Consider the following 113057-nt stretch of genomic DNA (forward strand, 5'->3'; position numbering starts at 1 on the left):
ACTGTTCAGTACTGTTCATATTCATTACATTTAAAAAGCAGACATAAAGGTAACTTAAAAGTTACTTTCCCTAGTAACTAATTACTTTTGATATACAGTAACTGGTGGGGTAAATCAATTACTTTTAAAAGAAGTGACTAGTAACTGTTACTAATTACTAATTTTCAGTAACTTGCCAAACACTGCTTAATCCACACATTTGTCAGTTGTGTCTAAACAGACAGAAACACACAAGCACATACTCTCTTGTGTGTGTGTGTGGGGAGGCGTGTTAGACTGTGGTAAGAGTTGAAGATGAGTCAAAAAAGGATTAAATTATCATGTGCACGATTCAGAAAGCGCAGCAAAGTAGGGGAGGAGAAGAAAGAACAATATAGAGGTAGAATCACCCCAATTCATCATTAATGTTTATTTTTGTCGACATGACATGATATGCTGTCAGTACAGCTGAGTTCAGACTTTTTTATATTTTTATTATATATTTTTATTATTTTTTATAGCTTACAATTTTGTCTGCCTGTGTGTGCATCTGTATACAGTCCAAAAGTTCTTGGGGATGCATGACAATTTGCGTGTGTATGTTGGGGGGGGGCGCCATTCTGAAACCCCGCCTAGGGCGCCAACATTGCCAGGGCCGGCCCTGGCCCTGGGACAAGTACCTCAAAGTAAAAATGTGGACTATGGCCAAAATGGCCACTAAATGCAAAATAGCAGGCTTCCTGTTGTGTTTTTCCAATTGCACCTCCAGACTTTTTTGTTTGTCAGGGCCTCACCTGTCAGTGCCTGTCAGTGCTCGGGCCCTAACTACTACTTCTACTAATATCTGCTAAATTATAATCCCACTTGAAGAAGAGTCCTCAGTGGAGTCCACACCTCCAGCCAGGGCCCAACTGTCCCCCATATGAAACCACATTTAATTTCATAGATCCAGATTTTTCATTTTGATCTGCACCAAATTGTGCACACTCATAAATATAAAGTCCCTTAAACATCACAATCCATGAATTATTCTCTGAGAAATCAACAAAAAAACACCTTATCTCCCAATCCCTGGATTCACCTCCTGATACAAGTTTCATAGTAATCCGTCCAGTAGTTGTTTTATAATCTTGTTTACGAACACAGACACACAATAACTTCAATTAGTGACACACAAACCTTTTCATTTAAATCAAAGTTATCAATTGTGTTAATATAACTTAATATAACTTTAATTTCCGTGTAACTGACTACAGTATTTTTTAAGTTGTTGAACAATTTTCCTATTTCTATAGTCTCAACATTGACATTTGACTGAGTGGACGTAGCCACATTTCCAAGCTCTGATCATTCAGAGACCCTAAAGAGCCTGACCTGGTATTGTATGTGGTATCAGACAAATACAGTAATGTGGTTACAGGTGCTGCAAGAGTATCAGTGATCCCAGCTTGAGCATTAGTTCACGTGCAAGGTGAAGACACGACTCCTTGTCTTCACAGAGGGTGGAGCAGCCTACACCCCTGTGTAGTCAAACCAGTACAGGGAGAAACCATCCACTCTGGTACAACCTGTTTAGTTGACATTAGTCAGACGGTTTATAACCAGCCAGGGTGTTCTTCTATGTTTAAAACAATGCTGGGGACACCTTGTCGCTCCACAGGTTTAACCCCCTCATGTATCAGTGTATGTATTAAATAGATTATTTATTAACTGTTAAACTCCAGATACAAAGAGCATAAAAGTGAGAGTCTGACCCCTGCTGCTCGAAAAAAACATCATCCTTCCATGCAGGGTGAAAGGGGCATGCTGCTGTTTTGAAAGAGGAGACACATTTATACAAATTATTGTGTTTATTTTGCTTTGTATATTGATCTGTCTTTTTTTCCTTTCAGTTGAAACAACATGATTTGAAATGTCAGTGACAATGGCTATACTGTGGCACAAGACAAAGGATAACCAAATATAAAATATAGGACAATGAAGATACATATCCTCGTAAACATCAGCAAGAAAAATAAGAATGAAAATGAAATTTTTTTTACGGAAACATGGTACAGAGTAGAAAAGATACAAAACATACATGCCAGAAGGGAAGTGGACACAAGGCTTCATTTTAAATCTCCATTTTCTATCATCTGAAAGCAACAAAAAAAATCCTCGGCAAGCAAAAGCTAACTCTAGGATTCATCTTCAGAGGACAAACAATTCATGAATTCACCAGTCAATAAGCCAAACTATAATGTAGAATCTATATCCTAGGAAGATAGGATCAGACTGGGAGGTTGATGGCATTGGTAACTGGTTGTTTCAGGTACCGCAGTAAAGGAAAGTGCTGATCAGTTTCCAATTAAGGTTTCACATGTTAACTCTTTGCTGCATTATCACAATGTTACGGGTTATGTCAGTGAACGGAAGTTTGTGGTTTGAGGAAAAAAACAACCTGTAATGTGTCACAGAGTTCAGGATGGGTTACCGAGCAAATATTAAAAACTCAGGTAAACACTGAATCAGAGAATATCTGTACCTGCCTGTCACCTCCTGTGTTAACAGCATGTCAAGTAACATCAGCACAGAGAGAGATGCTCTATATGGAGTTAAATTAGTGCCATAATGTAAGTCTAATGTCTTTTGTTGGAATTACAAATGGAAACAAGTTGAACAACAGTCATTGAAGACTTGTTTTACAGCAAACAGATTTATAATAATAATTTGTATGGTTCTATGTACAGATTCACATTTTGTATCTCTACAGTACAAAACTGGTGTTTAGAGAGAGATGATACCACAACACAGATCCAGTGTCTGTAGAAGAATCCCAGTGTAATTATTTGTCTACGCTTTCCAAATACTGATAGAAAAACGACCCCTGTGTGTGTTTGTATCTGCAAAGTAAAAATAAAGATACACAAACTAACATTTTCAAATCTACTGTAGAGGGGGGGACATTTGGGAAACCACCCCAGGCCCCATGGGTAAATGCGATGCAGAACTGGATGGTTAATATCTGCTATTTTGATAAGAGTTGTGTACTTTTGTAGTAACAGAAAAATGTAAATGTATGGATAATGCAAAAACAACCACCCTATTGCAATCAGTTAGAGTGCATACACCCACTGAGGTCAAATAATCCAAAATATGTCAGATTTTCCACATCACTATCTGGGCATTATTTCCTGAGTTACTGGTGAATATCTAGAAAATCCCACAATGTTGAGGGCAGTAATACAAAAATCTGGATCTGCCCCTTTAACTAGATTCACGTCAAAATTGAATGGATTTCTTCCCAACCCATGTCCCATCCCTCTCTACCAACGGTGGGTGCAAATCAGTTCAATGCTTTTTTCATCGTCATTCTGACACTTACATTTTAAAAACATTACCACCTTGGCGGAGGTAAGAATACAAAAGAACGTAATGAATTCCTGCATATAATCAATGTATGTTTACCAGGACATCTGATAAAGATCTATAATTATAAAAGTTACATTTTCTATAAATGTTGTGCTGGCATTGTGTGAGGATTAATTACTTTCTTCTGCATTTTATTTTCCAAAGATCAACTTTAAATTCGACATGAATAGAAATGTACAAATGGGAATTTAGTTTAATTCCAAATTTAGAATATTCAATTACTTTACTATAGTTCCTTTATATTTGACATCCAAGAAAACAGTTAGATCATTCCAGCACCAATTTGACCCCATACAGTTCTCTCTGATCCTAGACATAGATATCAAACTCCTGCAGATCAATGAGGATGAACGCGTCCTACAGTTGTGATATGGTGATGTCCACATTTACGAAATGTCCTGAGCCGAGAGACAAGACCCTGCCACACTGTCCACGCACATAAAGGCAATATAATGAACATGTTAAGCAATTTCTGAGTTAAAAAAAATAATAGCATCTTTCCATTCCCATGTTCTGAATTATAAGTCTACTTCTGAAGCTCTAAGTATACATTCTTTGAACCATGCATCTCCACTAAGCAGCCATGCCATGTATGTCTGATGCAGGGGGGTGGGGGGGATGGGGGCAGGCCATTCAGAAATAAATGACTGAGGTCCATTTTTGAGGTCTAAAGTGCATCATGTGCCATTCGTTTCTCACTTAGTCATTCACTGGGGGCCTCCAGTGGCAGCAGAGGCTTGTCTCTCAGGTCCGCCATCAGTAAACACCTCACGACTTGTTTGCGGACTGATGGATGGGTGGATGAAAACAACACAAAGATGGATACGTGACTGAAGGGAGGGATGGACTCGGTGTGCAACATTGAATCTACTCCTCCAATCGTCTGTACTCATGAAGAGGCACTCTGAGGGTCATGGCTGTCTTTGGAAGTGCCTCTGTGAGTTTACTGCCGGCCAGTGAATATCTGGAGCTTCACTGTGTGGCGTCTGAAGACAGCGGGCTGAATCCGAATGCAAATATTATCCCCCTGTATCATTCTCCCCTCCTGCTCCCTGAGCTTTTCGGTCAAAGACAAAGTTCTGAATGTGTCTTTATAAGCCTTCTTTCTTCAAGCTAATGTCCCTTGATGTCAGTCACTGGTGAATTCAGGTGGCTCCACTGCGTGTCATGGTGCAGAATCAACAATCTCTATCAGAAACCCCAGAGAGAAAAGTAGTCATGTGAAATGGTACCTTGATTGGTTCTTTTGAAAACCACTGCTAAAAATTGATGCCAATTTTGTTACCTTTTGTGGTAAAGTTACTTCAACTGCTCCTTAAAGCAAAAATACACAAAACCCATTTCTGTGATTAATTAGCACCCGTTGTGACTATACGCCTGTTTGTGTGTGTGTGATTGTGAGTCAACGCATTGCCCAGCATCCCACAGGACTTATTGCTACGACGAATCGAAACTTCCAAAACCTGTGTGTGTAGCAAGCAGAACAACACGGGGCTCCACCTCTACACCAAGGCAACCTTTAAAAACACACTACATCTAATATCTTCATCCTGTCTAGACAGTGTAAAAACATAACTCCTCCTCCACATCTTCAGATCATGTGTAGGGTACAAAAAGATTTAACAGTACATCTGCAATCATATTGCAATAAATACATTTAAAAAGAAATAGAGAAAACGACAATTAAAGGTTACATATTTCGAGCATATAAAAGGAATTCATTATCCTTGAGAACAAAAACTTTACTCACATTCTGAGTGTGTTCCTGCACTACTGACTGAGTGAAAGTGTAATAAAGGACCAGCATGTCATCACTGGCATCATGCAGTGTAGTTTATCAAACATCAGAATACACTTCCTCACACTGCATCATGTCACACAAACACACACACACACACAGAGCTGCGGCTGTGTTTTCCTCTAATTCATCTGTGCTCCATGTGCTCTCATACTGTGTGTTTCAATCTCAACCGCTACCAATACTGCTGTCTGTGGATTCTTATCTAGATAATGCCCTCCAGTGGCAAGAGGAAGCAGACGTCCGGACCAGTGGTGCCACTTGTGTGTGTGTGTTTGTGTGTGTGCGTGCGCTTGTGTGTATATACTTTTATTTTGTATCCCAGAGGATGTTTCAAGTCCTCAAAAATAATACAAACACCAGTCAGCCGCTTTAGACTCTGGTTTGTGCTGATTTTAAATTTAGACCATAATCCATCAGGAAGCAGAGGTCACAAAAGTTACACAAAGTTACTCCATAGTAACTCCATGGTAAATTCACGGTTACATCATGGTTGCTCAGTGGTGGCAACGTGTTCGCAACGCACCAGACTTGGATATCTGGTTAGGTTGTGTGTGTGTGTGTAAAAGCACAATACTGGTCACTGACAATTTGTTTCCCCAAAGATTCCCACACATTTTTTGGCGGGCACTGCGTCCTCTTCATCTTTTATGGTTTTTAAGAAGGACTAGCAGAGGATAACAAAGTCAACTATCAGTGACGTGTGTAACGGCGGAAAATAAAAATGAAAAGAGGGATGGATAGGAGAGGACACATTTGGGAAGAAATTAAAAGTTCAGAGTTGCCTCCTCTTTCTCCCATTAGTCTATTTCCTCTTCAATACAGAGATGCTGTTGAAGAAGCACACACGCACTCACAAACACACACACAAACACAAACACACACATACATCATTGGAGGGCTGGAGAGGATGTGTATGTGTGTTTCACACTTCCCACAGTGTATATGCAACAGATGAGGGAGGGTAAAACTGGGTGTCACAGTGGTGTGCAGTCATTTTTGGCCAACTGGCAATATGGCAGTGTAATGTCAGGTGTGAGTGTGTGTGTGTGTGTGTGTGTGTGTGTGTGTGTGTGTGTGTGTGTGTGTGTGTGTGTCTGTGTGTGTGTGTGTGTGTGTGTGTGTGTGTTTGCGTGTGTGCGTGTGTGTGGGTGTCTGTGTGTGTGTGGGGGGGGGTTATAAGGGAGAGACAGCGTGTATTTTTCACAAGTGTCACCCAGGCTATGACAACCTCCACCGTTCCCTCCCTCTCTTCTTCCTCTCTCGGTCTGTCTCTTTTTGGTGTATGAACTCTCTCCATTCTTTCTCCCAGTCTAGACGAAGGCCTCGGGCTTGCTGCCATTGTTAATCTTGACGTAGATCTTGGGATCCTCCTCGCATTCGTCTCTGAGGCGCTGGAGGTGACGGCTGTGGCACAACAGGTAGAGGGGCAGGCAGAAGCCCAGCAGACTCAGCACCAATAGGCCCACGTTCACCTGAAAACGACATAAGGGTCAGACCAAGATCCTGATATGAGCCTCTGGCTGAAACTCTCTTATATCTTCCACTGCACTCTCTCTGTTGGAAGAGAGACAGAGAGAGTGTTTGTAAAATCTTACCCATAGAGGGTCTCCTTCCAGGGGTCCCACCATGGCCATGAAGAGAGGCTGCTGGAGCAGGGCGAACAGAGCGCTGATCAGAGACTGCATACCTGTCAGGCTGCCAAACTGAGAGGATGGGTACCTGCAGGGGACAAACAACATAGATGGAAAATTCAAAGAGGACTCATGACTAAACTGAGCTCGACATGTACATACTATGAATATCAACTCTTTGTGTGAACTACACTTCAATTTTAACTAAAGTCAATCAAATTAATTTTACTGTCAAAAGTATGTGGACATGAGGGACCACTTAGGGTTTGGATCTCTTTCTATATTAAGACAATTAAAATAAGGCTATTTAACTAAACAGTGGTCATAACTAACAATTATGGGATAATGCTGAATGCTAAAGGCTACTCTACTGTATCATTAATAGAAAGAGTCAGAAACTCAGTCAACTAACTCAGTGATGTTATCAAATACAGTATTAGACCAGCAAGCCAATGCTCGATCCTAAAAGTAGAACTTGTGCAATGAAACTTTGTTGTGTATTGAATTGAAAAACGGTGCATTATCCAGTTGTAGGAGGAAGCACATGTTTCTTCTTTCAAACATTTAGATTTAAGGTGACAAACTTGTGCTTTTAACTTAGTGTCAAAAGGCTCTTTCATTCACTCTGACATAATCTGACATTGAAAGTTAAATTAAGATAAATTGTCAAGACTCAAATTCTTTCAAATTTGATGAGTCAGGCTGTTACTGCATATTAATGAATGTAGTTTTAAATGAGATAATCACATTATGGTGTAATGTTCAGTTGTACACATACTTTTGTCCATGTTGTCTATCTCGTAAAGTGTCTTTCAATTGTTACATTAGCAATGTGTGTTTTTAGACCTACACAGCAGCGTAGAGGCCTCCGACTGCTGAGTGGATGAAGCCTCTGACGATCGTGTGCAGGACGAACGACAGAATCTGAGGAGAAGAAAGAAAACAGACACACCTTCCATTAAGAACCAGCTCAGCTGTCCTCACTGGGACATGGCTTGCATCTTTGATAAATGAGATTCAGGAACAATAAATAACATGCTATGGCTCCTTCTGTCCAGTAGGTGTCACTGAAGCACCAAGAAATATCTGCAGCTGCATTGCCATGTGAACATCTCCTGTTTGAACATCATGTACATCTCTACTGTCTTTTTAGTGCTAACCTCTCTGTGAGGAGACACATGCTGACCCAATCATTTTAAAAAGAAACATTCTCCACCGGTGTGTCTCTGTGTGTGTTTGTGTACCTGAAGGGGCAGGTTGGGGACAATGCAGGTGAATCCAAAGCAAACCAGGAGCAGGTTGGTGAAAATGAAGGCTCTGGTGGCGTTGACAATCTTCTGTATATATTTGTCAGGGCGGCGGGGCTCACCAGGCTCCCTGATGGAACAGGAGAGAATAAAATAGAGTCAGACGTTTTTTCAGCTGTTGCTTTTTCTTCTTTTTCTAAATGTGAGTGTTTCTATATATACCCTCACCTCTTGGCTAACTTGTCACTGTCGTCCTCACAGTCTTTGAGTTTCCAGTCCATGACGTAGCCAATCACAGGAGAGGTGATCAGACACAAAAGCTGGAGCACACCGAAGATGGACGTGTAAACACTCACTGAGAGACAGACAAAAGTAAAGAGGAGGGGGGCGTTATTATCATGTTTTTATGTTATATATATATACAAATGTGTATTTAGGTTTTGCACATGAAATGAATGGCATGAAGAGTTTAGAGGGAAATGCACAAGCACAGACAGGAAAATAGTTTAGTGTGGGGTTAGATCTTTGTCTCTTACCCACTTGCATCTTCTCCACTGCAGCAGCGAGAAGCCAGCATGACAGGAAAAAGAGAAAGAGCGGAGAGGAAAGGTACAAGAAAGATGGAGCTGGAGTTAACAATGAGCACTTTTAGAGAGTTCACTGAGCATAGAGCAGCAGAGAGAGGATTTTTAGCAGAGAGACAAGACACAAACAGTCTGGATAAGAGTTAAACAGTAGGGTAAATGTCTGTGGTCAGACGTTAGAGAGCAGGAGGAACCATTGCCAGAAGCCACCTGTGTTTGAATGACAGTTTGAAACCACTTCAACACACACCTTTGCTCAGGTCCCCCTCGGTCAGGGAATCCAAGATGGTGTTCATGGCGCCCATGTAGAAGATGAGGCGTAGCTGGGTCACGCACATGGTGATGAGGCTCAGCATGAAGATTGGACTGAAGATACTTTTCATGAAAGTCTGAGCTGCAGAGGAGGAGAGAGAGAGGAGGTCATTGGCGTCAGGGCTCCACCAAACCGGTTTATACCGCACAGAGACCAATCAGTAATATCCACAGTAATTTAAATGATGTTGATGAGAGATAATTATATTTCCTGCACAGAGCTTTTCTCAACTGCTTCTATAAGATACAGTGCTTTTTCGTTTAAAAGTAACAACATATCCCAGAGTTCACAATCACTGGAAAAATGTACAGAGCCTTTCATGAGTTAGCATTGCGCAATCGAGAAGGAGGTAAATATTTAGTTTTTCCATCCTGTGTATGAAGACATAAGGGATGTTCTTATTAGTGAAATGAAATCCATTTGTGTTGATGACGTTTGGTTGGATGATTCTTAAGACTTGTTATAGCAGATTCTTTTTCCAAAGCTTGGGAAAGAAGGCAAGACTGAGCTGTTTAACTCATTAATGGAGCTATGCAACTTTACTTTTGGTGTCCTGTAAACCCATCAGGGTTGAACACTTTTGTGCGCATGACACGGAAAATAAAAGAAAAAAAGAAAAAGTATGAATATCTCCTCAAAGGTCTTTACATTGGGACAAAAAAAAGAAATGTTTCTGCAGTGTGCAGGTGACGCAGCAGCAGAGCATTTTCCTGCACAATATACAGAAGCACATGTTTCTGATCCTGCAGGACATCTTCTATCACATCTCCCTTTCTAAACTCTCTTCATACATTGGAAAGCTACACTGATGTTCTTCCTCCCCAGAGTGCTGTTAGGGAAGAGGGGAAGAGATTGTCATCTAAATATTCCCAGTTGCACTCAGGTGCCACGGTAACACGTCTTAGCCCACATGAGAAGCTGTGTGGCCTGGGGGGGGGGGGGGGGGTTCTGGGAAAAGTTGATCATTAATCAAAGTTGTGAATATAAATGGAAAAAGGACACAACTGCCCATCTGGCCAAGGACTGGAGAAACCAATTAATGGCGGGTGCACAGACGGAGCAGATTACCTCCGAGGGTTTATTACCCAGAACAACAGGTATCCATGTGAAGCTTAATGAAGGGAGTCGTTCTGCAAAAGGTCAGGCTTGTGAGGCAATAGTGGGACTTTTTTTATAAGCACTTGAACCCACTCATTACTTCATTTATATAACAACCAGAGCCTATTGTGAGAAAGTAAAGAAATGAAAAGAGTTTCAGTGAGTTTGCAACCATGATGCGGCTCTGTGACACTGCTCTGTAGATGCTAACCTGCTCAGAACGCTCTGCAGCAGGTATTATATTTACATTGACCATGATCTTAGTTTAGCAAAAACTAAGCAATTACAACTCATCCTGAGGTGGGAATTAAGATTCCTTTTAACTGGGGTCCTATAATATGAATGCATTGATCAAGGCAATAGAAGCCATACAACATAGAAGCCATGACACCATACACGAATATCCGAAAAACCATGAAAGAAGAGGTTTGGAAATTAAAGAAAAACAAATATTCAACATCTATTCTGTTTTGACATAAAAATCAAAACGATCGAGTGGAATAAAGTTCCTCGCTGACTGCCTTCATACTGACTTGAGATGTAGTTTACAAACCAAACTAGTACACTGTCGTACACTGTGGTTACACTGTCGTGATTTATATTTGCTCGTGGTGATAAAAATGAAGTATCAATGAAATATTCACAGACGCAATTGAAGCAGGTTTGTGTGTGAGGATGTAATATGGGCCTCTGTAAAGCTCCTGACAGACGGAACATGTCCAGCTGTTATGAAACCAACCATGAGGGTCCTGACCCACTCACACACACACACACACACACACACACACACACACACACACACACACACACACACACACACACACACACACACACACACACACAGACAGACACACACACACACACACACACACACACACACACTGGCTTGACACTTCAACCTACAACAATGCTCCTCGAGAGCTCCCTGCCAGGATTCCACACAGCAGCCTAGCAGCTTTTCTAAGAACAGGGTCCAAACTGATTCCACGGTCTGTTTGGTACCAAAGAGAGCAAGAACAGGGCAACCACAAAACTTCCTGCCCCTCGACCGGTGAGCATCCTTGTCCTCAGTGTGACAACCACCAGAGGTAAAGGGGCAATTCAGTGACATTATGGAGTGTCAGGGGAGCTTGTGCTAGCAGTCGAGGTCCGGCCTGGAAGTATGTTTCTAATCTCTTGTGGGATGGACTGTTGTCTGGAAAGCTGTTGTCTGTCACAGAGTCAGAATACAGAGCAGATCTCCCATTCACTGAGTAAAGCAGTCTTTTGAGAGGCTGGGATGAATATTCATAAGTTTAGAAAAGAGGCCACAACCAATACTAGCACTGCCTAAAGACTAAATAATTGAACACAAAGACATATCTGTGTTTTTGAAAAGCTCTGTGTGGCTATTTGGATTTTTACACAGACAACAGTGGCATTATGGGAGCTTAAAGTAAGAGCTTGTGTTTTAGACTTACTCTCCAGCTCGGACTTGCACTTCACCTCCAGGTCCACGGTGGATAGACACAGCTTGTTGCCTTCCTGCGTGGCCAGGTCTTTGGGCTGGTGGTGCTGCTGCTTCATGGAGTTGCCGACACTGAGGCGGCGACCCACGGTGGTTACCTGCCGATAAAACTGCTTCCCGGTGATCTTGTGGTCGAAGCCCAGCCAGCTGAACTTGATCTTCACCCTGAGGAGACGGCAGCATGAGACAACAAGGTGACAGATGACAGTCAGCAGTGGAGACAACAAATTAATTGTTGTGTATGAAAACAGGAACAGGGAACACATGAGGGAAGGATAAGAAAACGTCAGCAGACAGAGAGGGGGGACAAGAAAAGAGAGGGGAAAAGAAAGATCCAGGTGAACAAGAGCAAAGCTCTTTGATCTTCTGGATTTATGGTCTTTCCTGTCTTTGGCCTCTGATGCATTACTGTAGGATTTACTGTGCAGGAGTGTGTGAGGATATGAGTCTGTGCGATCTTGCATGTGTGTGTGCTCGTACAGTGATCTCTGTGGAGAATAAAGGCTGACTGGGCTCAGTCAGAATCCATTTACAGCAAGTATAACCTGAGCTTAGCTAACAGCAAGCAAGGAACACTTAACAATACTTGATAGAGGCTACACAAATTTGTATTCTGTATTTTAACTTACGTGTAATCCATGTCCTCTGGGCCAGGGAAGGGCTCCAGAGGCCAGTTGATGAAGCAGTTGAGGAAGACGAGGCAGGCACAGCCGGCCCAAACCACTAGGATGGAGACGAAGGTGGCACCCAGATCATAGATCACCTACAGGCAGGCACCCACAAACATAATGAAGTAGTTAAACTTCTAGAGTTCAGGTAAGAGCATCATCTTTGCTCCTCCTCCTTGTGACGGCTGAGGACCGATGACTGAAATTTTTTTCGGTAGATGGAAAATCAGGTTATGTTAAAATGACCTCACCTTAATACCAGGGAAGGTGACAGCGGAGGAGGCGTAGGATCCGATCATCAGGGCGATGAAGGTCGACCTCAGGTCTCCAAACATGCTGGGGAGCTACGGAAACAGAAGAAAGTGGAAAACAAATTAACAGACCTAAACGTAATACACAGTGAACACATAAACACACAATGTCCAAAAAAAAACAACAGCCTACAGTCATGACCTGCTTCTGACACCCGAAGTGTGAAAAGATTTTATCTCAGCTGAGGACGCTGAGATAAAATCAGTTTTCCACTTTATAATACAACTAAGTGACGCACACACTGGAAGGCGCTTTTGAAGACCAAAAATGTGTAAAGGCCACTGCATTGTGTATAGATAGCAACTTCTACTGACACAAAACCAAACCATACAGCTTTCAAGAGAAGACAGGTAGTGTTCATCCTTTTGCAAAGTCAAAGGTGACATCGTTTACAATAGTGTTGCATTTCACAATCTCCCTTCTATTTTCTTTAGTCCACAAAATCTAACAAAGACAAACACCTAGTGCTCAACATTATATGCTATAGGCTCGTCACCACAAAGTGCAACCAGTGCTGCCTGCAGCAAGGTGCTTCTCGCACTGTTGTTTTTGTTCTGAGCTTTAATGTGGTGCAGAGACAGAACAGTCAGAGAGTCGTCTTGCACAATGACGCTCAACCCTTGACTGGAAACCAGAGTACACAATGTTCTTGACAAGGCTACTCCAAAGAGTAAACAGCTCTCCTCAGGCATGAAGTCAAAACAAAGTGTCAAAACTAACTTTCAAAAAAGAGCCTGAAAGAAACATGGCTTAAAGACTTATAATGATGTTTGTCGTCTGGACAGTATGGTTCTAAGAGAGAGGTGAAGAAATCAAATCAACAATGAGTGAAGTGATTCCCTGGAGACGGAATGGGGGAAGGGAGTGACAAATTAGGGTGGAACATTGTTATGGGTCATAAGCTGCAAAACTCCTTGAAGAATTCCCTCCAGTCCCCCTCTCATCGTCCTCATCTGTCTGTCAGCCCGTCCATACAGCCACTGGGCTCACCACAGGGGAGCAGCTTGTTAGTTAGATGGCTGAACCCTCTCACCCAACACACAGGCATCACTCCCCGGATTAATTGGACCAAAGGTGAGCTACCAAAATCGCTATGGGCAATCCAAAATAACAAGCCCCCCCTTAATTCAATAACTCTTGTTTCTCAGGAGCGGCAGTGGAGAGGAGAGGAGAGCAGCTCAGTCTGCCCAGCTCAGCAGACCTGATGTGGTTATGACAAATCGAGGCCAACTCACTATATCTCTGCAGAGTCAACAGGTTCAGATCCTCTACTGTTGCTCTCTCACTTCCTTTTCCTTCAGGCTGTGATGAGTGTGCATTTTTTTCATGTCCAGTCTAAGCTCTGTGAATAGCATACATTTTTAAAAAGACCTGAGCTTTGGGGTTCTAAGGGACTGTATGGAACTTGTTATGAGGGGGAGAGTGGATCAGAAAAGGTGTTTCTCTCTGGCTAATCTAGTGAAGCTATTTTTGTGGGAACAGGAGACTCACGCAGCAGAACCAGAAATATTGGCCAAGAGGTATATAGTACAAAATGCAGCCAAAAATACAAAAAGGTAGTGTATATGTCAAATAGTAAACAGATAAGAAGAATAACAACAGTTTAGCCCATATCGATACGTTTTCCGAATAAAACAATTTCTCCAGAGTAACGCACAAACGTAGTACTGTAAAGACCCAATCAGCAAGAGGTTGTGAGTGTCTATGTCATAGTTTCCAAATGTCTCGGTTTCTACCTGTCCAGACTATTATACAACCCAAGATTTTAAACTAAAACAAGGCCCACAGCGTTTCCAAACGTCTTTGATTTAGCTGCTCTAAAATTACAGAGTACTGTGGACACTAGACATATCCGTAGCAGAGTTGATGTGTTTCAAACAAAAACTTTTATGTATGGCTGTATCCTAAGTGTTTTTCAAAGAGGAGGGTTTAAAGGAAATGTAATTTACCATATTAACCAAGTTCTTTCGTACAGTTCCACAGAAATTTGTTCATATAAACCAATTCCAGTTATTCAGTGCCAATCAATAGGAAAGAGGCCTCTATAGTGACCATTCATCATTCATCATTCACCTCCGTCTCAACCACTGATAAACCCTGTCTTGTTTATTAGAGCAATGGGTTCATCAGGAAGAAGCCACAGTGCACAGGTGAGCAGCAGAAAACAACAAAATCATGTGAGTGAACAGTGCATTGCGAGAACCGAAAAACCACAAACCATCTGTAAGATTAAAAAAAAACCACATGTCTAGTCCTTGTCCTTGTGATGATACTGAGCTCCTTGTGATGATACTGAGCTAAGCATTGTTGTGTTGGAGCCGTTGCATCACAACGTAAGTTTTTCTGAGTTTTCAGGCCTGAGTCACAGACATGCTGAGACAACCATTTCCCCCAAAACATGTCACAAACCAGTCTGGTCGGTTCATCGTGAAAGAAGAAGTTGGGATTAATGAGTTAGGAGTCGTCAGGATAAAGTGTGAGGGATCTAGTTGATGGGAGGAGCAGCTGTCGGGCTTGATGAGTGACAAATAACAGTGTTTCAGTTGCTGGAGTCAATAACACATCAGTCAGGCAGACAGGTATGAGTGTGTGACTGTTAAACACCGGAGGGCAAAGAATCTGCTGTGGTTTCACGTGCAAACAGAACAAGCAACTGGCTGCACATATACTGTTCACAGCCACAAGACATGAATAATTGTACTGCCATGAAATATGTCATGAACATATATTTGTCATACAGGTACTCTTTTAAAGAACGCTGTAAACGAAAACATGTGATCTCCTGAGCAAAATTAATAAATTACATCCTGTTTCTGCCTGCTGCACCCCCCCTCACCTGAAGATTTCTGTGTTGTTGTGAAAGCATCTGTGTTGTCCTCCAAATGTTGACCAGATTTGGGGCTGATTTTGTAACCACAAAATCCATGTATTGCCTTTGTTTCTCAGACGCTGGAGTGTGGCATGTGATCAGAGGCATTTAAAATGTTTATTCTGTAAATTTCCCCTCCTATAACATTTGCTTAATCGCATTAACCATTCCTATCAACCTGCACACCTCTCAATACCAATTACATCACAAATATCAGAATCACTGTTCAAGTGAATGGTGAAGGAAAAGACAGAGAGGAGTCCTGTGAGTAGACACCTCTTCAGGACTATGACGCCCACCATTGACTCTGTTATTGCTTCTATTCCTCAATAGCTGCTTTGTTAGCTCTGGGTCGCGGTGTATCCATGCACCGAGCAGCAAGGTACACACACACAGATGGGCTCGGTGTTTGGACAGCCACTGAAGGGCTATTTTTTGCTTCAGAGCAGTCACCTGGAGATAAGAGATCAGGGTTCGGTGGCGGGGGCTCAGTTTGCAGACGGTGCATGTGCATAGGGGTGGGTGGGCGTTTGGGGGGGGGGGCGGGGGGGGGGCAGGCATTTGTTGCAATAACAAAAAAAACTATTATAAGGTCTCCTGGGACACAAAGGTATTTAAAATAAAGGGCTTTGTTTGAAGAGTATCCAGGTGACTCAATATCTATAAGTGCACAGACTGTGACCCACTTCTTTATAATTATCATAGTTGCTTGGTGATGATATTTCAGCACGGTGTCATGCAGGCTCTGACTTGTTTTTAACCTTATCTCTTCATAAGGGACCTGTCATGAATCTAATAAAAAGTTAATGCTCAACAGGTTTAGTCTGGAACAATTCAAACACCCTAAATTTTGGTTTCTCTAATCAAATCCCTCTTATCTCCAACCACCTCTGCTTCTTGCTGTACAGATTCCCCTGTAACTGCAAACATTTTCGCTCCGCCGCCCTTTTCACATCGTATATAAGACACTTGAGGTTAAGATTCTGCTTAAGAGTGTTGAAATGACAAAGGAAAAGGTTGAGTTGGAGGTGACAAAGAGGCGCAGGGTGTGAGAAAACATGCTGAGCCTAAAGTCAGACGGGTGGGGTGGGGGGGGGGGGTTTGAGACAAAAAAAAAGAAGAAACAGGACCGAGGCATCTGAGAGGAAAGAACAGAGGAATGAAAGAAGGAAGAGCATTTGCTGCAGCAAGTGGAAACTTCAGCTGCCTGCTGCTGGACCACTGAGAACCAGCTCTGACCGGTCCTGTCCTGACGCACGGGATAGGACTCCCATCCATCAGAGCACATAGACGAGGCAGTAAGATTAGCAAACACCAGCTGACTAAAACTGCATACCTCCATCGACCTGACCTCATGTTTTGCTCCCTCTTATTAGAAGTCTTATTCTTTTTTTTATGACTGAGCTTCATATATTTTGGTCTGAAACCAGTGAACATTAGTGTTTCCACCATGAATAAGCGCTGAGACGTCTATGAAACAGTGTTTCGATTCGATCCGTGCAGCAGCAACACGGAACAGCCTGCCGCCAGATTCACAACAGCACACAAAGTCTCATCCACATGAGCCTGATATCAGTAACGGCTGCTGTGTCTCAGCCGCTCCGATCTCATATTACAGAGCGACTCCTGACCTTTGACATTCATTCAACCCTTCTTTCCTCATTCTCCTCCCTTTGGTCCCTTCATTTCATGTGATCACATGCAGTAAACAGAGCCTGTACTGTCCCTTCTCCATCTCACCCTGCCATCTCCTCCATTGTAAAAATAGCCCTCAGCCTGATCTCAGAATGAAGTGCTGTGTTTGCACTTCATACATTTTAAATTTCACAAGAAATCACTCCTAGTTTTTTTCCTTTAGCATGAAAGTTAGATGCCCATTCATTGAGAAGAAAATGTCCAGAGAATTTAGATTCCTCAACTTAAACCTGAATCGATGGCCAGATTGTTTACAGTTTCAAGCAGGGAATCTTTTAGATGATCAGCCAATCAGCTAAAAGGTGCATAACAATTATATAAGACCAACTGCTGGAAAAGTGAAAGAGTAATAGTAATAGAGGATAAAACACACAGGGCTTCGGACTGAAAGTAGATTTGGTCAGTTAGCAGACTCAGTCGAGGAAACCAAACCCAGGAAGCAGAGGGGGCTGCAGCACGTGCAGCTAGCAGGGTGAAGAACAAGAGGAGGAGCTTCATGTGTGCCTGTGGGTGTGGATATATGTGCTGCATATGTATGGATATATATGAAGAGGGGGGACTGTCATACTGTCCCCTTGTGTAACATGAAGCTGTTCATAATTCAGAAGGGGAGGAATGAAGACCACCTCCCCCTCCTCAACCTCACTCCCTGTTTTCACATCGCTGGAACAGTGAGTGCTGAGTGTGCACCCACAGGAGAGAACGAGGAAGTGAAGCAGAGGAAGATAAAGAGAAGATGTTTTACAAAAGATAGAGGGGGTCGAATCCGATTTATGCTCGTCAGTGAACACAAGGACAGAAACACAGGACTCTCTGGTTCTAGTCTCATGCACACAGTTGGGTGGGACACATTGACCTGAGGAGTTTCACGGTGCCTGAGATGCCGTGTCAGAGCTTTCCCTCCCGCTCAGGAAAAAGGTTACGGATTACTTAAAATACTTGTTTTCCTCAGTGACAACCCCTGACCCAGAGTCTCAGGAAAGGTTAGAGAAGAGGAAAAGCTCCAACATGCCAGACACACAACAGAACTTAGCTCTATCACACACTCACACACTGACACACACACATACACACACTCTGATGCAGCGGCATAAATGAAACATTTGTTGAGGCCTGCAGGGAGCTCGGCTTACTGAGTGTTTTCAGGTGCTCCACAGCTAAAACAACACACAGTGGAACACACAGACACACGCTGACATACAGTTAGACACACGCTCCTGCGTGTGTGCACATGCCGCATTACATAGGTTAGGCAGTTGGGTGCAGGTCCAGCCTTGCTGAGCCAGAGCAACTGACACTTGAGCAGACCAAAACAACAAGGCTGAGACTAAAGACTGGGAAACCGGTTAGGGCGGTGGGGTAGTCAGACAGGGTCCCAGTTGGCAGCCTAAAAAGGAAACTGGGTGGGGTGGACGCACACACACACACACACACTGAGTTCCCCTGTCGCTACTTCCTGTTTGTGTCTTCAGTGACAGCCTGTCTCTGCTCTCACTGCGTTTTAAGATAAAATAACAGACTGCTGAGGCGCACACAACACTTGTGAAAAAGGTTGACTATTCACTGACAAAGCAACACAAACATTGTCCACTTCATCTTTGATGTCATGGATGCTACAGTTCTTTTGGGGCAGAATCTGTAGCATCAAACACTTGATTGTGCTGTTAAAGAACAATTACACTTCTGCAGACTTGCATTGTCAATAACACAAACATGTCCACACAAATGTCTTTTTGTAGATTAAATCTCTCTCTCTCTCTCTCTCTCTCTCTCTCTCTCTCTCTCTCTCTCTCTCTCTCTCTCTCTCTCTCTCTCTCTCTCTCTCTCTCTCTCTCTCTCTCTCTCTCTCTCTCTCACGTGTACTCTATTGTGATGCAGCACTTTCTCCGACTGATGAGATCATCCTGTCCACGGGCTCTCTCCATCCCTCAATCCTCTCCTCCTCCCTTTCTCCCTGTCGTCTCATCTGCCTAGCCATCTTTCCCCTTTAAATTTCCTCCTCCATCCATCTTTCCTTTATATCCTCCCTCTCCCTCCCTTCCATGTGCCCTGCTTTTTCCTGATGTCCCCTCATATTACATATCCGCTCGGCTTGATACAATATTGAAAAACACAGATACAGTCTTATTTGTCTCCTGTTCATGGAGATATTTTGGTATTCATTTCTTTTCTGACCCTTCATTAGTTGGTCACACCAGAAAGCGGCTTTTTTTAATTCAAACTCATGTCCTAACAAAATAGGTCTCTATAAATCTTGCCAAATGGCTACTGTTGAAAATGTGTCCCTAGATAACACAGGAACATTTACATGTAGAAATGTTTTTCTCAATATAAGTAAATATATTAATTAAAATAAACCAGAAAAAGGCTAGGTAACTTAATCTCTATATATATTTTTTTATTCTATTATATCTATCTCGTCTTATCTCATACTCGGTCTATGGGGATAGTTCCCAAGTTACTGTAGCTAATTTGAAACAAGATATCAACTATTAACAGGGACGACTTTTCAATCTAGGTCACTTGTGGACACTTTTTGAAAGTATCTGACATCTATTTCTGTCTAGCATGTTCCGTCTTATTTGAAGTGAAACATTTTGGCAACATTTTTGCTGATCATCTATACGTTTTCTTACTCACCGTCAGAGAAGTGAAGGTCATGCACATGCCTCCAAACCCGTTCAGCGCCAAAGCAAAGAAGATCAGTATGGACAGATCTGCAGAATCAAGAGTGGATTAGTGACACGGTCAGATGGTTTCTGTTGGATATGAGTGCACAATTGCACTGCATGCGCCTCTGTTTATGTGTCGTGTGATTAATGCTCACTTGCAAAAGCCCATGGCTGAGAGCAATGTGTGAGGAATCTTAGCTCCTGAGTGGACATGATGATGCCATTTAATTCACGTGTGAGCCATGACATGAGTAAAGATACGTACTGTTTGGATCACTGGATCCGTAGGCGATGAGGAGGCAGGAAAAGGCAAAGCAGGCACTGAGAACACACAGAAGAATAAGAGGAATGCGATGAACAAACCAAACAGACCACGACTGCCTGATACATATTGAGACAGTTTTCTTATCCAGCCTCACCTGCCCAGAAGTCTCAGTTTCCGTGGTCCATATTTGTCCATGACGATGCCCATGGGCAGAGTGATGGCTGACAGCAGGAAGGAACCCACAGTGAAGGCCAGGTTCAGCATCTCATCCTGGTCCTTGCAGATGGACCAGCCTTTCATTTCCAGGTACTCTTCAGCCGGAGTGGATGTATTTGTGAAGTTTAGGCTGGATATGTTTCCTGGATAATCCAAATAAATGAGAGAGGGAAAGACATCAGAAACAAGATTGACCGGTATTTCCAGTCTGTGACCTTGTATATCCAGAGGTGTTATGTAGCCACAGTTGTTGAATGCCACAGACATTTGTACAGACAGTCAAGGTTCCCACAGGAGAATTTATGAATCCTAATGACAGATTCATGTCCAAATTGGGATTTGCTCCTGCTAATCTTGCAACATTCCCATCAGCATCAGTTGCATGTTAATTTTTGGTGCTAGTTTAAAAAATGTTGGACTGGTTAACACCTAGCAACATTTAACACAATTATTGTGCATATCATCACTGTAAAGCTGACGTTTGGCTCAAAGCACGGCAGTGGCTCACTACATCCTTACAGTGACTGTAGCATGGCTGCATTCACCACACAACGTATGATCTATATGAGAAATATGATGAATTGTTTTGATTAAACATACATCTATTACTAACACATTAAAATGCATTAGCAATGCTAATAATCCAATACCTTCACTGTGAGATTTTCTATTCTGTATAAGAACAGTTTTACATGTGATGCTCGACGTAACACTAATGTATATCTATTTTAATTGAATACACATAATTTGCCTGTAATTAAAGAATTCTAAATGGTTTCATCGTTAAACTTTTACAGTAATGATGATGATGATGAAACCACACCAAAGAAGAACCTGTTGACTCGTTCAGCCTGAGGGTCTAGGTTTACCCCTCCCTCTGTTGGAGCTGAGCGGCTGAGCGAAAGCCAGAAGACTTATTAAAGGTCAAGTCAACACACTGGAGGAGAAACAACACAATACAGAGTAAACAGCCTCCAGAAATAGTCACAAGTGAACCCCCCTCTCGGTACTGGGGAACTCTGAACCAGTTTCACCCAGTCTGCCTCCTGTTAAGTCACTGGTAAACACAGTCCACTGAGTTAATGTGGAGTCTATTTTTGTCTATCAGCTCCAGTGAACGGCTGCCTCTGGTACTAATAACAGACAGACAGACAGACAGAGAGAGAGCGGGAAAACAACTCCTTGCTCATCTTGACTTGTTTTGCGTTAAACTGCCAGGAAAATAGTAAAATGTAATAAATGTAGGCAGCTACATGTTTGATGTCTGGAGGAGGGAGGGAGCTATAAACTACTTAGTCATCATTGTTTTCAAGTTGTCAACAGCAGCTTAAGTTCCTACCGCATCTAATAAACACTGCTTTGCTTTTGTCCTTAAAGGGCTGTGTGATGTTGTTTATAGGGCCTCTACTGACCCAGCTTAAGGTAAAGGGGAGTAGGGGTGCGGAGCTCCTGGTTAAGGCTAAGGAGAGAATTTGGAGAGTCAACAGGGAGTTATTATGACATATATTAAATGCATCGTACTGCAGGCCGGTGACCTGTGAGGATGTAAATAGATGAAAGGTAACGTGGCCTGGGGAACATCAGATGACTGCAGTGTTTTAATACTTGGAGGGATGTGAGGACACTGGAGCAGCATAACATTAAAAACAGACTACTGAAGGACCAGTTGGATTTAACACCAGGATGCAGAGCTGTAATCACTGAGAGTCGCCTCCTCTATTGTGCTACAGTTGCAGATGAGAAATATCTTACCACAAGGTTGATTCAATATCTGTTTGGTTCTATTGAATCTTCTTGAGCAGTTTTGCTGGAGTTCAAATTTGTCATCCATGTTGACTGGATTCACATGTAACAAGTTCAAATAAATGGGTCATTGTGACCAGTAGGAGGAGTAGTAGAATATAAGTGTTGCGAAAAATGTTTGACTATCTTTTTACAGTTCATCCTGTGAGGATCATGAATGTGTTCAACAAATTCAGTGGGACTTAATCTAATGTTCCAGACATGTCATTCTCAACCATAAACGTAAACCTGCAGGTGACATTCTGCCTCTGGTGATGTCACTCGAGTAAACATCAGTTGGGTCAGATCACTACAAGTTTGAAAGAGAAAAGGAAAATCTGATGGCAGGAGAAACTCCACAGATGGTCCAGAGTCGCTCACTGGGACAACGCAGTTCTCACATACATTCCGCAGAATGATGGGCCTATCCAAATGTTTGAAAGCAGCTTATGAAACTTCCATACATATTATGGATGGAAGTTTTTACTGTGGCTAAAAAGTCAAAAATGAGGGCACAGATTTCAGATTTCAGATGCCCTTTGAGATCAGATCTTTGTGCCGAAAAGTGGATTGCGTGCTCGGCCTCCCTGGCTGGTATTTGAGGCGTATTGGAGCATTAAGTGCTGACTGTTGGACTAACAGAAGGTAGCAGCATCTGTCCCCCAGTGGCCTTGACTGCTGACTAATCAAATGGCTGCACCAAATTTGGGTCAACACGGGTAAGAGCCCTGAGCACACATACACACATGGGGGCAAACACACCCGAGGGTGTAAAGGCTGACTGAGTCTTCTTTGAAAAGTCCTCCGTGATGAATGTACACCTGCTATTTGTCTGAGGGTGTTTCGTGTAAACACTGTAAGGTCAAAGGCTTTCCTGTGTGTATGTTTCACCAAATTCCAGTTTTTTCAAGCTGCTCCCTTCTCTTGTCACCTATACAGCTGATATTAAGCAGACTCACCTCTTCCTTTCTGTCAATCAGTTCAATGTTCTTTTCTTGGTTTCAGAGTTGTCCCTTAGTTCGCCTGGAGATATCTAAACCACATAACTTCACATGCTATCAGTATCTAGAAATAATGACGTACAGAAGAGTCATCACCGAAGATCTTAGGGGAGTTATCCTATTGCATCCTACAATAAACAAACCTCATCAAGGTATGATCAGATAACATTTAGCTTGTGATTTGTGGCTTTTTACATAAAGAAACAGCCACTATTGTATAAAGAGGTCAACTCACGGTGAGAAGTTTGAACCAGTATCTTGAAACCTCCAGGCAACATAAAACACATGAGTGGATAAACAGAAGGAGGGTCCCATTGAGTGAGTGTGTCTTTTTCTCATCTTCTACACTGTGTTTTCTTCCATAGAATGCTGGACACGCTGTTCACACTGCTGAGCAGATACAAGTGACTGAGCTAACTGAGCCTGTAGCTTTCAAAGCCTCAGATAAAGCACCACAAAGAGATGTGAGAGCAGTAAATGAGCGAGATGAGGAAATGTATATGTTTCTTTCTTTCTTTTTCCTGAGTGAGACAAACACACACACACACACTGTGACACTTCAAATCACCACAAGCTAACTGTGGGAGAGCGTCACTAACATAGAAATGTTATATGTGCAAATCAAAAATGCAGATATTTCAAACGTTGTATGTACTGGAGTCATAATAATCCATATTATGAGTCTAAAAAACCAACTCTCTCCCCCCTCCTATGCGCCTATATGGCCGTTCTGTGGAAACAGGAAAATGGCTGTTATCTGGCTGTAAATCTTGGGACGTGCCACTGCAGCAGTGGGTCGTGCCACTTGGTGGAATTCCTCGCCACACTGTAGGACGGTGTTTTGTTTCCTCAGCCAAACACTGCACAGACTTTGCAATGTGCTGAAGTGTGGTAGTCTGGCCAGCTCAGTCCCCTGATTGCCTTCTCAGTACTCATCACTATTTCCGTAAGTTAACAAGTTCTTTTCATTTACAGATGGATATTAACTTAAAGAAAGTAACTTTATTAAGCGCGAGAAATCGTAAATGCATCATGGTTTTTCTGTGTATAAAATAATGTTTGGTAAGAGGCTCCCTTGGAGAATCCACACACTTTGAGAATCAATGATAAAGGAGCATCTCTTGACGGTTGTAAATGGATTTGTATTTATATAGCGCTTTTCTAGTCTGATGATGACCACTCAAAGCTGTTTACAGTACAGTTTCACATTCACCCATTCACACACACATTCATACAGTGTATCTTCTTGCAGCACTATGGGGGGCTATTGAGGGTTCAGCATCTTGCCCAAGGACACTTCGGCATGCAGGTGGTTCAGACTGGGGATTGAACCGCCGACCTTCAGGTTGGAGGACGACCACTCTACCCCTCAGCCACAGCCGCCCTCAAGAGATGTGGTTGAACAACACATCTCTAACATTTTATGTCATCTTTACCCACTTTCTTTATTGTTATCGACTACCATTCTAGATGAATCATTTACTATATTTGTCGAGCTGTTAACTTGCATGTAGAGGCAACAAAGCCTCAATAAAGGGGAACAAAGAACTCACTAACCTTCATACATGACCAGCATGCATTGTGCCGTACCTGCATTGTGTGTCACATTGTTCCCTTGTTAAAACTCACAGAGCATTCAAACGATGCATGTTACAGGGTATATAGACAACGTAATCTGGACCAAATAATCTCTAATAAGAGGAACTTTCAAATGCCTTTCTGACAGCTTCCCTTTTTAATGCTAAATTCTGTCCCTCAACACTCACATTACAGTGGGTTTTCTTACCTGCATCTACAGGGAGGACATTTCTTAACAGCCGCCAATAGCTTCTAAAGCTAGAATTATGAAAAATATGAACTGATCTCTTCTCAGAATAAAATTAGACACGCCTCACATTTCTACCGACTTCTGCACAATGTAAACTTGACTGCACAATGTTAACTTGACTAGACTGTGACAGTGTTTTTTTTCTATTTCTAGAAGACGGAGGTGTCAACTTGGAGAGACAAGATTTGAGAGCTTTTGGTGATAAACACAGGAACTGGTGCTGTAAATAAAAGCACATGTTATGTCTTGCAACATTTCATGTCCTGTCCCGTTGCTTGCTCTAGCAGGTGCCACCCCTCACCTGAACGCTCCGGACATTTTCCTGTTGTCATTGTCCTGCTGCATTCTTCACATGTTAAAGTTTGATGAATGTCTGGACTCAATTGTCTGGACATTTTCCAGAATTCATGTCTGCAGACATCTCTGTATTCTCTAAAGAGATACCTGAACCTAATCCAATACGATCCACAGGCTGCCTTCAGAGAATCAACAGTGCATCCTAGTTTGTGGTCTTGCCTCCTGATAGACCACAAATGAGAAAATAATCACTGAGACAGTCTTCCTACAGCCCTACAGTCATGTTTTGCGCTCTGGAAACATAGTCACAATGGCGGCGCTGTCCTCAGACAATGTCATGTGATAGATCTAATGAATCTGTGAGAGCGATCAAACCACTAGCAAATGCACAAATTAACCCTGCAGGGCTTTGATTGCAGCTCCTCTGAGACCGACTGAGGGAAAACACAGACAGAGACGATGAGAGGATCAAAGAGACGGAAAAGCAGTCTTCACTGTGGAGAATGGATGAATGGTCTCATTCACCCATCCTTCTGCTCCTGGCAATGAAGACGACCCAAACACCCACTGGTGATGATGAAGTGGGCTTTTACTATGTTGTTGTTGTTGTTTTTTACAGGATTTGCTACCACATTACTCTCTGGAAGAAGCAAAAGTCCTCATCTGGCTTTTGCCCAAACTGAAGCGATATTCTGACAGAAAACCACACAAACTGATAATGAGCTGGTGAAAGCACCAGCTCTATGCATCACCTTTGATCACAGAGAGTCAAGGACAACAACATTAAAATGAACGTCCTCTTCACTTGTTGTGCAGCAGCACTTCACAGCTGCTTTTCAATCTTGCTTCCAGTCCGCCTGCCGCTGGCTTATTGACTAGTTTTCCTTAAAGAACTCCCCATTGTTGGATCAATGTCAATCCAGTGTGTCAGCTCATACACAAGCAGCTGATTCTTTCAAAGGTCACAGAGGAAATAACACCAAAGCGAGGTTAATAAGAGCTGCAGAATATGCAGGAAGGTTATAAAGTGAAACCTGAGCATAGTTTTTTTGGAGAAACACTTGTTTGTGTGTCTATCAATCTCCTTAATCTCACCACACCCACTCACCCACAGTGTAATAATCCTGAGTGTCCAGGGCGTCGACAAGCACTATCGGCCAATTAGCCTCCGATACAGCAACTCTGATCACATGCTAACAGGCCTGATTGCTCCTGAGATGAGCTACATGCAGCCTCTTTGCATGACAAACATCCTCATGTTAGTAGCAACGGTACTAAAGGGAGTGGTGTTCATGTGGCATGCTACAGCGACACTACTGTTTTGGTTTGGAGATGCTGTTTTCAAACTAAATCTTTCTTCACAAATGTGTTTTGGGTCAGTCTCCGTTTTAATCCGTGTGCATTATATAACACGCCTGAAAACATTTATCATGTGATGCCCTTGTCAAGTACACTGGGCAAGCATGTGCTGGTGTAGACAGGAAGGTATGAATGTGCTGCTGGACACAGAATGCTTGAATAATATCTTGTCTCCTGTAAACAATTGTATCTTTGTAAATTAATTAACTGCATAACAGCTGCTAACAAAGAAAACAGAGTCAGCAACGGTTGTAATTGATTCTCCATGTTGTGTTCTGCAAAGGCTATATTGTCTGAATTCTAGTTTCCAAACTTCTCTGTTTCTGTTGTTAACGCAGCCCCAGATGTTTCAAACTGAAATGGGGCAGGTAGCGTTTCCAAACTTCTCAGAGTTAGCGGCTCTAAACCTCTCGCGCAGTTTGGACATTTTCAAATGAATCGTGTGGATGCAGCTTTAGAGTGAGAGTTTCAGTCCCTACCAACCAGTTTAATGAACTAGAATATATGATATTTATCTCTACTTAATCACATGAAGTGACCTGTCTGAAAGCAAATGTTATTACATGAAATAAGTATGAAATCATTTTCTTAAAAGATTTGAAACCGATTTCAAACTTCAAATCCTGTTTGTGTTGGGAACTACTATTGTAGATGTTGAAAATAAAAAGACTTAATAAAGGTTTTGTTTCTCCGGAGGAAGTCTGACAAACTGCCCCCAGTGATGTCACGCGAGTGAACAGCACTTGGGTCAGACCCACTACAAGTGGAAATCAGAAAAGGAAAATCTGATGAAAGAAGAGGTTTTACCAGAATCAAATAAATATATTGAAATATAAGTATTCCCCTCCACAGCTTGAGTTACATCATCCCGAAACCTAATTTGTCAGATGTGATATTCCGTGTGAAGCTGACTCACCTTGTTCTTTACACAAGTACGAGTAGAAGCCCTCAGATTTGAGCATGATGAGCAGGGATCCCCAACCGAGGAGCACGGCAGAGAAGAGCAGGTTCTCTATGACCGCTGTCACCGCCATCCACCAGCGGCGGGAGAAAGCTGTGGCCAGAGTGGGAGCCATCTCAGCTGAGTCGGAGGCAGCAGTGCACTGGCCTTAATAGAGGTGAAGGAGTCTGCTGGAGCAGCTGGGACAAGAGGAACAGAAACAAGGTTTTGATCAGATATAACAGTAGTGCTCATGTTTTCATACTTCTGCATTTTGTTAGGTACAAACATTAGAATGTATCCATTTAACCAGTTAGTGCTCTGCACCACATACACTTCTTTGTTCAGCCTGATGCTGAGGGTCTACTCTACAGACTCAAACAGAAAACAGCTGAGGCTTTTGAGGCGCAAAACCCCACATAACTATTAAACAACCCCGCCCACTGACGCGTCCGATTGGTTTGAGGGTTTCACAGAACGCCCCCCATTGGCTGTTGGTGACATACCCCATGCAGCTGCTACACGTGAGGTTGATGTTGCATTTATGTCCTCTGCGCGCGCGCGCATGTGTGTGTGTGTGTGTGTATGTGTTTGTTTTGGGATGGTAAGGGTGGGGCGGGGCATGTGTATGATAGAGCCAAATTCCACAATTGAATTAAAACACTAATTTCAACGTCAACAAAAAACTCATAAATGAATGCCAATGCAACTCCCATGACTCTGCTGAGGACGACACTGCTTCTATAGTATCCGACTAACTGCAGGATTTCCCCTCTGATATTATGAAAAGATCAAAGATAAACATTTCAAGCGAGTGTGTAAATCCATTTCGGTTTTAAAAATTATTACTCAAATGTTTTTTATAGTTGACAGAAAAGCACCACTGCACGCGAAGGCAGCACGAGCTCCAGCCGGTTCGAACCAGTGCGGCGCGAGGTTGAGTTGGGAGCGCTCGCGCTGTAGCCTCTCTGCTCATATACACAGTGTGTGTGGTGTTTGTTGTTGTTTATTATGTGTGTGTTACTTAACATGGAGGCTGCAGCAGTTATTACACACGAACTCATGGGATGGAGTTAAACATATATAAATACACAACAATTAGGAAAGAACTGTTGTGTAAATCAGATTGATTGATAAACAGTATTATGTAATGTGAAGGATTTGTGAATAATAAAAACATATTCACACAATTTATTTTGTGACTAAAAAAAACCTTATGATAACATAGAAATAGATTATGAGATATATTTATAGCGTGGTGTGAGAATTGTTACACACAAACATATGACATGACTTGTATCCACAATAGGAGTTAATGCCATGTTTCTATTGCATTGTATTCCAGCTGCTGTGTACAAGTGTGCGTTCTTTGAAAGATATTTGTTGTTGTTTTCGTCAGCGCAGGACCTTGATGTCACTCCTGTGTTACAGAGCTGCAGAGGACAACACACTCTTCCTGCAGCAGCTCACTCCTCCTCCCTCACATCTCATCACTCAATCAGATCTCATTCTGTTCACCCTCATCATCATCACACTAAGAACAATAAGAATAACAACTATATTGCGGTGAATGAAGAGCAGAGCTGAAACTGGTCTGCACTGGACTGAAATCACCTCCTCCTCCTCCTCATCAACACCCCCACACAATTTGCGTCTCCATCCTCCTCCCTGTCACGGCGATAAGTCAGCGAGAGCAACAAACAGCTGTTCCGGTGACTCATTTCAAAATAAAAGTGGATTGGAGGGATTTCACTGCACTGTTTTGTACGTGAGAATAGACTTCTAAGAAAATATTGAGCCTTTACTAACTTTACATAAATGCAATCATAAAAAAAAAGATTATTGATCGTTCAATCAATCATCAGTCAAATTGTATTTGTATAGTCCATATTCACAAATTACAATAGCCTTATAGGGCTAAACAAGGTGCGACATCATCTGCGCCAAACCATCACCATGAACTTCCAAAAAGTTATATCTACCACATTCATTAGACAAGACAGCATCTGACATAAATGGAGAGGTGAATCAATGTTTTAAGTATTTATACACAAGAATTGCCGAAGGTAGCAGACATGGCAATTGTAATGATAGATGTGTTGAAAGTAAGCGATTATAGTCACTGAAAGAAATCGAACAGATGTGGGATGTAACAAAGTACATTGACTAAGTTACTTTACTTAAGAACTTTTTCATGTATCTTATACTTTTGGTGTTGGTCAAATTTGAGCAAAAGTTGAGTTAATTATACTCTGGAGTCAAAACTCTTATATTTAACTCTCAGTCGACACATAGTTGGTGTAAAAACGGAGTGCCAAAGGAAGTGTAAATCAAATCTCTATGTGTAAATGTATTAACTCTTTATTTTCTACTCTAAACTCTGAACCTGGCTGTAACTTCTCAGGAGTGAATTTCAGTTAATAAAATGTTGAGGCAGCCACAACTGGCCCCTTCACTAAGTTAGCTTAATCATGCATTTAGGTCGGCTAAAATTTTACATTTGAAGCCAAGAGCTATTGAAGAATTGAGTGATTATGTCCTAATTTAAGTAATGTTAATTTAACTTAACCAAACCAAGCTGTTTTGGTTTGGTTGTGGGCTTTTAATTATTAGCTCTTATTAATACTTATGCAGTATCAAGCTGGATAACCAGTCCAACAAAATCTAGTGAAATGGGGAACTCGGATGCCAGCGCTCACATGGTGGTGTGTTGTTACCTAGTTTGCAAGACAGTGTGCGGCTAATATACCAATACAGCTGCAACTGCCTCACCAGGCCACAAAGTTTGCCTGTTGTTTGCCATGTTTGAGCTATTCTATGAACCGTATTGTGCTTTGTATTTAATTAAGTGTTGATATAGTTTTCTCTTATTTGTTGCCACTTTGTTCTAGTTGTGTATATTTTTGAGAATTTATTAGTAATTTGAATACATCATTCACCGCTGATACAATATTAACCCCGAGACCCTACACTCACGAACTGACAAAAATGATTTGTGGCTGCTTTTATTTTGAAGTCAAAGCCTCTCGTTTCCAGGATTAGAGCTGTTCTGTATCCCAGCCGCTTCACGCACAGCTCCGCAAGTGACGCTCAGCTGTTCAGCATCAACAACAGTCCGGGAATCACCGTCCCGCAGCTGAGACAAAGACACACACTGACAAAACACAACCTCCACTGTCCCTGTGCTTTATTTCATGGATGTTTTTACAATCCACGAATCAGAACCCAACTTCCCCACAGGAGCAGCAGCTGATCCACACTGGACTCAGCTGTCGTCATGTGTGGGGATAAAGAAGTGATCAGACAATTGTGACACATCTGATCTGATCGCACGCACGATCGGGACGCAAACACACCGCAGCGTGTGAAGTTGGTCGCAGGCTGTTGCAGACAAAGACAAACGGGATCAGGACGAAATGCAGTGACTGTGACCCAGGGAGATGGTGACTGCTTCTTCGCCACAATCATGACTCAGCCTCTCTCCTCTCCCCCACCTCCACCTCCAGCAGCAGCAGCGCAGCATCCTCCCTCCCTCCCTACCTTTGAGTGCTGATTCAGGGGCAGCAGCAGCGGCTCCGGCCTCAGTCTGATCCCTCTGCAGGATGTCCCTCGACGGCAGACACACAGAGCAGCTCCGGCAGCTCGCACCTAGAGACCCGACTCTCCGTGATATTTCTAACTCTTCTTATTTCTAACCTCATTCCTCATTGCTGCTGGACTTTATAGCAGCGAAGAGAAGCGGCGCACAAACAACAGCGCCTCCCCATTGGTCCGTGGCTGAGCTAGAGACCAGCCGCAGCCAATCACAGCGCTTCCAATATTCTACATGTGTGTTGTTTCTCAATACCAAGAAAGAAGAAGAAAAGCACACCGTTGAGAAAGCAGTTCAGCAAAGGGTGAGGACACAGACAGCTGCTCATCACGGGAGCAAATGGCTTTTATTTTGAAAATAAAACAATGGAGTTAATGTAACAACAGAAAAATGGATTGAATAATGAAGCTATTATATATATATATATATATATATATATATATATATATATATATATATATATATATATATATATATATATATATATATATAACAATTCTGCAAGAAAAAATATATTTAAACTTAAAACATTAGCTAACTTAAAAGCAATTTTGATCAAAAAAAAGTAATACACAGTAATACAGAGTGAATATGAGCCTGAAATAGTTGTATAAAACAACTATAATAAAACAATTTTAGAATCGATGGAGCATCTGATCCATCCTCTGCCCTTAAACAGTTCCCCTCTGCTTTGAACCATACCTGAACAAAATAATCTGGATTAAAAATCTCAAACACAGGGAGTTCTTTTGTTCTAGTTTGACAGTGAAATGAAGAAACTCCACTTGAACCACTACTTGTTTTCAGAGTGTATAAGAACCCAGCTGCCACACCTACACTACACATATGTACTATAAATCCTCCCACCATGCACGTGACCTGATTCACCGTATACTGCAAACTTCATGCCAGACCTGTAATTCCTAGAAGTACATGAGGTGGGGGTTCACATGGTCCAGTGGAAAAAACAGCTGCAAACTAAAACCACTGGTGGAGGAATTCAGACCAAAGGCGCCGCCTGCTGGCTGCTCAGAGCCAGCAGGCAAAGTGCATTTACTTGAGTAAATGCACTTTGAAGCCATGATGGATTCATGCACATCATTGTCAGTTCCAGGGCCTAATGGGTCTAGAGGCCCCTGAGCCAGAGCCTCTTTGTTAAGTGACTGTTATTAACACTTATCATAAAAGACTCGGAAAGTAGGGATGATGAAAATGACGTTTTGTCAACATTTCTGAAGGAAAATGACTTTAAATCAATACAGGTTATTTCACTTTAGAAGGAAAAACATGACAGTTTGTATTCTTTTATTTGTATAATGTTCTTTTCTTTACTTTGCTAATCAGAAGGACCAACGACTAGGTTCACAAGCAAACCGTAAAATCATATTATATTTTATGTTTGTGCTTGTGCTTTGAAAACTAAAACTTACAAGAAAAATACATGAAACTACAATAGCCGTCATTAGAGTTCATCCTTTTGCCAAGGCCCATCAGTCCCCTTATGAAACACCTTTTAAATATAATAGATACAGACTTTTATTTGGATCTGCAACCAAATTTGAAAGTTTCATGGATATTAGTCCCCTAGCATGCTGATGGTTTTCCCCATCAAAATCCATAAATTATACTCTTAAAAAAATCTAAGAAAAGATTGAAAATGTCTCCTAATCCATCAGTGGATGGTATCATTGTAGCCACCTTTCAAACTTTCTTGCTTTCTCTTTTGCTGTTAGATGACGATAAGTTGGTGTCACTATCTTCTTAATTATAAGTAATTCAAGTTCTGAGGTTCCTACACTCAAGAGCTTTAAAAATATTCTTATAATTAGATTGAAATTATACATTTATCTGAGCATGTGTAAAGAAATCTTGTCCCTACTAACTTAACTAGCAAACAACACTGAGACCCACACATAGGCCAAAAAAAGCAATAAAGAGCCAACAGCCATTCATCAGTTTGTATTTACTTCTGAAATTTATTTTTTCAATCTGTAGTATCTTATTTTTAGTGTGCTGTAATTATACATTGGTTTGGTGCATACAGTAAGTCAGGACTGATAATAGGAGTGCAACTGTAAATCAACAGACAAACTTTGGGTTTGGTTTGAATAAAGCTTATACACACAGAGAAAGCAACCTGCAGGGGCTGCTGGGAAACTTTTAGAAAGAGCCGGACGGCCGTCTCCAGCAGACGACTCAACTCTGTCCAGGAGGTATATTTCTTTTATTTCCACAAACATCTGTCGTATTGCTATCCCACAAGGCACGTGAACATGTCAACAAAACAATACTAAAAGCTTCTTCTCTCCAAATGTTTCACATCATCAAACCTTGCTCGGCTTGAATCTCTCATTTATGAAACAGAACACAAACTGTACAAACCCTCCTGAAATACAAAATAAAACACAACATCCATAATATTATCATATGAATCATACACAGAATCAGTATAAATCAACAGGGTCTTTGGCTAGTATAGGTTAAGTGCGGTAGCACAGTCCTGCCTCTGCATATTGCACTTGCCTCGCCACCCAGAAGCCGCGCCAAGAAAAAGTTCTGTCGACAAACGAGGTCGGGAAATAAAGAAACGTTTTAGAACTCCTCTAAAAGAACCACTTCTTCACCGTCAGTCTTTGGTCTCACCAGTAGGTCTGAGGAAGGGGCCAAGGGTCAGAGTCAGGTTTGGACAAAGACATATCGATAGTAGAACTGGTCTGTTAGAGGCTCTTAACTTCATATCATGTTTTCTTATGTTGTTGATAAAAAATATTCCACTGTTGTCATGTGTTGCATTTAATTTAATAAAAAATGTTGTGATGTTTTGCCCTAAATGGGTCAAAGTTCTGTGAAAACTATTTCCACGTCTTTGTGCCCAATATGAATCTACAGCCAGGAGATGTTTAGCTGGTGTTAGCATAAAGGCTAGAAATGGGGAAACAGTGAATAAACTTTCCTTAACAGCACTTATTCTCATTAATTGATATCTTCTAATTAAACATTATGTTTTTTTTGTCATATAAAAGAAACAAAATTTATTATATATTTATTTAGTGTGTATTAAAACCAAAACTTAGGTGTCTTTTTTAACCTTTGGACAAAGCCAAACAAGTAATTTTTCTCAAAGCTAAGCTAGCGCCCAGTTCCTAAACTAGCTCCTAACTCCTAGGATAGCTCCTAGCTCTGAAGCTATCTCATAATGCTGAGGCAAGCTAGCATCTCCCACCTGGGTCTTTATACTTGCAAAGACATGCGAGTGGTAACAATCTACTGGAAAAATCTCAAAAAGAAAATCAACAAGTGTATTAACCAGAATGTTAAATAATTCCTTTTAAAAAGTTCACATTTAGAGATGTCAAATATTTACGCACACAGCTGTTGGCAGCTTTAAACTAAAAAAAATATATAATTTTTGGTCTTTGCTAGCATTTTTTGCTAATTCTAGATTTAATGACTTCAAATCGAACTTTAGTCTCACGTTATGGGTCTCAACACGCTTTCATTGGCAAACAATTGTGAATTGTGTCATTTAAGTGGATGCCAAAAGGCATCCACTTAAATGACAAAAGAAATGATGGCCTTTGGTGAAATTTAATAACTTTGGTCAGAGCCTAGTCAGAGGTAACCAAGACAACAGTCGTCATAGAGCCGCGGAAGCTGAGAACAGGTTGGTCAGGTCAGTTCAGGTCCAGACACACAAAGGAGGAACCTATAGGAATTGATGATGGGGGGCTCTGAACAAGGTACAGCCATCAGTCAGACGAATTTCTCTCCACCCCCAGCTCCACTCACTCTTGCGTTGAGTGTCAGTCTTTCCATTAATGTTCAGCTCTTGAGCGAACTCATTAGGAGTACATTAGTCAAGGAGAAAGGTACGAGGACCTGGTGATGAGGCAAAAACCACAGCTGCATTCTTTCTTCTCACATTCCACTCACACTTCTTCACTTGCTTTGTTTGTTTCTGCAGCGTTGTCACTGCAACTTTCATTATTTCCTGTACTGAATCGTTCAGCTTCCTACCTTACAAATACAGATGTGTAAAGCCTATTCAGTAGTATATCTAGCTATTGGTTTTGATTGAGTCTGACACTACCGGCCCTTTTTTTTTTTTTGGTGTCACCATTTGATTGAAATCCTCCTTGTCCCGGAGCTCTCCACAGATTTCCTACACACTTTCAGCTTTGCTCTACACACCTTCATGCCTCAATAAGTAAAGAAAAAAAGAAGGGTCAGCGAGACGATCAAGTCTTCTAGTCAAGCAGGAAAGTAACAGGAAAAAACACAAAAACAGAGCAACAAGCAACATCCAACCCTGATTTTCACCGACAACAATCGACCTCACATCGTTGTCTCAAATTCTGACTCTTCCCTCATCGTTCTCTTGGTCTTGTTCCCAAATAAATGACAATCAACACAAATGGTGCAAGAAAAATGCACCAAAATATTTGTTATTCCTTGGCCTCATATATAAAATCAGAATATTCAAACAGCAACAGTATTAATCCCAAAAATATAATATATAAACATAAATATATCAATTAGTTTTGCTTGATTTTTTTTTCTTTTATAATTGGAAGCATATGCCACCTTTGCAGAGAGAGCTGGCATTGGATTGGCTTATGCAGAGCGGGGTCTGCAGTCGTGTGATTGGAGTATGGTATGGAGGTGAGTGCTTGTGTGCATGTGCATGTGTGCTCAGAGTGGCCATCATCTCGAGTTGAGTCTGGGAGCCGTCTGGAAGAGATTCAAAAGAGACAAATGTCATGTCAGAGGTCAACATAGTAACTTTAGTTTCAGGACAGATGTAAAAAGTCAGTCACTACCTAATAATGATAATATCAATAATAATAATAACTTCAGTAAGAATACGCATCCGGTCACATGTAACACTGATGTCTCGACTGATGAGGTCGTGGAGTAAGTTGCTGTTATTTTCTGGTCAACAAAACTGTCAAAAGATATAAAAGCTACATTAACTAAATCTTAATACATCTAGGTCCAGTGCAATGAGCTGTAATCACAGAATAAAACCCTTGAATATATATTTTTAGAGGGCAATGTGTCCGACACCGATCAAGATTTAGCAACTGTCCAATCTGATCACACCACACCCAAACAGTCATGATGAAGCAGAGGAGCTGAATCTTCAGAAGAGAACAATGACATGCATGACCTGAAAGACTGAGAAGTTTCACAGATACATAGGAGCTGAACTTTTGATTGTTAAACTTAATAATAAGAAGGGAAAAAACTCAGTAAGAGCCAATCGGTTGATATGTAGCATGTGAATAGCTAATTAGATCGGATTAGAGCAGATAAAATATCTTTTAGATTGTATCACCGAACGGGATGCACAAAACTTATTTTCCTAACAAAGAAATTTAAAAAATGTTTGTAATGATTCTTTCAAGAGCTTGAACTTAATCATTGTTCGGTAAAGAATATTTTATGTTCTAAAAATATATTTCACATCTAATTTTATCTGGGGCTTTGACAAGTATTATTGGTTAACATGTTACCATGTCAGTTTAATTTCCTGACGGAAACTCTATGTTGACTAGCTAGTTGCTAACTTTGCCTGTCTGCTGTTTGGTACTAGGGAGGTGGTGAACATTGTGTTTTTTTTTAACAAGCAGAGTCTGCAGGCACTGAAACCAAAACACTGAGCTAGAAAAGGTGAAAAAGCTCTGTAGAACCGAGGGCAACTGAAGTCAGTTGATCTACCTTTATAATCTGTCTGAATTAACCTGAGGATGATGATGATTAAACCCACTCACCACAGACAGGTGTCCATTCTTGGCCTTGGCAACCAGTAGTTCTGATCCAGGTGTGAAGTCTATGATCCCTTCTTTCCCCTGAGCCAATGTAAACTTTATACTGGAGAAGAAACAGAAGAACAGTTAAGACGTTAACTGGTGTCTCTGCTTTTAACCACTTCCTTCAGACTACAGTGTGTAAGAGTAAATATGTATCTCTAAGGAATATTAGACTGCGGCAGTGATTAGCATTCTGTGGGAGAACAGAGAAAAAAAAGGTTAAAGCTCTTTTTTAAGAATTTTGTGGTAAGGTAACACGTCATCCATTTATAAAGTGGATCCCCATGGTTGTGCTCTGCCTCTCACCTGCCCTGGTTGATGTTGATGCTGTGGATTTTGTCGGAACAGATTGCGATCTTGGTCAAGGTCTCAATTACATGGTCACTCTGCAGAACTACGTCTCCCTGGAAAGAAGACCATAAAACAGATCAACAGTGAAAAAACACGCATTCATACAGGCTAAGATCTGCTGAGGCTCTGTAGCCGTGGTGTTCATTTTTTAAAATTTATGAGACATCCTTGGCTTCACCTTCTGTTTGTTGTCGTCACTGGGCACGTGCAGAACAAACAAGCCGTCGCTGAGGGAGCTGACTGAGATCCCTGCAGAGGAAGGACAGTTTAAAGCTCTAATGAGCTCAACACCATCCACATCCATAAAAAAACATCCCCTTTAACAAATGATGACTCTGTCTAATTGACCTCTGACCTTTCAGATCTCCGTAGTCGATGCGCTGTTTGAGTTTGGTTTCCTCTACGATAACGGCGCTGCTGCTGGTGAGGAGCAGCTGGCGGGGTCGAGCTTTGTAGCCTTTCCTGTCGTACTTGGTGACTGGCACGGCGTACTGGGAACAGGAGTCAAAACACTGATGATGAAGAAAAGTCACAGACGGTTTATAAGCTGCTGTTTGTTTGACAACATTTCTCTACAGACCTTCATCTTGTCAGTGCCCAGAGCCTGCAGCACCTTGGGGTTGAGGTCCTCTCCATCTGAACCAAAGGAAACATGCTGTTACAATCAGTTTCTTGGTGCAAGCTATTAAGTCTGTGAGAATTCTCAAAAACATCTGAATCTTACTGAGTCTTGTGCTGACAAACAGTTTGGGCACACTCTGTGGGTAGTTGTCCTTTTTGTCCTTGAAGATCTCGCTGGCGATCATCTTCTGCTCCAGCTATTCACACAGAGTTGATGTCAGTGATGGAAATGAAGGAAGCAGCAAACAGATATCAGATCACACAGAGCGGGACATGACTGGTGATTGGGCAATAGTAACCTGGTGTTTCCACTCAGGACTGATCTTCTTGCAGTAGCTCCACACCATGTTCTGCATGCTCAGCTTACGCAAATGCTCTGATGCCTAAAGACAAGGACGGACAGAGGGTAGTGCTGTATGTGATTGGCATAATAATGGAGAGACGCCTAGGATCATATTTTTTCCATTCATACAGACTATTCTAATTTTTCTAATTTAATCAGAATATAGGAGGAAATCATGTTTTTTTTAAAAATATTTTGCACACAATAGATTTCCTCATTGAAAGGGTCCTTGATCAAATCCTAATCTGAGTTTCTGGTTCACATATTTTTTCTCCACCACCCATATCTTGTATTGCTGTACCTCGGTGAGAGCAGCTGGAGGTGTCGGCCAGCTCTTGTCCAGGACATTCTTGGGCAGGTTCCTGTGCAGTTTCATGAGGAACGAGTAGCGAACATAATCCAGGAAATACTCGTTCTCTGGACAGCGATCCTTGTGGCGGTAGATGAAGCCCTTGATGAACCTGAGGGAGAGATGAGAAACAATATAAATATATTCTTTAAAAAAAAGACACACGCACACAATCTAGACTACACATGGACTGATGCATCTAGTGAATGAATCCATTTGCTTGCTGTTGAAAGTGTACTTATCACACAGTGCATCAGATTTTCCTGTATGGTCTGTACCTGCGGATAGTATCAGCAGCCTGACGCCTGCGCTTGGCCCTCCTCCTGGCCAGGATCCCCCTCCACCATGCCTGAATGGCAATAGCTGCAATACACATTGAAAACATGTCAGCTCCCAAACAAATACTATGACTTCATCTTTGACATTGAGTAGTTGTTAAATAACCTGTAAAGGAAAGCAAATGCAGCTTGATCTCAGTGAAGATAAGATTAAGTGGTAGTTTTCTTCACCTGCGGTTCGGAGCTTTTGGTATTTGGACCTCTGACTGTAGCCTCTCCATCCTGCCTGTAGCTTGGTGGCTGTGAGGAGACAGGGAGCGACGGGAGGAACAGTTAAAATCTCTCATACAAGAGCTGTTAGGCAGACAGCCATGTCATGACTCACTGGCCTTACCAATACTGTGTTTCCTGGTCTCTAGGGCCTCCTCGGTGGAAAACAAGGTCTTTGGGAAACGGATGAAGATTTTGGATCTGAAAAAAAGAAAACATATGAATTTAATTGCGTTTGAAAAACATCGATTTCTTTCAAGATTTTAAGGAGAAAAATTTTTTTTGTTGCTATTTAACTAATATGAATATCTTTATCTGTGTATGTGTGTGTGTGTGTGTGTGTGTGTGTGTGTGTGTGTGTGTGTGTGTGTGTTTGTGTTTGAGTGTGTGTGTGTGACAGACCTGCCCAGTTTGTACTCCTCCGGCTTGTATCCCAGGTGTTTGACCAGTGTGGCCACTCCGTCGGCCTGCTTGCCCTGCCAGCTAGGCCACGTTTCTGGACACAGGGACTTATACCTTCACACACATATGAAACAGGACACAGTCAAAAGTTAAACTGGTTTAGGAATAAAGCCTAAAAGTCCCTTAAACATCACGTTATAACATGAAGTGGCAGGATGAGCTAGTTTAAAAGCCTGGGATTGGATCATTATCGTCCAATCTGATTATGGTTAAAGGTATTTTTTAAGAGCTGATATTTGTTGTCTACCAGAAGCAGATGAAAGTGTGGATATTAAGTTTTGAATGTTAGCTGTGGTAAAAATAAGTGCTGACATGTGATTGTGCCACACTAGTAGAAAAAGTGAAAGTGTCTGATCACCTCTGTAGGAAGACCTCGTAGCGGCGTCTGTAAGCGAAGCCGGCTCTCCTCACCCTCAGATTCTCCATCAGTCCCAGGTACTTGACCTGGTGACGGATCAGCACCTCATCAAATCGAACTGGGCACAGGGAGGAGAGGGAGAGCAGGGTCTGAGAGAAATGTAACATCTTGATGGACAAAATGAAGACAAAACCAGTAAATGCTAAACAGCAGGAGTAGGAGTGACAAGGGACAGAGAAACTGTGTGAAATGGACAAAAGGCCGACTGTGGAGAGAAACAAAGGCCGGGTCAATATACTGACGACCACACGGAGAGTCACACTGTGGCCTCTGATGCAGCTGAAAACAAACTGTTTGGGTTGGAATTAGTGAAAGCTCACGATTATCAGGAAAATATCAGCGGAATTTTCAGCTTGTTGAAGCTGCTAAGCTGCTTCTATTCTGTTTACAGGAACTTTTACATAAAACTGGCAACAAACCACTGTAAACCTTTGGTGTGTTTAATAATAAATATTATAATTTTAATCAGTTGAGACTTGATAACTACTCAATATTCAATTAAATTAAAAAATCGAATATTTCAGGATGCTGTTTTGGGCAATTTAAAAAAAAAAGAACAACATAAGAAATAAAAGAAAAAAGAAATAAGAAAATTCAGACAGAAAATATTCATCTTCTGGACTCCTGGACTAAATTTACAAGTTTGAATCAATAAAACATTTTTCAGAATGTCCAACATAAAAAAAAGTCAAACCATGGTTCAGTGCAAAATGCTAGAAAGCTCCATATTCTAATACATCTGTCCACAAAAAAAGCAATCTCCTCTCACAAAATGTCCAGTCTCTTTTACTGAGCAATATTATGGTTAGTGCTTAAAGTTTCCCCCCATTGTTAAATGTGAAAATAATAGAGTTCTAATAAAAGAGTCTTGAGAAACGTGAACAATCTCAATGCAAAAAAATTACAAGAACACACACAATGACTGAATGATGTTGAGCTGACCAGGATTTTGGTCTCCGAATTAAATTACAGTATTTATACAATTTATGTATTTAGCAACTTCATACCTAATAACCTCTTACCACAATATGTGGTACTGTAGGTGTCTATGCATTTCTTAATTCCTATTCTGCACCAGACTGAGCAAAAAAAACCAACACTAGACTTTGTACCTGCTTGCTTGGAGTCATTGGGCTTGATGCAGCGCACGTAAGACGGCTCCTTGGACATGAGGATCTCCATGAGTTTCGCCAGGCTTGCTTTGAACTGGGTGGCTGCCTTGAAGGGCAGACACAGACAGACAGAAGCTGGTTAGGAAGTGATGGAGAAGGAGGTAAGAGGGTTGCGAAGGACACAAGTCAGGAAGTGAGGGACTTGAAGGAGAGCAGAAACAGAAGAGGTGAGCCGTGGATGAATTTGATAGCCTACAGACAGAGCTGATGACCTAAGAAGAGCTACGTAAACAGAGGAGTGGCTGATGTGACTGTGACAGTCCAGTAGAGACTGAACACTGGGCCCAGTGTGGACGACTGGGACTCCTGTCTTACCAGGCTGTGACAGCACCCTGTTCCAACTGTGTGTGTGTCAGCGCGAGTGTGTATGTGAAGGGCATTTAGTGTCAGGGCATTCCTCAGTGAGTGGGAGACTGCAGAGAATCCCCGTCAGACCCCCCACTCAATACTGGAGAGGGAAACACACAACTGTTTGTTTATCTGTGGGAAAGACCGCTGGGACACATGCGTGTGACTCATAAGAGTGAAGAGCTCAGGACACACACACACACAAATAATAAGGTATCTCACTGTATCAGGACGTTTCTTGTCACTCAGCTCCTCCCTGTTGAAACACTGGTTCAGGATCTTGTTCTCTGACATACACATGACCTGTAGACGCACACAAAGGACATTTTAACCCTTAATCACAACTTTCCATCACCTGCATCACACTGTCAAAGTAAAATAACCTTTGCAGTTAACATGACCCAATGCTGCCTCCCATCATATCAACTCCCCTCATTAAGTTATCTTCCTGTTCATTCTAAACTCAGTCTCACCTCTTTTAAGTTCCTGAAGAGCAGGTCATTGTTCTTGTCCAAAAATCCTGAGGAAGAGAATATGAAATGTGACTTTCCATTCTTACGTCTACATCCATCACTGAATGCATTTAAACATTTTGGAATTTATTTTGTTCAGTTTAAACATTTTAAATGTGCAAAGCCCTTTCTGATATGGAACTAAAACTTTGATATGACTATTTAATGTAATTTCTCATCCAACATCCAACCAATCCAAAAGACATAAGGCCATACTGGCCCTGCAGCCACGCACCCTAAATCCACTTAAATAGCCTCTCAAGGTTATAATCCCTTGCACGGCTGATCTTCTTAACCCTATAACCACTTGACCTATAAGCCTGAACCTAACTGTCTTGATCAGGAACCTTAAGGTCAGAAGGTTATCCTGATCTCAAACTTCAAGTCTCTCTCACCTAAAAGTTGAACTAACAGCACTTCAGATACAGGAATACAAGTCAGCAATTGAAATGTGATTAACTGAAACCACAAACTTAGGCTACTCACTCTGAATCTAACCTGAGAGACTGAGCCTGAAAGTCAAAGATAGGATCTGATATATAGGAGATCTGGGGATTTCAACTGCCTAGTTGACTGGCGAGGCATGGGGATTCATCGAGATAACTTAATACTCCCTAACCCCTAACCATCACAACTATATGCCTTACCCTAACAATAACCTAGCCTTATCCTAACCTAAACCTAGAGCAAGTCTTAATCCTCAGCCCACTGAAAAAGTGAGGCCCGGCATTTCCTTCATTTTCCCAAAACGTTGTCACTCCGAGGTCAATGTACAAAATGGTCCTAACAAAGACACAGGTACAAGGACGCATGCCCACACGCACGCACAAACACAAACAAACAAACAAACAAACAAAACAAAAAAACACACACACACACAGACAGACACAGACAGACACACACCGTTGACGTTGTAGTTGACTTCTCCAGCGTAATGCAGCAGTCTGAATTCCTCACGGCCCATCAACTTCCGGGTCTTTGCATCAGCCAGCTTGTGACTGCAGAGAAACACACGCACACATCACAGATACATAAACAAACAGACCAGACACATGAGCAGTTGTTCACAGTCTGGTACCACGAGCAAACAGCTCAAGTACCGTGAGAAGAACCAGGATATTATGTGTGTTATTATGGGAGTTAAAGATGACAAGATTATCAAATCAATCGATCAGACTTACGTGACAAAGTGTGCATGTCCTCCCACAGTGTTCTCCAGCTTCTCTAGAAACGTGATGTCACTGGCATCCCCGGGCCTCAGGCACTCCTCATCCTGAGAGAGAGAACAGCAGTCAGTCACGATCTCTGTGACCAAATATCATTTACATTTGATACTAACTTATCGACCATTTCTTTCCTACAGCTCCTCTTATGCCCATGAGGTAAAATGAATCTAAGATGATTAGCTTAGTGTTAAGAATATGTCAGCAGGGGGGCACGGCTTGTATGGGTTTGTCCAAAGTTGATCAAATATGCCTATCAACACCTCTAAAGCACATCAATTAACACATTACATCTAATTTGATTATTCATCTCAACAGAAAAGTTTCATTTCATTAAGAACCTGGACAGTAAAACCTTAATTGCAGATAAACCGGGTTGGATGAACACAAAGCTTTCTAACTTTACTCTGCATCATAGACTGTTTGTATAAATCTGCACACAACATCCATTACACAAACAATAAAATGTGACATTATATTGTAGAACGGTTTGAGGAAGACTGAGTAATGACAAGGGATCGTTCTGAAGTAGCTCCAGAGCATCAACACAGGACAAGAAAACAGCCCATTCTAAACCATGTTTAGTAAGACACTTTCTTCTGTTAATACTTCAGTCAGTATTTGATAATTTGGTCAAACTTCACTTCAACAATGACTTTGATAAGTGAATTATTTTGTAGCAGAGACAGTGCATAGCGTCTCCTCACCAGAATGGAGATGATGCCTTTGAATTTCTCCTCCACCAGGTCACAGATGATCTTGTTGTTGAAGTATTGCACCGGCTCCCACTGAAAACACAAACCACTGTACACTATAGACATCATAAGAAAATGAATCCTGCTCTGGGTATCACTAGGACTTGTCTGGTGTAATTAGTTTATAATGACACAGTTTTCTAGCCTCTGCCAGCTACTTTTCCCAGTGCCAAAACTTTTATATAAAAACTAATTTCATCTGTTCTATAATATTTAACGACCGTAAAGTCAATCATCTGCAGAATTACAGGAATCCTGGCACACATATATGTGGCTCACCCACTTGTATGTTAACAGACACAAACACAAAGCTGCACAGGCTGAGGGAGAATGTTTGGTTATGTTCGGAGTAACTGCCACATAATTTCCAGAGAGGACCGACAGCGCGGCCCACAGTCCTGATGACCGATCATAATAGGCTCTTTGAGAGGTGAATCCAAGTTTCTCCCACAACCTGTTTGCTCTCTGACCAGTGCAATTATATTAGACAGAACACAAAAAGGCCCTTGTTCCCAAGAAGCAAAACAACCAAATAGAAATACAACAAATAGAAATGAATGACATGACAAAGAGAGGAGAAAAACAGAGCAGAAATTAAAATCTCCTTAAGAGGTATCATAGAGAAGAGTAGTTGGGGGAAACTATTTAAATTTTTGTAAAATTCCTCCAGGATCATACTAAAATATTCAACAAATATTGTTCATTCAGACTTAAATATTAAAAAATGTCAATTGTTAATAAATAAAAGACCATTAACAGGGTAAAATGATCAAATTCTCATAGGGGCAGCATCTTCAAAATATGTGCACTTACTGTGAATCAATTAAATTAAATGATCAGCTTCACTTTAGGAATAATACCTTTAAGCTTTTTCTCTCGTATAAATACCCTGTGATAAAACAATAAATCTAGGTACCAATGTAAAATAAATGAGTTTGAAGGAGCTTAAGATTGAGAAACAGAACTCAGGTTTTCACATAATTTCCTTTGAGGGGGTGAAGAGAGTGAGGAAAAACACAGTGAGGTGGAGAAGGAGGATGTCTCACCGTGATGCCTTCAGCCTCATACTCCTCCTGCTCCGACTTGAGTGTGAGCTCGATGAAGAGCTGCTGCAGTTTCTCGTTGCAGTAGTTGATGCAGAACTGCTCGAAGCTGGAGCGCATAACAAAAACATCTTAGCTTAAAGAAAAATTAACTAGACACAGGATCATTAATATGTTGGACGGATGCTTTTTTGTTACTTCTCATTGTTTTAGGACTGCATGACTTTGAGGGTCAAGTCTCTAGTGTTATCTTCAGATGAGATATCAACTGGTTTGTACCCCAAGTTCTCTAACACCATCAGAAATCACGTGTTCATGAAATCAGATCCTTCCTCCCAATTTTCAAATGTACTGTTGAGAATATCATGTCTCAAATTAGTCTTTCAACTATTTGCACCAGTAAAGACACACTATTACATCAATGACACATAGGAATCAGAGTGAGCTCTAATTAAGTTGTCAGTGTCCGTGCTGTATCAAAAATTACTTGGTATACAAACCTTTGCACTAAATCCTTAATTTAAACTGTACCTGTTGTGCTGGAAGACCTCAAAGCCGTAGATGTCCAGCAGACCAATGACAGAGTAATTCTTATAGGAGTCATCCTGTTAGAGAAACAGAACAGATCACATCCTTATTTATATGAAAAGTCTCACTGTATGTATGTAAATATGACACTTGAATATACATATCATCTGTCGAGGGCACGCTATTCAAAACACATGATGTATGAATAAAACTGAGACATAAAACAGGCCCTTTATATAAATTACATTTCACTGCATGCTTAACAGTCAAGGTTATCATTTTCCGATTTATTGAATTTATATATAAAATATTAGACTCACCCTGGCATGTACCAATATCACAGAAATTAAAAGTTGTTACTGTCACTGCTATATGATATAATTTTGTTCTGTTCACGTTGTGGAATTGTAAATGTCCACAAGGTGGAGCTGTGTTGTAACAAAATAAGCAGGAGACATTGTTATGCTCTGCCTGTTCTACATGTTAGCTCATGTTATGTCTGATCATACTTTGATAGTGTACAGTATGAATGATATGTGTGTGTGTGTGTGTGTGTGTGTGTGTGTGTGTGTGTGTGTGTGTTGTGTGTACCGCGTATGCCAGTGAGGCATTGATCTTGTTGACCAGCCAGGTGAAGGTGCGTCCATACACAGCCTTGGCCAAAGCATCCCGAGCTGATGATGCCTGCTCCAGGTTCAGTGGGCTCATCAGCTGATGAAGAAACAAACAGAGACAGAGTAGAGAAGTCAACCACTGACAATAACAGACTTACCCAGAGTTCAGCAGCAGCAGTTCAGACAAATTAAGATACAATTTCATCGCCACAGACATAACACAGAGAGGAGTGCTCTGTATACAAATAATTATCACACCCTGGCTCTACAATGTGTGTGTGCAAACCTACCTCCTCGCCCTTGGCAATTATCTTCTTGTTTGTGAGTGCCTCTGTGAGCACGGTCCCATTCACTCCTAACAACTGGAGAAACACAACAACATTAGAATACAACACAGCTCTACGAGTGACAAACAAATGATCTACATGCATGAAAACAGATGACGTCATGCCACTCAGCAGCAGGGACATGGTGGGTAGGATATCTGCTGACATTAGGTACAACTGAAAGACTGAAGCAAGAATGAATGGAGGCTTTTGACAAGGCAAAAAGTCACATGATTAACTACATATACATACAAAATATGTACATCTGTAGTTTTTACATGTAGTGCATAAAATGTATTCACCAGCATTTGTAGATATAAGTGGATATTATTATATGGTATTATAAAACTAAAGACTGGTTAATAAGAGATCTGGACACTGGAGAGGATTCCTTGTTCCATAAGAAGCTCATAGGATTATAACACAGTGTAACTGGAAAGAGGTGTTTAGATCATTTAAACATCTGCATCCATTACCTACTATTTTATTACATTCATCTTTATGCCATATTTTAAGAGGCCTGTTGGTGTTAACGTTCAGCCCACTATGCAAGTGGTAACTTGGTTATTATCAGATTTAAAAAGTTTGAATTTAAATGTGGAATTTTGCATCATCACATTGCATAACTAAAATCAGTAAAAACAGTTACCAAGCAGTAGATGGTGCATGATGACTAGTAGACTTGATAACTCAAATCCAAGTGTTGCAGAGGTTACAGTAGAATCCCACTGTAACATGTTATCGATGAAGGGAGACACGATGTAGCCCTATGTGATGGGGCTGTCAAAAAAGGTTTGGACCATGGACTCAGTTATTTCCCTGAAGAGATTAAGCTAAGGGTGCTATCTGAGTCTCCAGTTTTACTTTCATCAGTGTAGTAGGCTTCGTGTGAAGCACTTCATATCTACTCTGAAGTAGAATGTTTTTATATTCACAGTCAGTGCAGTTCCCAGGAGGGATCCTGAGAAATACAAACCCAGGCCTTTGTTGTTGTTTTTGATCCTATTCCCCTCGGTCAGTTAGTTGTGTTAGTGTTCATGAACATGTTTGCTGCAGCATCTTACCCTGGACAGGTACTTTATCTGTGTGTCAGAGGTGATGCAGGCATTGCCGTCCTCCGCGCCGTACTGCACATTTCCCACGTGGAGCACGCTGGCGATTATGTTCAATAACTCCTACAGGTAGAAAAACGCATAGGTCGATGGAATGGGGGTGAAAAAAATGGAATGAGAGGGTGGTGTTCAAGAGAGAATAATGTGGAGACAAATGCAAGAGAGATAGTCAGAAAGGGGAGGGAGAGAACAAAGGTGAAGAGATGAGAGGCTGCGGCACAATAAGAACTGTAAGGTTTTACTGTCATCATTACCTTTATGTGCGACTTGGAAGATAAACATAGCTTTGATTGTTCTTAGTTTGAGGAATTGAAAAGGATAGGACTATAGTAACGTGCTGACAGAAACAGAGACACACACAAACAGACACAGAGACACACACAAACAGACACAGAGACACACACACTCAAACACCCTCAGGCTCGTGGAGTTCGGTTCATAGTGAAAGCTGTCCATTAATACACATTGTGGGGGTTGAAATATTCTCTTGGGTAAACCTCAAGTTTTTACTTTGAAGAATTTAGGTAAAAGTGAATATAGGAAGTGAAAATTCAAGTCTTCAGATATTTAAGGGGAAAAGCATGGGGGCTTCCACCTGCTTCATCTACATCACGGAACAGACTGCTGCTAATATTTTCTGTGGTTTACACCTCCAATGTTACTTTGAGTGTCTGAAACTAACACGATATACACAGCTTGTACTTGGTCCTTACCTCCACATCGTCCTCGTTGAAGCCAATCACACTCAAGGCTTTCCTCACCACCTTCCAATCGCTGCGATCGTTGATGGAGCTCACTTTGGGACAGTTACCCTATGTAAACAAAAAACATGCACAAACAAAACACTAGTAAACAAGCTCTGGCGCTGTAAACATGGTCTTTATTTAACATGTGTCTTTAGCTAAAACAATAAGGAGGTTATGTGTAAATGGGTGTTTACACGTAAATTAAACAACCATTTACATGTAAAGTTAACACCTATACACGCACGCACACAAGGTGTTTTTCTCTGCCTTTAGAGTGTTTGTGTGTGAGTGTGTATTGAGGGGAGGGTGCAGTAAAGCCTTAAGGCAGAGTAGTTCCCCACTGAGAAAAGCTCATCTCGCTGCACTGAGAGTCCCTGAGCAAGAGCCTATTAAGCAGAACTCCCACTGGGAAGCACACGGTACAGGCTTCTAACAGGATACAGAGAGAAAATGCAAGTGTGAGTGGGGCAAAGATGTCCTGCAACTTCCCTGCACTGTGTGAACCAGATTAACAGTTGTCTGTAGCCAAAGGCGTGACTACAGAATAATGTCATTGAGAGTTAAATATGTATTGATATTGTTGCATGTTGAGACAGATCAATACATAGGGTGCGTTTGAAATAAACCACATTCCAACCACACTATGTACCAAATTTAAAACAGTAACCAACAAATCTCTTGTTCTGTCTGACCAACCGATCCAACCCCCCCCAAAAAACTTACTTTGCTCATTAATTTATTCACAGGAGTTTTGAGATAATGACCTTATTTTCCCAAATATAATTCTGTTCAGCATTTAGCCTTTTTAAGAGGACAGGGGAGCCATATATGCAGAAGACAGAGGAAGATGTCAAGAGAGCTTTCGGTGATGAGAGTCGATGCTGGTGTGGATGTCCTGGAGACAAAAACATGTGATCTCTTCAACAGAATTATAATGTCCTCTCCTGCCTCTGCCTGCAGCTCCACCCTCGTGGACATGCTGGAGATTTCTGTGTTGTTGTGAAAACGTCTGAGCGGAAAACCTCCTGCTGTGTTGTGCACTGTATGTGTGGCAGGCAAACTCCAGAGAACATCCAGAACCCATTGTGTCGACATTCTCCTGAGTTTAAATCTGAAAACGGATTTATTGTATTTGACATCACGTCAGATACACAATAAATGAAAATACTAGACCCTTACTTTGACAAGATACTGGTACTGCTGAGGGTTTCTCTCCAGGCCCAGGCGTCTCAGCAGGTCCTCCTCTCCTCCCTCAATTAGCTGATAGAAAATGTGGAAGTTTCTCTCTCCGTGGTTCTGGTGGACCACGCGGGACTTCTCCAGCAGGTAGTTGATGATGTGACCTCCCATGGGGGCACCCTGCCGACGGGACAAATACCAGGGAGGGGGAGGGGAGGAGGAAGAGCAGGAGTGGGTGAGGCTGGGGTACTGAGGAGGTGTTGAAGGGTTGATATAACATGCAGGTACGGATAGTGCATAGCATATTGTGTGGAGGTACAAAAAAAACGTATGAGTGATGCGATTGATGCGATGCGATGATTCTTGAAAAAGTTAAATTCAATATTTTGAAACAAAAACAGGTGTGAAAAAGTATATTTACAGTAATAATATGAACATGTAACAACAAGTGGAAAAATATTTTTTAAGTGACCATACTTTTGGATCATGCAACAATCTGCCTCCCATCAAAAATATTTGTTGTTGACAATGTTCACTCATAGTTGAAGTAGCTACCACAGTAAATCAGACTGTCCTTCTCACCTTGAAATCAAACTGAATGTCCATGTACTTGCCAAAGCGGCTTGAGTTGTCATTACGCAACGTCTTGGCGTTGCCGAAGGCCTGTGGAGAGGATAGAGAGGGATGAGGAGAGAGAGGAGAGAAATGATGATTGACAGATTAAGAGGTGTAGAGATAACAGGGGAGCAGAGAGCAAGAACGTGCCATGAAGACAGACAGGCAGACAACAAGGTAGCAGTGAAGCCACAAGTGTTGGATCCCGACAGTGTTTGTCTACGACAATGGCACAGATTACAGGGGGCACATACAAACACACACACATAAACACATCTGGAAAACATCTGGCTGAGACACGCCAGACATCAAAACAAGCACTTGAGTAAGCTCTGGCATTCCCTCCTTTCTCCAAAACACTGTCAAACAAACACAATCTCCACTCTTCACTGACGTTCTTCACACTTTCCCAAGACCAGATCAGATCCACACCTGAGCAAGAAATGTTCATGATGCCGTCGTATGTGTAGAAAACTGTGTAAGGTACACATCAATGTGACTTTTGATCTGTGACAAATAATAGGAGAAAACCAAAAGGCACCAAAATTGTGCTGTCGCTCCACTAATGTTTCCAAGCTTTCCCTTTAATGTGTCACCCATCTGTAGAACATTATATAAACAGTCACCCGAAGCTGTGGTTATTAACTAGATTACCCCTGTTGTTTTCCTTACCTCCTCCAAGGAGGTTAGGTTGTTCCTCCTCCTGTCTGTTTGTTTGTTTGTTTGTTTGTAAGCAAGATCACACAAAAACAACTTTATACAGTTTTTCCAGGGGGATAATTCATGGAAAAAATTTGACATGTTTTGGCTGATTTGTACAAGTGTGTGAAAATTGTTGCAACTTGACTGACTTTAGAGACTATTGGGCCTTGTCTGAGAGCCATTCTAGTAGAGTGAATCTTTGCTTATTGTGAGAGTTAACAAGTGAAATAAAACCTTGTCTCCTGATCGAACAGGTTACTGAAAGTATGATGTCTTTGCTGTTCTCAAAATAACATCTATTGAAACTGGGATGACAGATTTTAAAACTGTCTTCAGATTATCACCTCCTTATTTAAAACACTGCTGATAGGTCAATATCAAATTTTTACTAAATCAGCCACCTTCTACTTTCTTCATTACTCAACATCATGAGGAGTCTATCTGGAGGGAATCGAGCATGCTGAGAATCTCTCTCTATGTGTGGTCCACACACTGATTATGTGAATAAATGGCGGCAGCATCTCACCTCCAGCACAGGGTTGGACTGCAGCAGCCGGTCTTTGATGGTCTGCACCTGCTCGCTGGCCGGACAGGTGATAGCGTAGTACTGCAAGATCTTCTTGGACGCCTCTGTCTTCCCAGCTCCGCTCTCCCCGGAGATTAGGATGCACTGGTCCTTCCTCTCTGTTCTCATGGAGCGATACGAGTTGTCGGCCACTGCATAGCTGGAAGAGTGAGGGGAAAGACACGGACAGTCAGCAGGATGTTTGGCAGAGCTACAGACAAATGCTACAACACAAAACATGTGTTATTGAAGCAGACCTTGGACTGCAAATAGGAAAACATGATGTAAGAACATTTCTTGCTCGAGGTCTTAAGGTTTTAGACTTGTCAAGAATTTTAATGATGCATCAAATATTGTTAAACCTATTTTTATTAAGCATCTTTAAAATTACTGGATACAGAGAAGCATCTAACATTTGGACAGTTAAATCAGTGGTGTTTTTCCCAATTGTTTCGACTTCTGAGAGAATAATTCATGGATCTTGATGAAAATGAGGCATATTTAACTGACTGATATTAATAAATGTGTGCTATACGGTGCAGATCAAAATAAAAATCTGAATCTAATGAATGTAAATTGGTTTTCATAAGGGGACTGTGGAGCCTTGGTGGAGATATGAGCTCTGCTGTGTGACATTCTGGTTAAACCTGCAATGACAACACACAGGCAAAACACTGAATACTATTTATCACCTTATTTAAGTGATACAGATCAACTCAATACCCAATTTTCTATAAGATATTTTTTCCATAAGCTCTAAATCCAGAAAAGTGTGTGACTTTCACTGAGCTTAAAAAATGGCTAATAAAATCAGTTATCAGTTCAAGAGAAGGAGAAGTTAACATTAAATATCTATTTAAATATTAAAACTCAACATACTAAATAGAGCTCAGAAAAGTCATTGGAACAATTCAGAACAATAGAGTGATTGCCAAATAGACAATTAGAGCAAATTATTACAATGATGATGATGTTGTGTTTACAGAGAATTGCACTGTGATGCTCTTGTGTATGGAAAACATCATATGAAAGCATCTGTTTGAACCTGGACAGATAATGGACTCTATGAATCATAGAGTCCAGGCTGGAATGGAGCCTAGTTGTGGTATCACTTGTCAGCCCTGGGCCGCAGGCTATCAGCACTGCTATGTTGTTGCAGCCTGTTTGGACATATTTCTGACATCAGACATATTGCTGGATAAGAATTACAGAACCTTGGAAATAGCTGTATCATACTGTATGAGCGTGTGTGTGTGTAGTCTATGATGGAGAGGGCGCGGAGCTGGGGGTCAGGTTCAGGTCAGGGGAATTCCCTCTCACGGGAGGAAAAGTATTTCCTCGTTTCATCATTTGCATACTTTTCTTTCCATCTCACCCTCCCGTTTTCTCTTTCCAGCCCTCCACCTCTTTTTGGAAAAACACATCTTTCTTTCCACTTGGAGGGAGAGAAAATATTGGCCCAACACTCAAGTGCTGACATACAGCAAGGGGAAAATAACTGCCAGTAGAGCAGAGCGAGAGAAAGAGTTGGTGAGAGATTCTGAAATGTTTCAATGACGCCACAGAGTCTCTATAATGCACTTGATTGTTTTGTATCTGACCTATGGAGTCTAGAAGGATTTGACAGGGAATTCTCCGGCCATTGCTGTGGCAATGCTTCAAACAAACACTGGACTCATGAGCTAACGTCTGACAGAAAAGAACTGTCAAAACTATGAGAGCATTAAGCAGGATAGTCAAGTCAGCTCTGTGAGAACGGAGGTCAGGCCTCTGTAAATGCATTTTAAACACACACAACAACACAGGTGCAACCCGTGTTCTGTCATACTAAGGTGGGAAAAGCTTCACCAAGCTTCAACAGACTCCTTCTTTGAGGGTGTGGAATCACTAACATGCTGTCTGCTATTTATTGTGTCTCCTGTGGCAAATTCTCCAAATGCACGTATCAGCTCTCACGCCAAGTATCTTGAAAAACTCAGAGAGCATCAAGCAGAACGGGTGCTGTTTGAAAAGGTAAAGGCTGTCACATCAATATTCATTTGAATTAGTGGTTTCCCAGTATTAGGGCTATGTTGAAGAAGAAAAATTCTTCAGTAAGATTTTTTTTTAAAAAGGGTCATCTGTGTAATATTGTAAGGGGCTTCATGGTTTCACAATGCGGTTGATCAAGATTTTTAATTCAGTATTTTCTCAGTACAACTTTATTCTCATAATATTACGACTTTATTTTCAGATATCACGAGTTTCTTCAAAATTACAGCTTTATTCTCATAATCTCAGTATTTTTATTCTTCTACGTGGCCCAAATACTCCATTGAAGGACTTTGATTAAAAGATATGCATTTGCTTTTATGCGTATAATCTTTGAACAATACGGTAGCATTTATTGACAGGCATGACGCATGCTTTTCACATAAAACAATTTAAAAGGGTGAACACAAGAAATATTTATAATTCTACTTTTAGAAAAGGATTATTTGTTGTGAGCTTTTCACCATTTGACCGTTGTCTTTAATAACTTTTAAATAAGTAGATATTTAAGTGTGTGTACTTACATATGTGGTGAGACCTCGTAGAAGTTGACTCCACGGTATCGCTCCATGTGGTTCTTGGTGTAGATCTCCAGGTCTTTGTATGGGTTAACAGACACCAGCACTGAACCAATGTAAGTCTGATGGAAAGGGAACATACGGTCACATTAAATGACTCATATGTACTAGAGCAAAACATTAGGCCTAGGACCATCCATACAGCATCAATATCATATACAAATACACACTGTCTTTGTGCATCACCTCTTATTAGCTGTGTCAGTATAGGAGAGTTAGCAACAAGTATGAAGTGAGCAACGACAACTTAAGCTCTGGATTTAATTTTGCAGTAAGAAGGGCAGACAAAATAACTGTTTTTATTGCCTTTTGTAGTAAAACACACAAATCTAAACGACCATAGATAAACAGCCCCAGCAGGCAACACTCAATTGCAACAAAGGCTGATTATTGACAGCTGCTCCATCAAGCTGGGATGAGGAGCAAGGCAGACTTTGTATTAATTAAACTTTTAATAGACATATGCACAGTAGCCCTTTCTGATACTGCCTGATGTTAGCTTATCACACTTACAAACATTGACATTAATATCAGCAAATAATGCTAGCCAATATTATTATGTAACAAGAAACCACATTTAAGAATCAGTATATATCTTGGTCACAATTCTTTAATTTAATTTAAAATTAAGGGAATTTTATGGGATCCTTATTAAAAGATAGGGTTGGAATTTGTTTGCGAAACCCTTTTAATCTTCTTAGTTGAAATCCTCTACATGTCCAAGACATGTCGGTAGCCTTCGCAGGATATTTCATTCAGACCGAATGAAACGATTGGCTGGCGTGCCTGTCTGTCACTACCGACCTGCCTGCCTGTGCTGTGCTCTCACTATGCATGAGTGTAGTCTTCAGCTGAAGAGGACTATACTGCTGAAGCACAGACCATAGTCAGAAGATAGTGAGCAGGTTTCAGGCAGTGCTCCATCATGTGCTTTGCGGAGAGTGTCGATGGGAGGGGCTGGAATGTATTGGTTACATTTTTTGTGTATGCTGCTCTTGCTAACTTTTCCATGGATACCAAGCCTCGCTTTAAAATAGGTCAAATTATCCAGCACAGATTGCATTACACTCACATAGATGAGGTTCTCTTTGAAGCGCTTGCGAAGGTTCTCTATGAAGGCGGCCTCGCTGGTATAGTTCTCCAGCAGGACAAAGTCCTGCACCCCCACCCGGTCTCTGGCTGTCAGGGCCGACTCCATCATAGCCCGTACCCCGTCAGTAGCCACCACCTAGAGGAGGGCAAAGAGGGAAAAGGTGCGGTTAGAGACCCAACATATTAACATAACCTCTGTAGTGTAGCACTTCGTCCATCATACTCTGCAGGTCCCACACAAGCAGAAATTACAGACAGAAAGAGGGATTAAGAAAAACACCAGTCGGTGAATATATCATGTACATTCACACAATCCATCCTCATTAAAGAAGAAGGAAAGGGTGGACTAAAGTAAATCAGAAACAAAAAAAGCAGTGGAAGATGGGTTGATGAATACCCGAGCACTGTCAGACACAGGCAGGTGTAGATATGAGTATCAGGTCGGAGTGGAATGTAAATCTGAAGCAGGAACAACACTGAAATGTGATCTCACAATACCTGGAGGAATTATGACTCCTTCCACACATGTCAGAGTTAATTATTCTAAATCTTCACCCAAGTGCTTTCATGATTCATAGTTAATATAAAAATGTATTAATTAATTAATTGAATTACTTTCTTAATTGATCGATAACTTGTCTTGTTTTGTCTGATGAACAGTTTACAGTCGTTTCATTTCTCACTGTAAGGCCAAACAATCAGCAGCTTTAGTCCAATGAAGACTTTTACCATTTTTCTGCACAAATAAATACCAGAAGGTTCATGAAGTATCTGTCCCGTAAGCTCTCATCGCATATTTGTAGACTTAGAGAACATCCTCACCCTCACAGCGTCTCATCCCACAATAGAGCACATTCAGAGCAATGCCAAGAAACACTGTTTGAAGTGTAAAAGCCGTTCACAGAGCTCACATTCATTGAAACACACACAGCTCAACAAAGTGTGGGGTTTTCTGTTTGTACATCATCCAAAGTTTTCTTTAAAACCTTAAGTGATCTTACCACCTCTAAAGACTGACACTAAGCCAAGTCCAAATGTGGGAAGAAAAAAGTTATCACATCCAAGTGAAACAAACCCTACCCAGGTTGGACATTCTAAAAAATATATAGCACAAATATTGTATAGGAAGTGAAGTCATGCTGCAGCACTTACATGTTGAAGCTCATTGATGCGTTTGTCCAAGAAACCCTTTTCTAAAATCGAGGCCTGAGTTTTACGCACTAAATTGCGAATTTCACCCACGTCCATGATTAAGGTGACTGAGCTGGACAGAAGTAAATGCTATACAACTTTTACTCGATGTTAGAGGCAGGGACAGACAGACACACACACACGCACACACACACACACGCACACAAAGTACAGCAGGTGTTGTTGTTGTGTTATGCAGTAAAGCAGTCTTCATCCCTCAGGGGACCACAGAGATGAGATGGCGAAAGAACAAATTAATTAGTGCTGTGTGAGACAGGAGGAGCAAATACATGGAGATAGAGATGTAAGAGGAAGGAGGAAAAAAAACAGAGAAGAGAGAGGAGATGATAGATGTCTGGTCCTGCTCCATCGCTCCAATTAAACCGAACTGTACAGTTAACAATACTCCCTGAAATTCCTCAGAGCCCATTAATCACTGCACCATCTTTTCAGTGCAGAACACACAAAGAAGTGCTCAACACCTTGATCAGTACGCAGGAATATGTTTGATCAAATGATTCAGAGGAAACTGATTTCAACCTACAGTATGCATTTAGGTCCATGATACAAGTTAGGGAAAACAGAACTGACTCCACACAGCACATATTTACTTATTACTTATTTATCTATTAACTTAAAACATTAGCTAACACGCTTGTTTTTCAACACATGTCCTCACAAAGACACAATAATGGCAGAAATTGAAAGTCTGGATCATTTGGCTCAAGGATTTTACAGATTTTATGACACACTACAATATATCCCACACATTGAAGTGACTCTAAATATAAAATGCACTAAAGGCTAGTTCAGCATATGTGTTGCCACCTATATAGCTCTACTGACGTCTCCTTCTCAAATCATAATAAAGCATATCATTGAACACCCACTTTAAGTATGGCTCTGGTTCCGGAAGTAAATTTCCCGTTCATTTATTTCATTGTGATTTCAGAAATCCCTAGAAATAGAGTTTTAAAGCATGGAACCAGGTCGATCAGAGATGAATTGTGACCATGAAACATTTGATTTGGAGCAAAATAATACATGGAAAAAAGGCAAAAGTACGAGACTATGTAGATGATTAATTAAAGAGTGAAGGAACTACACATTCCAGAAACGATTGCAAACCCACAAGCTGGCCCTTACTAACACTCTCCAGTGGCCTACGTGACCCTTTCACCCCTTTGCCCGTTCTTTTCCTCATCTCTAAACAAACCACAGAATGTTAGAAAGGGGAATCATGATTACTCTGAAATAAACGAAAGGTAACACTGAACCATCCTATGGGAGCTGACATGAGGTTCACCATCCATCCATCCATCCATCCATCCATCCATCCATCCATCCATCCATCCATCCATCCATCCATCCATCCATCCATCCATCCATCCATCCATCCATCCATCCATCCATCCATCCATCCATCCATCCATCCATCCATCCATCCATCCATCCATCCATGAAAAGTGAGCTGAGACCAGCAGGTGACAATACAATCAGCTGCTCTGACTATATCCTGCTGTGGAAAATTGCTCATACCATCATCAAATCACATTAACTAACGGTATGTTCAGCTGCTTCAGTGGCTCTTTGTGTCTGATAAATAGGTGGCCGATGTATTAGACCACAGTTGGTGTTACCACGGTAACCGTGTGTGCTGCCAGAATCAACCCAGGAATGAAATCATAAGGATTATGAATTTAAGGGAAGAGAACTTGAAAAGCAAGGAGTTCTGGAAAACTCCATCATTGTGGTAGTGGTGCAATACTAGAGTTTGTATGTGGTAACTCTATACATCCCTATTCAGCTCACCCCTGGACGTCATGATCTCTGATGACCTTTTGTTTCACACATCTCTTCAATAAGCAAAGAAACTGCAGCTGTGTGTAGGTGTGTGTATTTGTGCATGGGTGTGTGTGTAGCATGAGAGCTGAGTGAGTGTGTGACCAGTATTCTTTGTTCAGTCATTGCAGTGAAAATATTTGCGGTGCACTTGCTGCATTTTTGCTGCATTTTTGTTGATGTGAAACTTTCTGCCCTTTCTGTCGGTTGTATTTCTGTTCTTGCTGCTAATGCTTACTATCTGGTTCTATTTCTTGATCAAAAAATTCTACTGACTGAGGATTACTCTGAGAAAACCACTTCCACATAGCAGGTGTTTAGACCAAACGTAAAGAAATCCATCATGAGAGCAGCAAAACCCCTATTCATTTACATTTAGGTGTCACGGTTTATTAAAAAACCCTCCAAATATGATGGTGCCTGGGAAGAAAGAAACACAAGCCTTATTTTCTCACCTCTCACCCCTCCCTTCCTTCTCTATACATTCTATCTTTCATTCACTTTCCCTCCTTGCTTCAGTCGTCTGCCCTCTCTCTCCATTACTTCATTGTTTTCCAGTTCTGCTTTCACCGTTTGGCTTTCCTGCGGGTAAGGCTGCACACCGGAGCTCCACCCGTTCTCAGGAACTACATGCCTCCCCAGTTCCTAAATGTCGTCATGTTTTCCGAATCCTGTGCAGCAAACAAGTCTCGGAGTCAGGTTAGGAGGAAACTTGAAAAAGTTGAATTCCCTGCTAAGACGTCTATGCCGACATCTATTTACTCAAATGACTTCTGAGAGCAGGTATAAAAATGTAAAAACAAGAACCATAGCACATTATTTATATCAGAAGTTAACAAGAATGATCTGATTGTTGTTTTTTTCCAAAGATAGGTATCAGTCCAGTACATAAGTCCTCTATACTGCCCCCTCTGGTCCATCCATCTCCAACATTTTCAGCCCATCATAGAAGCGTTATTAGAACATCAGGACATGATAATCACCAAAACTGTCTGAATACGTAGAGCAGTAAGGGATGTTATCATTTGAAAGGTTAAGCCATTCTAGCAGCTTAGGTCTAGGGATGTCTTGGTACATCATCAACAAGTCAAAGTTTCAGTCGTTCAATACTTTGATTTATGACAGTGGGAATAGTCAATTGCTTTTTGCAGGTTTACCAACATTTACATTACCCATGTAATCCTTATCCAAGTATAAATGTTAGCATGCCAACTCGCTAAAGTAAAATAGTAAATGCCATCATTATTACATGACATAAAATCTTGACATTCGTGCACCCCAACAAATATTTTAACAACAGAAAAAACATCTTTCAAAGAACTTGAAAGAAAGAAGCAAACTTCTGGTCCTTGTCAGTTTTTGAAACTGCATGGACACTTTTTGGTAGGAACTGAAGAGCATTGAGGTACTGAAAAGTATGTGAATCTTGGTGTGTCAGAACACTGATTTGAAGAAAACTCTCATTATTCAGGATACAGGCTGATTCAAGCAATGTCTTTATTTACACTCTGTGGTAACTGCAGCTCTTTTAATCATTGTTTAATCTCATTTTCTCTCCTTTCTTTTTTTTGCAGATTCTTTACATGTTTATGTTTCTCTCTCCCGTGAGCTCTGTCCTGCCTTTAGTCGTCTTGATGCTCTGACAGACGACAGATTGAACCACATCTGAGAGACGCAGAGAAAGGGGGAGAAAGTCGAGGGATTTGATCCTCCAGCCGGCCTGTGAACAATGGCAGCTCTCTCCTTGACCTTTACATCGCCCCGGGCACACTCGCAGAGCTCAGATGTCACACTGTTTATATAAACCTGGACTAACCTGCTGCTTTCGATGCATCACAGTGCACAGGATGGAGCACGGATGGTAATGATGATGATGTTAAGATATAGCAGTCATCTAACCTGCATAATCAGGGCTTATACGTTTGACAGTGTTAACACCACACTGTTATGTTTGTGTTGTACGAGAACAGCTCCATCATTAATGATTCTTCCATACTTTCAAAATTTGAGTGTGTCTCCATGGCAACTGTAATTAAAAAGACAGTACCAGATCCTGGATTAAGAGCCTTCAACTCCACATGGTAACACATACAGTGCAGTAAATCTGTCATAATAAGCATCAAGTTTAAACTATATCACAATAAAGCAGGCTTATTATGCTTCTAATATGTATAATAACTTAGAAATGAAAATAATTACCCAATAAAAGCACTGTTTTGATCATTGTTCAATTGTTTGAGAATATAATAAATGTAAAATCAGAAAAGCGATTCCAGAGCCACAGAAAACAAGATACAAATGTTTTCAGAATCTGTGTGGTACAAAATGAGCAGTGGAAAACTTTGTGAAAAATGGGTGGTGTGGCCCTTTAAGAACTGCATTAATCCACAGACACTAAAAAACAACCAATACGAAGTCTCACTTCTGACGGATATCAAAGCTCATAAAGCGATTATAACATTGCTCAAAGATTATTTTCCTCTTTTTATGACAAACCATAATATTTAACAGGCTTACATGTAGTAGCTCTTCTTCCGACTGGACGGGATTCAAAGAGCTAATAAACTAATCGTGTCTCAGAGCCCTTAAAAACAACTGGTGATGAATATTTGTGTATGTAAAACATCAATGTTAACCGAGTGATGAGGGCAACAGGTAGGTTTGGCAGTCAGAGTCATGTCAGACAAAAAAAAGAGCTTGTTTTTTGTTCTGTTGCACCTTAGTGTGAAACTTCTGCAACGATAACCAAATGAGCGAGGCGTACGGTTCTGATAAAGAAACTGTTTACTCGGAGAGGGTTTCGCTTTTTTATCCTTTATTTTTCCACCTCTCAGTTGTCTGGCTCTAATACTCCTCTTCCCTCATCCATTCTGCACTTGCTGGTAGAAATAATTGATTTTTGAAACATTCATTTTGCCCTTGTGAAAATAAAGCAAGGTCATTACGATGCCAAGTGTGACATCAGAAACTTTGCAAGAGTTGACGGGGTCCTGTTGGCGTTGACGGAACCAACCATGGGTTTTAGGAAGTGGTCAGCATATCATAACTAAAATCTTCATAGCTAAATCTGACTTTGGGTGACTGCATTTACATGGACAGTGGGCACAGAATATTCAGATAGGACCAAAGTAAGACCAGTCTGAATAAGACATAAACGTAAACGCTATTTTCTGATTACCTTAAAACAGAGTAAGTGACAAATAATCAAATCAATACGTGAAGTATTCTGACCTAAGTCACAATCTTAATCTCATTATAATGTCCTATTGGAGTTTTCACAGTATTTTGCGTCACATTTGCAAATTTAGAAAAAAAATACCCCAAATGGTGACATCAGACGTTGAACTATTTCAGGTTGGGGTTTTAGGTTGGAGTATTAAAACAGGCAGAATAAAAATAAACCTCTACTCTATGTCACCATGTGAGTAGCAGGTGGGATAAACACAGACAAATCAACGCTGAATGATTTTCCCACGTCGCACTTGTAAAGGATCCCAGCTAAATGTTGACACTTTGACAATGATTACCATAGAAACAAAAAAAACTCTAGATTTAGAAGAGACTGTAAAATCACCCGGCAGAGCAGTCAGACAGGTGGGACGAGATAGCTGAGTTTCCGGTATCCGCAGACATGAACCTGCCTACGTGAGGACATGTGTGCCAAAACAACACAGGCAGTATTGGGCGAGTTTCAATGTCGGACTGTTTCACTATACTACTTAAGAACCACCATGGTTATGTCCTGAGCAAGTCACTATCTTCATGCAATCCAGTCTGTTCCGGGTGTGCCACATCATAGCTTAGCCTGAGTGCTGCTCTCCTTGGAGGGGGCAGTAAATGAAGGGAGTGGGAGTAAAGGTAAAGATAATATACCTACTGTGGATTAACGCAAGTACCGGGTTTTGTGACAACTATCATTTTGTGTCATTGATCAATACTGTAATGCTGCTGGTGCCAAAATCCCCTTCATCGACAGTAGAATGTAGCTGACTTTAAAGAACATATAAATAGATTATCCTAAATATACTAATCTGACAGCTGAGTTTCACCGAGACTGGCTGGAAACACAGAAATTATAGCTTCAATGGACTTTAATCCTTTACTTTTAACAATCATATCACATATTGATTATAAGTTATGAGACAAATATAAGTAAGTCAATTTGAAAGACTTAGCAGCTATAACTTACCTGATTCCTACGATTCTCCATGGAGGAAAAGCTTTGATTTGTATAAACTATTATTCCAGGTAGAATAAACCAGTTCACTGAGCCCTTCAGCAGCTTTTACACTTGTCGCACCTCATCGTGTCTTAGTGCCGAGGGAGTCTAGCAAGTCACTCAAACAGTGACGGAAGTGAGTCCTACATAAACTACCTATTGAAGTCAGATGCCCCGCAGGCAGAAATGACGGCTGTGTTAGAAATCTCTCAGTGCATTGTACTGCCCTGACACATCTGTCAGTCCTCCATCACACACGCACACACGCACAGACAGATTTGTAGAAGGAAGAAGTAGCGCGTACAAACGAGCAGTTCCTTATGGATCCACGTGTCAAACGTGTAGTTTCTCTAAGTTTGACTGGAGGTGTTCTGCTAAAGAATGAGTATCAGCGTATAACAAAGCTATTCGTTATCAGTGAGAGAAAATGCATGCAGCACCATAGGAGACATGGTCATGATCAGTGATACTCCAGCACACACTTTTTTCATTAACATGCTCACTCTTACTCTCGCTGAATGCCAAAGAATGCTGCCCAGCCACACAACACCCCCATGTGATTGCCTCGCCCTGGGGCGGTGTAAGCACACACACACACACACTCACACACACATACATACACAGAGCAATGAGGACACACCTTCTTGCATATTAAATAAATACAAATACAAATAGATCTAACATCAGCATAACAAATACAGAGTCACAGTGAAGAAGGATGCTGAGATCAAGGAGGAGACGGACTAGTGACTACTGAGTAGTGAAACCTGTCTCTTTCACCTGGGTGTCTTACCTGTGTCCTTGAAGTTCAAGAGCACACTATCAAGGTTGTTACGCAATTCAGAGGCCACGGACGGTGCTTTGATACTTATAAAACAATCTCGATCCTGCACTTCAATAGCCTTGCCAGAGAAAAACCCATCTCCCACGTAACTCCTCAACCTTCGCACTCTTTAATGCAAACCTGCTTCGGTAGATAAGAGACTCCTGTCTAACACTGAACCATAAATAGTGTCCTGCGACTGACTTTTCTGCAACGACCAACGAGTGGCTGGCGGAGAGGGGTCTTACCAGAGGTCTGTACTTCATGGCTCCTGCCCTGCTCTCTAGTGATGTGGACAGGGATTTTCCTTTCCAACCGAGCCGATCGTCCAGCTATAAGAATTTGGCCTCCAGCGCCGCGCCACCACCACTATTTAGTCGAGAGTTTGTTTTTAGAAGTTCTCCCCTCGGTCCTGAAAGCCAGCTGCCATAGCTTCTCCTCTTACTGCTGCTCACAGACACTTACACACCTCACGCTCTCCCTCACTTTCTATCGCTCCCCACTCATTCACCCACTTTTCTTCTCCCTCCCTCCCTCCCTCCCTCCCTCGGAAATAGTCCCCATGTAGGGTGACATATAACCCACCCTCCTTCCTTCTCTTTCCTTTTTTTCCCTGTCGACCTCTCCTCACTCCAACAGGCACTTACACTGAAAAACGTACCCCGATTATTCTTTTCCTGCTCTCCCTCTGCCTTTCAGAGAAGGGAGACGATAAGAGAGCCACACCTGGACAATACAAAAGGATGAGATAGGAAAAATGTGTCCTGATGCCAAAGGGGGTGTGTAGTCTTCATCCAGGTTACGTGAAAAGGGGAAACTCTTGAGTAGTAAGCATAGCAGGAGCCAATAAAGCCAAAACACTTTCCTCTTCCTTCCCTCCTCCATCTTTTCCTTCGCTTCCTGCTTCCCCTCTTTGAGATTAACAAGCTGAAGCAGAAACCAGACAGGCAGCCAACAATCCCTCTGTCAGCAATATGGCTGCATGTAACATACAGCCACACCTGCATGTAAACAATGATGCACGCACGCATGCACAAGGAGTCTCCATCATTAGTCCAACATCATTACATAGTGTAATTACTCTAGACCAGTGTAGTACGCACACACACACGCACACACACGAATCTCTTGTTGCAGATCAAAGGCCAATGTATGTGCTTGTTAACACTAATAACAACAACTGACATCCAACAGGCGATGGCCATGTGTTTCTCAGAACAAAGAGGCGGACAGGCACTACAGTAGCTGGATTCATACTCAGACATTAATGAGGGCTTGTTTGAAGTGTGTGCTTAAAGGCAGAGCCACCTGTTAGTGGGCTTATAGTATCGTATAGTATTGTATCCAATCCCATTGCAGACAAAAGTCACAGGTTAGTAGGTTTTTTTGTCCAGAGGAAAAGAGGCTTGTCTGTTTCAAGTAAATGGTGCCGTAGGTGGGGAATGTTACCTTAGCTTAGCATAAAGAATGGAAGCAAGAGGGAGGAGCTTGCCTGATTCTGTCTGGTAACACTCTTTTTTTAATTGTTCAAGTCATAGAAAATCTGCATGTTATGGTTTATGGAGAGGCGGTGGACTAGTGGCAGAAAACTTGGACTACTGGCAGAGAAGGGGTCTCTGGTTCGATGCTGGTTCGACTCCACGGTTCTTCTCCTCGGAGTTTCGGCGGAAACTTGCCTGGATGGTGTAACGAACCTGGACCTGTCCAAAGTTCAAAACGACTCTTCTCCCTACCCTGTCTAGTGCCCCTGAGCAAGGCACCTTACTCCCCCAACATCTGCTCCCCGGGCGCCGTACCTGGCAGCCCACTGCTCTGCTCTGCAGTGTGTCCTGCACCAGATGGGTGAAATGCAGAGGACTAATTTCCCCAATGCATGAGTGTGTCTTTGCATGTTTGTGCACGTGTGTGGGATTAATAAAAGTGTATCTTCTTATAACCACAGATGTTCAGTTCTTTGCTTTAGTGATGTTCTTCAACCTTTTTAACCCAAAGCTAGGCAAGCTATTTCCCCGTTTCCAGTTTTTATGCTACACTTAGCTAGCAACCACCGGCTGTAGCTTAGTATTTAATAGACAGATATGAGAAAAGGAGAGAAAGCGTCTCATTTTTCTCATCTAACTCTCTGTGAAAAAAGGTCAATATGTGTATTTTACAAAATGTAGAAATAATCCTTTCCTGTTCTGAGATTCAGTGCAGTATAACTTTTCATTAAGAGAAATTGAAACAGTATGAAATTAAAACGGTTTATGGACACAGGAAACCAACCATGAGACAAGTTTAGGACAAAGTGGGACATTCTGGTCTATGGAGGCTACAAGCTGCAGGTTCAAAGAGCAGAGCGAAACCAGGAAAGCCAGGTTTTACAGGCCTCATTAGGATGTATTGCTCCTTCCTGCAGATCTAAAAGAATAGACCCAAAAATGTAATGAAATAAGGGTTGTTGGTAGTTTATATTCCATATCTCTTGGTCCAGATTAGCTGTCCTTATCGTCTGCCTACTACAACCTGTAGACGGCAGACTTTATACCAGAACTGTTGTGTAGTCAGGTTTTCAATATGATGAGACGTACAGAAAAACAGAAAAGGGAGCTGGCGGTGAAAGAGAGAGAAGCTGGAAATGAGGGGGGAAAGAATTCTCTTGTTTTAGAAATCTGAACTGCAGTCACCTTCATTTCACCTTAGTCAGATGACTTGTTTTAATCACATTACTAAAACTCCACAATTTTCTAAAAGATGAAGTGAAACCTGACTCCTCACAACAGCACAAACCACCCAGCCATGACACATTACTAAAAGCAGCAATAAATAGATTGAGTGGGCTCATAAAGGCAGCAGCCTTAACCTTCATCTTTTATTAAAGAGATCATAGGGACAATATAGGAAATCCATGCTCCATGATAACTGAAGACACACACATTCTCTCTCCTCCACACTGCCCTCTTCTGGCCACCTCTAAAAAATGAAACTCAATAATGAGCTATGAGGTTTTTGCTGAGGCAGACATAAAAATGCCTGAAAATAACTTCATCCTCATCTCCCTGTGTGATCGACAAGGCAAGGGAAGACACACACTTTCGACCAGACTCAGCAGTGTGCAGACTCTGCACACTTCTTTGATGCCCCGCGCCCTCGACTCGTCTCTCTCTCCCTCTCTCTCTCTCTCGCTCTCTCTCTTTTTTGCCAGTATAATCAGAGCCCCCGCTGCAGGAATCTGAGTAATGTTTTCCAGACGCTCTCTCTCTCTACCTTTCTGTGTGTGTCCTTCTCTCTCACCACAGTGTGAGAGCAGACTGGTCAGACAGCAGGAAACAGGCAGAGATACAGGAAAAGATAGAGGGTAACAGTCGTTCAACACATCAACCACAATAATTTGTTAATCGGTGTGTGTGTGTGTGTTAATGTCTCTGGCAGAAAATGACTTTTATGGCAACTGAGCACACAAAGGTGTGTGTATTAGTGTGTGTTTCTGCAGGCTCATGCTGAGGCAGCATATTTGTGCTGACTCCCAGTATCTCCTGACTTTAAGCCTTTCTTATCCTCTATCGTATCCCAACTGACACTTACAATTTTATTTGGAGATAGTAGATAGATAGATAGGTCCCTCAGCTGGAACAGACACCGCAGAGACTGGAACATATTCACCAGAAACCCTGTTGCATTTTTGGCTCCATATATTTTATTATGTGTTGGGTTTTCCCACACTGTTGACTCGTCAATGTGTCATCTATCTTGAGCGAAATTAAACTAGTCGTAGTTTCCCCTCTCGATATGCAAATGCTCAAGACTGTAATCTGTGTTCATAACGACCAAATTATGTTGTTTCTACCCAGTCTGAACTGAGTCATTGTCGGTATTTCTGGATTGGTTGTGTTGAATATTGGGTTTTCTATCACAGTTTTATTCTCAGTTTCAGAATATATGACAGAATAACATATTATCACCTACCTAATAATTGTATGGAAATTACCTGAAAGTCCTTGTTGACTTCACACACTAAATGACAGCATATAACAATATGTCCTTCCGACCTTTATGACTCTTAGTCAATAATTGATATGATTTAAAATCACTTTTTTGGATATAAAGCCATGGAAACAATTAAACATTCTTCTACATTTGGCCAGCACTGCAACAAGCAAGTGCATGAAATGTTGGCGCAGGATTGTGTTATTTTCTCTTTGAGGTGTGAGTTTGATAACGATTTATTGACTTCACTATTTACCAAATATTGCATGTGCATGTTTGTGTGTGTTGGGCTTTTTAGAAGAGCCGAAAATGTGTATAATTACCTTGATAGACCTCCATTCTTGCTACAGCCTTTCCTATAACACGCACAAACCACTTTGGGGGAACCACCAAATTAAACATCATGTTGTTTTTGTTGAGGGAAGGAAAAAAAGCTCAAGTCCCACTGACCACATTCAGGGAAAATTCATGTGACCTTGACTCCGTGGGAAATCAGAAATGGGAACTTTACTTTCGCCTCCTGCTCTCTCTTTTTCTCTCTCTCCTGCTATCTCTCTCTCTTTCTCTCTCTCCCCCTACCCCTTCAGTCTCTGCTCCCCTCCCTTTAAATTCCTCTTTCCTCTCTCACTTCCTCTCCAGAAGAGTTTGCTCAGAATGATCTAGGATATATATAGTAATTTTCCACTCTCCCTGCATTACCCATACAGTCCAGAAATAAGGGCTGGGAACGTGTCATTATGTAACATCATGCCACACCAATCGCTCATATTTATTAGAAGCGAATGGCAAGCTGCAGCATACTGCACTGGGACAGCTCGGCCTGTGGAAGACTCATTTGCATCACTGTTCTCTCTCGTTTGAAGCTCAAGCCACTTCAGCTTAACACAGTGTTATGTGGAAATGTTGTGTAATCGTCCCTTAACACTATTACTCCACACAAGCTTGTCTTTGCCTCATTCATTCATTACACAAATGGAATCTACAAAGTAATTCAACTAAATGTGATGTCTGCAGCAGCTGCTCCATGTACAGAAAACAAAAGACAACTGTTACCACACATGGTGTCTTACCCTCTGGCCTCTGGGTACCCCCAATGCAGCTTGTCGCCATACAGTTTGAATGCAACCCTCAAGTCTCAAGCTTTATTACAGCATCCTGGAAGTGTCCATTGTGTCAAACTGTGTGCTCACACCAATCACATTTACACCAAATATTGCTTGTTAAATGTTGTCATATGACTTGGATATGAATACATAGAATTTCCTCATTTTTACAAGTGCAACAAACCAATGGTGGACATACTAAATCTAAACATGTTGTGTATGTGGAGTATGATGATGGCTCCTCATTTCACAAAATATGGGTCTAACAACATCTAAACATACAACAGGGGCATGAAAAAATGTAGTTTTCTAATATAGTATATAGAACATTGTATTGTTTTTCTAACTCATCAATCAGATATTGGTCTTTAAATAAACATTAGGGATGCAACAATCTGATATGCAATGTAAATGTCATTATGAAACTCCATTTTAACCTCTGTGATATATTAATTATATCACAGCAGGCCATTAAATACATGTTTAGCACCTAAGCAAGGTCTAAGACGAATCTGACCAGTACACAGAATTTATTTTACGAAAAAACTTTACTGAAGGTCGGCAGTTGATCCCCAGTCTGACCGAAGTGTCCTTGGGCAAGATGCTGAACCCTGAATTGCCCCCCATAGAATAACAATGTGCTGCGAATGGATGCACTGTATGAATGTGTGTGTGAATGGGTGAATGTAAAACTGTACTGTAAAGCGCTTTGAGTGGTCATCAAGACTAGAAAAGCGCTATATAAATACAAAACCATTTACCATTTACCATTTACACTGGATTGGTGAATTCTAAATAAATATCCTGATCAGTGTTGCATAAATTTGTGTTTGATGTACTTATTTAAAAAGGTACGCTTTGGAGATATTGACCACTAGTATTGCTATAGAGCGGTGGTTTTATGGTGTGAGTGGATCTGTGTTTTGTGTTTAACATACACACACAAGTCGACTGATCAAAAGGTGGTGGCAGGAAACGTAGCCATGCGACAACAGAGGTAGTGAGGATGAAGACTACAAGCAAGTAAACATGTTTAGTTTTTTTTTATATATATACATATCATATACACAGTGTATTTTGGGTTTGAGTGATGACCCCTAGTCACTGAAATAAGAGCGTTATATTTAAGAGGGTTAGGGAGTTTGTTATTAGACACTAAATATTCTGAATACATAAGTGACCTTAAGCAAAAATCTGCCTTCAAAAGCTTAAACCATTGAGATTCTAGTATAAACCTTCATACGTAGGATTTGCATAATTATGGGAGGAGGACTTACCACAGCTGTGTCATACAGAGAACACCCTTCATCACAAACCTGCAAGCATTCATTTCTCGCTGATGCTAAAGGTTTCATCAGACTGACAAATCCCAAGTGCTATGGAAACTGATACGCTAGGCTATGACATCAGTAATACAACATGGGACCAGTCTTTGTTGCTAAACAGCTCAGTGAACCAAATTCATTCTCCCCACCACTACAATTAGCCTGGGAGTGAACGATAAAAATTTGCACATCTTAAATTAAGACAAGACAGGAAAATAATAAGATGTTAAGATTTCGGTTCCATTGTTTAAATCTGCTGAAGAAACAAACACAACTCTGCAATTATATCAACTATCAGACATATATATGGTCCATACGATGACCCCACCCATGACTATAACAACATACCCTACAATTACTTTGCATGTCATCTAAAACTTCAGTCCCAGTGGGCAGAATTACGCTATAGCTGGCTTTTAACCAAAGCCAATATGTTTGCTCCTCTGAGCAGAGTTACGTTAAAGAAACACATATAATTTGGCCGTCATGTGATGACAGACTGTCCAGCGATTAACCGAGAACACCATGTCCCTGGTAGATCATTGGCTTAAGGGCTGGGATAACTTGTGAAATAATAAACTAGGCCGCAATAAGGAAATAAGCAGTGATATCAGCTCAAGCTAATGGTTTATAAAAGGATTGAGCTGCAATCAGGTGAGTCCATATTGTGTTTCCATCTAAACTTGAACACACTGCAGGACTACATGACTATCAGACAGTCTCCTCCATTTGTCTGACTGTTTCTGTGCATTGTTACTTTCCAGCAGGCCTGGCTCTCTTTGTGACACTCCACAGGTTTATTCAACCATAACAAAGCCAGTATTGTAATCAGTAGTAATAGAAGTCATTTAAACTGCTTTAACAATAAATATAATGTGAACTTTTGGCCTTTCTCTGCTGCCTAGTACAGCTGTCAATGCGAGCTGTGAGACAAGAGCCAGAGGAGGATCAAACCTTAACCCTCTGGCTACAAATCAGAAAGGAAAAAAAGACCCAGTTGCCCTTTTAAACCATTAAATGCCTGTGTTAAGCCGTGGTAAATCTGCACCCCTCTCCCTAAACTAAAACACATTCATCCTGACATTAGCCAGACTGTCGTCCTCTCACCATCTCCTTCCCTCACCTTTCACTTTACCTCTCTCCCACGCTCTTTTTTCACTTATCTCAATACTTCATCATGATCATACTCAATCTATCATCAGCCATTTTCAAACATGAACTCCAGAGGATGTCCGCAGAGTTGGGTCTCCTCCGGAGGTTGCCTTTCACACATGAACACAGCGGTAGATTTTCTGATTATACGCGTTCACATTAACACAGAATGTTCAGGTGAGGGTTGGTGCAGCAGGCAGAGACAGAACATAACAAAATAATTCTGCTGGAGAGATCATGTGTTTTTGTTTTATCCTGAGATATTAGTTTTCTTTGTGTTTTTACATACACGCACTCAACTCTGGAGATTCTCCGCACTTTCTCCAGAGGAGGTGCATGTATGAACTTAAATGTCTGAGTGAGAGCCTTCAGATTATCTGTGGACTTTCTCCGCCTGGCCCCAAAGGATTAAGTCCACAGAAAGTCGAGAGAACCCTCATTCAACACGAGCAAGTGTTGATGATGCAACAGATCCAAAAAGGAAAAAGACTAAAAGAAAAAAAAATTTCTCCTGGTGAAAAAGTGGAGCCATACACGTAGAAGACACTGACGAAGATGTCTAGAGAGTTTTTTGTGATAAGATCCGACGCCGGTGTCTGTGTGTTTTGAAGAAAATCACTTGCTCTGTTGCACCCGGCTGCACCACCTCTTGTCTGAATAATGCGTAGGATTTGTTGCTGTTGTGAATGTGTTTGTGCAGAGAACCACCTTCTGTGTTGTGCCTGTGTGAAAAGCAAAAAATGCAGGTAAAGCCCTTTCATATCTGAAAACGGCCATAGAAAGGTCATCAGCATCCCATTCTCTCACAGTGAATCCTGTGAAGGATCTCCTGATGTGTTCTCATATAGGCCCAATCAAGAAAATTCTGGAGAAAGTCCGGAGGCTCTCACCTGGACATTTGCCTTCACACAAACTCCCCCTCCGGAGAATGGCAAAATGTACAAAATTCAGTGCCTGTCTGAAAGAAGCTGTACAGTTACACCTGCTGAGTGATCAACTATTTAAAACATCCTGCATAAGCCTTCAGTGGATATATAACCCAATACGTAGATTTAAATTTTTCAAAAATGAGTCAAGAGAAATAGGAGGGAAGAATCCAAAATTAGCCAATGAGGCAAGAGACCAAAGACGGGAAGACGAAAAAAAAAACTCAAGAGAAAAAGTAAATGGCAGTGCGGGGCGGCTGTGATGTCAGAGCGAAAGAATGTGAGCCATGTGGGCGGCAAACAAGTCTGGAAGCAGACGAGAGGACAGAAGAGAGAGAGATACGATGAAAGAGAAGTATCGAAAAAGAGGATGAGAGGCAGGATGTAAGTGACAGATGGCGAAAGTGTCACAGTGAGGAGATATTAACATATCAAATAAAGTGTGTGTGTGTTTTCTGACATAACTCGCAGTCAGTCAGTTTATAGTGGCACAGCACTGTATTGACACAAGGGGGATCCCATGGGCCAAATACACTCACTCAAACTGTTCCTGTTTCTCTCAGCCTTCTTACTGTGCCTCGCTCTTTCTGCCCTCAATGCTCTGGGTTAAGTGAATCACCAGTCTGCGTGCGTGCGTGTACCCGACCATAGCAGAGTTAGATGTTTCCACTGTGAACAGATGTGACACCGAGACACAAAAGAGTAAAGCAGCAGGCTTGAAATTAAATTAATAAGGGAAACCAAGTTGTAGGTTCTTTTTTTTTTGGTTTAATTCAGACTCACACCAAATAAGGATACACTCCCTGTCCCTCACACACACATATACACACCCACTTTTTTTCCACTGTGGCTGCACTTTGGTCATGCAGGCATCTAAAGAGTCTAGCGTCTTCCATAAAGACAAAATCCTCAGCTGAGCTGGGAAAGCGTATGAACCAGGGGAGGTTACTGATTGTGTGGATGAATGGAGGTGGGCCACATGTCCATTCAAGCCTTTACTGGAGAGTTACAACACACTGGTTCCTCTGCAGTCCTATCAGACTGGTAATAACCTCATAGGCTCTAAATAAACACCCTATTTTAAACTTGAGGTTTTCACAGCTGCTGTACGTGGTTTAAGTTTGACACATGCCGACACACACAAAAGGTACAGAAGCGATTCTATAGATAGTCAAAGAGTAGCTTCAGAAAGTATTCATGCCCCTTCACTTTTAGCACACTTTATTGTGTTAAGGATTCACTTCTTAAACCAAACTGTTTTTGCCCATCAATCTTTATCTAAATTCAATAATCTTTCTTTTAGAAAAGTATTCTATGTCTATAGTAATACTTCAATCTTTAGTCGGGTGAATTTTCTCGAATTTTCTTTGAAAGAACGTGCCCGGAGCCTGCCTGTGGCAAACTGAACTGAACAGGACATAGTTTCAAAAGATATACCTTTCTATATAAAGTCCCCCCAATCCACACTGCATGTCAGGGTAAAAGCCAGACTACGAGGTCCGAGGAACTCTCTGTAGACCTCTGTGATAAACCTGTGGTGAGGTACAGATCAGGGCAAGCTTGTATGCGAGTCTCTACTCTCCCTGTCTACAGGGCAGGTGGTGACTTGCTGAGGGAAGGAACTCAAAACATTGTCAACATTCTGCTTCTCCAACCCACGTTCCCACGATTTTCTACCAGCAGTGCGTATCTTCCCTGCTACTGGTCCGGTCTCTCACTTGTCCTTCAGTGCCTCTTTGTTCTTTTCAACACATCCCCATCTTTTCTTCTACTTATTCTGTCTCTTTTAAAGCTTTCCTGTCCACTTCTATGGACAGAGGGCCTGTAGGTCTTATTTATCTGCAGCAGGCCTTATATGGAGAGGAGTGCTGGGTGTAGGTTAAAACAATGTTGGCCTGGTTGCACTTTGCAGCCCAGCCCATGATTCAGACCCCTACAATAGGCTCATGAACTGAGACAAGCTTATTATACGGATACGGGTTTGAACATCTGATATTCTGGCTGACAAATTAAAGATGAATGAGTTTCATGAAAGTACTATTACTATTGTAACACTTACTGAGAATTGTTTAATATCCTGTCCTGTCAACGTGTTCTGCCAAATATATGGTGGAATTTCTTCTTAATGAAATAGTAAGTAGACATATTTAGGGGACTTATATTTATGAGTGTGTGAATCTGGATTACTTCATTTAAATGTGGTTTCATAGGGGGACTATTGGGCTTTGGCGAAGGTATGTTCTCTACTGAGTGCCATTCTACTTATCTAATCCAATCATCAACTTCATGTTCCCAATGATAGACAAACTTCTAAGAAATCGCAATGATAGACGTACGGTGGCCCGAGATCAACATGGCAATTTAAGGCAACTAATCCAAACAGACAAAACACAACCAAATTCAGACAGTACGAATGAATCTGCGATAGCACTAACACGATAAAACAGAGGGGAGGAGTTGTTCGGGCAGCTTATGTGTTCTTAAATGAATAGTGATGTTTTCTTCATTTGCATGTGTTTTGTCATGCTGCTGAGCTTTCAGGGCCACCATGCAGACAACGACATGCAGCCACTACTGTGAGGAATGCACAAAGTAAACATGGTATTTCATCAGAACTGAGTGACTGCAAAAAATGTGGGACCTATCAACATCCAGACATCACTATCCAGAGCACAGTTATTGTACAGCATCATAACAGCCATAACCGAGTTGCTAAACTTCCAAACAGTGAGTTTCCTGTTTACTCCAAGCACTTCCTCTTAGCTGCTTAGACATTAATAACAGCTGAGCCACAGGACAAAACAAAACTAGAACATTAGAACTAATAAATAAATGTTTACATTATTTTCAAGCCATTTGTTTTACTTCCATCTGTGCCTCTGTTTTTTATCTTCCATTTCTTATCCCTCTATTCTAAATTTAGGGGAAATTAATCTGTAGTTTAGATAACAGGAAAGGGGTGTGGACACCTGCATGTGCACACACACACACACACACACACACACACACACACACACACACACACACACACACACACACACACACACACACACACACACACACACACACACACACACACACACACACACACACACACACACACACACACACACACACACACACACACACACACACACTGTTCAGGAGTCCACAGAGGGGCTTGGTGGAACATATAGTGCTTGAACAGGAGGCAAGAGTTTTTGTTAAAAAGATGAAAAAAATGGAAAAGACAGTAAAGAATTGAGAGGAAGTGTGACAGTTTGGAAAGATGGCTCCTCAGAGACCATCAGTTTCTCATTAAAGAGCTGTTGACGTGTCAGGATCCAACTTAAAACTGACAAATGGATGGGAGTTTATATACGAACTGCTTCAACTCTGAGAGGAATCTCTGGAGAAAGTAACTTAACACAGACCATCTTCCAACGCCAGAGGATAGCTCAGCAATTCGGTCTCAGACACACACTTAATTGTAACATCTCTGGAATCTGCACAGAGATTTATTACACAGGGTTGGGCTGTAGAGACATATTCACAACTGCTCTAAAGGAGGGACACACACACATGTTGGATGCTTTACTGAGAGGATTTCGCCTGACTTCAGTCGTACAAACTTCAGCTGCATCCATGCTCCAATTTTACCTCTCATTTTCATTGAATGTTTCCCACTTACACATGCACACAGCCTCTAGTGAACGAAAGCTCTGACTGGACCAAACCAAAGAATGATAAAATTTTGCTGCAGTGCAAACACACTACTGTTAAGGAGGTTGCGGTCAGCCAGCACATCCCTCACAACACACACACACTATCCTCCCAGCCATGCCCTTGATGGTATGTGCAGATCAACAAATAATAAACTGTAAGATTTACATTTTAAATTGAATGTTAATTATAAACAATATATGTTGATGAATGAGCTTGTGTCCTCTGTGAAGTTCACACCAGTGCCACACCGGCAACAATTTAATCCCACTGGGTACAGATAAACAGTTGTTCCAGCAGAAGATTCCTTCACACACGCGCACGTGAACACGCACACACACACACACATTATTTGTGATTGTTGAGGAGGTATGCCACTCACTCAGCTGTGTTGAGGACGGAAATACCTTCATTAAGAACCAACTGGGAAATCCTGGTTGAGTGGGAGTTTTACATGCTGACCAATACATTTGTAAAGAAATTTCACAATATGAGGAAGTCTGACTAAAAATGTTTAATACCAGTGAACATGTGTCTACAGCCTAGCAGCTCTGTAAGGCTGCTTTGACCAAAATGCTGAAGTCAGCGTGCTTATGTGTTCACAATGACAAAGCAACGTGCTGATGTTGAGCAGGTATAATGTTTTCTGTTTTCACATCATAGTCAAGAGTGTTAGCCTGCTAACATTTGTTGATTAGCACAAAACACTAAATACAGCAGACACTGGTGTTTTGCATAAACTAATTCATAAATCAAAGTGTTAGACAGATTAACATATTGGGCAAATATAGAGTGTCCCCCTTTGACCTGCTGGTGGCACTTAAGTAAAGTCACCAAACAGAAGTTGAGATATTCCACTTACAGCCAAAAATGTCAACCTGCTTTAGAGCTACAGGGTGGGGAGACTCAGGATGACTCATCTCATGAGGACCATGAATGTCTGAACAAAATTTCAGCGCAATCCATGAGGTGGATTCAGTCTGGATCAAATAAAGATGATGGACGACCAACCAAACAAAATACAATTCTTAGAGCAATGTTGTCCTGCTAAAAATGAAATGTGAAACACACTTTTCAGGCTGAAAATAAGTTTATTAACCACAGCAGGAAACGCAGGACGTGCAGCCATGGAAAAGATTACGACAGGGGTGAATATTAACCACCTAAGCCAGAGAGTGAGGCAGTTTCCACAGAAGGTTAATGCAACACTACAAGTGAGGGCGAGTGGGCTGATAAGGATTTCACATGGCACCAAGATAGCCTGTCCTTTATGCACTTTACTATCTTTGTCAACTTTGTCATTTACAGCTCACTAAGGGCGTTACCCTTTATGCGTTGCACCTTATACATGCTGGGATACAAACCAGCAGATGTCCACCTTCAATATCATATAGAAGGATAGAGTATAGGGGTGGATGGATATTGCTTAGATATCAGTATTAGACATCAGTCAAATTTGTATTTGCACCACCCACTCTAATCTCATTCATCGGCTGTGTTTGCATTCCTGGCTGCTTTCGCTCTTTGTGTTGGTATCTAATGCTTTCATGCCATATTTCCTTTTTCGTTTCTAAACAACACCACCCTAAGTTATATTACATGTCTATTATTATTACATTTCTCACATTCTTCCTCTCGCTCTTATTTCATGTCAATCCTCGCCCTTCTCCTCTAAATCCATCTCTCTTTCTCTATCCAGGTCCAAGGCCACACCTTCCTGTACTGTGCTGACATTATCAAAGCTCCATGGAAAGACCTGGTTAAAGGTTAACAAACAGTACTGCGTGAGAGAGTAAGCCCTTATAACCTTAACAATTAAATCATGAATAGGCTGCATTTAAATAGCACCATATTCCCGGCTGACTAAATGATGCTGGTGTTTGCTGTATTGTCCCCATAGGAAAGGGTTTTGGAAACACACATACACATAGACTCAATAAAGAACTCCTGTTGCATTGCAGAACTGGATTCTTCTTGATCTGCAATAAGACCAAATATAATCATGATGAAAATAATTGTTTTGCGTGTGGACTAAAGGCAGAAGTTGATGGATGGTATAAATAACGTCTATGTAAGCCATATCCTGTTAACAGTTTAGCTCACTAGTGGACTGCTGGCTGTCCCGCTCAGAGAGTTTGTTTTTAACATTTTTATCAAATTAAATTATGTTGTATCCTGAGAACAAAATGTAAACAGCTCAGTAATGGTCGACCATTAGGCTTTTCAATGGCCTATGCTGATATTCAGAGAGCTTGGCTGATGGAATGTAAATAAATATTATGCTGTTTGTATTTATAACATCTGATCAAATACAACAATCTAACAAATAATAACAAATGAGACACAAAATTGCTGAACTAATGTTAAGAGAATTATTTCTTTGATGATAATTTGTGTCTGTTGGATTCTGCTTGTGTGAGGGGTCATGTTTCAACAAACACTGAGATTTGCCTTTTGTGTGATATCACAACAAACACAGAGGGTGTGGTTCTGTCTCAACACTCGACAGTATGGTCTGGAAGAGGTTGGAAAATAACAGGTAGGCGACGTACACAGGAGAGGAACTGACATAATTACAGGTATGATGTGGTACAATCCAGAGGGCTCAGGTAAGTTTGTCATGATTACAATGATGAGCGGAGAAGGAGGAGGGACGATCAAACACTCATTGAGTGTACAAAACACAAATACTCATCAGAACATGCTGAACAGGCAAAGAATAAGCTGGTTGTAAGTGGTGAATACTTATAACTCAATAACAAAAGGTGTTCCTCATATATTATCCAGCATGGGGATATTTACAGGTGTCATGGGTATATTGTAGGATGGTCAGACACAGTTTACTGAGGGATTTCTCCTCCTCAGACCACCTACCTTCTCCATGTGTGAGAGGCAGGGCTGGAATACAATGACTCACATTAAATAGGCATTCAAATAAACATCAGTCAGTCTATTATTGTACATGGATTATTTGTTTTAACTCAAGTGGGGCCAAGTGGTTGAGGAACATCCAACAGATTTCAGGAAAAACTAAAGAGTGGTGCTGTGATGTCCCTGTAAAATTTCTAAAATAGACCCAAAGCACATAAACAAACACAAACACAAACACAAACACAAACACAAACACACACACACACACACACACACACACACACACACACACACACACACACACACACACACACACACAAGATGTGCAAGAGCAAGTGAAATAGGATTAACACTTATCTTTCATTATCTGGTTAATCTGAGTGAAGGTGTGCCGCTAAGGGCGAGTGGGACAGTGTATAACTGAACAAGATTAGGAAGTGAGCTAGTCAGCACTGTTGCAGATAAATATGAATGAACAGTTTCATTGTCTCAGCTGATGCCAACATCATTCTGTCAGATGAGAATGTGGCAAAGCAAGAAACTCATGAAATGGACTCAAAATTGCCCCTTCAAGCCTTCTTCTTTTTATTGCCAAGGATACATGCAGTTATTACTTAAAAACCACATGCAGCTCCATTGTCCTGCAGGTTTAAGTTCCACTCTACTGACTTTTAAGACTCAAGAATAAAGCGAACATATACAGTAAATCCTTATATCATATAACTCCTGAACAGGTTCAGCAAGTAAGTGACGAAATTAATCTAAACCCAAGAAGACAAATTGAAAATTATACGAGATCCTTTTCAAAGCCCTTGTCATATTGCATTCATACATGAGTCATTTGAGGACTTCCCATATCCTGCAGACACACTGCATGTACAAAAATGGCAATGAGCCTGGCATGGAGTTTGACTCATTTCCAGGGTGGTTTCCACTCCCACAGCAGTCAAGGCTGTAATACTGAAGAGAAGTAGGACTCAGTCACTCACTTTATTCCCAGCATTTAGGGCGGGGCTGGCTCTACCGCCGGGCTAGCTCTGGGATGTGGGAAATAATCGCATGGAAAAGCAAAAGCAGCTGCCCACAGCAGCAGGATAAAAGCGACCAGACATACACACATAAAAACTGTACACACACCCTCAAATGCTGCGAGTCATCATCATACAGGTAACACATATTATGAGTCACCGCCAAACACGTACTCTCATTATCTCCATTCAACTAGACCAGGGGTGCCCAATAAGTCGATCACGATTGACCGGGCAGTGTGGGTCGATCGCACGACTGGACAAGAGGCAGTCACGTGGACGCTCCGGCGCACGTACCCCCTCTTTTTTTAGCCACTGCCACCACGCAAAAAGTTATCAAGTAATTTTCTGACGGTTGCCTTTTACTTTTACCGTAGTCACTTTCAGGTAAGATATCTGTACTTTTACTCAAGTATGGCTTTGAAGTACTTTATACACCACTGGTTGTGGGACGTATCTGTTGCAAGTGTTACCTGCTCTTGTGAACTTTTCCAGGATTACCAACCCTAGCTTTAATTCAGACCAGTTTACAACACCATGTAATCAAGGTTTTTCAAAGCAGCTTATGAATTAGTGTGCATGAGGGTGAACACTTATATTTCGTAACCACTCAAGTTGTGAAAGGGAAATTAAGCCTTAGAAAGATTTATGCACATTAAAATAAGTGAATACACTGATTTAATCTAATCAACCACTAGATCTCTGCTTGAGGCAAACATGTTCTCAAATAGTAAAACACCCTGTAATGTAAATGCTGCTTATTACCTATATCCGTATCTCTCCGTCTCCTATGTCTGCCCGGCAGAGCTGAGAATCAATAACCATCCCATCCATTGTCCCGAACACATTCCCAACTCAATGTGTGACTCAACTCCCCATGTCCTCACAGTCTGTATCAGCAGTAGTCATCATTTAAACAAGCTCCAACACAAACCAACAACACTATGACATCAATTTATGCATGACTTAGCCCGATCTTTGACTTATCTCAGTCTCATTCCTTAGTTTTACTGTCTTTTTTTTTTCAAGATCAGATATTAACCTGTTTGTTTCATTAACCTCAGATGGAGATTCCCCCATGATCAACAAATACTGCAAATGGTTGAGAAACTGTCATAGAATATAAAATAATATAACTGTTCTTTTTTACAGCTCTTACTGTAGCTTCAAAGGCTTGGCAATAAAATGTTAACAATTATTCAAGTTCAAAGGCAATGAATCCACTCTGTACTAAGAAATGCTGTTGCATTGGGACCTTATCAGTCCTATTCTAGGCTTAGTCTAGTGTGGTATCAGTACTAAACGTTATCAGAGCTCCATGTCCAAGGCCCTTCACGTAACTCAATGGTTGGGTTCACACTGTAGTCACAGATTCCTGGTCTTAAACTGGGCATGGCTGTGATATGACATAGAACAGCTGTAGAACCCATTAGTGAAGTTATACATAGAGTTTCGCAATTTTAGTCATAAGCTAGTATGCACTACGCCTGTTCTCCTTTTCCTGCCCGCTCTCCTACTTCTCCCATTAAAAGGTAGTATAAACGGTTTCCTCAAGGATTAGTTTGACAGTTTGGGAAATACAAGTTCAGTTTTTTGTAGGATACCACTTTTGTCTGGGTGCAAAATATATGGCTACATCTAGCAGGTGGTTAGCATAAAAGACAGGAATCTGGGGGGAAACAGCTTGGCTCGGTCCAGGGTAAAAAAAAATCTAGCTACCAGCATCTGTAAAGCTCATTAATGAACATGCTATATGTTTGTTAAAGCTGTTTCAAAAGCACAAGCTAAGCTAACCTGCAAATAAGTGGATTGTCTAAAATATCGAACTATCCCTAATACATCTCTCACTAATTTCAATAATATGTTTGTAATATTTCTATGAACAAGATAATAACCAACCCAAAAAAGACTTTCAGTCTCTGCGGGAAAACAATGTTTTCTACCCACTGGGATTAGTAGAAAATCCATTGGCCCTACATATAGAGAGAAGTATTTTTCGCTGCAAACTAAATGGAGAAATGGTAAAATCTCTGAATCAAAAAAAGCGTAAGTATGTGCAGGTGGCCAGGGGGGAGTCACTTACTCACTGGCTTCCTACCTACAAACTGGGCCAGTGTTTTGCCCACTTCTTTCATTTGTATGGTGTAAATTTCTTCATCATGGCGGCGGTATCTTTAGCAGACATGTCATGTGTTGATGGCCACTAGTTTGACATGACAGGTGCACACTAAAAGGTCATGAAAGTGGAAATAAATCCCCTGCTGAGCAGTTCTGATAACACAGGTCAATATACATGTGTAAGAAAAGACATGCATGCAAGAGTGTCTCTCCTGTTGTAGAGGTGATGGTGGCAGTCTGGCCATCAGGTGTATCCTATGGGTTCCACCTAAAGGCTCTTATATACTACTACGTGTCCGTTTCTCGGAGAGGTCTCAGCGGGAGACAAAGAGTCTTTTTGATTTTTACTTCTCCGTCAGTCTACGTCCGGAAAAAATTCACCGCCAAACCCATAGGTGGCGCAACGGAAGACGAGCTCAGAGAAGCCTACCCCATTTGGGAAGAAGAAGTCCACGTGTCTCTGTTGACATGTTAGCTTGCGTCCCACACACTGAACCATGGCAACTAACAGAACTAAATAAAGTGACACCCAGCGGGTCAAAATGCTGATGTAATCGTTTCTTAGCGCAGCGGTTCCCCGGTCTTGTTTCCGAACTGTGTTGCTGATTCCACAGCTTGAATCTGCTTGAGGCTACATGTAGCTAGAAGCTACACGGACCTAGCTCCCCCCAGCTTCCACACACAGTCAGCAGGGACTCCCGACACTAACTACTACTATCCAGTGTTTGCTTCTAACCTGACGGTATTATAGAAACAGTGTCATGATAGAAGTGGAATTAAAGTCGTGACGGCGGGTTCTTGCACTGTTACCACCGCAGTTAGCATGGTGGCTAGCCTAGCCCGCTAGCGCCGTTTTGAAAGCTCGTTCTAACCGTATGTGACCATGCACACATGCCCTCAGTGCTCTAACGAGCCACCGTCAGCCGGACAACTCCGCTGGCTTAACACACACGTCACATTAATCGTAGAATCATAGTTGTGTTCGTGTTTGTTGCTACATGTAAACAGGAAGTTTGAGGTCCGGAAATACGGAAATGACGTCATACGGAAATTATGTCGTTCGCGGACCAATCACAGCCAAGAGCGGTCCGTCGGGTCTCCAACATGAAGACGGATAGTTAGAAAAATCAGACGTGTACGAAAAGCTGTCCGACGCCCTTGGAGTGGACGTTTCACGACGGATAGGGCGGTCTTATCTGTCCGTAATTGAAAAAACGGAGAGGCATTAATTGGCCTTAACATGTAACTGAGAGATGACCGGGAGAACCTTCACCCTGTTAACATCAGTTCCTGTGTCAAACTAAATAAAGTGACACGCTCCCCATAGTAGGGTCCAGGGATTCAGCAGTTTACCTCTCCAACATGTCCATACTTGTTTAACTGTGGTTTAGTAAAGATAGGAATCTTCCATGAAGCAATCCACTAACTTCAATAAAAATGAAAGCAAAGTCGGATAAAAAGTCAAACAACTGGGTAGGAGCAAAATATCTACTTTCCCTCAATCTGTAAAACCTCCTCAAGTAAAATGAAAAAGACAATCATAAGCATTTGTGTTGGATTATTCTTACATTGATGTGAGCATCTTGCAACATACAAAACCAATTCACAAGCCCTTTTTATTCTATTTATGCTTACATTGGTACTATCTATACATAGAGAAAGCCTCACTGTGTAGAAGCAGGCAGACTTTGAGGGTGATTCTCATTCTAATCCCAAATTTCCCAACACCACTCTAACCAAAACAGCCACGGTCCAGAAATACCATGAAAAAACACAGCCCGTCGAGACTAAAAACAGCCTGAAGCACAGCACTGAGGGAAAAATCTGCCTTCGTGCATCTGCACAAAATCTGTCCAATGGAAACAGCAGCTAAGTGAAACTCACCGGGGAGTCCACAACTCATGCATCTGCTTTGGAAAAATATATTGACAACAGTACATCGATGTGCGTTTTGTTCCAAGCTGGATAATAGTGCAGGGCTATCACGCTAAATTCTGTGCATTCAGTGTAAATGGCCACAGATGTTCTTGGAGTACTCAGCTGTCATCTTAAGAAGCTTAAATCACATTTACAGCAGAGTGACAGGCAGAGTGCCTGGAGGTCCAGCCCTCCACATGACCTCCAAGCAACAGGTCAGCTGCCCTAAGCAACTTGAACCCAGATGAATATCCTGCCGATGCTGACTCATTTCTTTGCACGCCCCTCCCTATGTGCCTGTGTTTTGGCATGAACAAGTTGCATGGTATGCCAGGTGCCTTGTTCCCTTGTGTTTACTTCATGTCCAAACCCCACACACATTAACAGGTGGACAGGCTTGTTGACAAAGCCTTTGACATACACAGAGTAACTTTCTCAGGGAGAGCTGGGACAGCTGAAGTCAGGCCAGCTGCTGGCAAGGCTGCAAGGGGGCTTTAAAGTTGCAGGGGATGGGACGAGCTCAGTTTAGCTGCTTTTTTCATTTGTGGACACAGGTTTGCTTGCATTTCAGAAAGAAACTGCCATCACTTCAGTGATCAATACAACTATGATAGAGAGGATTACCAACTATTCATCTACCACAACAATACAGATGATGGCTGTTTTTCTGCACTTTAAATCAACGAGAGGGAGAGAGGCTGTGAGATTAGCCATTTAGTGAACTGTCTTAATCTGTGTCTGTCTGGCGTCCACAAAAAGACTGGACCCAACTTGTTGACTGGAGTTTCAGGCGACGTGACGAATCAGTACGTGGCTGAGAGTTGACCACACCGCACTCAGAGGACACCGGGAAGCGGCAAGTCCTGAACCACACGTCACTCAAACATACCCATCATTTCTTATTATTAGCCAACTGCTCTATATATTCTACGGAAGATATGCTCAGAAACTACGGCTAGCATAGGTTCTTTAAATCGGCATCGACACAATCCAAATAAAGTCGTCAACTTCTGGTCTGAGCTACGCCTGTTCGCAGTAACCTCTGAAGTATCTCCACGCTGAGAGGTGCAGTCTGAGGAGTAACAGGGAGAAGGTCACGTGTAAACGCGTTAATAGCGTCTAAGAAACAGACCATTCAAACGTTAAAAACACGCAGACCTCCTCAGTGACTGTCAGTGATTTGTCGTAGCCCTCGATCGCGTGTTTTCACGCGTAAATCGGTTGCTAACCGGCCGCACAGCGGTAAATTGTCCTATTTTTGAATGGAATATGGTGAAGCCCTATCGCCATATGGCACACATCAAGTCACTCATGCTACAAATCCCACAGCAGAAACTTCCCAGAGACACAACTCGCCAGTAACAGTGACCAGTGAACAGATAGCATCAACACGGGGGAGCTAACAGTACGTGGACAGGCTCAGGTATTAGGAGCGAATCTTACCTTAAAAACAGCCGAGGTCAAACACGGTCTCTTCTTTCACTGGGCTCGTATCGTCCACACAGCGGAGTGGAGGTTTGTGAGTCCGCCGGTGACTGTGTGTGTGTGTGTGTGTGTGTGTGTGTGTGTGTGTGTGTGTGTGTGTGTGTGTCTGACAGAGGAGGGTGCCGCTGAGGGTGTGTGTGTGTGTGTGTGTGTGAATGAGTGACTGAGTCCTGCGGGGTTTCTCCCTCCGGACCCTCCCACAGCAGCGCTTGCACCGCGGGCTCTGACCGCCTGTCACCGCCGAGGCTTCCCTCCAGACCGCTGCCCCTCAGGAGGACCGCACCCCCCCCCCTCCGGTGGTCCACCGGGTCAGCCACAGCCACTCCACACTATATGTACTGGTGTTAATGTGAACAACTATGGAAGTGTGTGAGGTTTCAATGTGACTTCAACCTCCCATGGGAGTGGTGTGGTCGTGTCCACCTTCCTTTTCTTTCACTGTCCTGCTGCACCACCAGGAAGTTCAGCGACACGTCCCACTTCCCCAGCGAGGCTTGAATTCAGCTGTGATCGGTTATTTTACTGTAAAATGGACGATAAAGCCTTTGGAGTTTGGTGCGAGGCTAATGTGGAACAATAATATACATGTAGGAGAGTGTGTGCGTGTGTGTGTGTGTGTGTGTGTGTGTGTGTGGGGGGGGGGTAACAATCTGCACACACGGAAGCTAAACTCTATTCAAATATGTCCACATTTACTTTTCGATACCCATTCGCAAACTTGCACACGAGGCTGGACATGAGTGACAGCCCCACATTATATCAGGAGAAATCAGAGGAAAGAACGGCATCAATCGGCGTTTTAAAAAATATAATCAATTCATTCATTCATTCATTAATAATAACCACATCTGGAAGGGGCGTTGCACTACATACTAGTCCACCTCCTCCACATGCAGATGTCATCCAGCTGTGAATTACACCACAGTTGCAAAATAAAGTGCCAAGGTTGCGAGAAGCTGTGCAACAAGAACTAGTGACATCAATTTGGAAGAGTTCTCGTCCCCTCTGCTGTTCCAAGAGGCGTCACTGCACCTCCTGTCGCTGCAGACTGAGTGACACACACACTGAGGATGTGAGCGTGAGGCAATATGTTGAAACTGTGAGCTGAGAATTCATTTTTTATTTTCAATAAATGAACACCTTTATGTCCTAATAAAATGTCCTTTAAAAATACTCTAAAGCTTTTATTCTTATTAACTTACTGGAGGCATGTGAGGGAGGTCATTGGGGTCATGTGTATTTACCATGATTTCACCCATTGTAATTCTCTATGACAGAAAACGTGGGATCACACATTTCACTCTCATTAATCCTTTTTCATATTTATGGATTTTAAACATTTTAATGTTCGTCTCATTATCTGTTTTCCTGTTATTAGTCAGGATTACCCAAAAACTACTTGACAGATCTCCACGAAACAGGGTTAGGGGTTAGAGTGTGTGTGTGTGTGGGGGGGGGCAATACATCTTGGGGTGGATCTGTATCAGAGGGTGGATGTGATATAGGGTGTTTTCCGCATTTCTATGGATTTCTCAGAGGATAACGCATGTCATGTCGACATGTTTACGGGACTGATATTCATAAAACTGCATATCCAATTGAATTTAAATCTGGTTCTATAAGAAGACTGTTGTGGGCTATCTCAGTGGCATTCTAGTTAAATTATGTTTTGCTGGTATTTTTATTTCTACTGACTCATCTATCCAGCATTTATTTTCATCGGCCAAAAATAAATCACATTCAAAAAGTAATGTAACAACGTGCAACTCTTAAATGTAGACTGGAAAGCTTGTTGCCAGGCCCTACAGCCATGACCTCAGTGACATTAATGACAGATTGCATCCTCGTTGTACGTCAGTTTGGTATGTTCAGAATGAAACAGAGGGAAATACTTCACTACAGAGTGTCTGTCATCCCGGACATGGTTGCAGACTAACACAACTTGTGTCGTGCTCATGTGAAGGTGACCTCACCCTGCTGGTAAGCTGGCTGTCAATGTCCCAGCTGAAGTGCAATAGGTCCACACTGCCGGAGGGTGGGGTGATTGATTCAGCGACCCACAACCGATGGCATTCACAGAAAAACGAACACACACAGACGCAGGCACACACACACTCATACATACACACAGCTTGTATCCTGTTGACAAGGCAATGTCAGACAGACAGACTGTACTGGAAGGGAAAGGCCGGTCATGACACCGACCCCCCCGACCTCTTCTTCCAACTCTTCATCATTCCCACTGTACTTCTGACAACCCAAGACCAGGTAACACTGCCAGAACATAGCCAAACAAATTCAATGTTTCCTCTTGTTTTTGAGTGAGTTACCTCAACAGCAGATTTAAATTCCCCTACTAACCAGAACCCCACATGACTTCAACATTCACCATATTTCTGTGAATAATATAATAAATAATGCAAAAAATACGGAAAGAGTGAAATCCAAACTTGCACATGTGCACACACACACACACACACACACACACACACACACACACACACACACACACACACACACACACACACACACACACACACACACACACACATCCATACAGGGTGATTTGACCTTGTAGGAATGTAGGAAGGAGGGGAAAAGTGATGCTGTGTACTGGAATGTCTTTGTCGCTTCCTCCACGTCCAGGCTACAGTACATTCCACAACTCCCCAGTCATCGCTTACCAGCAAGCAGCAGGTTGCATTAACCACGCCACATTCCTCTCACTATACATTCTAATCAGGTGTCGGCACACGCTAAACTGTACCAAATGGTACCCTCTACCACGGGAGGTACAGAAAGCCCACTCCCTTCATTCCTTAGATACTGTTTATATAGATATTAGACATCAGCTGTCTTTATTACTCCTATAAGAGGCAAGAAAACATACAGTGTGTGGCACATGATAAAATGTTTTATAGCAACCGATTTATGTTATATGTTCCTGCATGGACACGTTATTGAGGTAATAAGTAAACCATAATATGCCAAACAAAATTTCCACATTTACAAATGTGAGTACTTTAACTTTAGAGGGTGAAAATCAAAACCTGCGGCAGTAGAGACGACAGAGTGATTTAATCTGACCTTCCCTGCTGGTTATATACACATATCTGTTCAATCCTTTCAATCAAACTCCAATGCTCATTATGTAGGAAATGCCCTGTAGCGAGCTCGGGCAGAGTAGTGTCTGTTACCACACCTATCACTTCAACCCAGTATAAACGCCACATGGGGGCAGTGGAAACAAGCTGTAAACTTAAGGCACTGACACAGTATCACTTCTCTAGATATGGCCAAGTTTTGAGTTTACGGTTGTCAATCAGCAGAAGGATCAGCACTTGCATTTATAACATTTGAAGTTTCATAATGAAAGTTAAAACTACAACATTCTGTTTGCAACTCCACCTGTTAGACATATCAGTATCTTTTTGCTGCTAAATGCTACACTCTGTTCTTGAGCTAGTCGCTTACTTTGTTAACTGTTAAAAAACTGTTAAAAAACTGCACATACTCTGCAGGAGGACTGCAGAGTTAGTACTATATTTCACCAGCAAGAGGCCTCCTTTCTACATACAGTAGGCTACAAGCTAATGGACCCTTTGTTGATATATATTGATCACTTAAAATTCAATAGTACACGCACTGAAAGTATCTTCCTGTGACATTGAATTTCTGTATTTAGTCACTAACATTGTTCATTAAACTGTGTAAATAAGAAAAACCCAACACGAATGTGGACCTATCAATTCTGCATTTACCAAAGTATGTTTCAAGGTTGACACCTTTAATGTGGAATTTAAAAAAATGCTTCTTATCTGGCATATGTAACTCTTGTCTGCAAGAGTCGTACTTATCACTGTTGCATGGATCAGGACTTTTCATAAATTACTAATAAAGTAATACAATAAAGTTTGTATTACAAGGACATTTAATCCTTTTTATAAGTAATGAACTCTGAAAAATGCCTCTTATTATCCTGGGAGCACTGCTTAAGTCATACCACAGTATTTCTTGTATGCTTTAATCAAATTTAAATGGTAACAGTGCAATTTGAAGCATTATATACATTTTTAAATGTGCTTATGTTTTCCAACATTATCCCCATGGATGCTGATCATATAACGTCAACTGTGCCAGCGTTCATTTCCACCCTCTGAGCCCTGTAAAGATCCACTGAACTGGGGGACGAGTCGGGAAACTCTGTCTCCAGATGTGGACACTGTGTGTGAACTGACCTTGCAGTGGTGGCAGCAGTGTTCTCCATTTTTCCCTGGAGAATAGATTATTTCCCCTGTCGGGATAAGATGGATCGTCAGTTCCATCATTGTTCCTGCTTTTCTCTTCTTCCTCTTCTCGTCTTTTTTTATTTCGTTTATAAAAAAAAAGGGGGATTTTGTCTTTCTGTTTCTTCCCCACAGATGAGACAGATGAAAAGTATTACACCTCTCCTCTCAGGTCCGTTGGCAAATCCTTGGTTCAGGGCAGGGTGAATGTGCCAAGAAGACCATCCCTAGAAAAACCCTGAAAAAGCACAAATGGGACACTTTTACTCTCATCAGATTTATGCAAAAATAAATCATAAATCTCTCCCTACATGCATATGAAGAGAGGCAGGTTGTCTTTTGAGTGGGGGCTCTTACCTTAGGATTAAAAGAGTGGAGAGTAATGATTGGAGGTTCTTAGCTGTGGTGTAGGGGTGTTACCTGTTGCAGAGCGAAGTGTCTCAGTGAAGCCAGCTTCCCCTCACTGCTGCCAGAGGATGTTGCCTCTCTGGTTGAGGGATCATGGGGAGGATATGGAGCTTAGCCTGGCTTGAGATGGATGTCACATGCAGAGGATATGTGTCTTTTGTCTTACTGCAGTGTGTGTGTGATTGTGTGTGTGTGCGTTAGAGGATAAAAGTGTGTGCTCATAGTGTGAGTCTTAAATTAATACTTGCCTGTTCCTGAACATAAACATGTCTTAATGTCTTTAATTGATTATTTTAGGTGACTGTCCCCACAATACGAGTAATCCCTTGACCAGACAATACACACCAACACGTTCATATGCACAAGGCAGATCATAGGGAAGACGCTGCATCCTGTCTGAGACATTCCCAGTACCCCCCCAGTAGATTTAGACTCAGTGTGTGTGTGTCTGTTTGTTTGAAGCAGAGCCACATGTGCCTCCCATAGGATGTACAAGCAAGAGACATGCGTATGCACAGCACGCTTTCTAAAAACAAAACACGCAACTTGTGCTCTCATGGCAGCGTGCTTCCTGTCCCTGAAGACCAGACCAACCAGGTCCAGATCGGCTAGCTGAATGGTTAAAGTGTGCATCGATGTATATACTGTACATGGTGGATGTGGACATTTATGGCATTGGCTTCCCCTCCCATATGTTTCTGGTCTCTCTTTACTGTCACTATCCAATAAAGGGAAATACCAAGAAAAATGGATTTGAACATGTGGTGGACCAATGATTTTAAGCGGTTTTTTTTTTACACAGGATCTTTATTGTATTTTGATATTAAACATTTTATTTGTATTTTTTGCTGGGACTGTACTGTGTGTTGCATCCCTGCAGCAATTATGCTCTAACTGCTGCTTGGCTGCTTTGTTGAGCAGACCCCATTTGAGCTAGTGATTCCAACTTGAGACACATGCATCTTGTCTGAGTGAATAATGAACGAGCAGCAGTATTTAAAAAAAGATACTTGCCTTGAACTTGCACATTCTACAAGCTACAATGTCGGTGCTATGTCAGGGTGAGTGTGCCACAAGATAAGTGTGTGTTTTGTGTGGAGGGGCATTAGTGGTGATAGCAGGGAAGTGGCAATGACACACATCCTTTGAACTCTAACCCCAGTTGGAGGCATTCCTGACAGCCGGGTATCAACAGGAAACCTGCAGCCTTGACACACACACACACACACACACACACACACACACACACACACACACACACACACACACACACACACACACACACACACACACACACACACACACACACACACACACACACACACACACCACATCCACACCCACACACACACACACACACACACACACACACACACACACACACACACACACACACACACACACACACACACACACACCCACACCCACACCCACACCACACACACACACACACACACACACACACACACACACACAGCTCTGCCCAGATCTATTTTAAATTAAACACATATTTTGGAGATGACTAACATCCATGATAAGTGCAAATTGCTTTCTTACTCTCGAATGAAAGTGTAATGACACAAATACAGATTATCTGTTGTTAAATAATACCGTGGGAATATTTTTTAAATAATCCTAATCCTCCTATAGACACAAATACAACTGTAACATGTATTTACCATTGACCTGATGCCAAAAACAATCTCAATGGTAATGAATGTGAATGTTGACACAGGTTTGTCTTTGGAAAGAGGAAGCTCTACCTTACTGTAAATCCATGTCACACAGCGGCTGTAAAAGCATTTTGTTTTCCTACATCCCTGCCCAGATCATCACATCTGTTAAGACTTCTTTCCCTTTTACTTCCTATGGAGAAATACTGGATGTCTGAGGTTGCAGGAAAGGATGACAGGTATGATTCATTTGCTTGAAGGGCAGCACCACAAAGGATAATTTTTTTTAACTTTAGTGTGTCTGCAAGTGCGACAGTGTGTATGCCTATGTATTCCTTAATGGAAAGAAGGTGACTCACGATAAGATGACAGAGGGGGATCCGTCGAGAGATGCTGGAAACAACCTAACACATTGCCCACACACACCCATGTGATTTTCAAGGCCACTACAGGTCGTCCGACTTTATACAAAAAGCTGTGATAGCAACAATAACAATCTAATAACAATAACAAGACAATTTTAACCCTTGATTATTATTATTAATACTTTTTTTTTTCTATGTTTTTGCCATGACAGAGATCAGCACCTGTCGAGGGTCAGTCTGTTTCTGTCTGTGTCTCGGTCTGATAAGGGGGTGACAACCCAAGCGTCGAGCCGATAAGTTGAATGATTCGAGAGATATATGTTCCACATAACGAAATTTGTGCAGTTATTCGATTTTTGAAAATTGTTGAATCTGGATCTGCAAACGATGAAGCAGATAAAACTCCGGTGGAAGAATTTAAGTCAGTATGCTGCATGCTTTATGCATCTCATTGCAGATTAACTGTTGCACTTTTCTGCAAACGGAATGTTGCAGCATATGGAGCAACGTATGTTCTCAACGCTCTCATCCGGGTGGGGCTTCCTTTTCTTGATTTTCCAGAGGGAATTCTTTGTCGTGTGGTTGATACGCAAATGGCTCAGGAACACAACCTTAGTCCAGTGACACATGAGCACAAGAGAAAGGGTTATGTCATGTAATCCAGTTACATAATCGCATTTATTACATTTTAAATCACTGCATCACATTTGCCTCCAAAGTTCTGCGAACTCAAATAGCTTATGAATACACAACTGAAAACACTTTCACTGTGACAGTTGCATTTACTTTGCAGGTTCATGCCCGGTCTGGTTTATATTCTGCTTCCTCTGCAGGTCTGGAGATTGGACCCGGTTGGGGGGGGCAAGGGAGGGAGAGAGAGAGAGAGAGAGAGAGAGAGAGAGAGAGAGAGAGAGAGAGAGAGAGAGAGAGAGAGAGAGAGAGAGAGAGAGAGAGAGAGAGAGAGAGAGAGAGAGAGAGAGAGAGATTTGGATTGGGAGATTGGGATTGGGAGCAGAACTGTGTGCTCATTGTGCACGGACACACACTTTAAGACCCAGTGAAATGAAATGTATGTGCAGTGTTCCATGGACAAAGGGCACTTGCTGCAGGGCGATGTGAAGGGCGTGGGGCAGAGCACAGTGAGCTGGAGTTCACAGGTTCATCCTGCTGTATATTTGCGGTGCCGTCCTGTAACCAGATGCCACATGGAGGCTCAGGCCCAGGCCGGATCAGACCAGGGCTGAGCAGATCTCACAACTGCTGCCTGAAAATAACCCTGTCTATTTATAACTGCTGTCTCTGCAGCAGGAGAGGAAGTGCATAATATTTCATTGACGTTTGTTCCCACTCTGCGAGCAGCAATCTCGCTCCGACAACAGAACGCCACGGCAGTTTCCAGTTTCCACAGGAAGACAGTGGAAGCTTGGAGACGCCGACTAGGCTGCAAGATGTAGAAGAGGAGGCTGCGGACTCCAGCACCGAAACACACCCTCTAACCATACACTGTATATACTCAGTGTCCTGGAAAGTTGCACTATTACCCCTATCAGCACATCCATTACCAGTCCCTGTGGAAACATGCAAATCATTTTAAGGTGATGTGGTGCTTTCTCACGTTAGATGGAACTTGCTGCCCTCTTGAGGTTTCATGTTACAATGGTGGAGAAATCATGTGGTGGCCATGGCAGCGTGCCTTTCACCACCTCCAACTCAGGGTGATCTGTTGGCATGACAGTTAACAATTACCAAAGAACACTGAAGCTATGTTGTGCCTGCTGTAACCACACAACCCTGTAACATGGAAAATCATCAAATATGTATATTAAGATATGTTGTATTTTAGATGTAACACTATCAATCATATACGTATTAATTGTCTTATTTTGATTTGGGATCTGGGATTTTCATTCATGTTCAGCCATTTCTCCTCTATGTTTAATCTTATAGAGCCTTTAGCTAAGTATTTGAACAAAGTATCCATAGATACCCAACTACTTTAGCCAATTAGTCATTATTTTTCACATCAGTTCAATTCCAGACATTAAGGCATTTAACACAACAGCAAAACATGGTTTATCAGCATTTCCTTCCTGGCATTGAGGAGACTTGTCAGCAGGTAACTAGCTTTTCCATGGGAAGTTGTTTTGTAATCTGTTTTATCTGCTGTTGTGTTTTGCACTCATGTGCCACTGAATACATCTGTCAAATGACATCATCTTTCCACTCACCCCCTGGTTACCGTCGAGGTTTCCCCTGGTGGTTGTCACTCAACGTGCTGAAGCACTGTGTTTACACCATGTTAACACAGGCCATACATGAGGTTCTCTATCAAATGTAATGATATAAAATCAGTAGTCACAGTAGTGGAAGCACAGGGGGGAAAGCGAGGGGGGGTTACACGTGAAAGGCAAGAAGAGCTCCTGCTATGGTGTTAATGTGATGATACTGAGCAGAGAAATTTAATCACAAAGCTGAAAGTCGACTGGAAATGTTGATCAAATAAAGATGTGTGATAGATAAGGAGGTAATGTTGTTGTGCCTGAATGTCTGGTGCAATCTGTCATTATGCAGGCAGATCACCATGCTTTTACTGCATTTCTTTAAACAAAGGAGTCTAATGTGTGATCTGAGATTTATTCTATAGTCATGTGACCCTAACTTGTACTGGGATCCTGTCTGACACTTAAACCTAAAATGTTGATTGAGCCAAGGAGCTTATTTTTATAATATTATTACTATTTGTTTGTAAGACTACTTGACAAATTACCATGGAATACAGTATGAGTCAGGGAAGAATCTGTAAAATGTTGGTGTGGGTACAGGAATCTAATTTTTTTACGTTTTTGGAGATTTTTGTAGTGAACAATTCATGGATTTTGATGAAAAAAATGTAAGATGTTTGGGGGACTGATATTTATAAGTGTGTGCAATTTGGTGTGGATACAAAAAATTAATACAGATTCAGTGAATTATCAGTGCCTTGGCAGAGCTCTGTATTTAGGGACATTCTGGATGTATTTCAGACTGACATTAATTGTTTTTTCATCACTTTACAACAAACCAAGGCACAGAAATCAATCCTGGTCCTGGTAGAACTCACTTTCAGTGTAATTTGTGATCCCTGTTATTTCAGCCTTCTCCTTATAGTCTGGCAATGATTATGCCAGGATGTCAGTTAATATTGCAACATTCTAATATGGTATGGAGCCGCTGTCCGAAGGCCTTGGCGGCTGGCGCCATGGCCAGGTCCTAAGGTTCTTGTCAGACACAATCAGCACTGCGATCCAAAGCAACAAGAACCAGCACGCCCCCAAAAAGTCCATCACGTTCATCAGTGCTGGGGAGAAGGCGCACCATCAGCCTACCCCTACAAAAGGACTTCTTGGCACGCAATGGACTGGCAACTCCAAGTTCCCAGAAAAAATTGCAACCATGTCGCACCGCCCAGACATAGTGTTAACATCGGAGTCTACAAAGCAAGTCGTACCGATGGAACTAACCGTCCCCTGGAGACCGGATCGAAGAAGACAATGAACTTAAGAGGGCAAAGTACAGCCATCTCGTCGCAGAATGCAGGACCAATGGATTGAATACCCGCTGGGGCTTTGCCTGCCACTTTCTAATAAAGACACTGAAACTCCTTGGAGTAAAAGGAATTGCAGCCACAAATAGCATCCTGGAGGCTGCAGAAAACACCTCAGGATGGTTGTGGATCCGGAGGGGGGATCTGTGGTGTAGCCAATTGGACACAAGTCGGGGGCTGATCCACCCCGGCTGGGTCGCCCAGGCGAGAGTGTCTGCTTATCAAAGACCCGAAAAACCCTATGACCTTGGGTTCATTACTGAAAACGTTTCCAAGTAGCACCAGTAGATGGATTGTGGAACTGGAACAAATAGACTCAAGAACAGATTCTCCCCCTGGTTCATCAGAACACTAAACTACTAACCAATAGCTATAGCGACTCTTATATTTACAGTATTTATCTTGTATTAACTGGTTTGTCTTCATATTTTTCATTATTTTAAACTTCTTATTAATCTGCACTGTTTTTTCAGAAGTAGCACCTCTAATTTAATTTGACTGCTTTCTCTTACAATGAAGGCTTGATTCTAATCAATGAATTTATGACAGATGAATTCATGAATGAGTCCAACTGATTAACACTAATGTACTGGCTAGAATTATATGGATGCAAATGGATGGAGCTGGTTACAGCATAATTTCTTTCTACCTGCTCCTCCTGCACATTTGGACCCTCTGAGTGACAGATGACTGACTCCACCCAGATCTCACTGCACCAATTTATAGTCATCAGGTTGACGTCTTCGAGGCTGTGATCTGTGGGAAACTCCCCCTTGTTGTGTGTGTCAGACTTGACCTGCAGAGGGTGCTTGAAGGGCTGCTGTACAACCATCCTGTCAGAGGAAAGTCTTGTCTCCTCTCATAAATGTACGAGGAAGAAGTGGAGTCGTCTTCTTCATCATTACTCTTAATAAACCTGCAGACCACCCCCCACATGTATCATTATCAATTGTTTTTTATTTTCAGCCATCTATGGGCTGAAGCTGGTCCCACTGCAGACAGGAAGTCCCTTTGACTTGCTCTCGGTTTGTCTGCCTAACAAGTTCACCCGTTTTCACCTGTGAGTCTAAATTTAGGCTCAGCTCTGAGCTCAGGCTGTTATTACAGGGGATGTAACAGTAGAATAGCATGCAACTGCTGCAGAGGTTACAAGAAAATGAAAGTGGGGAGGCAAAGGTTAAGGCCTCCTGGTACTTTCGGAATGAACATGTATGAGTTTAAGGTGGATGAGCACACATACCACCCATTATAATTATGACATATTCAAACTAATAATCAGGTTTTTTTCAGCCACATGGAAAGATTCCTGACAAAGTAGTAGTGATATCTATTGTAAGGGGTTAACCTGAGCTGCCTGCTAGTTAAATACTTGTGTAAGTCACTCCACTTCTGACCATCACTTCCATCAGCTAGTCACACAGTAGCAGGCCACTGTGGCAGCAAAACCGCAGGCAGTAGGATTGCATTTGTCTCTCAAAACCTATAAATAGACCATATAAATTTATGATTATGCTCACAGTTGCCAACTCAGAATCGAGCAGCAACATCTGCTCTGTGTGGCAACGTTGTTAAGGTCTGTCTGCTTTTGTGGTGAAGAAAAGAGACACTAACAACGGTCTTTGAATTGTGAACAAACACCTGCGAGTTACTCATCAAACGCAGTTTATTTTGATGCAAATTCTATCTGGCAGAAGCTTCAACAAGAAAAGCAAGATTCCCCTTTACTTTAGTCCTGACCATGTTAAAAGAAATTGTTCCCTGGATTATATCTGTTCACATAAGACAAGATAAGCAGCAAAATCAGTCTTCTAAAGGCATATAAACAAAATTAAAGCAACCAGTCAGTTTGTAATGTTTAATTTAGATTGTTTAATGTTAATTCCATGCTGTGTTTCAGTAAGAACAATACAGATTCCCTGTCTGTGGCTCCAGTCAGATATCCAGTAGTACAAATCAGCTCCAAGTTACACATAATGAAGCAAAACAAGAAGAGAAACAAAGGAAACAAAAGAAAAAAATAACCTCTGGACCAAGAGGAGCTTTAGTGAAGAGTAGGGGAGAAGCAGCAGAGATGTGTTAACGCATGCAAGCGCTGACTATCTTGATTTTAAAGCTCTCTGTCGAGGAGCAGGGCCAAATTGAGACTTGTCTTTTACACAAGTGAGAAATCTCCCAAGTTTTGAAAATTAAAACCACCAGCTAGCCGCAAGTCGACCTTCAGAGATTCAGCATGTTTGCACAGTTACAGTATTTCAGCACAAGGTACAGTCCAAGGACAACTACAAAAACATGACAGAATCACTATGGTGTAAAAGTTCAGCACTTCTTTGCCCCACATGGATATCGCGAATTTTGCCAACTTCCACTGAAAACCTAAGTTAACACAAAGGGCACTTGCAGTTTTCAAATTACCCATAAAAAAAGATGATCGCATTCGACATTTCACGAAAAACAGAGATAAAATAGCTCCCATAACTAATAGTCAACATTATCAGTAATAAAAGTTAATTTCTGTAATTACATTAAGAAAAAAATCTCAATACATCCAGCAACTGATAAAAATATTGAGGAAAAAGCAAAAACAAAAAACAAAAATACAACGAAAACAAAGATAACATCTCAGAACTGCTTGTACCAGGACAAAAAAAAAAGGGGATTCTTATTATCTTTGTCTGTCTAACATTGTATTTCCTGTCTCAATTAAGTGGTATTTACTTGAATGATGTAAGGGCTAATATAAAAATAAAAAAGAAGAGAAAAATAAACCAGCTTAACTCCGTAGCTCTGCTGGGCCACGGAACTGCAGAGGTGGAAGAAAGGAAAAAAGGGGAAGGAGAGGAGGAAGGTGAATTTGAGAGGGGGGGATGAAGTAGGAGGGATGAGGAGTGTGAGGTGGTGAGGGAAGGGTCTCAAGTTGTTGGCTGTTGGTGGCATAGTCTCACTGGGCCTCGTCCTCTACGTCTTGCAGTACCTCTTTATTCTGTTCTTCACCTGGTGGAGAAACAACACGGTTAAAAATAAACAAATCACTGTCGTCAGATTGTGACTGCTCAGTTTAAAACAAGGCTTCTACTGTCAACAGTGAGTGAGAGGCAGACAGGCTTTATGTTCGGTACAAAGCCCGATGAACTCCGTGAAAACAAAAATATCCAGTTTGGAAACGAGCAAAATGTCAAGGCTATTATTAACTTTTTTTAATGAAAAGAGCTAAATACCTATTACTATCATTTAAAACCGGGGGAAAAAGGGGCTTGTAGCCAAACCAGCATTTCATTCGTATCTCCCCCTTGATTTCTGTTTAAGCCTTTTCTGAGCCACAAGAGGATTTTTTTTGCCGAGACAACAGGGTTTATACCACTGACTGATATTTAAGTTGCATTTCTATAGTATGTAAATGGTGAAGACATTTCAATTTTTTACCTGAAGATGCAGTACATTGGAATTTTTCAAAATACAACATATCTTTATGTGTAGAGGAGCTGTCATTGCACAGCCTGAGAGCACTGCAAAGATACTTCCTTCTTAAGTGTCTGAACAAACCACGCCCTTTTAACCAATCACAGAATGCCCTAGTCAGAGGCGGTCAACCACAATGTAAATGCCCTTCTGGTTTGCTCCGCCCTTGTCTCTGATGTGTCAAGCTACTGTTGGCTGCTAGAAAACGTTGCTGAAACTGAACCACAGGCTAGCAAGCTCCTGACTCCTGAATTATGTGAGACAGTGTAGAAGAAGGTAAAGGGCTGGGGTGGTACACATGTGTGTATGGGGAGGCATTATGAACCAAACACACAACATGCATATAGATATCACAGGTACTGATGCATTAGCACATCAGTAGCCTTGTGCTAGGTGGAGCATAATTAGGGATGCACCGATCCGATATTTGTATCAGTACCGATATTGAAGAAATTTCTAGATCGGGTATCGGTGACAATGGGCCGATCCATATCGGCGGATCTATTCAGTGTAATTCTATGCTGTGCGCTGTGAGTGACGTCATACGCAAGCAACACGCCGTGTTTACAAAATGCAGCGAGCGAAAGGATCAGCTCCCCCGTGTCACTTATGAGTTTAACAGCACACTGGGGGGGTCCGGTGGCGCCTCACGGCGTCGCTGGTGCGGGGGGCTTTTTCTCATTTTCTTGGGACCGCGGGGTGGTGTCCGCCGGAGGGGCCCCCAGCGGGCGACGTAGCTGAGGTGATCCCCGAGAAGGGCCCGACACGCGTCCAGAGTCGCCGCCGCTGCCGACCGCCGTACCCGGTCCCCTCCGACGGCCCGCCTTCCGCACCGGCGACGACTCTGGACTAGGGGTGTCACGATACCAAAAATTCAGTAGTCGGTGCCAATACCAGTAAAATAACACGATTCTCGATGCCAATTTCGATACCACGGTAAAAAAAAAGTGCATTATTTGGATGTTGTAAATGTCATATACGGTAATTCAATGTGCTTGCGCTGCGCATATACTGAGGGTTATACGGTAGTTGCGGTCGCATGTGAGTGACGCTTTGTTGTGAGACACGTTATGCATTAAATGATACATCTGCCTCACGCCGGGTTTACACCGGACGCTGAAGCGACGCCAAAGCGACTCGTAAGCGCAGCACCAAGCCTTAAATAACAACTGGCTCCCATCCACTCCCATGCGCCGCTTCAGCTTCCGGTGTAAACAACCATGTGCCGGCGCGCTAAGGATTAGCGCGGAGCGGCGGCGTTGCTTCCGTGTCCGGTGTAAACCCGGCGTCAAACGCAAAATACTTCCATACACGACTCTTTGTGCCTTTTTAAGGCACAAAGAGTCGTGTATGAGTCGCCTCGGCGCCAGCCGAGGCGGTGCGCCTCGGCTGGCGCCTAGCAGCTGACTCAGAACTGGTGCGGACCAGGGGAACCGACTGTTTAATAGGTATCGGCCGATACTAAACCTCAGATATCGGTATCGGAGGTGAAAAACGCGGATCGGTGCATCCCTAAGCATAATTATGAAAAATGATTGTATTGTAGAAATATTCGATAAGCACTCTCTTCTAAATAAGGCTCCAAGAACTCAGCCACAGCCAAATTGAGACTGAGATTTTGAGCGCTATCCAACACATAATACAAGAGGATTTCATTGAGGAATCTTCATCTGTAAATCAACTCTCTACTAAGCTGTCATATGACCAAAATACATGCTGAACCCAAACACAAATTTCACTAGTGTGTGTCACACTCACTCATTCAAGTAGTGTTTAAAAAAAGTGATCAAAAAGTGAAAAAAATCTAAACTCCATCTGCATAGTGGTGAGGAATTAATGAGTGAATTTTCATTTTTGGGTGAACTATCCCTTTAACTGTGGTCAGAAAGTATTTAAATTTGTACAGTGTAGAGAGTGTGCAGTCTACCATGCCAAACCTCGGCTGCTTAATGTGCATACAGGTTTAATAGGTAACTAAGTGAACAGTGAGTGGAACTACCTACACTCTCATGAGCAGGACTGCCCCCCAGCAAAGATTTATTGTAGTGAAGTAGTTGTTAGTTCAAGCCTTCAGTTGATTTTAATTTGAAAAATTTAAGGGGGCATCAGAAGAGTTTGCGTGTCAGGGATGAGGAAGAATGTTACATGTAATATTGTTAGAGGGAAATGGTGATGATAAGTCATTAAAATGTTACTTTTACAGGCACAAGCATAAAGCAAGTAAAGACTAGCTGCTTGTTAATGAGACCGAAGCACTGATGAGTCTGAAAGTGATGGAAGAACCAACAAGGATACTGTGCATTTTGTTGACTTATTTTCGATACATCACGCTACTTCTGAATTTTTAACACCAACACAGCATATGCACAATGCATTCATGCCAACGACCACATTTATCTATGCTATCTAAAGTTAACGTGATGCCATGCTAATTGGCTAACATTAGACAACAAAGTTTGCCTCCAGAGTTTGCAGGATGTCACGACTCAGGGTTAAACTTCTGGAAATTAATCCTACATTTTGGATTTCCTGGATACCCCCGAACTTAATTATCTAATAACCGCAGGGAACCGCCAAGTAAACAATGTCTGTCCGTGCTAATTGAGCGTTTCCACTTCCAGGAGTTTAATGTTTTTCCCATCTTCCACCAAATGACCGATTAAACCTTGGTCGACTGAAGGCCGAATTATAGTTGTTTTTTACGCACGCAGCTTCTACGGACTCGTTTTGGTTTATAGTTCCTTCATGGTTGCGCGTGTTGCAACGCAATTCACCGCCAGACCACTAGCCGGAGTAATGTTTTATGTTGAAGTCGGCTCTTCTTCGTGTGTGGCACACGTTTATTGACATCGCCTCGGCGGCTCCTTAGAGCCTTTTTCTGGCGGACAAATCCGCCGGTCAGTGACGGGTTATACTAGTGGTCATAGTTTCGGATCTTTTCTGCCAAGTGCTCTTCTATTTTGGTCCATATTCATTCTTCTAAATCTTCCGTGGTTTCCGCAGTTTCCGGGCATGAAACCGGAAATGCGACTCCAGACGGGATGTAGTAAGCAGACCAATCACAAGCCTTGCGGGCTGCGTGAGGCTCGCGTCGCTTTGTTGTATAGTTAGAAAAATTGGCTGACGCACGCAAGCCAAGGGGCGTGTTGCGTCTCTCGCGTGCGTGCGTGCGTAAAAAGCCGAGTATAAATCGGCCTCTAGACCAACATTAAGTCAACTATTGGGTGGCAGCCCTAGTCAAGAAAGAGTTTCAACTGACTGTGGTGGGTAGACCGAAGATCCAATGAATGAGTGAGCGACAAAGCAACAGATGAGTGCACTACATTATTTTACCACAAGTTAATTCATGTTGAGGAAAAAGAGGTGAGTCACACACGCAGCAAGGCTTGGGTAAGCAACACTTACAAAGTACAGTTAACATGGGAAATGAACAGTCTGGTTTGTTTCCTTTAGGACTCTACAACAGAAGGAATAAGAAAAAGACAAGAGAGATGATGAGAAATAAATATAAACTAGTGGAATGACCGGAGGAAGAGAAAGAATAAGTCAAATTTGTTTTCCTTGCATCAAAATCCTATTTTGAAAAATGTTAATTCTAGAAGGTAATTTTTCAACGTATATAACTAACTGTTTTAACAAGCTGTAACTTGCAGTCGTGCACAGCTTTCATGACTATAAACACCATTATGTATATTTCTTTCAGTTTTGGGTGAATTAAGTAGCTTAAGAAGCCGATTTCATTTTTGCTATCAAAGATTTGTTATGAAAAAGCAACAGTGGTGGTGACTAATGTCAGAACTGATGGGCAGAGTTGATTCAAGCTAATAACCTTAAAAAAGGTCTGAAATCATGATCTCTAGTACAAAGAAGTAGTACCAAACTGTAGACAATAGCATTTGGGTTGACAGTCCAAAAGAAACATTTTCAGATTTGAATGCGACTGTGCATATATCTTCATAAATGTGAGCTAAATGCTTTTAAGAAAACTATTCAGGAGCACTTTGAAGTTTATTTTTCTCCTGCCTAAACAGGAAGAACAATTCTATGGAGGTGCTCAACAACAGCTGCATTCATTAATCTGTAGTTTTGTAACATATTCTTTCTTTCAATTAATTTCTGTCAATATCATCCTCAAACCATTCAGCCCTAGAATATAAAGCTGCAAGGTAGAGAAACAGGTGATCTTAGGTGAGTTTTTGCTCTTAATGGCTGATTACACTTCAGCCTCTCTGGATCCTGCACTACGTACATGGACATGCAGTGTGAGCAGCATGATACATGCACTGACAGCTTGGGTGGTTGGATGTGTATTCAAACCATTTATCTTTTTGGTCAGGGCTGCACTTCTCACAGTCATTGATCCTCATTATTTCATTATTGATTTTTCCAATTATGTCAAGATTGTATCTACGAAAACATTTGCCTTCAGGCAGATCACCATGGCTTGGTGCGGATGTGCATTGCCAGGTAAGCCCAAACATCTGCTTTATTTTATAATAGATAAAAAGAAATTACACAAAAAACTAGAGACCCAGTTTCTTCAATTGTACAGGGGTCTAGTTCAAAGCAGTGTCACAGCCAAGTCAGAATCAAAGTCTGTGCACACAGTTGTAAGTCAGAGTGGGATATTTATATGAAAAAATTACAATTTTGATAACTTTTTAGATCGATGCTATAGTTATTTGACAGATGTGTCAAAATATAATTCATATGCTTGGTAGCTACAGAATACTAATAAATATTCAAGTAGAGTTAAGTCATGACATCGGATGACAACACTACCACAATCAAGTAGAAGGCTTACTCTTCCTGGTAAAGAGCACAATATTATAATCTAGCAAAGCACGGGTGTTGTATTACTGCTGACTCAAGTTCATCGGCTGCTTGGAGTTATTGACCAATGTTATAAATTCTGTACAAACGTGTTTAGGTGTGCAACAGGAGATGAGTGAGGTGTGGGTGAATTGATCAACAAGGGCCTAGTCCTTGAAAAAGACCTTGATCAGAGACAGTGACAGATTGACACAGTGCCAGTGCAGAGAATATGTCAGTGTATATCATGTACAACAAGAGGTCTTATGACTGGGCACAATGGCATGAGCCTCTTACCTTCTCCCTGCATATCTGAGGTCCATAGTGTCAGGTTGTCACGTAACAGCTGCATGATAAGTGTGGAGTCCTTGTAGCTTTCTTCATTCAGCGTGTCCAATTCTGCGATGGCGTCATCAAATGCAGCCTTCGCCAACCTGAGCAAGCACATTCAGCACTTTGAAATCACTATATATACACTTAAAGATTCAAGCAGATTCAAGAGTTCAGATCAGCGTTATGAGAAATTTGAATAAATGCCTATGAGAATTTTGCTTAAAAGTTTATATATTAAAGATTGAACTGCTATTTTTCAAGCTGCACTATGCACATCTGCCACACTAAATATATTATGCCATATTCTATATCATGTACCAGTTTTATATTCATTTATGTGTGAACATAAAGCTGATGCTACACAGATGGCTTCAAAACTATGTCTAGCAGTTTTAAAGATGAATAGGGGAAATGGCTGTGAACAAAGGTGCCACTGAATAGTGATTTGAGCAGGATGTTAACATAATTAACCATTTTGTCTTACAAACGTTAAAAAGCGTGTTTAAATTGATCGGTGTCCAAACGAAGCCTATTAACATCATTGGAGTTAATGTGGTAATACAATAAAAAATGAAGGTCAACTTGGTGAACACTTTTTTTCCAAATAGAGCATTTACAGCTTCAGCGTCACTTGTCAGAACAATACATATGATTTGGCAGAAGAAAAAACTTTAGTAATGCACTGCAACTGAGACTAATGAGGAAAGATACACTGAAATCATCAGATGGTTCCTATACGATTGTTGTCAGTACACTGACTCTTTGAATCCTTTAAAAAAACAACCTGTGATGACATTTTGATATGTACCCAGATTACTCTGCTTTAACATTGTTAATCAAACTTAAGGATATACAAGAGAGAAAATGTATTGAAAAAACTGACCTGCATGCACGGTCGGGCGAGTTGAGGATCTCATAGTAGAAGACGGAGAAGTTGAGGGCAAGGCCGAGGCGAATGGGGTGGGTGGGAGGCAGCTCGGACATGGCTAGGTCGGTAGCTGTTTTGTAGGCCACCAGGCTGTTCTCTGCCGCTTCCTTTCTGTCGTTGCCAGTTGCAAACTCTGCCAGATACCTGTGGTAGTCACCCTTCCTGCAAATGTTTTAGGGGGAAAAATTACTATGTGGTGCATGACAATATTGGATTTAAATTGTTGCTTTGTGATGGTCTTTGCAGCAAACTGTTCAAGTTGTGACATTGTGAGCATTCACTTTACACAACACATTCCTTTCAAAAATGTCTGAACTTTCCTGATATTGCCAGTATTCTGACTTTGTTTTGCTGTCAGTTTTTTCCAATTCAACTATATAAACATGTCAAATAAGGACGCAAGCCCCAATATTTGTACAACATTATGTGTAAGGAATAGAGAGGATTCATGAAGTCAGCTATTAAGTAATATTAAGACCACAAAGCTCTTACATTTTGTTGTAAAAGACCTTAGACTCTCCGATGAAAGCAGAGGGCAGTAGGTGCCTCTCCAGTGCATCCAGAATATCATTACAGATCGCCTTCAGCTCCGTTTCAACCTGCCACCAAACAAAGACAAAAAAATAAATTATTCTAAAGGCAAAACATTATTTTTATCATACATTTGTCAATGAAGAAATTGTTATAATCCAAATTATAAGTTGGACTGTCAGCAAGCGCCTTAATTTGTTCACATATGACATCCTCTCTAGCTGTACGTGTCCTCTACAGGGCTCCACGGATCAGCCACAACTTAAAAATCAGTTTTTTTTATAGTAGTTTAAGTCAAGAAGTCCGTGGAATTTCAAACTGCAAAATATCTTTTAAATGGCATTCCTGATGCTTTACAATAAACATATACACCAACCTGCAACAACATTACAGCCAGGTACTCTTTATAATGCTGTGATCAGTTTTTATCAGCAATCATATTTCTGCTAGTCTGCTAGTAGATTGATTATTTAATTCCTGTTTATCAAATTTCAATGCTGTTCAATGCTTACCAGGTAATGTGGCAGCAATGAAGAAATGTGTCAGGAGTTAGAGAACTACTAACCAATAAAGTTACAGCAGCAGGATAACTCATCTTTGAATCCCATTAGGTCATTGACTGCAGTCTAACTGCCTCTCCCATCTCTCTGACACGCCCGGCCTCTCCCATAATAATAGCCAGCTCTTGTTTCCCTTCATAAAAGCAAAAGAGTGCACCACTTGCCAACTATGACTCAGATGCAGTCTGTCCAGTAGGTGCCTCATGATGTGCATTATTAATATGAGTAAGTGATTTAACATCAGTAAAGCAAAACTGAAATGCTTTGAAATGAGAAAGATAGAGGGGACAATGGGACATGGTAACTTCATTTGTTCCTGAAAGACGGTCTAAATAATGGCTGCTTTACCGTTTGCCTGTAATCCCGGATCATCTTCAGTTTCTCTTCTGAGCCCTTGCTCTCTTCCCTGGATTCGATACTGCTGATTATCCTCCAGGATGCTCTCCGAGCTCCGATCACATTCTTGTAGGCCACTGATAGTAGGTTCCTCTCTTCCACTGTGAGCTCCACGTTCATACCCGCCACGTTCTTCATATAAGTCACCATCTCTGTAAAGAAAACATAAGTAAATTGCATTTATGCACTGTGCTATTTAAATATTGTATTTCCACACTGTATCTTCAGAGTGCACATCAAGGTGTCTATTATCTCAACATGCTAGCTGACGACATTCAAAAGGAATCCTCATATCCGTTATTATGATGTGTCATCAAGCCCCCAGGAGACAAACAGAGATTCAGATATGTTCAAGGAACCTGCAGCAGGCCAATTATATCTGCTTCACAAACCCATGAGGGTTTTTTTGGTTGGTTGTTTAAAAATGTGTCAGGTGTGTCATGCTTAAAGATGATTATTGGTAACTAGCATGATATGCAAGAGGTAGAGGTGACATGATATGGTGTGATAAGAATACATGTTAAAGTGGCTTCCTCGTCAGTGAAACCTCCACCTATTCATCAACCAAGCAAACACACCCACATAAACCCCTCACTTCCTTAATCTATCATTTATATGTTCTTTATAGGATGTAATTATGCTGGATGAGGCACTGATTTCAGATCGCAGGGTATACATTGCACTTAAAATAATAAATAACTGGTCAAGATATGCAGACTCGCTGTTCTGCTTTAACACAGTGTGAGGCCTATATTCCTTTTCGCAGTATACGACTTTAGAAATGTATCTACCGAGTGTCAGGATTAATGTTAACACTGGACAGCCCGTGGCAGTATAACAATATGACTACGACTTCATTTCCAGCCAGGATACCACATAGCCAGTTTAAATCACTCTGTAAATACACTCGGTCCAAATCCCTTGAATGAGTCATGGCACATTCACTTCACGTTTCTGGGCAAAGGCCGGCGTCTAAAAACAGCCACTGTCCGGCCTGTAATGGTATGACAGTGTGACGGGAGGGTTTTCTCCAATCGATCTGTACAGCCCGTGTTCAGGGGAACACCCCACCAAGTGCACAGATGCCCTCCCACTCACTGCTAACTCACTTAGCGTCAAGGAGCTAACGCCTCGCTAGCGTCTAAATTAGCTTTCGGCAGTCTGCGGGAAAAAAACGATAAAAAACGGATGGTTGTTGAATTGTTAGAATGGTGACATAAACAGCACGATAACATTTGTGCCGATTGAGGGAACAAAGCGAAGCGGTAGCTCAAATGTTCCGCTACAGAGCTAGCATGGTGCAGTGGGGGTGGGGGGGCGACTACTGACAGCTCACGCTCCAGTAATCCGCCATTTTGTTACATCCCCTCCGCTAACGTTAGCCACTTTCAGTCCCAATCGCGCGAAATCCCCAAAGCTCCAACAACCTCCTCAATTAGACATTTTGTTCACGTCCCATTGAATCATTCTGTGAATTAGTCCCTTGTCATGTCAACGAACAACAAGCGCCGAGGTCGTAGTCACATTAGCTGTTAGCCTTGGATAACAGTGAGCAGCTACCGAACACTGCACGGTTACCATTAGCTAGCATGGAGAAAAAAATACCAGCTGCGAACATGTCCCACTCGCAGCCAGCGCTAAGAGACTTACCGTCATATCGCTCTGCCTGCTCGGCAAGCTTTGCCAAATAAACTTGGTCACTTTTCTCGTCCATTGTGTCTGGGATGCTGGTAGCGAAGCGAAAATGATCAAACTGGCAATCACTTAGTGAAAAACACGGTGGCGTGCCAGGTCTGTCGGAGGATCGTACAATCCAGCAGGGTCGATGAGTGGTGTTCCGCCCCACCGGCAGCGCTGCGCTGGGCTGGAGTAATGATGGCGACGAGCTTCATCCGGGTCCTGAGTATATGCACATGAACCACCAGCTGCGATCCGCCCATCAGAAGCTAACTTTAATGTAAGGAGCTAAGCTGCAAGGCTGTAATCTTATTTAAAGAGTAACACTTAATACACGTTATTGTGTTTGCTAATTATTTCCCCATTTAGACATTATGTTGAAGTCCCAATTGACACGAATCTCTGTCTTTCCCCGATGGAATAACAATTATTCTGCTAGACAAATAAGTACATCTGTAATCTGCGACCTCTAGTACTCTACACCCTCAAAGTCGCGTGACTAATTCTGCAGCTCAAAGTGAAAAGTAACTCAAGAGCACCAGGTCTGTGTGACTAACACAACGTTCCTGGAATGACACACTAAGAGATCTGATCACAATGGACTGTGTTAAATCTAACTGTATGTGCGTTCACCTGGGCCTAACATACATCATGATCATCTCCCCTGTGACAACTTGTGATCAGTTCTCACTTTCCCACCCTTTATAGCCGTTTGTAGAAATGACATCCGGAGGACGTCTGTAGAATTCTGCAGTTTGACTTTCACAAAAGTACATTGCAGCAGGAGTTTCTCCGCTCAGATGTATTCACAACAACACAGAAAGCTCAGGGCGGAATTAACATATTACTTTCACTGTGAAGATCACGTTTTCGTTCATGTCAACATCAACACCAGCGTCGGCACTAATCACCAAAACCTCTTGACATCTTCTACATGCATGGTTCTGCTTTTTTATCTAGAGATTTGTTCGTTTTTCTTTCTTAATCTTTGAGTCTGTTGCTTGTCAGAAACACTATCAACACGCCCACTTGCTTGTGGTGAATCCTGCAGAGGTTCTTCTGCGGCCTTCTTACATCAGCTCCTCTGGATTTTCTGCAGACTTTATACCAGGGGACTAAACGGAGAGAGCCTGCAGGAAGTCCAAAGGTTCTCACTCAGACATTTGCGTTCACACAAACAGCCCCTCAACGGAATGTCAGATACATTTATGAAATTGTACCTCACATCCATTTGATCAACAAGACAAATCTTTCTCTTTTTGTGCATAAACCCAGTGGTGAAAAAAAATGAAAAAACTCCCTCCTATAATTTCCCCCGTATGCCTGACCCTAATACTCTTCTGTTGTGCTCCACATATTTACAAGACCAATGAAAATATCAACCAGTGGGAGACAATACAAAACAACAAACTTAGTCCTTTTGGAGTTTGAGATCCAGTAATTCAGTTGTCACTATAAATGTATGTATTGCAAGTTCTCTCACAAACTTATTCTTCCCTTATACCACCTGGGTAGAGTATATAGTGTGCAAGTTGCTAGCCACACATCTTCTGTGGACTGATCCTATGGTTGTCCACTCAGCGTCAACTGTCACAGGCTGGGCTCGCCAACCTAGTTTAATACAAAAAGTAATCCACACAGTTATAATAATAACTTTATTTGTATAGCACTTATCTAAACAAGGTAATAAAGGGCTTCACAAAAATCCAGGCAAAAAATGAATGAACTAAAATAAAAGTTATAAAATTTAGTACAATTTTAAGCGTTAAATCACAACATAATAAGGTCAATACCTTAAAATTGATAGAGGAACCCAACAGTTCCCACAATGAGCAGGCATTCATTAGCGCAGAATGCTAAATTCATCTATTCTCTTCTAACATAAGATCGCATTAACTTCATCAATAACATAATGTACAATATAACCAATAACTAGTTATAAACTTTAATTTCAGTGTGATGAATTTTCACAATGCAACATTCTGTGTTTTTTTAAAATTTCTTTTTATTTCCTTTTATCAAATGCAGTCATACAGTACATCATATCCAATCATTTTTAACATGAAATTAGGTGCCACGGGTACAAGTCTTAGGCTAGTGGGGTTAACTGTCCATGGATGTCTTTGGCCCAAGCCATCAGGATCCAGGCATATCAGAATTGAGTTACACATTAACATTGTCCACACACACAGTACATCACAAATTACATTACATAAAGACAGTATTCCGAAAGAGAAAGAGGATGGCCTGCAAATGTCCATTGCTTAAAAGGAAAAACTGCTTATCATATCAAATGGAAGTGTAGAGCAAAGGGGGACCAGTTGTTTATGAATACCTTTGTTTTCAGCAGGGCCGGGTCTAGACAGGCATGTATGAGGGGGCAGCCACAAATCTTGAGGGGGCATTGTGCTTTATTATATTATTATTATTATTATTATAAATTGGCATTTAGTTTGAGGGGGCACAACATTTATTTGAGGGGGCCAGGCCCCCTCTTGCCCCTGCCTAGACCCGGCCCTGGTTTTCAGTTGTAATAGAGCAGTCAAGTGTTCCATCCTCTACATATCTTGAATTCTATCCTTCCATTGGTATATTGTGGGGTCTGTGGCTTCAGCCAGGAGGCTGTTATTACTTTATTTGCTAAACATTCTGTGTTTAAATATGAACAGATGGATTATTTATCAGGAGTTGTCAAACCTCACCACATATCGTTTTATTACCACAAACAGTTTTTAAACTACTTTTTATCTGTAATGTATCCATTTTTAATAGAGTCTGACTTATATGGATATCTGGGTGCAGATGCCATTATAAGGACTAATGAATTTGTGATACAAATATATCAGCCATTATAAAGTATATATTAAAATGGAAATGATTCCAAAGGTGTCATTATCAAACCTTCGTCATGTAAGAGATGTGATTTCTTATATGACGAAGAAATGTGATTGAAGTTTCATATTTTATACTATAACTATTTATAAAAAGAAAACGCAAATACTTTTTTCACCAAGATCTATTATATTCCCTGAGAAATTGGTGAAAAAGTCGAAAATGAGTAAATAACTAAATCTAGCAATTTTAGAGTAAAAAAAAAATCCTGGATCTGCCCCTTGGTCTAAATCTGCACCAAAATCTAAGGGGTTGTTGATTGACCCATGTCCCATCCTTCACAAGCTCCATGTGCTCAATTTCAAAAACCAATTGACAGGTATTACATTTATTTTTTTTCAACCTACATTTTATTCCTGGTAGTAATGTCATTTAGTATGTGCTTCTCAATTTGTGAAACAGTGCTCTGGAATATTGTATTACTGCTCACTAGTCAGTGAAAACTAGTGAAGCTAATATTGCAGATTACTTACAAGCTGCACTGTAAGTCCACATTAGACTCAGTGTAGAGTAGAAATGTATCTTCGGTTTTACAGGCTTCTGACAACACAGTTATCCTAACGCCTTGTCAAAAATATATACTGCTCAAAAAAGTTGAGGTAACACTTAAATCACATATCAGATCTTGATGAACAAATTATTCAAGCTTTAAATCTTTACTGATACATTGTATAATTTGCTCATAACTAATTCAAGTCACAACAGTCAATGGCAACCAAAATCATCAACCCACTCAGGGCTGCATTCAAAACCACTGAAAATCAAAGTAAAAAATTTAAATCAAAGGTTGATGCAACTTGCAGGAATTTCATCAGGGCAGCTCTCAATGTGACTCATTAGTGTGTGTGGCCTCCACGTGCCTGCAGCTCCTGATGAGTCTGGGATGGTGTCCTGGGGGATCCTCCCAGACCTGAATCAGGGCATTAGTAAGCTCATGGACTCCTGTGGCGGGGTCGGATGACGATACATAACGCAATGCCTTCATCATCCAGGAACTGCCTACACACTCTGGCCACATGAGGCCAGGTATTGTTCCGCACCAGGAGGAACCAGTGGCCCACTGCACCAGTGTAAGGTCTGACAATCACTCTGAGGATTTTACCTAACAGCAGAGCACAGGTCCCACTAGAGGATGTCGGGCCCTCATGCCCCGTCGTCATGGAGTCTGTTTCTGACAGTTTGGTCAGAAACATGCACACCAGTAGCCTGCTGGAGGTCATTTTGTAGGACTCTGGCAGTGCTCCTCTTTGCACAAAGGAGCAGATACCGGTCCTGTTGCTGGGTGGATGACCTTCAACTGCCCTGTCCAGCTCTCCTTGTTTAATTGTCAGTCTCCTGGTGTCTCCTCCATGATCTTGAGACTGTGCTGGGAGACACAGCAACACTTCTTGTGCCCGCATGTATGTATGGATGTTCCATCCTGGAGGAGCTGGACTACCTGAGCAACCTGACTGGGCTGCAGCTACCGCCTCATGATACCAGTAGTGACAAGGACACCAGCAGAACACGAAACTAGAGAAGAATCAGTCAGGAAGGAGAAGGAGAGAGCCACTGTCTGTAGCCACCACATTTTTAACCATTTCCTTTCTGGGAAGGTAATCGATTACTTAAATACGACGACTCGCGGAATGTGCGTCTACAGGTCGTAAGGAAGGTGGCCGCGCACAGTCAAGGCATGGACTCACCTGAAGAGCAAGCTGAAGCAAAACAAATCGCCCACGATCCTCTAGCATAGTTCCCAACAGTCAGATCGCAGTCTGGACAGGACCCAGACCCGAACCCAGACTCTGCTCTATATGTACCCAGACGCTGTTATTAGATTGTGACGAGGCGTTTCTATTTTAACCTGCGCACTTTTTCTCTCACTTACCATAGTCTTATTTTAACCTGCGCAGTTATTTCTGTAAACACGGTAGTAAATCCTGGCAGTACACGATAGAGTCCACTTCTGTCACTGAACAAGGAACAAAGAGAAAATATGTTAAAGCTGTTAAGTTGTTAATATTTTTGGGGATTGTTTATATGTGAAATGTAGTGATATATTAAGAAGAAATATAAAAAGAAAAATAAGACATGGGGAAACTCAAACTACATCTTTTTTTTTTCTTTCTAAAATTAAGCACTTTATTTAAAGATTTCCTTTTTTTAACGCAAACCTTCTTTTTATTGAGGAAAATAATATTAATTAAATAAGTAGAGTACACTTCTGTTCAGTGTGAAAATTTATAATAAAAACTGTTGAAATACTCAATTTATTTTATTTGACAGATACAACTACTATGCTGCTTCGTGATTGTTCTTTTTGCTTAACTTCTAAACTTGAATTTACACAGTGTTGATATTCCTCAAGTAAGTTACCTGATATATACTTTGTTT

The 113057-nt window shown here is 41.6% G+C and overlaps 3 protein-coding genes across 4 annotated transcripts; all 3 read right to left on the bottom strand.

Annotated features, from left to right (window-relative positions):
* Positions 1-6350: 6350 nt before the first annotated feature.
* LOC133003568 (large neutral amino acids transporter small subunit 4-like) lies at positions 6351-31135 on the bottom strand. Its single transcript, XM_061073345.1, has 14 exons — positions 31016-31135; positions 27452-27675; positions 20207-20411; positions 20053-20108; positions 19756-19832; positions 12491-12583; positions 12201-12334; positions 11525-11736; positions 8904-9047; positions 8298-8424; positions 8067-8199; positions 7673-7746; positions 6787-6910; positions 6351-6663 (listed from the first exon to the last, which is right to left on the bottom strand). Exons 2-14 carry the CDS (start codon positions 27609-27611, stop codon positions 6502-6504), a joined length of 1701 nt encoding a protein of 566 aa, XP_060929328.1. The 5' UTR covers positions 27612-27675; positions 31016-31135; the 3' UTR covers positions 6351-6501.
* A 1888-nt stretch (positions 31136-33023) lies between these two features.
* On the bottom strand, positions 33024-89519 carry LOC133003300 (unconventional myosin-Ic-like). 2 transcript variants are annotated; one of them, XM_061072985.1, is made up of 33 exons: positions 89425-89519; positions 89020-89305; positions 55094-55249; positions 53968-54083; positions 51374-51572; positions 50113-50193; positions 49531-49710; positions 48319-48417; positions 47558-47668; positions 46458-46529; positions 46145-46264; positions 45557-45630; positions 45029-45134; positions 43935-44015; positions 43186-43277; positions 42908-43002; positions 41966-42012; positions 41715-41795; positions 41085-41190; positions 39913-40030; positions 39495-39608; positions 39217-39293; positions 39054-39122; positions 38823-38907; positions 38497-38656; positions 38152-38235; positions 37956-38049; positions 37812-37867; positions 37587-37722; positions 37410-37480; positions 37187-37284; positions 36842-36941; positions 33024-35798 (listed from the first exon to the last, which is right to left on the bottom strand). In XM_061072985.1, exons 2-33 carry the CDS (start codon positions 89107-89109, stop codon positions 35772-35774), a joined length of 3195 nt encoding a protein of 1064 aa, XP_060928968.1. In that variant the 5' UTR covers positions 89110-89305; positions 89425-89519; the 3' UTR covers positions 33024-35771. The 2 variants fall into 2 exon arrangements, with proteins under 2 accessions (XP_060928968.1, XP_060928969.1); XM_061072986.1 differs by lacking the exons at positions 89020-89305; positions 89425-89519 and adding an exon at positions 84740-84824.
* A 7422-nt stretch (positions 89520-96941) lies between these two features.
* Positions 96942-108000, bottom strand: ywhae1 (tyrosine 3-monooxygenase/tryptophan 5-monooxygenase activation protein, epsilon polypeptide 1). The gene is made up of 6 exons (XM_061072813.1): positions 107763-108000; positions 106065-106264; positions 105118-105224; positions 104581-104787; positions 103662-103798; positions 96942-98087 (listed from the first exon to the last, which is right to left on the bottom strand). Exons 1-6 carry the CDS (start codon positions 107824-107826, stop codon positions 98035-98037), a joined length of 768 nt encoding a protein of 255 aa, XP_060928796.1. The 5' UTR covers positions 107827-108000; the 3' UTR covers positions 96942-98034.
* Positions 108001-113057: the final 5057 nt, after the last annotated feature.

The sequence above is a fragment of the Limanda limanda genome, chromosome 6 (genome assembly GCF_963576545.1).
Source record: "Limanda limanda chromosome 6, fLimLim1.1, whole genome shotgun sequence".
NCBI lineage: Eukaryota > Metazoa > Chordata > Actinopteri > Pleuronectiformes > Pleuronectidae > Limanda > Limanda limanda.

Excerpts from the sequence above, each read along its gene's own strand:
- ywhae1 (XM_061072813.1), bottom strand. The coding sequence starts at position 107,826 with ATGGACGAGAAAAGTGACCAAGTTTATTTGGCAAAGCTTGCCGAGCAG. Across the intron at positions 104,788-105,117 it reads AAGGTCTTTTACAACAAAAT|GAAGGGTGACTACCACAGGT; the intron begins GTAAGAGCTTTG and ends AAACATTTGCAG. Across the intron at positions 103,799-104,580 it reads TCGCCCGACCGTGCATGCAG|GTTGGCGAAGGCTGCATTTG; the intron begins GTCAGTTTTTTC and ends GTGCTTGCTCAG.
- LOC133003300 (XM_061072985.1), bottom strand. The coding sequence starts at position 89,109 with ATGATGGAACTGACGATCCATCTTATCCCGACAGGGGAAATAATCTAT. Across the intron at positions 39,609-39,912 it reads TACGAGGTCTTCCTACAGAG|GTATAAGTCCCTGTGTCCAG; the intron begins GTGATCAGACAC and ends ATGTGTGTGAAG. Across the intron at positions 38,236-38,496 it reads CTCCAGCTGCTCTCACCGAG|GCATCAGAGCATTTGCGTAA; the intron begins GTACAGCAATAC and ends CCTTGTCTTTAG.
- LOC133003568 (XM_061073345.1), bottom strand. The coding sequence starts at position 27,611 with ATGGCTCCCACTCTGGCCACAGCTTTCTCCCGCCGCTGGTGGATGGCG. Across the intron at positions 12,335-12,490 it reads TCACCTTCCCTGGTATTAAG|GTGATCTATGATCTGGGTGC; the intron begins GTGAGGTCATTT and ends GCCTGCCTGTAG. Across the intron at positions 8,425-8,903 it reads CGAGGGGGACCTGAGCAAAG|TGAGTGTTTACACGTCCATC; the intron begins GTGTGTGTTGAA and ends TCTGTCTCTCAG.